Source organism: Colossoma macropomum, unplaced genomic scaffold (genome assembly GCF_904425465.1).
Source record: "Colossoma macropomum unplaced genomic scaffold, Colossoma_macropomum, whole genome shotgun sequence".
NCBI classification, from domain to species: domain Eukaryota; kingdom Metazoa; phylum Chordata; class Actinopteri; order Characiformes; family Serrasalmidae; genus Colossoma; species Colossoma macropomum.
In genome coordinates, this window is record NW_023494785.1 from 42,696,637 (window position 1) to 42,826,093 (window position 129,457).

Sequence of the window (129,457 nt, forward strand, 5' to 3'; positions counted from 1 at the left end):
GCACTATGCTACTGCACTGTACTCTGTACTGTATTATTAAATTGTACCCTGTCCTACAGTACTGCACTGTACTCTGTACTATATTATTAAATTGTACCCTGTCCTACAGTACTGCACTGTACTCTGTACTATATTATTAAATTGTATCCTGTCCCATAGTACTGCACTGTACTCTGTACTATATTATTGCATTTACTATATTGCTGAATTGTACTCTGTACTGTTACTAAACTGTATTTTGTTTGCATAGTATTGCATTCTACCCTGTACTATACTATTGCATTGTTCAATGTTATTGCATTTACCCTGTATCACATTGCTGAACTGTACTCAATACTATGACCAGTACTTTAACACTGTACACTAAAGTACTGCACTCTACTCTGTACCTTGTTATTGACTGTTGCTATATGTAAAAATATACTATACTATATTATCAAATTGTACCCTCTGGTGTAATACTGTGTTGTGTTTTGTACTGTAATATTGCACTGTACTATATCACTAAATTGTATTTTGTTCTATATTATTAAAATGAACTACGTACTATATTTTTTATTCTAGCCTTTACTATATTCCTGCATTTAGTATATCACTGAATTGTACTTTGTACTATATTATTAAAATGTACAATGCACTATATTTTTGCATTTTACAATGTTATTCCATTTACCCTCTTCCATAGTACTGTTCTCAATACTATGACCAATACTTTAACATTGTACTACAGTACTGCATTCTATTCTGTACCTTGTTAGTGACTTTTGGTATATATAAAAATATACAATACTGTATTAATAAACTGTATTCTCTGGTATAATACTGCATTGTGCTTTGTACTGTAATATTGCATTGTACAATATCACTGAATTGTACTTTGTACCATATTATTAATATGAACTATGTACTATATTTTTACATTCTACCCTGTACTATAGTACGGCATTTACTATATCACTGAATTGGACTCTGTATTATATTATTAAAATCCACAGCGTACTATATTTTTGCATTTTAGCCTGTTCTGTATTACTGCATTTACTCTATCACTGAATTGTACTCTGTATCATATTATTAAAAAGCACTATGTACTACATTTTTTTGCATTCTACCCTGTGCTATACAATTGCATTCTATTCTGTACCATATTGTTGACTTTTTTTGTATGTAAACATATGTAAAAACTGTATTTCTGTGCAGAAAAGGTACTGCACTTTAGGGTTAGTTTTGTGGACAGGCTGATGGTTAGGCTTGTGCAGAGATGTCTGGATATGCTACAACTACACTGCAGAATTGAGCACAGTAAATCTCATTGGAGACCTTCACCATGAACTCCACAAAAAGGCATGACTGACAGTAATACTTCCCACTTCGTCATGCTTGTCTGGTTATTTGAAGAAAATGACCGACTAGTACTGAAAACATTCCACCTTCTCCCAGACTGGATGGCCAATTTCAGACTAGGTCAAATGTTCAGGCCAATCTGCCCTGGTATTAAAATTAACCGGCTTTAATCCTATTTGCGGCTACATCCAGTTAAAGCTAAACCGAAAAATGCGCAAAGCATTACTGCTAATGGTTTATTTAAGAAAATGTGGAACATAAAGGTCATACTCCTTCGCTTCACAAAGATGTATTCCCTGAATTAGGTGTCTGAACAGGGTGTGAGAACAGTGGTGAAGGGGGGATAGGCTTGCCAGGTTTTACTGCAGAGATAAGCTGCACTTTCCTGGGACCTGCAGACAAACAGAAAGAGTCATTAAATAACAGGCATAAAAATAAAATGAAAAACATCAATGAACTAGTTCAACACTGTAGAAACTTTGATATCAGATGTGTGTATATTTTATAGAATAAGGTCAGTGCTGACCATTAAAAAAAATCCTTGCAGAGACAGAGTGAGAGAGAGCAAGAGAGAGAGATAGAGAGTGAGAGAGAGAGAGAGAGAGAGAGAGAGAGAGAGAGAGAGGAATTAAAGAAATATCTCACCAAGATGGCAGGAAGCAACAGAATGTATTTTATCTTCCTCTGCAGTGAGATGTTAAGCAGCACACACACACATACATACTTAAAAAAATAAAAAGAAAGAAAAATGTAGGCTTCAGTCGTCTAACAGAACTGAAGACCCTTTTGGCTCTTTTGTTTGATTGGCTAATGGACTGGACTGTACAATACACAGTCTTGAGGCTTCTTTAGAAACGCTGCCTGCAGGAAAACTTCAACTTTTAATCATGATCCAGAAAGACCGAGTAAGTAAGTGATTAAGTAATTAAAAGAGTAATTAAGTAAATAAATAAACAAGGAGGTGGCAGTCTTAATATCCCGTTTCACTCTTTCATTCTTCAAGTTCTCATTAAGTGTCTCTCGCTTTATCTCTTTTTCATCTTATTTCTTTGAAACGCTGAATGCACTTCTATATAAAGCACTTTTCCATTGTCAGCAAAGGGAGGCAGAGCAATGCCCGGCCAAGCGTTTTTCCTAGCCAGCTTTCTAGAGCCGGACCACAAAAAGGACAGACAATGAAGTTTAGTCTCAGACTAGGCTGCATCTGCTAGGGGCTGCTTTTAAACTTTCTTCCTTCACTTATTCTTCATTCTCTGTGAGTGAACAAAACAGCTTGCGTACTATTTTAACCCTTTAAGGACTGAGGGTAACTACACACTAGACAACGCAAGGACAGAGTGGTAGATGCATACGCATGCAGATCTTGGAGTTTGACCAGTTTGAATTCAGTGGGAAACAAAATTGAACTCAGTGGGAAACAAATTTGAATTCAGTGGGAAACAAAACACTAGACCAGAAACAAAGAAATATGAGCCATCAAAAGAAAATTTTGGCGACGGCCACACACAAAGCCAAACAGAGAACAGCCGCGAAGGCAAAGAATTCATATAGAACAGGAAAACACTACACAGTGTCCATCTTGGATTTTCATCCGTTTTCTGCCTGTACGTTTCTATTGGTTGACGTGCCCCCACATCAGAATCTATTGCAGAAAACTTGAAACGGTTTGAACATTTTCGACCCTCGATGATGCGTCTTTTCACTGCATACAGGTACGTTTCTAGTCCGACAGAGCTGATGCAGCGTCCTAACTGAAATACATTGGGGACTGTGTTTCTGATGCTGCATCAGCTTCTAGTGTGTAGGTACCCTAAGCCTACTTGTGGCCGCCTGGACATATCTCATTATATTTAACTGGAAAGTTGTAATTCACTGTGTCTCCAGCCTCCTTCCTGAAAGTATTTGGACAAACTGCAATTCCAAAACATCGGGACAGTATATGAAAGCCAAATAAAACAGAAAGCAGTGATAAGTAATCCACTGTCACCTGTATTTACACTGTATAATGACAAGATAAGTAATGTTTTACTTTTATCAACTTCATTGTTCTTGTAACTATATGCCCACCTTGAACCTGATATCTGCAACATGTTCCATAAAAATTGGACTGGTGACAATTTAAGACGAGGAATATTCAATAACATCCTAAACAGGTGATGCAATCATGCTGGGGCGAAAAAAGAGCACCCAGGAAAAGGCTCAAAATGGGTCAAGGCTTGCCACTTCGCCAACAAGTAACTGCAAAGATTTTATGTATTTCACCTTCTACAGTGCATAATATCATCAAAAGATTCAGAGAATCTGAAGAAATCACTGTGCTGAAGACCACAACTGAATGCTTGTGACCTTTTACTCCTTAGACTGCACTGCTAATGCGCCATATTTCAGTTACATCTAGAAACGCTGCCGACTTCTCTGGGTTCAAGCTCATCTAAAATAGACTGATGGAGTGTACTGTGGTCTGACAAGTCAAACGTTCTGGCTGGAAATAAAAGACATTGTGTTCTCCAGGCCAGAGAACTAAAGGACCATTCAGATTGTTACCAGCATAAAGTTCAAAATCCAGCATCGTCATGGTTTTTTAGTGTATTAGTGGGTAACTGCCCACATGTGACAACTCTATTAATGCTGAAAGATTTATATATACGTTTTGGAGCGACATATGCTGCTGTATAGACTGCTTTATAGACTTGCAAAATGACAGTAACAGCCCCATACAGTTTCACTGCTGAAGACTTGTATGATTGCAGGCATCACATTTAAAATTAGCGTATACTTATACTAACAACAAAGTTCATGTGGTGAAATATAAAATATTGTGTACAAATTTTTTGGAACTGAGGTTGTATTTCAGTATATTTCTTGCAGAAAATCTTGTTTGAAAGTTGTACCTAAATGTTTTGAAGTCGTTCAGAAGTTGCTCTGCAGTCAGTTTTGGAAACTATATGACTACACTCTGTACTGGTGATTGATTTGTAAATGCAGCGCAGGTATGTCTCTAAAGCTGTTATAAACTGATCTAACAGACACGGAATACAGATGCCTCTGTCCTGGGATTTCACAGGGAAATATGACAGACGGTACACACATACGGTATATAGTCAGAAAGCTCCGGTTCTCTAGTTCAATATGGAATCTGACGTTTGTTGATACTTCAAATTGTTGTAAAATTTAAATGAAACGCATTCTGAACATAATCCTTAGAGGGTTAAACTTGAAATGGGAAACCGTTCTTTTTTAAATCTCTGGATAATTCTATTGATGTGAGACATTCAAAGTGGTTTGGTGTGAAATGGTTCAATGTAGTGGCTCAGATTTCTTTACAGTGGTGGTGACTGTGTCAGCACAAACATACCCGCTTTACTTACCATCCAAAACCACAAGTGAACCACCAGAGAGGTTTTTTTAAGTAATGCTAAAGCTTGTAAAACATTGGTATATCTTTAAAAAACTTTTCTTTGGCTATTAACATGCCCTACAGCACCCTGCATGCATCTCTCTGCCATAAATGTTTTAAAAATATGTTTTAGACAAAAAATATCTCATTATCATACCATTTCACACTAAAACCACTCTAAACAAGACGATTATGTCTTACGATTTCATTATGCATAGACGCTGTCTGGGACGATTTATCCCCTTTGTTGTATGGATAGAACCTAGTAGCCAGCATTGCTTTGGCCATTAGCCATCTGGTGCCATTTATCCTTTTTATTGTACTGTTAGGAGCAAGTGGTTAGCATTAGTTTGACTATTAGTGATGTATAGGACGATTTGCAACCTGCATGCTTGTTGGTTTGGAATCATTACATTAACATTTCTGCTTATTTTACTTAAACAATGTAGATTTAAACATTATTCATTACCAAAAGCTTTATGTTATGTTTTATTCAATATTGTGTATTTCAAGTACTGTGGAAGCACTTAGAAGATATTTAATGATTAGTTATCTATTTATAATTTATTTTAATCAAGCAGTCTCTAAGATTTGATTACCAGTTTTGAAATACAATGCAATTTAGATATTAATTTTATTATGATTAGAACCCCCTAGTGGATATAAATTTTATTAGAACTCCATTCTTAATTTGTACAGGACAAGCAGTTAGAATCATTCTACACATTTCTACGACTAAATTGGTTTTTATATTATTGAAAACACTGACTGAATGGTAGCGCATGACCAAAGGAAAACAATGCATAAACAGTTATTATTACAAAACTGTGCTTCTCTTGTAGATATGGGTTTCTGGTCATTTGTATTATTTTAAATGGGGTCAGACAGGTGCATTCGTGAGCACTACAGCTGGTACAGGTCACAAAGCTGACCTGCGCATCATTACTGAACATAAATTCCTGACCTGTCTGGGTGAGAGAGGCCTCAGGGTCATAGTGCAATGACAAGCGCGTCATACATTTATTACCTTCAAAACAGCTTCTAGTTTTGTTCCCTGAGCAATTAAAGGTCAAAAGAAGGATCACAGGATGTTGAGCAGTCACAGTTGAGCAGATGAAGAAGCAGAGCAGCAGTCGATAGGCATTTAAAGAGAATAGCTTTATGAAGCAGTTCTGACCCATCATGTCATGACCAAACAAACCCTGACTGACAGGTTCAGTCTGGACTGTACAGTACAAAGCTTTTGGATCCAAATGACTCTGTCTCTCTCACACACACACAATGGAGTTCTTTGTAATGATGTGTCACACAAAATTAATCTACAAATAACAGTTTAACACAGTGAGAAAACCAAAGACAAACAATTTTCCATATATAAGTCCCCTGTGTGATGACAGCAGGCCCTGGCCTCTTAAATCCATGTTTTTATTTTGTCCTTCTCTTCATTTGCACCTTATATTTATTATTACACTGCACTATTTGTAAATAAAAACACCACCTTTCACATACGAGCAATAACCTCATGTGCAATACCATAGCTGCTACATTCTTTTATATCCACCCTTATTTATTTATCTTACTTTTTAATCACTTTATTTCAAATTATTTTATAGTTTTATTTTTGATTGTACCTTTTTATCATTTTTAATTATAAAGTCTTACCTCTAATATCTTGCATTTTGGTTTTTATATTAGCTTACATTTTTGTTTTATTCCTAGTTTAATCTTTTTTGTTTACGCACTGATAAGATTGCTGCCCAACTTCGTTGTTCTCTGTGAAATGATAATAAAGTATCCTGAATCTTGAATCTTGAAATTTTGGTCCGATATATTCCAGGTTCTTTCTAAGATTCTGAAAGTACCAGTTGATCCTATCCCTGTAACTATCTAGTTTGGAGTGCTGCCATCTATTCTACTGATATCAAGCTACAAAGTGGATTTGCTACTGTATTAGCTAGAAGTGTTATGTCACTCAGGTGGAAATCACTTATTCCACCATCTGTTTTTGTTGGCTGAGAGAACTCTTACATTTTGCAAACTTGAGAAAATAAAAGCTACACCACGAGGCTCCACTTTCAAATTTTATAAGATATGGTATCCTCATTTAAAATTAATCCAGTTCCTCTCTGCTAATTCATAATTCAGTACTTTGTGACTTGTTCCACTATGTCAGCTTCTGTCCACCCCTTTTGTTTCTCCCACCCTGCAATGGGCAGTTTTGGATGTTGTAATGTTTGGATGGCTAACTGAGCGTAGTTTATATGTAGTATATATAAGCTTATATTCCAAGTTTATATAATTAATCATTTTTGTCTATTTACATACATCCTTGATATATTAATATTTGTAGTATTTGTAGTTTGTATTTTGCGGTCAATTTTCTCATTGCATGGATATGTGTAAAACCTTTAAAATCAATAAACAAAATTTTCAAAGAAAAAAAAACAATGCTGTATTAAAACTATGAAAAAAAAAAACGTGATAATGGGCTGTTAGTGAAGCAGCTGTTCAACTCTGATAGATGATGTTGTCGATTTGTAAGCAAGTCAGGACATAGTAAGTATCGTCCTTTGGTACTCCTGGCTGCTAAAACTTATGTCAAGGGCGGAAAAAACGCCACTGACCCTGAATAAACACCTAAGTATCAAAGATTCCACTTGCCAGGTCAAAGTTTGGCTACAAGCCATAAAATGTCTGTGAGAAGCAGCCATGTTTCTAGAAAGAAGACTATTCTGAATGAATTAAGAAGCACACATCACATAATCAAGACAAAAACTCACTGAAACAGCATGTAATCAAGACAAGAACCTACTAAAACAGCATGTGGTCTCAGCAAATGCAGCAGTGCTACTTAAAGCTGAAGCTTAAAACTTAAAAACTAAGACAAATTCTATGTTTCAAAAGTGTCTGTTTAAAACAGAGGTGCCCAAGTCCAGTCCTGGGGCCAGATAGACCAGATATATGCAAGTTCAGCTATTGGCCAGTCATAACATACACCAATCAGCCATAACATTAAACTGTATCTGTACTCTTTGTCCATTTTACCAGCTCCACTGATCATATAGTTTCACTGTGTAGTCCTACAGTTACAGACTGTAGTCCATCTGTTTCTCTGCATACACTGTTACCCTGCTCTTCAATGGTCAGTACCCCCACAGGACCCCCACAGAGCAGGTATTATTTGGGTGGTGGGTCATTCTCAGCACTGCAGTAACATTGACGTGGTGATGGTGTGTTGGTGTGTGTTGCGCTGGTGCGAGTGGATCAGACACAGCGGTGCTGCTGGAGTTTTTAAACACCTCAGTGTCGCTGCTGGACTGAGAACCAAAAGCATCCAGCCAACAGCGTCCTGTGGGCAGCGTCATGACTTTACATCTACAGGGTGGAATATAATACAATACTAATGATGTGGGCTGTGGTTTTACTTTCAGCTCCCAACATAAAACTAACATCCATGCAGTTCAGTGAGACTACAGCTAACATCCACAGCTCTGGCTCTTACTCAACCAGTTTGTCAGACGTCGAAACGTCTAGATTGATGCTGTTTTTGCCAGCAAATGTTTGACAAAACACATTCATGTGTCGTGAGGAATTATGCCACAGGTAATTCTGACCTTGCAATGTGACTGACTGAGAGGCAGAATGTACCGATAATGGCACACCGAATGAATATCACTCAGCCTTATTCACCTGTGATGTTGCAACAACAATCAACCAACCAACCAAGAAATAACAGCCACAACTTTATTACAATTAACAAGCCTGCCGAAAAAAACTGTGACAGCAAGCGACGAAGGCGAGCGACAACAAAACCAAACTCTCACAAAGCTGTTTACACCAGACTTGAGTGACAGAACTCCATTTCTGACACTTCTAGTTGTGCTTCTCTAATTTTTACAAGGACTCTGATAATCTGCTGGATGTTTCCATTAGTCACACCATGCTTTTGATCTGCTGTGAGCTGCTGATATTGTGTTACACAAGTAAAATGTGTAGCTAGTTCTCTTAGGCTATTTGCTGATATGTTCACTGTTTGCTAATATACCCACTGTAGGCATCCTGAAAGTTTTGTGTTATGATGCTTCATTTAGTAACATTTATATGCAGCAGTGCTCGCTCTGAGCTATTTTTCTATGTGGAGTGTAAATAGACCTTCTTCTTAATTAGTTTCTGTGTCATAATTGTCTCAAAATCTAATAATAAAAATCAATAATGAAACTGTAGTACTTGAGACTGTGCCACACTGTGAGATTCTGGCACTGCTGTGTTGATCTACTCTGCCTTCCTACTCGTGGCAATGATGGAAGCACACCAGCGCCAATATCTCACAGTACAGCACTCCCTCTAGTGCAGGGGTGTCAAAAAATGTTATTTTTACTTAACATTTTGCCATGACCTGAAACGGCCATTGTTTATTCAAAACATGTAAAAACTACAACGGCAAAAAACAGGCACTGAATATTTGAACGATGCAAAAATAAGGGGGTGGGAGCACACTTTACGTTATAGTGCATGCTGGGAGCTATAGTGTAGCTCAGGGTGAAATGAACTTATATTAATAGAAAATTAAAATAATTCTGCGGGCTGAACAGGATTGTGCCACAGGCCTTGTGTTTGACACATGGGCTCTAGTGTATTACTGCTTAAAGGTGCAGTGTGTAAGATTTAGGGTGATCTGTTATCAGAAATGGAATGTAAGGCCCAGTTTCATTTCACCCCTTGCCACTACCACTTAGCCCTACCCCTCTGTTTTGCACGTTCATGTCCCAATTTTCATTGAGATAGAGGGGCAGGGCGAAGTGTTAGGGCTACATGGCCCTCCAAACTGAGGTTTTTCAGAGACACTCCAAACAGAGTGTTATGAGAAAATAAAAAAAAATTACAAGATGGCTGTGCAAGCGACCAAAGAAACCCACAAATGTATGATTTTTTTCCGTAAAAAAATTCGATAACCATCGTATTATCTTAGTTTAATATCATATTAACATATTATGGTCCTTTTCTTTCAAACAAGCATAAAAAATCGCTAGTAGTGTGCTGATGTTTCGGTAGCTAGCTAGCTAAATTTCCCGTTCCACCTTAAATAGTCCAGCAGTTACATTCTGGTGCCACAGGCATCAGAGCTACTGCACCATTTAAGGTGGAATGAGAAAATTCGAACAAGAAGGTGGGGAATATCTGACTTCAGTTTCATACCACTTAAGAATTAGGGGTGGGCGATAATAAATAATTGCCCCCCTCTTTGAAGGCATATGATGCCCTAAATGTAACTAAAGCCCAGCAGTGAGGAGCTGAACTTTAGCCTCCTCTGCTGTCACTGCAGACTGGCAGTGTCGCCTACAGAGCAGTGCTAGTAGCTGTTAATGAAGTGATGCTCTTTTTATTTGAGGGTCCCATTTTTGCAGAGGAAGATTTCAACCACTACCCCTTGTAACTCAGTTCCAAGGGGCAAGGTAACCCTCGAAAACAAGGGGTAGGGTGCAGTTTATACAGTTACTTTACACCAGTTGTTAGGTTTACAGGCTCTCTAAAATTAGTCTAAATATTTTTTATGGTCAGTGCAGTTGTTTGGTGTTCTAGAAGTACTGACCACACCCATCACCTACTCAGAAGAGCATACAGCAACATAATTTATCACGATATCTTTAACATATTGTCATATTGTCCACTCTTATGACAGACGTGATGCTAAATCTAGCCGGCTCCAGCTGACTCCAGTGAGTTCCACTTTCTTATCTAGGTGCTGGGACAATACAGCAGTGTGTGAGAGAGGGAGAGAGAGGTGTGCAGGACGTGGAGGCTAAGTAAAGCCTGCCGTGGGCTGCCACAGGAGCTGACCTGCTTTGCTACAGAACGGCTGCCTTCAGATCAGCTCGCAGCTGAGGGAGAAAAGCAGACACTTCGATGTCAGCGAACCCGTCCTTCAAGTAATATCTCACATCACAGCGCCTGAAGCTAGTCTGTGCCTCTAACTCCTAAGAGAACGAGAGAGAGAGAGAGAGAGAGAGAAAGAGAGACTCTAGAAAACCTGTAGGATTAGTGATAGTCCAGGACCAAAGGCAGCCTGCAGGAGGCTCTGTGTGCGGCTGTGTGTACTGGGACTAACAGGCATTATGTATGTAACAGTTCAGTGTATGGGAATGGAGAGAGAGAGAGACAGAGAGAGAGACAGAGAGACAGAGAGACAGAGAGAGAGAGAGAGAGGGAGAGTATAAAAAGGAGAGGGAGGAATAAAGAAATAGGAGAGAGTGAGGAAGAGAGAGAGAGGAGAGAAGGGGAGAATCAAGAGAGACAGAAAAAGAAGGAGAGAGAGAAAGAGAGAGAGTGAGGACAGCATAAAGAATAGAGAGAGAGAGTGTATAAAAAAGAAAGAGTAAGAGAGACAGCAAGAGAGACAGGGGTATACAAAAGGGGCGAGAGAGAGGGACTATGAAAAGGAGGCAGAGAAGAGAGAGTGAGGAAGCAGAAAGAGAGTGAGAAAGAAAAAAGTCCACACACAGACACAGAGACAGAGAGAGAGAGAGAGAGAGAGAGAGAGAGAGACAGCATAAAAAGGAGAGGGAGGAATAAAGAAATAGGAGAGGAGGAGAGAGAGAGTTTAAAAAAGGACAGAGACACACAGAGAGAAAGAGAAAGAGAGAGAGAGAGAGAGAGAGAGAGAGAAAAGAGAGAGAGGGAGGAATACAAGGGAAGAGTGAGAAAGAGGAAGAAAGAGAGTGAGACTATAAAAAGGAGACAGAGAAGAGAGAGTGAGGAAGGGGAAAGACAGAGAGAAGGAAAGAAGACCAAACATACAGAGAGAGAGAAAGAGAGAGAGAGAGTATAAAAAGGATAAGGAGGAATAAAGAAATAGGAGATGGTGAGGAAGAGAGAGAGAAAGAAAGAGAGAGAGAGGAAAGAGGGGGAGAATCAAGAGAGACAGACAGAAAGTCAGGGAAAGAGTGTATAAAAAAGGACAGAGACAAAGAGAGAGAGAGAGAGAGAAAAGACAGGGAGTGAAGTATAGAAGGGAAGAGAAAAACAGGGGAAGAAAGAGAGAGCGAGGACAGGAAAGAGAATAAAAAGAGAGAGAGAGTGCATAAAAAAAGAGAGCAAGGAAGAGTAAGGAAGAGGGAATGCCAAGCACACAGGAAGAGAGATAGAGAGAGAGAAAAGAGAGTGGAAGAGACAGAGGGGACAGAGAGAGAAAAAAGACAGAGTGTGGAAAAGAACAGAGAGAGAGAGAGAGAGAGAGAGAGAGAGGATTGTGTGGAGGGAGGGCTAGATAGTAGAAGAGAAACATTCCCCCAGCAACAGGCATACAGGCAGTGCCACAGGCATACAGACTCACTCATGAAAATTCATGCGCACACACACACACACACACACACACTCACACACACACACACACACACACTCACACACACACACACACACACACACACACACAATCTAGCAGAGAAAATGCAAATCTCTAAACGTGGGCAAGGTCAGAGCTAAAAATCAGTGAAAACCGCAGCAGTGCAGCTTTCAGCGCAGCAGACGGGACGATCCGGCCCACATCAGCGCCTCACTGTGAGACCAACGACAGTAAACTCAGCTCACCATTAAAGAGGAAGCACACAGACTCAGGCGCTCACCGCAGCCTCTGTGTGTAACCCCCCCCATGAGCTGGAGCCCAAATAATACATAAGTGCTTCCTGCATCTGTGTACACAGACACTCGCAGAACACAAACACTCACCCTGCGCATGACATTACATAATTGATGGCTCAACTTCTCCAGCCAAATATTGACCACCACTGACATTTCTACATGGAACACCCTGTCCACTCTTTACACTAACGGCATGACAATGTGCTCAACACGCTCGCATCCAACAACATGGACTGAGTGGGAAACTTCAGGAAGCTTACAGAGGGACTGAAGGCCTGCTCAGACGAAGGAAACAAACATGAACTTTAATGCTGCCTTTGATCTTTTACATTAAGTCTACATCTGAGAAGCTGTATACATTTTTAAAAGAATTTCACCAACTTTTCAAAATTCCTGCATAATTAAATAGTTAAGATGTAAACAGGGTCATTCAGAGTGGTTTGGTGTGAAATGCTCTGCTGTAGAGAAACTTACCGAGCCAGAATTGTTCTGTTGTGGTGATAGGAACCAGACGTCCACCTCTAAATGCTCCCTCATAGAAAGTTATTAAAGGAAATGGAATATGCTGTCTGATGTCTGAGACACTGTTTTATTGTAGTTTTATGATGATGGCCTAAAATGTATTTTAGTCAATTTCTTTTAATTTATTCATGTCAGGTGGATAAATGAGGAGTCAGAATTGTTCACAGTGGTGGTGATAGGAAGAAGTTATTACATGAAATAGTTATAAATATGCTGCTAATGGCTGAAACATTGTTTCATGATGTTTTTAAAAGTTTTTAGGCATAAAACCCCTGGTTCCTATCACCACCACTGTAAAGAAATTTGAACCATTTTACACCAAACCACTCTGAATCACTCTGTTTACAACTTAACTACTGAATTATTGAGAAACTCTAAAAACTGGTGGAATCTAATCGTAGCCCACTTGATTTTCTGCATTGTACAGACAAGCTAAAAAAACAGGTTGCCCAATCAGAGCTCAGTGGTCATGGATGCTGTCCAAACAAATGTGTATTACAATGGTGGCTGAAAATTTTGCTTGTGGTTGAGCACAAAAAACTTAAATAACAAGAAACACGCTGGTTATAAAAATGCAGAGGTTAAAGAAAATACATGGACAACCACAGCTGGAAGGCTGGGGAACAACAATAAGCACCTTAGTACAATGTAGTGACTGTTCAGTAGTCGTTTATCACCACTGTGATCGAGGAATCCATTTCTCCTTCCCCTTCCACCCTCTTCCCTCTGAAATGGCATACCCAAAGTAAAAGGAGCTCTGGTCCCACATACATGCAGAGCAGACCATCTCATTTCAGTTCAGCCTTTGCTGATCTACGCAGCCTTTGAAGGATGCAGCTCCTGAATTGGGACACAGCGATAGATCTCTAAACTGATCTCTGACTCTTGCCGTGTTACCAGACCACGTTTTGGATGATGTCTCTCTGTGGAGAGCGGCGAGGCTTTGAAGATGAGGATACACAGATTTGCTAACGTTGGCTCATTCCATGCTCATGTTGCAGCTGAGACGATTGTTACTGCTGTGAATAATGGATCATAAAATGGTTTGCAGGACTTGAATCCTGAGATTTTAAGCTTTCTAACGGTGTATTGCATCACAGTATTGCTGGACAAAAATGATAGAAGCGAACACTTTGACAAAAGTGTGCCAGTAAAGGTACAGCAACCTAGAAAAGGTAAAAAAAAAATGCACTGCACTTGATGTGAAGGTTCCACTATGCTGAAAAAAAGTAAAAAGTAAACAATGTAATATACACATTGCCAATCATGCATCTGGTCAACACAGTAACAACAGATTGTGTACAGTACAGTCCAGACTCTTTGACAAAGCGCGTGGTCATCACGTGCACCTCTTCAGTCACATCGTCAATTCATTAATCCATTACATTTTGCTTAGAATCAAATTGATCATCATCTTTAATAATCAATCAACAGGAGCAAGAACACAGTAGCTACTGGTCTCTGTTTTTTGCTAAGTGTGAGAACTGACAGAGGGATAAAGCAGTGCGTTAAACCATGAATTCAAAATGAAAAACAGGTACATGTAGAAAGTAGTAAATCTATTAGGACTGGCAGGTTAACAAAAAAAGGATTTATGGTTATTAGGAGACACCCGAATGATTTAATAATACAAGAGAGGAATCATAAAAAATTAATCCCAAACATTGAATGTATGCATGAATAAGAAAATATAATGAGAACGCAGTAGTTTAGGTAGTATTAGAGTAGTGAAACAGTATTGGAGTCAAACAGAAAAACAACAAATAAGCTTACCAATACCCACAGGTGGATGGATGGATGGATACGTAGTGGATGGACGGACGGATGGATGGATGGATGAACAGATGAATGGATAGACGAATGGATGTGTGAAAAAGCTGGAAAAAACAAGACCAAAAACATTAGGCAGTATTACAGAAGCGTATATTAAAGCAGTATTAAAGTCAGTGAAAAACCCGCTTGCAAATATCAAAGAATCAGTGAAAAAATGGGGTGAAATGGATGGATGGATGGATAGATGGATGAGGACATTAGACTTGATTCTTGTCTTTTTTTCTTTTCACAGGCACTAATGTTTTCACAGTCATATAGGAGGAATCAAAATTCAAAAATGTTTCCAGTGTCTAGAATTGCTACAAAGCTAAAACATTTAAAACTATTTCTCTAACACTTCCTCCAAGTATACCAAACTTAACTCAGTATATATATACCTGTCTGTATATATATGTATATATTTATTTGTACATATATATGTTGTATAGATAAATGATAGAATTCAAATGATAACTTAATACAATGGTCAATCAAATATCTAAGTTAATTCACAGCATAACATGATACATTCTCCAAAAACAGTATATATAGAGATATATTTTTTTTCTCAGCAAAATTAAGCTACATGGAAAAAAAATCTTCTGTACATGCAGTCACAGAGTACCGTGTTAGCGCCTTTTAACTCAGTGAGGGTCAGTGACAGATCAAGTGAACACACGCCACACCAGATCTGTTCAATTGCTCTGCAGCCCCTGTTAACACCCCCCCCTCCCCGAACACACCCCCTACTGCAGTCTGACAATAAGGCCTCCTGCAATGAAACAGGCTAGTAGTTCATACTTGCGTAGTCCATGAACCTCTGATTGAACTACAACGCTTAGTTATTCTGGAAGCCCAGAGGTTTACCTGTGCTATAAGAGATATACAAAGAGTTCTGGTGTAAGTAGAACTCTGGCCACCACTGCGTTCTAACAGGAATGCACAGGTAGAATGTACAGTTCTAGCTACCAGCTGGTACCTGTGCTCTGACTAGAAAGCTTAACTTTACTCTAAAAAAGCATTGTGGTACAAATTACTGATTACTTGTTAAAAATGTTATCTAATCCAAAACAACCTATTAAAGTCACATAATATGATTATTTTCTGTTACTTTTGGATTACTTATTTTTACAAAAACATGTAATAAAGACAAGTTAAAACTTAAACATTTCAATATTATATTGAATAGACCATTTCGTTGTGTTATTTGTGCTGTGAAAAAACGTATGAATGGCAGAATGTCATTCAAGTGACAAAGGCTTTGTTCACACAACAGATAAAAGTGGCCCAAATCCAAACTTTTGGATCTGTGTGTCAGTGTGAACAGCATAAATCACACTGAACCTGACATTTTCAATTCCGATTTGAGACTCTTTTAAATGAAATCTGATACGTATCCGATTTGCGGCAATGCGACTCAGTCTGAACAGCCAGATTGGAATTCCTGCGACTTTTACGTCAATCCAACCCGACATTCACCATCATTTTGTGCTGCTGAGACCTCATAAAGATTTGGGGTGATGTTTCTGTACAAAAAATTAGAAGAGACTTTCCGTTTCGTGTTCAAAGAGATTTCGAAAGAAATGGCCGAACGCGGCTGGAGGAGAACGACCACGGTGTCAAACAACAGTTAAAAGTCTGAAATCAAAGTTTAAAGAATCCGATGACACAAACCAAAGAAGTGACCATGCCCTGGAGCAGACTGGCGTTAGCTGATGGTCATGATTGTTTATTTAGGTCACATTTAAAAGATATTGTGAACAGCCAAACAAATTTGTTGAGAAAATCTGATTTGGACCACTTTTACCTGCTGTGTGAACGTAGCCAAAGATATCTTTTGATCTTTACAAGGGTAAAGGATGCCACTGTGTAGACGACCTTCCATTTCAGAAAAGCAAAAACAGCAAACCTTTCCCCCTTGCTGAGGACACCAGCGTGCAAAGACAACCGAGACTGGTGGTATTCACCTGCAAAAGTTTGCAAAAATCTAACTGAGGGCGGATAAAACATTGTCGCCTTTTGCGTTTGGTGTGCCAGAGTGATTTCAGTTTAATCCTGCTAGTAATTTTTGTGGTAACTGCAACAGAATTCGGTTACCTTTTTCTTTTTATTTCCTGATTACATCATGTATTCTATTGCTACTCAAGTCTGCGGGTACGGCATTAGGGCTAGAATGCAACTACGCCAATGTGGACAGAACTGTACACACTAATTATACACTGCTGTTAGAACACAAGGGCGATTAAAATTTTACACACTATGTGTTCTAGTTAGAATCTAAATGCCCAAAATACTTGTAAGAATTCTGGCCAGTAGGCAAACTCGTGCTAGAACAACCAATGCACAGGATTCTGACTGCCCAGTGCTTAACGAGGGCTCTAAACACTAGCAACACATCTGAATACAGAACAAATGCATCAAGTGCACACACACATTTACTAAGTCGCTTCTGGGTCACGAGGGGTGCTGGAGCCTATCCTAGCGGTCACTGGGTGGAAGGCAGGATACACCCTGAACAGGTCGCCAGTCCATCGCAGGGCAGACAGACAGACATACACGTTCACACACACTCAATCTAGGGGCAATTTAGCATCTCCAATTAGCCTGACTGCATGTCTTTGGACCGTGGGAGGAAACCGGAGAACCCGGAGGAAACCCTCACAGACAAAGGGAGAACATGCAAACTCCACACAGAAAGCACCCGGGTCGCCCAGTCCTTCTTCCTGTGAGGCGACAGCGCTACCCACCGTGCTGCCCCTAGTTAGAACAATTACATAAAATGTTTGAGAGCAACAGGCAGTCAGAATACTATGCTCTAGTTAGATCACAAAAACGTGAACTACTTGTAAGTATGAACTACAAGCCAGTCCAGGTGCATGGGGCGGGGCTTGTCAGAATACAGGTAGAAAGAAAACACCATGGATCACAAGGGACTGAGCGGCTGCGCTCACAATTCAATTGCACAAACCGCACTTCAATACCTGAGCATGTTCATTTATCCCCTACGAATGCGATTATGTGTAGCCACCCTTTGCAAAACGGGGCAAAGTAATCCCTCTCATTGCAAATGATAACACACTTCCAAAAAAATAGTCCTCATTAATAAAGCGAGAGACAGACATCACAGATCCTCTTAAACAAAAGGGTAAAGGGTGATCTAATCTCTTTATCTGTGCGAGTAACTCTGCATCCGTGACTTGCAGGTGTAACCGTGATGTCCAGTGACATGAGCATCCAAAAAATGCTACAAAGTCTAAAAGTGTCTCTACATTTTGCTACATCATGTCAAAGCTACATTCAACTACAACGAGGGCAAATGAGCTGTGCCTGACGTCAAATAAGCCTCGCTAGCGTTTTCATGGAGTAGGTTCGTCTGAAAGAACTGAAAGCCTGATGTGTGCTCAGTATTCATGTGTCTATGTGTATTAGCACTGCTTTGGATAAAAGACGGTTGTATTGTTTGCCCTTGATGTATTAACTGATGATGCTGATGCCTTTGCTGGCATGAGCCAGAGCTTTTGTGCTTTCTAAAATGCATCCTCTTTGCAGTGGAAAATAGTGTCTGCCAAAGCAACAAGTGGTGGTGATACACCCAAAGAGTTTGCCAATTCTTTCTATCTGCAAAATTAGTTGACTATTAAAGAAACTGTACAGTACACATCTAAAAGACAAGGCCCACCAGCGAGTGTTATTAACTAATTTTAATATTATGTAGCCATCTAGTGCCAATTATAGATATTGCAACCCATCCTCATTTTGGTTAAGACAGTTATGTATTGCTTTTGTGTTATATACTGTAAAAGCCAACAAGAGAGATCAAATGGCGTGGGTCCACTCTAGTGATCTGTATGCTCTGTTATTTGGCATCCAAGACTAGTCTACTATTTAACTTCAGACACAGCTAGCTTACTCTACTTTTAAAATACTAACACAGTGAGAGCAATAAATAGACAGAATAAAAAAGGAGTGGGGAATCCTGGAGTAACAAAACAAATCTTACAGAAAAAACTGCTACATGTACTTTGTTGTTGTCCATTTGTTTTTTCTGAAGTACGTCTCCTTAGACCATAGTTACGTCCCTGTTTGACACAACAGCGACACCACAGCATCAGAGTTCTGATAGGATGAGATGGGGGAAATTTCCCCCGACGGGATCTGATCGGCTGATGTCTTGCATTAAAAATAAAGCAAATGTAAGTGTTGATCCTTGACGCTTAACTGATGAGGTCAAGGTTCAAACAGCTCTTTCTGACGTGGCTGTGAGGATCGGACACAAAAAGGAGGGATGTGACTGCATCGCTGAGGCGAAAGCAAGAGAAGCAAGGCCGTCTCTCAGCCAATCAGGGGATGGTGACCACAGGTCAGACTGATTACTTGCTCACTGCAAGTCAGCCGTTAACAAATTGGAAAAGCAGCCTTAGCCCCAGCAGTTTCCGTGGTCAGTGAACTCCCGTTGAAGGCGGACAACCAAAAACAAACAAAAAAGTCTTTTCCTTAAATGACGGAGTGTGTGTGTGTAAACATGACATCATTACTCACAGATTCCGGAAAAAAGCGCTATCCAGCATTCTCATTGGAGGACAGGACTACGGATGACATCGTAATGCTCAGTTCAGACCGGAGGTGGAGCACGGCTGGGGTTTCCGTGGTGACGGAGATGGCCTTCGTTGACCCGTCTCCTGTCATGACATCACTGCCGCCATCCCGGCCGCCGCCGTCATGGCGGTTGTAGTCGCTGCCCTGGTCCCTGTGCGCCACGTGTATGTGCGTCACACTCCAGCTGCGTCTCACCGTAGAGCTCACACACACGCGCAGCAGCGAAGCCCCGTGTCATACCTCGCTCTCCAGACTGGAGAAGTGGGCGGAGCCACGGCGTGAGCACAGGCTCTTGGCTTTGAGGGGCAGGTGGGGGGAATAAAAGCGTCGCGGTTGGGGCACGGAGCGCAGTCTCTGGTACTGGAGCTTGGCACTGGCTGTCACGGACTGGGAAGCACCCGTGGCCGGCCCAGGTGACAGCACTGGTGGGGGGGACACTGAAGCGGAAGAAGGGGGTGGGGGGATGGGCATGGGGAGGGAAGAGGGGGCGGACGTGGAGGGTAGCAAGGGTTGGGGAGGGGAAGGTGCCGGTTCTGAATGCTGTGCCTGTTGGGTACTGAGGTTGGACTGGCTCCCGGATTTCGTGGTGTCAGGTTTTGGGGGCAGTTTGGGGCGGGAACCCCCGCTGAAGCTGTGGCAGTGGGGGAGCAGCTCCTCCTGGCTGCGCGAGGTGATACTGCCCCGCTTGGGGTGGCCATGAGGTCTGCCGTGGCTAAACTGCGCATATGAGCATGCATCTTGCTCCCTGTCCCGAGCCCTTTGACTTTTACCCTTTGACCCGCTGCGACCACGTTTCTCACCCTTCATCGGCAACTTATCTACGGACCAATAACGTCTAGGGGGTGGGAGCGAAGTGGGAAATGGTGGGCACTGTGGACCGAGTCCCCCACTCCCTCCCCTAGAGCCCCAGCCAATCCCTGCACCCGAACCCCAAAAATCTCCCCCTCCCCACCCTTCAGATCGCCCCAGGATGGAATCATCTCGGCTGTTAATGCTTCCTCCTTTCTCTCGGGCAGGGTAGGTTCCGAAAAACCAGCCCCCGCCTCCTATTCCGCTGACCCCTCCCGTCCCGCTGCCCTCCCAGTACCTCTCGAAGCGGCCAAACTCCCCAGAGGATCCATCATCAGAGTAACTCTCCTCTGCTTGGACTCGATCCCTCTCAGATTCGGATACTGCCCCTCTTCCCCCTGCCCTCCTTACTCTCTCCTCCACCCTCTCCCTTTCTCGCTCCCTTTCTCTCTCTTCCTCCTCTTCTTCGTCGTCCTCCTCTTCATCCTCTGAGTCCCACTCATGGAATGACAATCCCTCTCGGGTGTGCGCCCGGCCCCTTTCATAGTGCAGAAGCAGCGGCCGCCGCTCTCCTCCTCTCCCTCCTGCCTCCCTCTCTGCTCCGCTACTCCTCCGTCGCTTGGTTGACGGTAGAAGGGTGTGCAGGGATGAGGGAGGTGACCCTCCAGATGCTTCTGTACCCCCTCCACTGACCCAGAATTTGACAGAGGCGGGTAACTTGTTGAGGTTAGGGTACCGCTTGCTGGACGGCCTGTGACGTGTGTGGCTGCTCTTTGGCCTCCTTTCTCTGCTCCGACCCCCTCCACTTTCCTCATCTCGTTCGTCTCCCATTTCCTCCCCTCCTTCTCTCCTCCCTCTCTCCCTCTCACTTTCCCAAAGTGAGAGGTTTCCCTTGTCTCCAAATGTGCTGCGGTACTGGGTGGAGAAAGAGGAGTACTCTCCCTCTCTTTCTGCATCCCCATCTCCCTCTCTCTCTGCCTCCACATCACCCTCCTCCGGCTCCGAGCGCTTGCCAGCAGACACCTTCTTCTTTTTTTTCACCTTTGTTGCCTTCTTCTTCTTCTTTTTCACCTTTCGCCGCTTGCGCTCCCTCTCTCTCTCACGTTCCTCTCTCTTCTTCCTTTTCTTGTTCTTCTTTTTCTTTTTCTTCTTCTCCTTTTCACGCTCTTTCCGGCGCTTCTTCTCCCGCTTCCGTTCAGTGTCACCAGATCCTCCACCACTTCGCTCCCTCTCTCTTTCCCCCCATCCCGCCCACCACTCCTGGAGTTGGGCAAGCTGGCTGCCACCCCTCTCTCTCTCTCTTCCGCTTTCTCTCTCTCCATGAGGGCCACGAGGCTTGCGCGGGGGTACAGGAGGTGGTGGTGGACCATGCGTAAAGGATCTGGGAGATAGAATGGAGCGTTCTCTGTCTCGGTTATGTCCTTGTAGAAGGCTGGATTCCTCAGTTAGCTCATCCAGGTCCTCTTCCTCGTCCTCCTCTGCCTCTCTATCCCTAGTGCTACGTGAGGAGGTGCTAGAGGTGGACGAGGGAGATGTGGATCGAGAGGAAGAGGCGGAGGAAGTGCTAGAGGAGCTAGTGCTGGAAGAGGAGGATGAGGTGGAGGTGTAAGGGAGTGAGGCAGAGGGGGATGGAGGGGTGTATGTTGGGGAAAGGGGTACAGGCACAGGAATGGGGAGTGGGGGAGATGGTCTGGGCCTACGACCTGCATCTCTGCCACCTCCTCTCCTGCCCAAGGGCAGAATGTTCTCGTACAGGGGACCACCAGGCTCCTTTGGCTTTTTGGGCCGGCGCTTTCTCCAGAGGGATGAGGGGAGAGGGGGAGAGGGGTGCTGCAGTGGGGGGTTAGGGGGCAGTGGGGCTGGGGTCTGGCTTTTTGGGGGCAACCTAGGTGTCCCCAAAGACTTAACCCCCTTCCCCTGACCCCCTCCAGCAGTACCCACTCCCACCTTCTTCCCCAACCCATGGTCCATGCCCTTCTCCTGGTAAAAAGCCATGCTAGCCGGTGGGGGCTGCTGGTGGCTCCTTGGGGCTGTTTTGGGAGTCTGAGAGCCTGCCTGCTGGTCCACACATGGCCCCAGGCCCTCAGGATCAATAGGGCCATAGTACCTCTTATATCCATCCAGACCACTGCTAGCAGCTCCACTGCCTGCCCACGTAGGAGCTCCTTTTTGTGGGAAGGGCCCTATATCTGCCATGCCCCCCCTGACTCCCATGGCTGCACTGGTAGATTTGGGAAGCCTCCAGCGGTCCACTACAGCCAGCCTGCGGTCTGGGCGGGGCAAGAAAGTGGAGCATGGGAGAGGTGCACCCATAAGAGGTGTGGTGGAGGGCCCCATTGCTGCTCCAGAGTGCACCACAGCAGGAGGGGACCCAGGAAGTGGGGTTTTGTAGGACTGCGGAGGCTGAGGCTGCTGCTGCTGCTGCTGTTGTTGCTGCTGCGGAACCAATGCTATGGCTGGGTTGGCCACAGCTGCCGTGACAACATGGGATGAGGGAGGGGCTGACACCACGGAGGGATGATGGTGGGTGGTAACTTTGGCTCCACCTTGTGCAGTTTCATCCTCAAAACTGCAGCAGCTGTACATTCCCTGAGAGAGAGAGAGAAAGAGAGAAAGAGGGGGGAAGGGAGAGAGAGATAAAAAGGGTATTGGCAACAGAGGTGTTATTTTGTGAGACGAGTATTTGTCCCAGAAATAAGATTGCAGTATTCTGATACGATTTTCCAGCAGGCTCAGCTATTCTGAGCGTATATGGGGATTTGATTTGGGAAGGACTCTAAGCCTGGAGGTAAAGTATTACCAAGCAGCCTTATGGGTTAGAGCATCTCTCCCACTCTACTGCGCAATATCTCATACACAACACACAACACTATTCACCCTGCCCCAGCACCTCATTTCCCCAACCACTCTTCCTCTCTTCTTTTCTCCCCTTTAATCTCCTCCATCCTGCCTTATCTGTCCTCTTATGCCCCTCTTACCCTGCTGAAGGCCAGCAGGAAGTCCAGTTTGCCGGTCTGGCCCAAGCCGCTCATGCAGTGACGGAGCCTCCAGTAGACAAGGTGCTCCCAGGCAAACACCAGCAGACTCAGGCCCATGGCCACCAGCAACATGTAGAAAACCCCGGCCATGTTGTCGATGTCCAGCTTGGAGCTCATCACCTCGATTTTATCGTTGTGACAGATCCCTGAGAGCCAGAGACGCTCCAGCATTTCGATCTCATCTGAAGGGGGAAATGAAGGGAGGAGAAGGAGAGAGGAGACGAGAGAAGCACACAATTTGTTTACAGTGTAATGATATTCGAGAGACATATGAAAAATTCAAAAGACCTGTTTCAATCAATAAAACATGAATACAATTCAGCTGCTCTCCTGCTTCAATCACATACTAAGACTGAAGATTACACTCATAAGTCGGCTATTTATGTGCCATCTCAGTATCTCAGGCATTGCAGAGCAGAGGCCAAACTCAGCATGGAGAGCATTTAGTCATCTGAGGGTAACCTTGAAGGTGAAGAGACTAGCTAATCAAGTAATCATGGTGCAGAGGTCAAGTCGTTGTTACAGGGAGAAACAAAGCGAGACAGAGAGAGAATATGTGAAGGAGGAGAAGAAAGTGGGAAGGGAGGGGAGATTTGTTTGTCTCTCCGATGCCGCATTGTGTCGGGGGAAAAAGGGCGGATGGGGGGTAAAACAAAGAGGAAGAGAGAGACATAGATAGGATTGTGTCATAATGACAAACAGCAGGAGCGCTTTTTCAATTCAGGGAGGAGTGCGTTAAGGTAAAAAAAGAGCAACGGGAGGGTGAGCGAGGGAGAGAGAGAACGAGGTATGCAAGTATGTACGTCTGACAGTGCAAAAGGGTAAAAACTAGCAGAATGAAATAAGCCGGAAAAGAGAGCGGGAGCAGGAAAAACAGAAAAGAGAGCAGGGTTGAAGGGTGAGATCATAATCATTTAATTGTTGTGGAAGGTGGTCAGTGTGGTAAAGGGGGGGGGGCTGAAAACTCCAGAGAATTGCTGAAGAATCTTTTATCAACAAGACAAGCTGGAGCACTCCTTCTTTCAATCACTTATTTACTTCTGGAACTCAGGTAATGTCTATAAGAACTGAGAACCTAAATTTTTTTAAGATGCAACTTGAAAATATGACTATCTAAGCCATGTTTGAAGCTGTTGTAAAATACCCAACTTACAGACGTATGATTGCACACATTAACATTATGAATTCTGTTTTATTGTGCCAAGCTATTAAAAACCATTGTGCGGTTCATAGAATCACTTTTGACCATTATGTTGCTTACATCGACTTGAAAACAGCTTCAATAGTACAGAAGCTGTTGTGAAATATGCAACATATGCACACTGATTGCACACATCAGCAAAATTCTGTATCTGGGTCATTGACGTGACATGCATTTTTTGTGTCCAAGTCTGTTATTTCCCCAAAAAATTGTTTAATAAATACATGCCATATTTCAAATTATTCATCAGTACCTCTTTTATGTCAAACAATTTTTAGTGCATCCATATAAATTTAGTTTTTTTTGCCACCAAAATCTAAAAATGTTAAGCGCAACAGTCCAACCACATATGTTCATTAAGTAAACTATCAAAAAAGATAATTTAGTTATATAAAACTCTAATTAAAACAGTGTGGCATGATTTTATATTTGAAAATTTTAAAATTACTAAAAAAAAACCTTGCATAATAAGGCAACTTTAAAAGTGCTCAACTCACTTAAAACTTTTGTCTGCAGTTTCTTACTTCCTCATGTTAGGCAGCAACTTTTATTTTATTAAGGACTTTTATTTTGACATGCTTTTACAAAAGAGGGGCCACCGCACTGCAGCATATAGAAGGCCCCAAGTGACCTGCATGTGCAATGCCAATGTCAGTAGCCCTTTCACAAATTTTGGAAAAAATGGGATGTTTGAATCATGGTTAGAATGGTTCAGTTTACCTTGTCAGGCAGTCTGTCCTCAGAAGAACCATAAAGATGTGTAATTATTATAACAATGTTTATTTATTTGAAAAAAAGGACAAAGGTTTCTATGGGTAACAGATGCCTGTTAAATTTTAAATTAGTCTGAAAAGTCAGGTGGCTCCACCAGTAAGTCAAATGCTGAAACTAGACCAGCAGTTTTAATAACTGAAATATGAAATTGAAAGCTTTAATAACACTCACTATATTTATGATCAAAAATGCACACAGATATAAATGTGAATATATATGCAAATATAAAAATGCACATCACATCCTTTTTAATAAGATTTGTAAAAATCGTGATGGTCATTTTGAAAATCTTATTTGTCACTGACCCATCAATCCGTGACTATGCTGTTGCTTGCATATGTCATGGAACATAGTATTGATAGATGGGGCCAGGCATGTTCAGAGTTAAGCCTGTGATACTAAACAGTACAAAACTTTGCACTAAAACTTGGACACAATATCATCACAGTTTCTTTTGTGTTCACACCACAAAAATACAAACATAATGTCCCTTCAAGTGTACAGATATTCCTACAAAAAGGGCAGATGGTGCCATGGGGTAGGCTAATTCCATTTTGGGAACAAGCGACAGCAGCACAGTGTTTCACCTTCTTGTTGAAGAGCCAAAACTTTACGAGCACTTTCGGATACAGCTCAGATGTCCGTAGCTCAGAGGTTAGTAGCATACATGACGAAGCAGAGGACAAACTAATTCCTTAGATGTTTATCAAAAAGTGCAGGTTGCTGGGACACAATCGATCAGTCAGCTTGATTGTCGCTGTGCCGATGGCAACAGAGACAACTGTGATTGGTCCAGTGAGTACATGTGGCCTGCAAAAGCTGACAAAAAAATCAAACAGAGGGCGAAGAAAGATACTGGTATAGTGTAGCGGGTAACAACCCTGCCCCCCACACTGCAGACTGGGATTCAATCCTCCACCTGGGGAAGCTGTACATGCTCTACTCATCATCGCTGTCATTGTCATTGCTTTAGAGGAAGCAGCGTTACCCTGAAACTAGCACTTCCAACTTCAGACGTTCTTTTCAGATGTGCAGATCCTCTGAAAGGCTGCTATGATTCATTTGTTTCACTCTGATACAGACTTTATGCAGGAACATCACTTCAGTGACAATGGGTAGGGCTAAACTGCTGTAGGCTGACTGGGTGGTCATACGTAAAAGTGCTCATGACTGTGACATCACAACCATGATGAATTCAAAAGGCGTTATTTAGCAGCTTAGATTATATATATTGGCTGGAAACTTTGGCACTGTTTGCATGGTACACCAAATCCTTTATTAAAAAAATATCAAGGAAAATTCTGTTTTCTATGATTTGGGTTCTTTAACATATTATTATGTGTAAACAAAAAAAACACACAACTCTTAAACCTACAGTTTAAAAGTCCACTGCAGTGTATCACTCAAAAGGCATCCTTTATTCAGCTTCTCTACTTACAGCCAGTGGCCATGGCAAACATTTCTTCGTCCAAAGCCAAACCCAGCAGGTGTGTAAGACTAAACACACACACCTCTCGGCCTGCCTTGGCATGACTCAGTTTGTTTGGCAGCACTGGCGAGGGTTGGCACAGGGAGACGGGCACGGTTAAGTGGGCACATTTTAGCGAGTGAGCTTTAGCAAGGCCCTTAACCTGGGCTGAGGGCCAGCCATGCCGCCATCTGTGTGACCTACAGCCCTGATCCCTCAGCCGCCCCCTCCGATCCCACTGACCTTAACAATTATCAGCCTAAAGACAGCCACGAATGTGGGTTAGACCTGAAGGTCAGCTCACCAAGAGTTTCACACCAAATTATCTACCAGCTTACAGCTACAGAGTGAGCCTAAAGCACAGTCTTAGAATACCACCGTGCTATAATGGACTTTGGTAAAATTGTGACAGCTAAAACTACGCAAGTGGTGCATCATAGCAATGAAAAGCATCCAAAAATGTATCTCTGAATTCAGAAGGTACTTTTTTAAAATGCTGAAGCAGATAATATTCAGCAGGGTGGACTTCATAACCTTCAAAAAAGTAACTTTACAATAAAAGGAGTAATTTTGGTGCATTTGTTCCGTTCATCATGAAATTTTGCTGAAACTCTGACTGACACCTCAACAGTGTAATATAATATTAATTTCTTTCAGTATTTAGTGTGTCCACCCTTTACTTGACTTGTTTTTGGTAAACTAAAAACATTCAGGGATATTGTTCCACATCTTAAAAGTTTAGTCTTAAATGTTGGTGGTATTTTCTGCTTCTCACAATCCTAGTAATCCCAGTTACAAATTAAGACTGGTAATATGGGACAGCAACACATTGTCCCTTCTTATTTTTACCACTACCACTTGTTTTCGAGTGTCCCCTTGCCCCTTAGAAGTTACAAAGGGTAGTGACTGAAATCTTCCCCACAAAACAGGACAACCATCAAATAAAAAAGAACATTACTTCATGAACAGGCCATTAGCGGTGCTCTGTAGGCGACCCTGCCAGTCTGCAGTGATAGCAGAGGAACAGTAAACCTCGCTGCTGGGCTTTAGTTAAATTTAGAGCACTATATGCCTTCAAAGAGGGGGGGACAATTATTTATTATCAGCCACCCCTAATTCTTCGGTGATATGAAACTGAAGTCAGCTAATCGCCAGCTTCTTATTCAAATTTTTTCGTTCCACCTTAAATGGTGCAGCAGTTCTGATACCTGAGGCCTAGAATGTAACTGTTGCACCATTTAAGGTGAAATGGGAAATTTAGCTAGGTAGCTACTGAAACATCAGCACACTACTAGCGATTTTTTAAGCTTGTAAAAAAGAAAAGGAACGTAACACATTGAAACAACATTAATGGCACGTTTGGACTGTGTCTCTGAAAAACCTCTGTTTGGAGGGCTGTGTAGCCCTAACACTTCGCCCTACCCCTCTATCTCAACAAGAATCAGGACACCCTAGCCCTAAGTGTGAACGTGCAAAGCAGAGGGGGCAAGGGGTGAAATGGGATTGGGCCTTCAGTAAGATGTTCGGTTTTAGTACTTTAGTGCAATTGTTCTTCTTTTATGTCTGTCTCCTTTTCTCAGTGAGGTTCTTCTTGACAGCTCCACATCCTTTCAGACCCACAGCGCTGAGTCGTCTTCTCACAGTGGAAGGATGGATAGAAACACCTGTGGATGTTTTCAGATCTGAAGCAGCTTAATTTTCTCCTCTCTCTCAAAGATGAAAGTGCTGTTTATCTGATGGGGACAGTTTTGGTGATTATCAGGTCTTTCAAGTGTTTCAGGTGGTTGTTAGGAGTCCCATTTTCTCTATATTTGTATCATTTTTTTGAACTCCGGTTTTGTAAACTCCTGTTTTTTCACTTATTTTCCATTCGACTTTCTCCCAAGAAAAATCTTTTGAAAAATTTCTAAGTTGTACTTAATGACTGCTTTGACTGGAAACTGGTCTCTGACTTTGCACTGTACTATATGTCAGTGCAGGGCAGTGTGTTATATGGTAATATGGTGCACAGTATAGCAGTATGTAACAGCGTGTTATGTAGTAATACGGCACAGTCTCTGTGTTGTATGATTGTCTAAGATTGGCCCATAGCACCTGTTGACACTAATTAATAAAACATAGTTAAATATTATGAAAATCCCTCAGTCTTAGAAACTCAAATTTACTGGTTTATTAACTCCAGACATCTTTTATTGCCTAAATCCACAATGAATGAAGATGTGCTGCACCAACACTTTTCGAGCCACTGCATTAGTCTATGCAAAACGCCCATTAGAGCGAGCTAAGCAGAGGATTAGCAGGGGCCCCTTTGCCCCTTCATTACTCTCTTGTTTTACAGGAAATATTCTCAAAATAGCCAAAGCAAAGCAGTGTGCAAATTTAAAATTATGAAAATAAGACATATTTATAGATTCAGTGACATCATTTAATGGCATTAATCCAAAAGACGTGAGAGAGGAGGGCAGCAAGAAGAACGATTTTTGTCTCTTTTTTTAAGTAAGGGGAGCAGGATTCTTCTTGCATCCCTCTTTAAATCAAGGCTGGCTGTAACTCTTTAAAAGGAGGAGAGGAGCGAGGGATTACAGTCAGAAAGGTAGAAGGGAGGATGGGAAGGATTACAGTCATGCAGGTGGAGGAGGGAGGGAGCAGTCATACAGAGAAGCAGCACCTGTGAACCGCTTCAAAAAAAAACAAACAAAAAAAAGGTAATCCCCAACCAGTACACAGCAAGTCATTAGCGTCCACACCCTCTAAACCCTATTGTGCTATTTAACGATTTAACAGCGAAGCGAGGAGGGCTGATTTAGAAAAATAACATCACACAAGCCACACACCCGCGCGGAAACAGCAAGAAAACTACAAATGTCACTATTCATTTCACATGTAAAGCCGTCATGCCAGGTTTAGCTGTTTAACTGCGGTGTTAGCTAATGGGACCTGGCACCAATGAGATGCTCTCGCAGTCGGGACCTGGCAAACACATACAAAACACACACACACAAACACACACACACACTTGCTCAAGCTCCCACTCCTTTTTTGGCTTTGCTCTACATACACCAAAAACCAAAGAGGATTAAAAGGGCAATCAAACAAAGCATCCAATCAAAACAATACACTACGTGGGGATGCGCAGTGGTGTTTGTGTGCGTGCATGCGTGCAGAGACCGTAGAAATGCCAATTAAAGTATTAGTAGCTGGACAAGTGCAACTGAATCTAATCCTTTAGAGTGCGTTGGAGTGGACCGTAGCTTATCACACACGCTGACATAATAGAGTCATAGACCTACCTCAATTAGACTATATTAAATCAGTTCAGGGCTCTACTGGGTAAAGTAGGTCTGGTGGGAATGTACAGGCTTTTTGTAAGTTAAATTTAGGGTGAATTCAGGTATGACACATCATCAGTTAATGAGGGACACTTTGAGAAAGAGGATCAAAATAAAGAAAACTGAAAAAAAATAATGGCTTTATCATTCAGGGCCATATTTGGGACACATTACCTTATAACACACTGTCCCAGATGATCATATAACAAACTGTCCCATATTATCATATGACACACTGTCCCATATTAACATATATCCCATTGTTCTATATTACCATATGTCACACTGTCCCATATTAACATATAACACACTGTTCCATATTACCATAGAACATGCTGTCCCATATTACCATAGAACACATTGTCCCATATTACCATATGACACACTGTCCCATATTACCATAGAACACACTGTCCCATATTACCATATATCCCATTGTTCTATATTACCATATATCACACTGTCCCATATTACCATAGAACACGCTGTCCCATATTACCATATATCCCATTGTTCTATATTACCATATGACACACTGTCCCATATTACCATAGAACACGCTGTCCCATATTACCATATGACACACTGTCCCATATTACCATAGAACACGCTGTCCCATATTACCATATATCACACTGTCCCATATTACCATAGAACACACTGTCCCATATTACCATATATCCCATTGTTCTATATTACCATATATCACACTGTCCCATATTATCATAGAACACGCTGTCCCATATTACCATATGACACGCTGTCCCATATTACCATATATCCCATTGTTCTATATTACCATATATCACACTGTCCCATATTACCATAGAACACACTGTCCCATATTACCATAGAACACACTGTCCCATATTACCATAGAACACGCTGTCCCATATTACCATAGAACACACTGTCCCATAGAACACACTGTCCCATATTACCATAGAACACGCTGTCCCATATTACCATATATCACACTGTCCCATATTACCATAGAACACGCTGTCCCATATTACCATAGAACACACTGTCCCATATTACCATAGAACACGCTGTCCCATATTACCATATGACACACTGTCCCATAGAACACACTGTCCCATATTACCATAGAACACGCTGTCCCATATTACCATATGACACACTGTCCCATATTACCATAGAACACGCTGTCTCATATTACCATATATCACACTGTCCCATATTACCATAGAACACACTGTCCCATATTACCATAGAACACACTGTCCCATATTACTGTATATCACACTGTCCCATATTACTGTATATCTTTTATCCTAATCGTTAAATGGGAATTTTTCAAAAAATTGTTCAAAATTCTTGCATAATTTTGTTGTTGCAAAAGTGTTACACAGTGCCAAACTGGTGGAGTACGAGCGTCCAGTGCTTGTTAGCTACATTAGCCTCAAACCTAACAAAGCACAATTCAGACTTCAAACATGTCTTGGCTGATCAAACACGTGAGGTAACAAGGACAACTGTGAATTTAATTTCTGGTTGAGCCACTGGTTTAACCACCTTTGACCGCTGATCTGGGGTCAGCCTGTGGGTCAGGTGCTTACCGTCGCCCACCAGCTGCAGCAGGGCCAGGTCCAGCGGCCGTTTCCAGCGTGAGTTTTTGATGAGGGCGATGCCGTAGCCTGTGGTGGCGAAGACTTTACCGGAGCCAATAGTCATCACTTTGCAGCCTTCATCCTTACGAGCCATGTAGTTCAGCACTGCGGCATCATAGATAAACGCATCCAGCTTACTGCAGGGGGAGGGGGAGGGGGAAGGAAGGAGAGAGAGAGATAGAGAGAGAGAAAGAGAGAGGGAGAGAGGAAACAGTGAGAAGGCAGAGAAAGAACATCTGCTTTTCAGGCATATTAGCGAACGAGTATGCAAAAAGGGGCGAGGAAATGACAGGCTTAGGAAAACCACACTGTGTGGATTAACAACTCGCGATGCGGAGACCGAGAGGGGAAGAGTGTGTGTGAGAACAGGAAAGAGAGACAGATACAGAGTGTGCATGTGAGAGACAGAGTGAGAGAGAGAGAGTGAAAAAAGAGCCAGGAAGTGAGAAAAAGTGCAAACACATCAAAAAAAGAGAATCTACAGAAAGCAATCCGGGTTGAGAGGTGAAACGAACTGGGGCGGTTGGGAGGCAAGAACAAAAAAAAATAAAAATAAATAAAAAATAGAGTGAGGGATGAGATTAAAGGAGAGATGCGGGGGGGCTGAACAGGAGGAAAGCAGCACACACCCCGTCTTCAGGTTGGTGATGGCCTCCTCCACTCCTTTCTGGTTGTATTTGATCATGTAGTGGTGCATGTCGGGGTAATTACTGCGGATATTCTTCTCGGTGCTGCCGTTGGGAACCGTCCCAAACTTCAGCGGAGGATACTGCTCCGTCGGGTGCTGGAACTGAGGGGGCAGAAAACAGAAGAGAGCATGGAACTGACTGAAACTCGCCGTGCCAGACGCAGTGCAAAATGTACCTTGACGCGAACGCGATGCCCCTGAATTTAATGCCTGATTTACTCTGACTGTAGCTCATCACGCAAACATGCTCACTAACTGCATGTTTGTGAGGTGCAGGGTTTAAAAGGCACAGTGTCATTCCACAAGACAGAGTCTGCGAAATGATAACATGGACGGATACTGCAGGTGCATCACGGCATATTTTTACTCCGCACCTTCTCACATACGTGGTCCTGAGAGTTTAAACGGTGTTCTGATAAGTAGTATCAGTAATTATTGTGTAGTAGTAATAGTAGCCACACGTTCGAGTCTCATGCCTCCATCTAGCAGCTGTTTCTGCTGTCACTGAGTGCGTATACATGCACTCAATAATCCGATCATAATTGGATTTCTGCAGTTATCCGATTATTCAAATGGTCATGTAAACACCATACCCCAATCTGATTAATAAATCCAATAAAGAGAGCTGGATTTTAGCTCAGTAATCAGATTTCTCAGTGCTTGTAAACTCTTACTCTGATTTCTTTCGGATCTTTCAGTTGCGAGACGCAGCAAAACACTTTTGGAGCGGCGCTGAAACCAAACACGAAATACAGGATTTGAATATTCTTCATCTTCTGGATGAAGTAAGTTCATTTTTCAGGTAAAGTGGCGCAATGTTTAAAATAAAAAGCTGCGGTGTGAAGTTTAAGACACGTCTTCTTCTGTGAGTCTATTGGCCAGTTGCAAAGCAGAAATATGATTACTGACTCATGTAGACCCAGAGTTTCCCCATTATCTGATTACTCAAGTGCATGTAAACATGTTGATGGGATTACTGACAAAATCAGATCTTTTGCATTTATCGGATTATTGAGTGCATGTATACACCCTCATCGTTAAAAGACGCTCTCAACAACATGTCTTTTTAAACCTTTATGCAAATTTGTGCCAGGCCACACAAAACTAACTGGCGTAACTTGCTCAAAACTTCGGAATATGTAATCAGACACACGTCAGATCTCCACCCACATTTTGCATATGTATGAGGAAGAGAAACACATTCTGCATTTTATTGTGTATGCAGTCCAGAAACTGCATAAACTTTGCAAAAGGCACAATACATTGGTTGAAGAGTCTTTTGCTGCTTCCCAGTAAAGAAGGTAAATAATGGAGCAAACTATGCATCATCCATTAAAAACATTTACAATGCTTTGTGATGATACAAATAATCTGCATATCACTGCTGTCAGAACAAAACTCCATATATCCAAAACGGTAACTTTACAGGAGAAGGAAAAAACCTACTTTACTTTTAACGTAAGTCAATGGAACCAGACTTTTTCCCAAGTCATTTTGGGTCGTTTCTTTTAGTCCATTCATGATGAAATGTACATACAACGTAAAGAACAACAGGCATTTTCAAATTATAACGAAAACTGAAAAACGATAAAAATTGAGATATGAGGTTTTGCTCCGACAGCAGCGATATACATGATACAGAGCTGGTCAAGTTCCATGTGTTGTTGATTTTCTAAGTGAAATAAGTGAACGGATTCTCTACTGAGAACGTACTTCTGCATATTTTAACGTACAGTTACTATTCGCTAAATGTAACATATCTGTGGCCTGTGCAAAAGTTATGGCATGTTTTTTTCCAACATGTTAAACTCAGAAAATAAATAAGAAATGTGGAGTAATATTTACTGGTATAATAAGTATTGATGTATTAACCCATTTCGCAAAACCTGTAATTTGACCAGGTGTACGAGCACAGATGTACTGTGATGCGAATACAATACATGCTCACAAAGCCCCTGAATTTAATGCTTGATTTACTCAGAATGCAGCTCATTGTGCAAACATGCTCACCAACTACTGCATGACTAACTTTTGTATACGACTGTATCTATATATACACATGCAAATACACACACATACACGTGTGTGCATATGTGTAGTACCAGTGTCAAAAGTGTGGGCACTCTCACTCATAGACGGCGTTTCCTTATTTTTATCCTTTTTTCACATTTTAGAAAAACAGTCAGTGCATAAAAACTATGAAATTATTCAGCAAGTAAATATTTCCACACTTCTTCAAAGTAGCCGCCCCTTTGCTTTGATGCGGCTTCACACACTCTTGATTCTCTCAAGCAGCAACCTGAGATGCTTTTCCAACAGGACTGAAGAAGATACACATATGCTGAAGACCTGTTGTCTGCTCAAAACTACTTGCTGGGAGGTTTCACAGCTTTTTTTTAGGTTGTTTTGGAAATAAATTCATACTTCAAGCTCACCATTTATATTTGTCTTTTAAAAAAATCATGCCCTTAAGCATAAACCTTTTGGTCAAAATATCCTTAAGGGTATGAAAAACAGAGCTCCGAATTCTCAATCATCCAATCAAATCAGCATTAAAGTCATTCACTATAACCATGACTACAATCTCACACCTTCATTAAAACACAAAACTGAACCTAGTAAACAAATTCACTTCAAATAAAAACAAAACATTTTAACTCCTCGAATAAAAACAGTAAGAACACAGGAGACAAAATGAGAGGGAGGAAAGCTGTCATACTGCAGTGAAAAAGGATCAAAAACTGAGCCAGAGATGTTTTCCTACACTAAGACACGCTCCGAAGAAAAGCATTAGCGGTCTTAAACAGGCAGCCGAGTGGCATTTCTTCACAAAAGTCAGAAACACTTTCAGTGAAAGGCAAATACATTTCTAAGGAGTGGAGGTAAAGTGGCCTCTTTGTGTGACATTTATGAAGATACAGGTTTGACTCCCAACAGTGTGATTATGTACAGATAGACTTAACCAGAGAGGCAGGAGGTGGCACTGTTTAAAGCCCCAGGGAACCTAAATCTGAGTTTTCTTTCTAATTCAGTTAATCTTGTTCCTCTGGTCCCTAAATATAAATGTACAAAGTATGTCTTATGAATATCTTCCCAAAGTCTAATAAATGGCCAATATAAAGCTAACCCAGCATAACCAAAAGCTAGCAAGCTAGACCACCTGTCTGGAGCTGATTGTCACCCATTGATTTGTTTATCCAACACCAACACTGTTCGTTTGTCCATTCGTTTGTGCATTGCTTTGTCTATCCATCTGCACGTCTGTTTGTCCATAACTTATTTCATCCAGTTAGCGTGACATAAAAGCCAGATAATGATTTTAGTTCTGTATGAGGGGCCGAACAAACTAAGAGTGTTAGACACAGAGCTGTCAATCAAGCTGCTCATTAGCCACGCCCATACAGTTCTCAGATACGTCTGATCAGCAGGTTTTAAGCCATGTTTTATCATATTTATATCTTACATTTTTAATTTAAGCTTTGCTGGATGTTTAATATAACACTCAAGTTTAGTATCATACAAACGTTTTAATATTTTACTCTGTGTTCCCTGCGACTTTAAGGTGCATTCGGATTTGACATTAGGGTTGTGCATTCTGACTGATTTTGACATTCAAATATCAGCAAGAGTTAATGAACTGTTATCCAGTTGAGTGCAGGGCAGAGCAAAAACAAAAAACAGCCAAAAAAGTCCTCTGGCCAAAATTAATGTAGGACGGGAGGTTTAATATTTTAGGTGATTAATTTTAGGCATTAGTTTCAAGGGACAAAAAAAATGAGTGGCATAAACATTTAGCTGAGTGAAATTGGTCAGAATTAAGAATTAAGAAGAAAATGCAGATTTAATCGCTCATTTGCCAACATTTAAGTAGCGTGTGGCAAGGAAAGATAATGCTATCACAATAAGAGTCCCATATGATTCTTCTGTTTAATGTAACCTTGAATGATTCAACTGAACACTAAAATATTTATTAAACACTTTTCACAGCTAACAATTTATAATCTGTATCAATATTATAAACATTATTTTTGTTCATTAATAGTAGTTGTTGCTGTTGTGGTTTGTGGTGACAGAATAATTGCTAATAAAGACTGTACTTAAACACATACTTTAAAAAAAAACATAAGGGACACTTTTTTTGTCTGTATTTTTTTCACCATCTTTGGCGAAGACCACCCCAGGTAATCTGAGCTGCTGATCCCTGATATAAGCCAAATTTTTATGATATATGCCGTATTTTTCAGACTACAAAAGTGTCAAGCTTCACACAGCTTTTCCTCAGACAGCATTAACACCCCGGTCGTCTGAGACCACATTACTTTGCTTTGGCACAATTTGCAAATTGATACCATCAAGCAGCATCTATAAAAACCACTTTAATAGCTTTATCCTCAACAATATTTTGCTTCACGGAAGAACAAACGTGTCCTTTTTGTTAGCGTTCTGATTGGCTGTTTGATCCACACAGTCCCAAAAGTGTTATCAATCTTCTGTCCTGGCTGAGTGCACTCGCTCTCCCTGCTTAAGTCTCTGTAGGCATGAACAAAATCGATTCTACACTCCACATCCACGCACTGCCCTGAATAATGAAAACCGCGCGAGCTCAAGCATGCACGCGCACACGGTTCCCTTGGAACTCTTTTTTTCTTTTCTCTGGTTCTGATTCCTTCACACGTACTCACACACACAAACGCACCTTTTTGTCACTGAGGCCAGAAACGGTGTCAATGTATTCCTCTTGGATCATAAAGGCGGCCAGGTTGGCAGTGTAACTGGCCAGGAAGATGACGGCGAAGAAAGCCCACACCAGCACCATGATCTTACTGGTGGTCCCTTTAGGGTTCTCCACGGGCACTGAGTTATTGAAGACCAGCGCCCACAGCAGCCAGATGGACTTCCCAATGGTGAACTTGGAGCCTCCAGCTTCTAGGATAGTAGAGAGAGAGACAGAGAGAGAGTCACAAAGCTTTAGGCATAAAAAAAGCATACACTCAGGTCCTCCGCAGTTTCTGAATCTTTTTATGATCGTTCCTAAGCAGTAAACTGGATACAGGACACCAGAGTGGACATTCAGAGGACAGAAAAGAGCAGCATACTGGCAAAAAGTGGGAAAAGAAAGAGGTAGCGGAGGAGCAAGAGAAGCTCCTGCACTCTTCTATTATACATGAGGGCTGTAGGAAAGTGAAAAAGTCAGCAGCTGCTACTGCAGAGCAATCAAACTCAGATCCACAGAGATGTGAGTTGAGGTGAGTTTACTTATTAGCCTTTCTCTGTAATTCAGGACGCGTCTTCATTCGTCCTGTATCTATAGAGACGGCGCAGAAATCAGCTAAAATATGGTCAATCATTAAAATGCAATATGGATGTGTGAGAGTAAACAGAGTGGCCGTCAATGAGTTGTGTGTAATGATTAGTGGACAAAGTCAATTAAAGGGCCAGTTTCCTACATTTATTTTGTATTTTATACAAAAAATGGGCTGGGCATCTCTCTGTTGCTAGCTAAAAGTAAACAAACGTCTTGCTTGTTTATCATAGATAACAAAAGGTGTTTGTCAATACATGAGGAACAGACTTGTCCTCTTGAGAGCAATGTTCTTGACAAGTTACCTCGCAAGAAGGAACTTGCCAGCGCACAGGAACGGACAATGCACGTATAGGAGTTTGAGATATTCTGTGTACTTGCTACTGTGCAACAGCTCAACCTGAGCCTGATTTCACCAGCATTACGCTACCGTTTAGATGCACATAAATTCAGAATATGTGGAGGATGACGTTGAGCAAGAACACGAGAATGCAAGAACACACAAGAACGGGTACTGAGAAACAGCCATAACGAAAGAACGAAAAACTGAAGCATGGCACTAATAAAATCCCAGCGGTGCTAGTAAGCCACAGTTTTGATGTGTATAAGCAAAAATGACTAGTATTAACTAGTAAACATGGTGCTGTTAGCAAAATCAAGCTAAAATAAAACAGCTGCTTTTTGTTTATGCGTATGATTAAGATCCGTGAAGGACTGCAGCCACTAATTTCTCTTCCATTACAGCTACCTTACCTTTGATCTGACTGGTCAGCATAGAAAAACGCTCATGACGTAAGGTACTTGACCACCTTTTTAACCTTTTTCCCAACTCTAGAGGCTCGGAATGCTCCAAATATAACACAACCACGCAGGGTCAGTGTGCAAAAACAGCCACAATATGTATCTCTTCCATTGAAAACAAAAGAAAAAAGCACCTCGGCCCATAAAAGACAAGTCCAGTGTGAATCCCGCTTAGAGCTGTGGGTTGACTTACTCTTGCCGTTCTGGAGGCTGCGGTTATATCCGACTGGACTGAAGAACTCGAAGATGAAGACGGTCACGGCTACCACGGTCAGGCACATAACGAACATCATGACCCAAACAGCGGGGCTGTAGGGCTCTGAGATACAGACAGGCAGAGAGACAGATAGACAGAAAGAGAGAGAGAAAGATCCAAACAACTTTGTATGCTGTCTGCACAATTACATTTGTATTGATCATTAGGCTACAAAAAGCCTTCCATAATGTAAAAACAGACACGGATGCATTAATAACAAAATAAAGTGCAGCATTAAGTTTGGTCAGAGAATGTTTATCTATTGCATTTCAGTGAAGTGATATAAATCGTTTGTTTAGATGGGGAACACTAACTTTGATTGATGCATACAATATGCATCATCTGCACACTCGTTCATCATAATCTTATACGGGGAAAAATGACTTAAGCTTCCAATGAAAAACTGCTTTGTTTCTGTGTTTCCTTTCATTTTTTTAACTGTGAGACATGAACTCACCAAGGAAGGCGGAAGGTGAGACTGTTCCGTTGCTACGGGAGACCATGACGCTGATCCCCGTCTCCACGAAGGGCACTGAGAAGTCGATAACCTCTGACCTCTCCTCGTTAATCGTGAGCGAGCCGATAGCCATGTCTGCACGCTTGTACACCACCTAGTGGACAGGAGGAATAATTATAACATTCAATTACTACATTCAGCACAAACTTTAAAAACCCATATTTCACATATTTATATATATTTTTTTGCTTCTCTGAGATCCACTTATAAGATTTATGTACGTTTATGTATGAAAAACAGTCATGACTCATTATTACGTGGCCATTTTCCAACCTCTCTTTATCCCTTAAACCAGGGGTCAGTAACCCTAATGTTAGACAGAGCCATTTTGTCCTTTCAAAAAAAATCAAACCACCTTGGGAGCCTGTTTTTTTGAAGTCTGTTTTATTGGTTTATTGTTTTTTCTTGGCTGTAAATATGTCTCAGTATGTGCTAATGTACTAGTATAAACTAAAAATGTAATATAAACGCAAACACAGACTTACTTTGCTCTACTTTAAGCTTCGCTCAGCTACAGCCGCTTTTCTCGCATCTCCAAAAGGAAACATTTCCTCAAAAGTAGAACAGTTTCTTGTAAAATGTCTTTCAACGTTTTTTACGAGGCAGAAGTCGCTTCTCATTCAGCAACTTCTTGTTCGAATTTTCCCGTTCCACCTTAAATGGTGCCTGAGGTGCCAGACTGTAACTGCTGCACCACTTAAGGTGGAAAGGGAAAATTCGAAAAAGAATCTGACTTCAGCTTCGCGACTTTTTCACATTTGCCAGTTTTTCATTGCAGATTAAATGTATCATTTCGTCTCCAAATCATCAATGTTTGTCTTGAATCTCATTGTCTTTTCGTTAGCTACTAGCTAGACAAGATTGTTGTCTGCGTTGCTATGGTAACCAGCAGTCTGCGCTGATCCTCAGGGTTAAAGGGTGAATTAGCAGTTCTAAATTAACTCCAGCTTTTAAGACCATTTATTGTTAAACTGTGTTGAACGATCAGCAGAGCTTTATTTTACTGTAAAGGAGGATTATTTTATTTTTACCTAAAAATCTAATTCAGCTGCGGAGCCACAACAGGGCAGTAAAAGAGCCGCATGTGGCTCTGGAGCCACACATTGCTGACCCCCGTCTTAAACAGACTGTTTTTGTTACTGCGCCTTTAAGGTAGATATATGTAAATGAGCTCTGTTCTGATATACCCTACACTGTGCCTTATTCAAAAAGCAGTACATAGCAGGCTGAAACAGTCTGTATAACTTCAGTGTGAATACATGGAGCTAAACTGCTATTGGCTGAATCGGAGGGTCATACATTACAAAAACAGAAGCAGTTTTGCAGCTTAGTTTCCATGTAGAGTGAACAGTATGTGTTAAATTTTGATTGTTTACATCTTGTCTCAAACTGTAAAAAGGGTGAGATTACTCAGATTTCCACAACACAGGCCTTTTAAATTTGATATATGGCAGTAGTTAAAGGTTTCGGCACACCTACTTACAGGGTTTTTTATGTTTACCATTTTACCCGTTTTAGAATGAGAATGAAGACATCACAGATATGGATGAATTACCCAAAACAAATCCAAACTATCTTTTAGTTTCTTCAAAGTGGCCCCCCTTTGCCTCGATGCAGCCTCGAACACTCTTGGCATTCTCTACAGCAGCTTTATGAGGAGCCACCTGGGATGCTTTTCCAACAGCACTGAAGAACATACACATATGCTGTGCACTGCGGTAGCTGAGAAATATACTTGCTGGGGGGGAGAGTTTTTCAAGAAAATATTTTTTCATTTAATATTTTTGTTTTGCAGATTCCTGAGTGGTGCAGCTGTCTAAGCATCTCCCTGTCCTCCCTATCACCAGGAGGCTGCGAGTGTGATGCCTCAGCCAAGTGATTTTGGACTATTTCTTTTGGTTTATTCAACAATTTTTTTCATAAAATATAGAGGGCAACTCACTAAACAAAGCACTAAACAAATAGGCTGAAAGTCTTTAAGAGCAAAAAGATTTGATTTGAAAGATATGAAAGGACAAATGGTGATACTGGGCTACTGTCCATTTTAGAAAAGCTATTTATAAACAAGTTTATAGCATTTAAGCATAAGCCTCTTTCTGCAGGCCCCCTAGTGGCTATTTCGCTAGCAGAAAGGAAACTGATATCTGTAATCATTAAATTCAAACACAATATTTTTTATCCACAACTCATGTTTTAAGGTATCAGAAGAACTAGGACACTGCTGTGTGTAAAATGTTGTGACTCTGTGTTGAGCTGCTAGTGAGCAATGGTGGGTGAAAAGGGAGGGGTGAGAACCCCCTGCTGTGAAAAACAATTCACACCTCTCCACAAAGACAGCCGTCTCAAGATAAAACGGACAACTGCAGTTTTCGTCACATCAAACAATCCAGTACAATTGATACAATAAGAAAACAGCATTTAAACACAAAACACTTTTAAAACACTGACTTGCTCACCTATGAAGATAAAAATCCAGTTTGCTTCATACAAATTTCCATCAAAATATATTCCATCAATGTTACTGAATAAAAAAATGCATAGTGCAAAAACAGAGGGACCTCCAAAAATTGGCTACTGTGAAAAGTAGCCCATGTCCAGCATGTTTCTTGTATTTTATTTTTTATACATACACACACTTTTTTTCTGACAACGGCAATATGAACTCTGTTCTTATTGGTTTACAATCCATGATCTGAAACCCTTCTTATAACTTGGCTGAATGTGTGGATATAAGAAAATGAGTTGGTTCTTGTGACATCACAGAAACACTGAATTCAAAATAGGCTGTTTTTGCAGTTTTGTTTCTGCCTATGGACTGTATGGACTGGGGAATCAACAGTACGATTTGAAACGTTCACATACTTCTTAACACTCCAAAAAAAGTGAGGAAATTCTTCCACATTTTCCATGATATGGGCCCTTTAAGATTATGAAACATCCAACTAGGTATGTCCAAACTTTTGACTTGTGCCAGGTCTATAGAAACAGCTCCGTAGCTCATTCTTGACTCAGAGAGTAATCACAGGATTCTTAGCCCCAAGATACGTTTGTTATTGGCGGGTGAGTGTTTGTACATTTGTGTACTTACAGCCCCTTCGACTGCGCCCTGACTCTACAGTTTATTCTAGTCTTAATATAACACACCTGGCTGTAGCGATCACAAGCTGACTCCTGGGTGTGTGCAAACAGCTGCTGCAAAACACACACTGCAGCTTCCCAACCATTCAAACGGCTCTGCCGAATGTGCGGAGGAAGCCGTCCCCAAACGTTAAGAAAGCCCACGTCTTTTCCATCACAATTCACAATGCACTTTTTCTTTGATCGCTCTCTTTTCTTCACGGCCGTGTGTCGTCCGCGCGTGATGGAGCAGGAGTGAGCAGCTATGTTAAATCACCCACGTTAGAAGCTCCTCCAAAGCTTCTGTGACAGCTCAAATGCTGCAGAGAATTCAGAGTGGATGTATGTGTGTACCAGGTTTATGCCACGTTGTGGGGACCAAAATCTGTTTACATACTTGTGTAAGCTGTGGGGACTTTTCTTCCAGGTGGGGACCACAAGCTGGTCCCCTCAACATAGATCATTACATATTAAGGTGAAGATGCTTTAAAGTTAGCGTACGGTTAACTTTAGGATTAGGTCGGTAGTTTTTATAGTTAAGGTTTGGTTCTCCAGGAAATGAATGGAAGACTATGTAATGTCCCCACAATTCACAGAAACAAACACTGTGTGTGTGTGTGTGTGTGTGTGTGTGTGTGTGTGTGTGTGTGTTGGGGAGAGTAGATTCCTTCCTTTATACTACCATTCAGATTTTTTTACAATTATAACCAGTACGTTAAAAATTCGAAAGCACTTTTGAAATACATCACATATTTAGATTTTAATATTATAAAAATTTCATTCTAGAGCTGCAACGAATATTCAGTAGAATTTGATGGATTCGATAATTAACCTTATGGAACCGTCAGTGTTTTCAGGCTTCCAGTCCTCACTCTTGCAGTCGTTTGCAAAAGTCTAGACACCCTTGGTCAAATGACATGTTCTGTTGCTTTTCTAAGTGAAAATAAGCGAACACATCCTCTACAGGGGATGTAAATATGATATTTCTTTCTCGAAAATGTACACAATTTCTACTTATTTCCTGAATTTAACGTGTTGGGAAAAAAACATAAAATAATATGAAAAATGTGCTTAAAGCAGCTCCATAAAGGCTTGGCTGGGTGAGTTTGGTGTGAAAGAACTTGACTGGCCCTCACAGAGCCCTGACCTCTACTCCATCCAACACCTTTGGGATGATCTAGAACGGAGATTGTGATCCAGGCCCTCTTGTCCAACATCAGTGTCTGACCTCACAAATGCTCTTCTGGATGAATAAGCAAAAATTCCCACAGACTCTCTCCAACATCTTGTAGGAAGCTTCCCAGAAGAGTGGAAGCTGTTAGAGCTGCTAAGGGTGACCAACTCCATATTAATGCCTATGGATTTAGAATGGGATTCATAAAAGCTCCTGTAGGTGTGATGGGTAGTTGTCCCAATACTTTTGTCCATATGGTTTTTTTATTTAAAACATTAATTTCCAACTTGTGAGTGGTGATTTAAAGGTAGCGCATGTCAGTCAGAGGGTATTCATTAACTCTGTGAGGAAAGGTCTCTCTAACAGCCCAAACTAGGGGAGCATGATGAAGCTGTTAGAATGAGGAGGCTACAGTTTGGAGGTCTTGGGGGGGCAGGCCTGCTGCAAACCAGATCAAAGTTGCACACACACCCCCAGCCTGAGAGAATAACCTTTCGCCCAGTGCAGAGGGGCCTGTGCTGACAGCTGACTGGCTGAGGATCAGCCTGTGTAGAAAAAGGACTAACAGCGGCGGAAGAAGTGACGGAACGATGGCATGATCCTTAATAAGAGCCAAAGGGGAAATAGAGAAGTGGAGAAAGAGATAGAAAGGGGGTGAGATAGGAGGATGACAAAAGTAGGGAAGAAAGCAAGAGACGGAGACACAGACAGAGGGGGGGGGATAGAAAGTGAAGAATATAGATAAAGTGAGAGAGGAAATGGAAAAAGAGGCAGACGGAGAAAAGAGCTGCTCCGATTCCCTAGCAACCGTCTCCAGCGGGCCTCCCCTGGGGGGTGTGAGCGCCACAGCGGGGTCTATCTCTCAAAACAACACGCACACTCAGACATACACGCGCACAACAAGTGTGGGCATATCCAAGAGACAGTTCTGAAACTGGTATAAGAATGAGGTGCGCGTGGAAGTGCGAGGCATCCTTCGCGCTCGTGGGCGCCGCGTTAAAAGGGGTGCGCCGTGTTTTCGGCGGTAGTCTTGGGGGCGAGCAGAGACAGGCGGAGAATCCAGCCATTAAGCACAACACTTCACAGCCTCGGTGTTACATCACACAGCAACACAGAGCATCACACACACAAACACACATTCACACTCCACACAGCTATTTCATCAAACAGTGCAAAGATTTCCCTCACAGCTTTAACACCTACACATGGGCGCAAACATGGGTTAAATATTGAGGGACAACAAAATCACACGAGAAATGATTATCCAATTCGGCCTCATTCAGCAGCCCACCACTGACTCGTACTGCTGGAGCTCAGAGACTCAACACTGAGACCACCATAAAGGCCCAGAGTCCAACTTTTACAGACAAAAAGAAATGCACACGAAGTTTTAATTACCAATTCTGATCTTTGTCTTTCACATCAAGCCTGTATCTGACAGACCGCAAGGCTGCATAAATTTTTTTATCATAGCCAGCTGCTGACTGACCAATCAGAGCTCCGCTGTCATGTTTGTAGCAAATGACAGAACAGCTCATCTTGCCCATGGCAGAGCACAAAAAATGATACGACAAGCAAATAAAACTGCAGAGTTTAAGAGGTTACCTCCACACCACCGTGCACCGGCGGGCAGGGAAAAATAATATGAACCAATAACATCATGTTTCTTGTACGTAATCCAATGCATTTCAATTCATGTACAACTTTTTTTATTGCAAGAACAACAGCTGTAAGATTTCTGGCCACAGCTTGCTGGCTCTGGTAGCAGACGGCAGCTGCGCTGATCCAAGTTACGAACCTAAAAAATGTGCTGCCCCCTCTCCGCAAGGTAAAGAAGATGGAGAAGAAGTTCTGTCTAATCATGAAACATTGAAAGTAACATGACACACCAGTTGCACAGTTTATCTCAAGAGGTATCACAGGACAGGCCTGCGGGGGCACGGTGAAATTGTAATATCAACTCCCATCCAGGAGAAGAACTAATCAACAGTGAGGACCAGACGTGACAGGTACTTGGACACTCCCCATGCTTAAACCCTATAAGGCGCAGCACCTCAAGTTTCCCCCTGAGTTTGTCTTGGAGTGAATTGGGGGTCTCCTTCGAGTTGGACCTCCGGCTCCAGCTCTCTGATTGATCCCACTTTGAACTCAGTCAGAACTTTCTTATCAGAAGACTGGATAATACAAGCAAACTTCAGTTTCAGTTTCCCAGGATACTGCGACTGACACCGCAGGCTGAACCTAAGTCACTGAACCCAAATACATGTTTGAAAGCAACTATGAAGCTTTTCTTCCCTCTCCAATGTTGGCATGGTGGCATGTCTCGGGATGCTGTAATGCTCTAGAACCCTAACTGGTGTAAACTCTATGTGAATAAGTTTATCTTTGTTGTATGTGCTAACTAATCCAACTCACAGCACTGCTCTGCACTGTATGATCCACTCGTACCAGCACAGCACACACTAACACACCACCAACACGTCAGTGTTACTGTGTTACAATGCTGAGAATGACCCACCACCCAAATAACACCCGCTCTGTGGGGTTCCTGACCATTGAAGAACAGGGTGACAAATTATGCAGAGAAACAGATGGACTACAGTCTGTAGAACTACAAAGTGCTCCTATATGGTCAGTGGAGCTGATAAAATGGACAATGAGTGCAGTGGGGGTTTAATGGCATGCCTGATGAGTGTACATATCTTAGATTTCTTATACTACCTTGCTTCAGTTTGTTGTTGTTGGAAGAAAACCTTGTATCTCCATTTTTGATGTTTTCCAGTTTTTGACATAATATAAAAATTTCTGTTGCTCTTTACATTGTGTGAACATTTCATGATGAATGGACTAAAAGAACCCAAAATGACTTGGAAAAACATCTGGTTCCATTGACTTACATTAAAAGTAAAGTAGGTTTTTTCCTTCTCCTGTAAAGTTATCATTTTGGAGATACGAGGTTTTCTTCCGACAACAGCGATATCCTGCATTGTACTTTTATTATGAATTGCTTTATCATTAAACATTGCGAATGTTTTACCCATATGTGTCCCATCACAGTGAGTCTAAGAGCCAGAACAGGACTACTTATTGTCTCCTTACTTTTAAGCTTCAAAAGTGCCTCATTCAGAGACTGTTCTGTCCTGTTGGACTGCTGTTTCACTTATTAGAATTTTTATTATTATTACTGAAAGTAATGTCTTATACATTAATTTAGAAGTAATACTTTACCCATAATTCCCACATTGTCAAGTTATCTGCCCTATTTGATGAAGAAAAAAATACTTGATCACCATTTCTGAAATATGAGGCATTCAGGATTATAACAATTTTGTTATAACGTTATATAACATTATGGCTGTTAATTCTATTGCAACATCATAATGGCTATTAATGATATTAGATCTTCTTCATGAACATTCGTTTAAATAAAACTTCATTCTGGATATTAGTTTCATTAGAACTTCATTCTACAGCCTTTTCAGTCAATTAAAAATCTTCAACAGCTCTGTTCCTCATTTTGGACACATTTAACATTCGTTCATATTTTACAGCTTCATATTAATTGTCTGAAGCCTGTGAAATTGTACAGGATGAGCAGATCATTGTATATGTTTATCTGCTACCAAAACTAGTTGTATATTACTGAAAACACTGATTTCAGACTTTTGAACAATAGTGTTTTGATCCATATACAGATCAAAAGCACATTCAACCTGAATTATTAAAGCTTTCCCTTTTGATTCCTACACAACAATGTCAAGTGCAGGAAGAAATTCTCGTGCTGTCATGATGAAACCACTGAGCCTTGACTATGGAATGTTTATGTCTTTCTTGTGAGAAATTTGTTTTACTACTAAATCCACAACACAGTCCTGTCTAGCTGTATAAAAACCTCTGGAGGGACAACATCTGTTTAGAATGTATGCCACATGGGTCTGCATCATGCACCAGACTTTGTTTGTGGCCAGATATCAGAGTGAATATATTTATGTGGGGTGAACTGATTCAGAATCTTCCTCATCTCGTGCGATAAGGTAACATCTCAGTTCAGTACAGAAATGCCTTAATGAGACTCAACGTATATATTGTTGCTGTCCAATGAAAAACATGTCTCTCCATTTTTTGCAGTTTTTGCTTTTCTGCATCATTTGAGCTCAGCAGCTGTCCTTCACATTGTGTGAAAATTTCATGATGATTGGACCAATAGAAATGCTCCAAAACTGCTTAGAATAAAATGTCTTTACAGTAACTGACATTGAAGGTAAAGAATGTTTTTGCCCTCTCCTATAAAGTCACTATTTTGGAGATACTTGTTTTTCTTTGGACAGTGACGATATATTAATGCTTCCACTTTCAGTTCAGTTCAGAATTCAAGATTAGCAATCTGCACACTAGACTTTGCAAGTTCACGCCACCTTGCAGAATTGGTGAGGACGAGGCTGGTCCAGAAGATGGTGAACAAAAAAATCGCTCATGTTGGTGCAGTCAGCAAGCTAGCTAACTCACTGACCATCAACAGAAAAAACAGAAAAGTAGCGGCAATGGGGTGACTTGCGCGCAGCTGCAGTTAGCCAACAAGCTAACATTGCAGGTAGCAAGCATTGAAGATAATAATACAGTCTCCTTACTGACCATATCACACAGTCTCTCTTCTGCATTGAGCATTTTTTACATTTTGGAAGCTCTGTGCTGCGAAGCCCCAAGATTAACACTAGCACCAGTAGCACTACTGGTCAAAAATGCAAATTTGTTTGTTAAAGTCAGCAAAATTCACACATATGAAATTCATTCGACCTGGAAGTCGAGTGCAACATGAAAGTGTTCAGCATGGCAAATTCCTTTGAAATGAATGGAATTTTGCTGGCAAATGAAAGCATGCCTGGGTCTTATAAGTACAATATTCAAGACTTGGCGCAGTGGAGTTCTGCCGAATCCATTCAGACTGGTTTCTTTGCAGCATAAAAACTCTAAACAAAAGCTGTGCTTTATAATGTAGCAAAATTAAACATGGCCAATTAAAAAAAACAAGTAATATTATTATAATATTATATTATATTATTCTTTAGTTCTACTGACAGAGAAGGGTGATGAGTGGACATTCCAACAAAATCATGAGCTAAACAGCCTAGCACAGAGCTAACAAATTGGCCACAAGCTTACAAGCTAGCAAGTTCATTCATGAGATCTGAATTTACATGCTAGTCAGAAGCTATTATGTTCTTCCCAAGCTAATGTACAAGCCATGATCTAACACACTAGGCACAAGTTAATATACACTTCTGTAAAGTGTGCTTTCCTCCTCTGCTTTTGAGGTAAAGAGGAAGTCATTTTTTCAAGAGCCTTACACAATCTGATACAACATGTTAAGATGTATTATTACACCCCTAGTATTTCATAGAAAAGATCTGAAATTGCGTCTCCATAGTGAAAATGACATGAAGACACAGGCAGGAGCACTACAGTAAACGGGATGTGTTCTGGAATGATCTGAAAATAGATGGCCGACTAGCTTTCCTTGCAGTTTCAATCCAATCCAATGTTGTTGTTGTTGTTCTTTTGTGTACATTTAATTTTCAGAATCCATCTTCATTGTTTTTGACTGTAGTTTATGAGCTGTTCCATTATAATCTATAGTCTACATCCTTCACAAATGCATCACCCACATCCACCTACCTGCATTCAGCTGTAACACATCTCAACATGCAGAACATTTCCAGAGCGGCAGAGCTTCACACTGACAGCACACGGAATTCAAACCAGCAACGCACACACATAGCAGGGGTGTATGAATGCATTAATGGATTATGATGCTTTTATCTGAAGGTGGCAAATCAACTGCATCAATTATGGAATGAAAGTATCAACTATAATTAATTATAATTATATTCAATAATACAAAAATAATATTTAATTATGAATAGGCCACAAATAAGCACAGAGGACGCGACGTACAAGCAGTGCAAAACACAATAATGTTAGCCTTCTGTGTTTGGCTAAATGTCTGAGTCAGGGATGTTTGAGCACTGTTTCAAATCCCGCTGTCTAGTCCAGTGGATCTGAAGTAGTTCTCTTTGTTTTTGGAAGAACACTTAAAGGAGTGGCTGGTATTTGGGTTTACCCTTAGCCTAACATGGCCTAATAATGTTTCTTACAGATTCGTAATTGTACAGATTCATTGTATGGTTAGAGAGTTACACCATCAACACATACATCCACAGGTTCATGCAAACTAGTAATATAATACAGGGTAATATTCATTTTTTCCAATACAGGGGTTGTTTCACGTGTTGCAAAAATAAGGACTGGCTGGGGGGTCTGAGGCCAGTTTGAGAACACAGTCAGATTTTGTACTTTAAAAATATTTGTGAAATTGGATATACTGACATAAATCTGCGGTGGTTTTCACTACAGATGGCCTGAAATTTTAGCAACCGAAACACTTCAGTCGAAAAGTGGTTAAAAGTGCCACTTTCGATTTTCAGCCGAAAGAGAAAAAACTACACTACAACGAAGTGTCAAACTTAACAAATAATTTTAATGATAACAAAAATTAATAAAACACTCTTTTTCTTTGTCACTTTTCTGCACCATTTAGCACAGATGCGTTCAAACAGTTGGAGCAGCAGCAGATTAAGGGGTGGTGAGGGGGTGGAGTTTCTATTCTAGAAATGATGAAAAAATTACTATTGTTATTGTTAAACTATGGTACTATTGTGCCAAAGTGCAAAATATAACTAAAACAAAAAAAAAGGAATTCAATGCCTTGAATGATTAACCGTTCTCCTTTATTAAGGACGCTGGATTTCGTGGCACATTCTGCATCCTACATACTGTAATAAATGTATTATTTAATTTGTGTACATTGATTTTATTAAGTAAATAAGGTAAAACCAATGTTGGCATTTCTTTTTTACTTCTTTATTGAAAATGTGGTGCAAAAACCACGACACCTATTGAATTATGAAATTTACACCCTAATGCATATGCACACACACACACACACACTCTGAACATCCACATGCTTCATGAGCTGCAGCCTCACACCAAAAGATCCAGCATCAGGTCCTCCTCCATCCCATAATCCCTACTGTTTGATCATCAGGAGTGCTAATACCGAAGGGAACTGCAGCCTGGCTTTAATCAGTACGCTCCCTTCTGCTTAATGCCTTTATTCACACATGCAGGAGCACAGCCTTGCCATGGATATCGCTGAGTGAGCAGCACATCCCATTACAAACTCTCTCTCATCAGCAGAGTGGGGAAGGACAGGCATCGAGTGGAATACAGTAAATTAGATTACGAGCGATATGAGAACTGTGTCACCGATACGATACTGATTGTAGCGAGATCAATGTTAATATCTCACAATATAATTTTACATGATTTACACAGACTATTTTAGTAGTTTCAGTTAAAGAGGGCTGATATGACGTCAAATATGATTATGGCAGTTCTTAAACTCAATTAAACAGAAAATATAACACGTTTAAATAATATCACTATAAAACAAGCTGCTTATAAATGTCCTTAGTCCACATTCAAACAGACCAATAACACAACCTTTTCATCTAGAGTTTCCTTACGACAGTGTAGCTGTTTTTTGATCAAAATAGCACCTACACATTTATCTATTATAAAATTTAAAGAGATCATATCATTACTTTATTGAAGGGAACTGAGGGAGCTGATGCCAATAAATCTGCAGAACTTTAATACTGGCCAATTGTATCAGTCAAATGGGACCTACAACAAACAGAGCTGTGAAGAGGAACGGCAGCTTTACCTCCCCCACCATGCCGTTCCACACGCCGTCAATCTTCTTCCCGTGTTTTCCATTGGTCACCAGGTAGAGGTCATAGGTGAAGCCCACGATCCTGGCCAGCCGCTTCAGGATGTCGATGCAGAAGCCCTTGCAGCACTGTTTCACTGGAGCAACGCCTTCCTGAAGAGCCCTACGAGCAGAGAGAAAGAGATCAGACAGGACGGTGTAAAATTCATATCAAGATCTCAGTGGTCAAAATGATCACAGTTGTTCGTATTATCGCAGTAACGAATACACTGAAAATATTTAAAAAAGCACTAAAACACACTGAAATCATTTCGCCATAGCTATTATACTGACAGACGACTTTTTTATGAATCACTTCATATTTCTTTACAACGCTAAAACACTACGGCTACAACTTACATAAATATGAAATTATCCCTAGCACCACTGCTGTCTAGAGGCCTGCATGGGCATGACATTGAAGCCTGAGTCCGACCCATATCCACGATTTTGAGACCTGGCTGGCACTGCTAAACCTGACTCCAACCCAACGAGATGGACTGTCAGACACAGATTTACAGTGTTTTGCCTGTTAGTAACAGCTTGAGATGACATAAAATAAACAAAACTCTACACAGTTTTCTGAGAGCTGAGCATTCACTGTAGCCGACACTGACTTGAATGGCGCAAGGAAGAACTCTGACACTGATTTTGTTTTGGGCTTGTAGCTACTGTGGAACAGCTGCAACTAAAGTCAGTGTGTCACTAAAGGTGTCCCAGTCCTCCTGTTAATGTAGCTCACAATACTATCGCAAGCTCTACACTGTACGTGACCAGTATGCAATATCTGAAATAACAACCAGGTCATAATCTCTCCACAGTGTAGACATCCCTGAGTTAAAACAGCTCCCCTTTCAGTGAGCCTTTTTTTTTATTCCATCCGTAGAGAACAGTTAGTAAGACCAGCTTTTGTTGCACACATACCAGTTTGTAGCTATTTTGCTATACACATACTAGCTTGTATGGCTAAAGGGGTTTTGGAGGAATCCATGCTATTGGACACTGTTGTTCCACTGGTGGCTGTAGGTCTGGGTCAGCTTTAGCCAAGGACTAAGCACCAGGTTGAAAGCTAAAGAGAAATACAAAGTTGTCCAAAGTTCACTGTACTTGTGCACCTCTTAAAATAGTTATATTAAAGGGTCCTTATTGGGCTTCTGGAATTCTGGATGCATTTAACCATTTTAGGGTCCTTCATTCACTGCTGCTGTTTTTACATCAAATTTTTCTGGGGAATTTTATGATGTTCGCTGAAAGGACATCTCAGATCTGCTTTAAAAAATCAGTGTAATTAGTTGATATGGAATGAGTTGCAGTTAGGATGTTAATTAACCAAGATCACCTGAGATTGAAATAAGATACCTGTGGAGAGTATATACCACTATGCACATATCAAAGATTTTAATGCAAAATGTTAAAGTAACTGGTAGGTAATTTAACTACCACTTATAGTAGTTAAACCATTCAGTCAAATCATCCTTGCTGCTAGATTTGTAATAAAGTATTTATTAAGTAGTATTAATAAGAACACTTGCATATGTTATTTAAATTATGGGTGACACTTTATTTTGAGTGGTCCTTTTTAAATGAAACAAACATTCATCAGACTCTTAGTAACATGTCAGAAACATGTAAGGGTTAGGGTTAGGATTAGGTTTTGAGTTGAGGTTAAGGTTAGGATTAGGGCCAGGGTAAGGGTTAGGATTAGATTTTGGGTTGAGGTTAAGGTTAGGGTTAGGATTAGGGCCACTGTGAGGGTTAGGTTCTTTAATGGAAGTAATATATTAACAATACATCTTCTTAATGTAAGTAATGTATCAACAGAACATCTATAAGATATTTACTTCAGTGTATTCAGATGCTTCACTGCTGCTACTTCACTGATATATTGTTGATGTATTACTGATAATCTGTTAAGAGTTTATTAATCATCTACAAAGGACCACCCCAAATCAAGTGGCTGTATGAAAACACAAAAATTGGATCGAATCACCTCTATGAGGTGAGTGTGAGGTGTGAGTGTGGGGTATGCCTGGGAGAAATTTTAAAATGTTATTTTCTTGTTAACAAATCAGGGCTATATGTCGTAAAGCTTACTATCTTTTAAGTTACTATTAAATGTTCATAGCCATATTTGTTAAAAAAATAAATAAATAAATACTACACAAAAATATATTCATTAGAATACAAGCACAAGCCCGACCCGAGCCTGATGTTGTTCCAGCTTGTGCTTTTCAGGCAAGCTGTAGTAGCAGATTTACTTCCAGAGTGACTGTTTTAAAAAATGCTAATTGTACACAGAAATCAGAATCATAAAACTTCAAGTGGGGGCTCCTAAATAGCGTAACTGTCTAAGTGTTGGCTCTACCATCAGGATGTTGTGAGTTTCAAGCTAAAGCCATACGTGGCTGGGAATCCAAGAGAAAACAATTGGCCTCACTCACTCTGAGTGGGTAGGATGGTCCTCCCTATCCACCATCACTCAGCACAATGCTAGCCAACGTGGGCGTCTGTTAGCTGAATTGGCAGCTAGCATTTTCCTCCAAGTACATTAAGCTGTCCAAAGATGCTGTGTTATTGGCAGTTTGAAAAGATGTGGTGGTGCTTCATATGACTCGCCTTCACTCTCCTTGTGCTGGTAGCACTTGTGACTGGGCGAGAGTTAGTTGGCGAGTGGAACCGCAAATGGCTAAATTGTGGAGAAAATTGGGCAAAAGTAGCAAAAAACAAATAGTATTATTATAGTTTTATACAAGAGGGAAGTCCAACGACACAGTTTGATCGTTCAGAAGTGTTCTACCTGCGCTGTTAGCACACTTTTTCGCAGTAACTATCATTCTGCTGAGCACTGGTTGCTAAGTAATGACTCACTTTGTGTGGTAGCTAATTATCACTGCGTTTCTACTTGTCTTTAGCACATACAAACACAGAAAATAGACACACTGGATAACTTCTATACGACAATATTTGACCTACAGCCCATTTGCCCAGACTCTGAAGAAGAGTGACAGACGGTCTACCTCAAATTGCGAACATGTCGTTAATCCTAATTGAGCTTTTTTGCTTGACAGCTGTGAACAAACTAGAATTCGGCAAAGAAGATGGGCTGTGAAATGCTTTACATACTGACTGGAACAAAACAACATTAAGGTTAACCTGACAATTAATGAAAAACTGAGATGAATTCGATATTGTGACAGTTTTATGGATCCATACTGCAAAAAGGCAGAAAGAAATGAACATTAAAGCACATTTCATGCAAAATCCAGGTGTTCTTCGCTTTACTTTCTTTATTTTGCCGAACTGTTATATGAAATCAAAAGACTTTTCATGTTATCGCAAATAATATACTTTCCCTCATGAGCTATTGCTTAAGTACACCACGATGTGTCATTAAAATCGGTACCGTCTGATCCCTAGAAGGGATGAAGACAGAGTTTTCACTTAACTTTATTGCACCAGTTCGCAAAATGTATCACCTTAATAATTACTCCTGCGCAGGACTGAGAAAGATAGAGAAAAAAATGAAAAATGAGAGCGAAAGAGAGAGAGATAGTGAGATAGAGAGAGATATAGTCTAATCAGTCTGACGGTGTAGGAGGTAGGTAAAAGAAGAGAATAATGAGATGAAGAAGGAAAGCGAGAAGCAGAAAGCACGCATAAGCATCGCCCTGTGCTTTACTGAACCTTCAGAAGACTGTAATGAGACAGTAGTCAGTGCTGCTTTACACACACACACACACACACACACACACACACACACACACACACACATACAGGAATGCACACAAACGCAGGGCCAGTATGAGTGCAGTGAGGCAGTATCCATATGAGACACATTAATACCTCCAGCGCTCCATGAGATTGACAGGCTACATGATGAGCGAGTGTGGGCAGAGATGGCCATAAGGCAAACACATAAAAATGAGGGGGAGAACGAGGGAGCGAGAGTGACAGATCGATGGAAAAACAGCAGCGGTGAATGTAGCCCCCGGACCCCTGCAGCCCCGCCTGGGCCTAACCTGGCAAAGACAGTGAGAAACACAGACAGAATGGAAGGGAAATGAAAGAATGTGACAAATGGTGTTACAAAAGAAATCTTCTTCTAGCTCTGGCCCAAGATGGCGGACGAGAGGACACGCTAAAAGAAAACCCTCAAAGCGGAGCCATCGGAACTGTTCCGGGGTCCCTCAACTTGACCTTGTAGAAAAGCTTCTGCAAAGCACCACCATTAAGGGACAGACACTGTATGTTCAAAGGTATCTAGACACCAGTTCGCCCAGTATTTCATCCAAAATCAAGGGGGTTAATAGTGAATTTATTCTCCTGTGCTGCAGTAACAGCCTCTAGTCTTCTAGGAAGGATTTACGCTAGCTGTTGGAACACTGAGGATTTCCATTTAGCCATGAGAGCGTCAGTGAGGTCAGTACTAGCCAACTATGTGTGGAGCTCCAGTACATCTCATAGGTATTCCATGGAGCTTCATCCCCTCATCTCATCCCAAAGGTGGTATATGTTTCAAGATTTAAGGCCTGAGATTCAATATTTATTGCCAAGCCAAAGCAACTGATTGGAATTTGGCTTATTGGGCTTATACATACAAGAGAATATGTATGTCAATAGGGAACAAAACCAGATGACTGACAGGAAAGCCGATGACGATGCTGCAAAGGCAATAATCTCTGTGATGACTGACAGAGAACTAGAATGACTGTAAACAGCTTGCTAAATAATAATAAATAATGTCTGTGTGCAGTATTTTATTCTCTTTTACTGTTAAAGCAATGGATTATTATGAGGCCCTGAAAGGCCATAAGGCTATGATACAGTAAATTTTCCACTGTCTCTGCTGAGGTTTTACCACAGGCATCTTTAGCTTTATTTCACAGCTCCTCAGCTATAACAATGGAAAATACCTTATTTTTTTCATACGTAAAGCATGTGGACGTAGCTTTGGGGGTAAGTCCTTTACTTGCACAAGTGTAGCAGTCTAGAGTTTCTCCAGCAGGGGGAGCTACTAGCATGTGAAAACTTTTATGAACCCACACCAGCAGGAGCTCATGAATGATATTAAAAAACGAAAATTAGAGAATGTTAAAATAAGTAGTGGTATTACTTTATTTAATTTTCATAGCATTTTCATTATTTGATTCTCATTAAATCAGTCAATGTTAAAAGTATATCAGGTAAAGCTAGAAAGTAGTTCTAAGCTTCAGCGGACCTTGTGTATGGGTGGTTACGTGGTCTGGGAGGTGGGTGGGGTATATAGTCCCGATTTAACAAGACAATTATGTGTTAGATATCGCCCAGACCTACCCCACACTCACGCTTCACACTCAAGTGACCCAATCCGATTTTTGTGTTTTCATAGATAATACAGCACCATAATTTAAATAACATCCGCAAGTGTGCTAATTAACACTACTTAATAATTGTGACATTCTGAACTGATACGTTTTGCTATTTGGCATTCATTTTATATTTTGTTTAATATTGACTTAAGATCAAATTTAGCAGCCCTGATCATTTGACTGAATTATTTGACTACTTCAACTGGTAACTACCAGTTTAACTACCAGTTGCTATGTGCACAGAGGTATATACTCTTCACATGTATCTTATTTTAAACTCAGATGATCTTGTTCCATTAAACATCATAACTCCAACTCATTCCATGTCAACTAATTTTTACTGAATGTTTACAACATATTTGAGACGTTCTTTCAGCAAATTCAGAAAATTCCCCACAAAAATTAAGTGCACAGACTCATGGCAAAACAGCATCGGTGAATGAGAGACCCTAAAATAATTCAATGCATCCAGAATTCCAGAAGCCCATTAAAGCCCCTTTAAAAGAACCATTTTAAGAGTGCACAAGTACAGTGAACTTTGGCCAACTTTATATTTCCCTTTAGCTTTCAACCTCATGCTTAGTCTTTGGCTAAAGGTGACCCAGACCTACAGCCATCAGTGGAACAACACAGTGTCCAATAGCATGGATTCCTCCAAAACTCTACAAGCCCATTAGGACCCTTTAAAGAACCCTTGAGAATGAATTCACCCAGACATGTGTCTCACTCTCTTTGATACACTCTCTTATATAAAGAATTCAGACAGAACTTTCTAGTTCAAGGGTCTAGTTCAGTTTCGTCATGGCCATGGGTCCATCTGACAACATACAGGGCCAGATTAAAGGGGAATTCCACAGATTTCTCAATATTTCCGCATGATTAAATGGTTAAGATGTAAACAGAGTCCTTCAGAATGGTTTGATGTGAAATGCCCCGTTTTAGAAAAACTTAGTCAGAATTGTTTACAGTGGTGGTGGAACCAGAAGTCCACCTCTAAAAGCTCCCTCATAGAAAGTTATTATATGAAATGATTATGAATACACTGCCTGAGACATTGTTTATGATCGTTTTGAGAGGGTTTACTGAAAGTGTATACTAACCCTCTGTGGTCTAAAAGCCTCACAATTTTGGTATATCTTCTTAAATTCTCAAGTCTCTTAATATAACATGATACCCATATTTTTCATATCACAATGCTCCGTTATCTTCATGACTACTTTTTAAAACCACTGCAGCAATTTCAGCAGCTGTAAACTCTCTACACACCATTTCACACGTGCCTCTGATGTGGACTGAATGAAGAATGAAGGGTTTCCGGCATGATGGTCAGTCCTTAGTGATTTCCTGAGTGTCCATTGGTCAGTTTCACACAGAATGTAGACAGACACACCAATCCACCAGTTCCACACGGTGAGAGGCGGATGACGTGTATCTCAGCCCCTCTTCATAGGCTCATAACTCCAGATGTGAGTCACGTGCGATCTTGTGTTGTGATGGAATGGAAAGGGCGACTCTACCGATTCAGGAAAAGTTTGAATTGTATTTCTGCACTGGATCATCACAAAGACAGAGAAACATGTATAGAAACTTCAAATTTGATGTGCAGGCACATTTGTACAACCAAAAGGGTTAAAACTCATTCATGATAGTGGCAGAATGAGAAGCAAAATAGTAATAATTCAATTTTTGTCATAATCATCACCATTCCATATTAAAGCTCAGAAGACTTGTGTAGGTTCACTGGTGGTTTTGGACAGTAGATAAAATGTCTATGTTTGTGTTGTAGCCATGGCGACCCCTGGTTCCTATCACCACCACCGTAAAGAATTCTGAACCATTTCACACCAAACCACTCTGAATGACTTCGTTTACGTCTCACAGACTGAACTGTGAAGAAATTTTGGTAGCACCCCCATTAACCTTTCATAGATATCGGGCGCTCCACAAACGGGTGGGCGGAGCATCTGAGGCTGAAACTAATATGGCCTTGACAAGGTGGATGAGGGAGAGTGGCATAACAGCAGGTTTGCTACTGACGTGGCATTGAGAGGTCGTCGGCAGGGCACAGAATCCCTAATGCAAGTTCCGGAGGCGGGGTCAGCCAATTCCACGATGACGAAGGGCCGCTCCTCCAGGGTCACCACCCTCAGGTGCTGAGCATCATCAGGTGGCTGTAGGAAGGGGCCGTAACGAGACCAAGCGGGGTATCGCAGGCGGAGCACTCCGTTCTCCCACCATCCTACCTGAGACCACACACAAACACACACAGGGCACACGGTAAGGTTAAGCGATGGGGGTGGTTATTCAAATGTATGCCTATCCAATCGCATCTTAGTATTTGTTTATTTAATCCAGCATTCAAATGAGATATATAGCTTGGAATAAAACATGAAAATATTGTAAAGGTGTTTGTGTAGAACTGCAGAGCCTGTGGCAAAACAAGCAGTAGATATTGTGTCTCACGCTAAGCTAAGCAGAAATGCATACAGAAATCAGGGATGTGCCGATTCAGTTATTTTGCTCCCTGATCTGAGAACTTTAATGCTTCTAAGTTCTACTATAAGACTACTAGAAGATCTCCCTGCAGAACTAATTAGCTTTATTTAAGGGCCTTTGAATGACTGTTCCCCGAAATCCAGAAACCCAGATGAAAACCCTGTCTAAAAGCAAATTTACATCTAAGAAAAGCACAATCTTTCATCAACAGAAGTGGACCACTGAATTTGGATGTACACGTTCTACTTGGAACACCATCAAAGGCCTCAGCTGACAGTTTCTTCTAAATGCTCTACAGCCCAAATCAGTGCAACAATGCAATAATGGAACATCTGAGTATTTTAACGTTGAGTATCAGCCGATACTGATCAGATACGATCCGACCTTTGTGTTTTTCATAGATAACTCTGCCACATTATTTAAATAACATACGCTAGTGTGCTAATTAATACTACAGTATAATTACTTCATTCATTGATATTGCATAGTGGTATATACTCTGCACATGTATCTTACATTTTGCTGTGAAATACTCATGTGAAATAATTATTTTCAGTACACTATGGTTGTATGTTCCTCTTTTGTCTGTTATGAACACACCGTAAATGCTAATTTAAAACGAGAAGCAGCACAGCCAGTGAAGCAGAAGGTTTCATCCATAGTTTTGTTTTCAACCGGTAGTGACTTGTGAGTGAAAAACGTGGTGGGTGTTTATTTTGTACATGTGTCTGGTGGCATGCTGCTCACAATAAGTGTCAAACGTAGACTTGAAGCGTAACAGCACATGCTCAAATTTTACATGCCAGTGTTTAGAAGCAACAGGAATCAAACACAATAAAACATTAGCATTGCAGATAACAGATAGCATTTACACAGTAAAACAGCTCCAAATTGCAAACATTTAGATCTCTCTGTCCTTCATTTTTCTTGTATTTCTGTTTTCCCCTGAGGTCCACTTTTTATATGTGTTATTTTATGTACCAGAAACTGTAACTCATTTCTACATGACAATTTTCCAACCTAAATATATGTATGTAAATAATCTCTCTTCTGATTAGCTTTATTGTGCATCGCTCAAAAAGCAGTTTGGACTGTCACACTCCTTGTAGCATCAGAGTGAATGGGCAGGGCTAAAATACTGTAGGCTGTTATTTTTATGAAGATATTTTATGCGTAGAGTAGTTTGGAACCGGGTACTGGATCACAGCATACCAGCATCTCTAGTAAAGCTGATTTAGTGGGACAATTACTGTTATAACTGTAGGCTGTTATGTTACATTTTATGAGTTTATTGAAAGGGAATACTCATAATGCTCACCACGGATTCTGTGTGGCCAGAACAACCCAAAAAATCACATTTTATGTGCGTTACTGTCCCAAATGCTACAAACTATATATGAGGTTTCTGTCACTGTTTATCGATGATGTGTTAAAGCAGTAATCTGGCCTTCAGTTTTGAGCATTTTGCTATCTCCTCATTCAGAGAGATGGGAGTCTGGTCTTGTATGGCTGGAAATGATCGCCTGGCGGCGTTGAAAAGATGGCCGCCGACTGAACAGACTTTCTTATAAGGCCTCTGGTTTGATCCACCACCCTTCTGGTTGATCGCTCACCTCTCCTACCAACTGAACTGAATTGTGCTTAACATAACTGTTAAATGAAATATTAAAACATGCTTGGACTGGCTCAGATCCTGATCCTTTGTCCTAACATAAATGTTTCAAACAAAAAGATGATAAATTTGTACAGTGCCAAGTTTTATATAAGTGAACATTCTGTAGGTCAGCTGGTAGTATGTTAAATCACACATACCTAAAACACAAGGACAAATCACAAAATCAACCCAATCATCAGGTATGTATCATGTCTTGTTAGCAGAGGCAACAGACCGCTGAATCTTTTTTATTCACAGCAGTATGCAATACTCTTGCTCCAATATTCAGTCACTATTCCTTCCTTACCCGTAACACTATGCCATTTTGTTGTACGATATTCAAACACTACTCCTTTAAAAATGTGAATAGTTAAAAAGGCTAAAATGCCGTCCCTAGTAAGGTCAAGCATTACATAGACAAAGTTAGTACCCTGACCCTTGGGTCAAGTGAAGGCTGCACCCATGAGAATATTCATCTGCGTCCACTTACAAGTACCTCCTCAATAAAAATGTATGTGCTTTTTTATTTTCGGTGAGGGAAAAAAGGTCCGCCTTGGACTAGAACGCTTTCATGCATTCACTCTCACTCTATTAACAATGAATCTCCTACACATGGAAGTCAGAGGTTAACCCCGGCCCATTAAATCTCATTTTAAAAAGGCTCGTTTTGGGGTGTCATTGAGGCAGGCACTTGGAGGGGAATGGGTCTGCTCTATGCCGGTGATCCTGTAGAGCGTGCGGAGGCAATAAAAAACAAGTGCCTCCTCAGTGCCTCTCCGCAGTCTCTCACTAGTCAGACAGTTGGGCCTTTATCGCTGGGCCTTTTCTCCGAAGAGGGAGCAGAGGCTTTCTGCCTGTAGAGAGGAGGAGAAACTCTTTTGCTAAGTGCTGGCCCATAGAGGAAAAGGTCACACAGACACTTGAGGGCTTGATTTACTAAGAGCGCTATTAAGGCCAGCTCATTTGCTTGTGCGGACGGTCGAAAACTAGCAAAACAGCGCTCTCAATTCGTCTTCGCCATGCTGGCGATCTGGCAACAATGACTGTGGATTACAGTGGCCAGAAAAAGACGCTCATTTGTATATGCAACCACTCACCTTTAAGCTTGATTTATTCATTCCCAATCGACAGAGTCTCAGAGGTCCACACAGACAAAGTGATGATAATTTACGCAAGAAAAACAGCCGGATTGGGCTGTCCAGCTTCAACGCAGCCCATCCCACGAGACATTCAGTACAGCTCAGATATATTTTACTCATTATGCACAGTCCATTTATAATTAGATAATAATTAGCCTTTTGTGTTTGCATAGCAAACAACTGCACTGATTTTTGTCACTTCTCCATACAGAACCATAAGGGCCTACAAGATCTCCCTGCAGAACTAATTAGCTTTATTTAAGGGCCTTTGAATGGCTGTTCCCCGAAATCCAGAGATCCGAACAAAAAAAAAGCAAATTTACATGTAAGAAAGGCAGAATCTTTCATCAAGAGAAGTGGACCACCGAATTAGGACGTACACATTCTAGATGGAAAAACACCATCAAAGGCCTCAGCTGACAGTTTCTATTAAATGCTCCACGACCCAAATGAGCGAAACAATGCAGTAATGGAATATTTTTTCAGCAATGAGACAAACAGCTGAAGAAATGAAAATCTTACAAGAAGACCGCCTTCAAATGTCAGCTCCGCCGATTAGGCATGAAAACCATTAGCCAGGTAACGAGTGGGCTAACACGATGAGATAACACCAACAGGAGCTGCGTGGCCCTTCAAACTGTCAGCTTGTGAATGCTGGAGCGCTACGAGGCTGTGTGTTTCCTCATTACTCCAGGCCTTGTGCGCCCGCCGCCGCATCTCCAGATCCGCAGCCGTCATACCGCTCAGATTTGCTGATGACACCACAGTGGTGGGTCTTATCAGTGACGGCGACAGAGCTGCGCGCGGAAAGCGGTGGTGTATCACCTTGCATCAGGGTGTGCAATCCTTCAGTAAATCACACTCGCCGAAAAATGGGTCAAACTGGCTGTCACTAGGAAGCTGGAGTTTTAGGGCTGAATGTGGAGAAGCGTTTGGGCCCGACAGCTCCGTACCCCATGAATGCTGGGTAGAAATCACTGAACAAAAAACAGCTTTACCACCTTACCTTTCCATTCTAGTCTGGCTATACTCACACATGACATGCTGTCCTTTTAGCTCACACTCATCATATTCTTTTCCAAACCATAGAAAAATTTTCCATGCTGTTTTAATCTAAAAGAGTTTAAAGTTGTACATTGTTCAATTTTCATTACACAGACTATACAGTCCAAATACAGAAACCATTAGGACTGGGTGATCAATAAAATTTTATTTTCAATTATGATTTTGGCTTCCGACGATTATAAAAAACAGGATAATAGAGATAAAATAATGATTGTGTCACATTCTGTTTCGTACTGATAGTCTTGTTTTGTCCTGTGTTATAAATCCAGTGCACCCCTTTCCTTTACAGTGAATCGCCTTCGCCCCTCCCTAAAAGCCCAAATTTGTGCAATTTATTTTACATACATACATACATCATCTAACCCGCTTATCCTTCTGGGTCGCGGAGGGGTGCTGGAGCCTATCCCAGCTGTCATTGGGCGGAAGGCAGGATACACCCTGGACAGGTCGCCAGTCCATCACAGTAATTTATTTTGGTCTAATTTATTTTTATTTGTTATTTTTATGTATGTTTATGTAGTTTCTGTAGGTTGTGGAAGTGCACTACAAGATAGTTGATCTTATTTGTTTTGATCTTATTTGCTTTTTTTTATTATTTATTCATTTTTATTTATTTAAATGTATATCTATTACTCATTTAATTAAATGAACTTGTTTTTCACTTAAATTATATTTAAAGTCCAAGGAAACCCAAAAGTTCAATAAATGCATGATGTTTCCAACAATGAGTAATCATGTTAAATAATCATGATCTCAATACTGACCAAAAATAATTGTGATAATGATTTTTGCCTTAAAAAAATCATAGCAGCCCTAGATACTATGCTACAAAACAGTCTTGAATTGTATTTTTGAATTCACTGTGTTTGTGATGTCACGAGAATCAACTTCTACACATAAAGTACTATTTGTCCTACAGCAAGTTAGCCCCGCCCACTCACACTGAAGTTATAAAGGAGAGTTTCAGTCTGAAATGCCTGTTCAAAAACCTACCAGTGTTATGAATTACATGTCACTTTTCAGACATCAAACTACATGGCTTCAGGTCTCAGAACAAACACTGTAACGTCTCAGCTCTGATACAATTCGTAGATTTTTAATTGGGCCTAAAATGTTCTGTCCGACCCGACACGCAGCACTGCATTTGGAGTCTGAAACTGACCCAAACTCAACCCGACCCAAACCACATCCATCAGTTTCAAACCTGACCTGAACCAGCCTTTGACCACCCAAAGCACCAAATAAAATCTGACAGGATATTGCTCTGGCTACTGTGTAATAACAATAATATCATTATATCACCGATAATTAAAATATAAAACAATACATAATGATATGCTAATAAAATGAAAAAAAAATCAGCTGTCCAAAATTAAGTTTAAACCAGGGATTAATGAATCTAATCATCAAGGAATTCTTTTGAACAACATCCTAAAGTCTGGATAAGCTTTCCACACTGCACTGTTCTCACGCTGTGAGGTGCTGATGTAGCAGGATGTTAGCGTTCACCTGTTTAAATGAGCAGTCGGGTCCCACCGGGTCCAGACAAATCTTTCAAGCTCTAACAGTTGGACATCATTCAAAACTGCCTCGGACCAAAAGGCACCGGGGACATCCCACACACACACCACTGCCTCAGACAAAACGCTAAAGTCTGAGTGACAACTGCAATTCTATCTTTCTTACTACTTTTATTACAGTTTGTGGCCAAACTAAATATGACAGTACACTACAACCACAACTTTTACTGAACTTGTGGTATTATGATGTTCCTCTATTTGACCTCCATGGATCTGTCACATAATTACTGGAAGAAAAAGTACATAAACACTTGGCAAAAATAAAAATAGTAGAACAAAGTTAAAAATATAGCCCCTCCAGGTCCTCCAAAATGAAACACACAGCGTTGCTATTATTGTACTGCTCATCTGACGTTATTAGCAGCAGCTCATTAAGCAAGAATGATATGAGTGTCTATCAAGTGTCAAATGCTACAACAGCCAAATTATGCAGACATTACAGCAATGTCATGCTACTGGAAGAAGAGAAATGCATGCTTTGATGTTGAATGCTGGACCTGGGGGGGTCTGGAGTGCCCTAATTAACCTTTTGGACCCCCTAATTGTCTCAAAATCAAAATAAACGTATGACGTTATACTGTCCATTAGAGAACAATAGATGCTCTAATAACAAATTCAGGGAAATGTCATTGTTCGGGCTGCTCCAAGCACAATCAGCTAACTACAGTTGAAGCAAGTTGAAGTCTGCCTCAGGGTGGCGCTGTATCAAACTGGATCATCAAGTTGGTCCTTTATAGCCTATCAGCTTTACAATATGCTGTAGCAAATCTGTAAATCTGAAAACCAATTTCCCAAGAGATGGAAAAAGCAAATTGCTACTCATTTCTCAAATCAAAGAGAAAAAAGAGGAGATGTGTAAGATCTCAGTTAATGAGTGAAAGAGTGCATTACCAAGCTAGAAAAGAGTATTTCCAAGAATTGGAAATTCTGGTCCCACTGAGACTATGGCAAGTGAGTTAGCAGCCAGCCAACATGGGACCCCTTGAATACCAGGGGGTATTCTGCACACTGGTTCTCACCAACTGTGAACGGAACATGGGTTTTACTTGGAAGTGGACTGACACACACAATTTTTGAGTACCATTTGTTTAGTGTGCACCCAAGTACTGGTGGAGTGTTCACACCTGTCAAAACAGACCAAGCAAAACGCTGCTGTCGAAACATAACCTTGTATATTAATTTTTGTCATTTTTCAGTTTTTGACATAATTTTAAAATGCTGTCGCCCTTTACATTGTGTGCTAGTTCATGATGAACGAAGCAAAAGAAATGACCAAAATTACTGGTACCATTGACTTACATTAAAAGTAAAGTATGTTTTTTCCTTCTACTGTAAAGTTACCATTTTTGGAGATACGAGGTTTTGTTCAGACAGCAGAGAAAAGAAAAACGTTTGGTTGGTCTGCACCAAATAATGTAGGTGTGTCAGTTTCATGTTCACCATATATATATTGTATCGACCTATTTAATATCAGAATTTTCAGCTGTTAAACCCCTTAAATAGACAAGGCCCAACGGCGGACTAATAGTTTTATTGCACACTTCTATAACCTAAGAATAGCTCAGCCAGTTTGTACTGAAGTCTCGTAGTTACTGATTAATAACCCTTAGTATGTAATAAGCCTGAGACTTTAAGGGGTTAAACTGCTAACAGTATCTGTGACAAAATTCTCAAATTGTTCAGGCCTGTATATTCATTTCAAATCTAAGCATTTTGTGAAGAGCGTGTATTTTGCATCTCTTTAGGGAACACAATGAGAGTAGCCGAGCGGGCCGACTTCCCTGGCCTTTGGTTATGTCCCTGACACATTCATACACGGCCACAGCTATCAGTAGAGCTGCAGCTCTCTGCTCAATCCCCACGGAGCCATTCAGCAGCCACAGACACTGAAAAGCTTCTCTGCTGTATTACATATCCCTCGCTGAGACGTGTGCGGAGTACACAGGTGTGCTTACGTTTGTGTGTGTGTGTAATTGGTCGGCAGCAGACTAGTGGCTGGTTCGACTACGGAGCAGGAGCGCATAATTGAAAGGGAAATAGTAGCAGTCAGCATGTTGCTTCCTATAGGCAAGGGCTGCTTAGCCCACCTAAATCCACTCTGTAGCCTTAGATATGTACTGTGGAATGTACTGTTGACAGGTGGAGCCAGGCATCAACACCCTCCCCCCTCAAAACCACCATCAACTAGTACAGCGGTCAGCAACATGCGGCTCTTTTACTGTCCTGTTGTGGCTCCACAGCAGAATCAGATTTGTAGGTAAAAATAAAATAATCCTCCTTCACAGTAAAATAAAGCTCTGCTGATCGTTCAACACAGTTTAACAATAAATGGTCTTAAACTCTGGAGTTAATGTAGAACTGCTAATTCACCCTTTAACCCTGAAGATCAGCGCACACTGCTGGTCACCATAGCAACACAGACAACAATCTCACCTAACTAGTAGCTAACAAAAAGGCAAAGAGAGAGATTTAAGATGGACACTGATAATTTGGATTTGAATGGACTTCTTTGCATTTATAATCACTCCAGCTGGTTTCCTGATACGTTTAATCTGCAGCGAGAAACTGTCAAACACTAAAAAGTTGCGAAGATGAAGTCAGCATTTCGTTTGCCAGCTTCTCATTCTGATTGTCTTGTTCCACCTTAACTGGTACAGCAGTTACATTCTGGCACCTCAGGCACCATTTAAGGCGGAACGGGAAAATTAGAACAAGAAGCTGGCGAATGAGAAGCGACTTCAGCCTCATAAAAAGCCTAAAGCAGAGCAAAGTAAGTCTGTGTTTGCGTTTACATTGTATTTTTTAGCCTATACTAGTACATTAGCACATTCTGAGATATATTTACAGCCAAGATGGTAAAATGGATTTTGTTAGGCTCTGTCTAACATTTGGGTTGCCGACCCCTGAACTAGTACACAATGCTGACTTGAACTTATATACAGTATAAAATAAATTGCCGCTCAGTGCTGGCTGTCAGAGTCACTTTGATTCGAAGATATCAGCTATCATTTTCTTCATAGCACTAACTTACTGTAGCCTTTATTGCTATCCAGATCACACAGAATGCGTTTAATCTGCTCCCAGAATTCTTTGATACTTCATCACTGCTTGCAGAGAGTGTTCTGACTGCTTGATTTCAAATCAGAGCAGAATTAAATAAATTATTTCAAAGAAGCAAATATCAGTAAAGCATATGCTTAGTGTACTGACTGTGATACGCGTAGACCCAGCAGTCTTGTAAGTGACATTATGTTCTAATATATTTCAAGGGTTTTTTACCATGTTGATTGTGCTACATATCAGAGAGGGGAGTGGAGTCAGTGACTCGGACTTAAATCCGCAACTCAGACTCGAATCGCATGTTGACTGATTCGCGATTTGACTCAAACTCGCCCTTATATAAGTCGCAACTCAACTAAGACCTGAGACTTATGACATTTCAGCCTGGGAAATAAACACAAAGAAAACTGAACAAATTACAAGCACCAACATTAATGAAGTAAATGAATAAAACCTTCAGTTTCTAGTCTTGCATTAGTTTTGCTACAGTCATGGGCAGTCAGTACTGCAATGCCATTGTCTCACAGCTCACACCAGCGCCAAGTTTGATGCGGCTTCAAATAATGAGACTTTCATTACAGTAAAACCTTCAGTCTGGTGGACAGAATGAGCTACATAAAGTTAATGTGCTTAAAGGAAAGAGGCAAAACAACTTGAAATGCCTAGCATCTAATCTGGATAGCAAGTATTATAAGCTGAAGTTGTCGAAGATGTTGGAGTCGACAGTTGGAGAGAGAATCGAGTAGTGCACAAGGGGCGAAGACTCAGATTTTTGGCCTCCCAATCACATTTCAGACCAGCTGAAGTTTATCCAACTTTTCGACATGACTCTGAGTGAAATCTGGTCAACGGTTCAACCTGAACAGACTCCTGAAACAGCCAATGAAAACTGAAAGCACACAAGAAGAAAATACAGCAGTAAACAAAACAATGGCTAAAAGTGACTCATGTGTGGAGCGAAGCTTTTTAATGAGTTTAAGGCACAATCGAGTTTATGTACATTTAAAACTCCAAAAATACTACACTGATCACATTTTAAATCCATGAGCCTCACTTAAACATGTTTACCTGCTGCTTCTTTACTGTGTAGCGCAAACAGAAGAAAAACAGCAGCAGCGAGTCGCCACACATTTGCTTATTTGCGTCTCCTAGGAACAGGAGAACGCAAGAGTTCTCTCAGGTTCAGTGAGCTTTGTTCGGTTGAGCAACAGCTTAAAAGTTGAGGAGTATGTGAACCCTAATCGTTTAGTCTGTGATCCCCAATATTTCAGTCACCCAAAAACCAGTCGTATAGTGTGAGACGTACAGTCTTTTTAGAATCTGTTACGATTTTTAAAGTTGTTTAGTGAACCCAAGGCTTTAGCTACTGCACTAGCTAGCTAGCATATGTGCAATATAAGCTACAGACCAACTATCTGTTTCAAGTTGTTTTGCCTCTTTCCTTTAAACACCACATTTATCGCATGTAGCACTTCAGTTCTGTTGTTTAGACCGAAAGTTGTTCTATAATAAAAGGCTCGTTATTTGAAGCTGTGTTAAATGTGATAAGATTTTATTCAGGGTTTACTAAAATGTGATTCCTGCAGCTAATAACGAAACTAAACTAAAATTCTCTATTAAAGACTCAAGACTCAAACCACATTCACAACCAAGAGACTCAACTCAGACTTGCGTGAATTGACGTTATCGACTCTGCTTCAGGTATATCAGCAGGCCTGCGAGTTATGTTAAGCCTTTCTATTTTCATTCAACAGAATGGGGAGCAATATGAATTCATACAGAGAATATACAGACGGGTGACAAATTACACCACAAGCCACCACAACAGCTTCAGTGTGCCTTGGCATAAATTCTTCAAGTCTCTGGAAATGTACTGGAGGAATGTAAGGTCAGAAACATACTCAACGGAAGTATGTGAGCGTGAATGACAACACCTGGCTAATACATTTCAAATGCACAGCACTTCTGTCCAAACTCAACGTGTGCTCTTATGTTACTGTGGCAGTTAAAACACTCAGTACTCAAGCGGCCGGTAGAGGACAAATCAGAGCAGGATCTACTGTCATTCTTACAGCCACAATTAGTGTTGCACCAATACGGTATCAGTGCCGATGCTGGCATTGGCGATGGGGCAAACCGATACCTATGACCGACACCAGGAAGCGAATTGTGATGCGCATGCACGTGTCAAAATACTCATGGCAAAATCTGTAACGGCAGTGCTTCGTTGGAAAAACACACTAACAGGACTTTCTGTAATCACTCACCTGCCGCTGTGCAGTCACTTACAATCTGAGTTAATGTTAGTCCAGACTGTTATTGAGGAAGTGGAAGAAACCACTGGACTCGCAGCATAATTAAGCCTTTAGCCTTGATTTAGCCTTTAGCACAGCAGCGCACTAGCTGGGCTGGTGCGTCCTGTGCACCCCGCGTCAGTCAGCTGTATTAGTCAGCATTGGGGTCTCGTAGTCCTAATGTTTAACCAAGTCGGAAAAAACACTTAAAGTTGCTACTGACAGCATAAACGAGATATTTACTTAATTCTGAGTCTGACACTCAGAGATGCAGCGCAAAACAGGACGCATGTATGACAAGACTGGTCAGGTTTGGCTGTTGCTATAGAGCCCCTTGCAGCTTGCATTTGTATTACACTATGATTTTTTTAACACAACAATGCACAAAACCATGTCTGTGTAGCTTGAAGCATCTGCATTCATGTTATATGATGCAGTACACCTGTCTGGAAGAGCCCTTGCTATGTATCTTCACTTATTTTTTTTGTTCAATTTGTCACACATCTGTACGTGTGGGATAAGTCTGGATGATAGGTTAGTTAAAAGTTCATGGCCCAAAAGTGACAAAAGTGGCCCCACAGCCAACCATATCACTACGGCACAGAACAAAAAGTATCAATATCTCCCAGCAAGTGGCTCTCCTGTCTGTTTACTCAACTGCCTGCTTGTCACCTTCACATCTCGGTGCTCCCTCCTGTCATCAACCTGTCTCCCTGGGTCATTTCGACTGTCCGTTTGTCTGCCTGTCTCTCCCTCGTTCACCTACCCACTCAAGTGGTTAACTCAGAATCAGCTTCCTCCTGGACTGCTGAAAGCAGTGAGCTCTAACAGGCGAGGCGATCTGGAGTTTTGCAAGCTTGTCTACGAATGTGACAGACAGCCACATCTGAAAAATCCAGCGCAGGAACAGATCCAGACACATGTCCAAACAGGTGACAACAGCTAGCCTAGTATTAAGGATCTGGGAACAAAACACACATTTTCTTTCTTTTTCTTTTTCTTTCTTTTAAGATATGCATGACTTCTCATGAAGTAGAACAGCAAGGCAAGGTGAGACATTTTATCCTAGAAACTGCTGCTTGCAGGGAAATACACTACTGCTCCAATGTTCACGTCTTATTAATAAATATGACTTTGTATGCAATAATAACTTACACAATGTAGTTTTAAAGAAATAAACTAGGCACTAAAACATAAAACAAATATAAACCAGACAAAATAAACTGTAATTATCTATGTACGTATGCATAAGTCTGAACTTATCTAAAAAAAAAAAATCAAAAACTTCAGTGTTGCATTTCATATATCTGTAAAAATAAACATAAAATATAAAATGTGCCATAACTTATGCACAGGTCACATTTTATGTTTTTCCAATATGTTAAATGCAGAGAACAATCAGTTATTGTGCAGTAAAATCTGCAGAAAAAATTACATGCAACATAGTAACATCTCAGAGCATTAATACAGAATTCAGCTGATACGTTCACTCATAAATGTGTGTTCCTCTAGTATTTCACAAAGGCTTTGAATTGGGCTCAGCCAATCAGATTCCAGGTGCCATATTACAGAAACCTCCTAATTTTTTGTCTTAAGATCTGATTAATTGCATCTTAAAACTCAATCAAGGTTGAAAATCAACGGACATGTCCATTAACAAGCAACAGACAACACGCACACAGCTGAAACTCGTAATCAAAATAACGTTAAAAATGTTACAGCTACCGTTACTGATGTAAAAAGATCAAACAAAACGAAAAGTGTGATAAACTGTAAAGCCCATTTCACACCAGATGCAACGCAGCGCACGTGTTAATCCGGAACCACTCTGCAATGCTTGTTAGTTTACACTGGACGGAAGCAAGAGTGGTTTCTGAACTGGTTCTTTTTCTTTAGTTTCAACAGATTAGATGTCTGAAAAAATATATATCGTGTATCATGATATTATATTTTTGCCATATTGCCCACCTTTATTCTACAGCTTTCTCAGTCACTTTAAAATCATCTACAGCTCTGAACCTGCTTTCCCAAAAGCTTTGTAGTATTAGGACCATCCTAACTGATAGAGAGAGTGTTCAATGTGATGCTCGCTCTACCACTAAACAACGATCTTTGAGCCAAGATAATTTTGGGAAACCCAGCCTTGTTCATCATTCATTTCTTTTTCTACTATAGCTTCTTAATGATTATTTAAAAGCTGACACGGAAGTAGTAGAATAATTGAATATATGTATCTCTAACCAAATTGGTTTTATATCAGTGGAAGCACTGACATTTTTGAACGGTAGCACGAATGCTAACGATACACGGTGTCACGTCCGTACGGTCGTCTTTAATGTTTGCAGATGAATTCTGCTGCTCTCTCTCCCTCTCTTTCTCTCTCTGTCATCCAGTTCTGAGCAAGTCCGTATCAGAAAGCAGGGAGATGTCTTAACTTTCGGCCGTGTCGGAGCGTGGGCCGGCAGAAGCGTTTGGAATGGAGTGAGAGCAGAGCTGTGGGTGTGCAATGAAGCAGTGGAGCTGCAGAGCCCTCGTCCCGCTCTGAGGGGGGCTCAGGCTGGAACAGGCGGGGGGCGCCGGGCGCTGATCAAACGGCATCTCCCCGGGGGGAACGGCTAATGCTTTCACAGGGCGAAACACAAACACGCTGCCATGACACCCCCGTCCCTCTGAACAGCCCTCAGAGGGCGAGCGACAGCGGGGATAAAACAGGACACGCTTAACACAGAGGGTTCCTTACAAAATCAACATGACAGCATTTAAACAAGCTGAATACACAGCAGCGCCGCAGATTTGATCTGCCGTAACCCGCTCCGGAGGTGGGCAAGGACGAATCCGTTTACAGCTACACATTTTTATCCTTTAATTTGATGAATGGTTATGTTTCGAGATACGTTGCGTGTGACGGCATAATTGTGTGAGCACGGTGGATGCTGCATTAGCAGAAAAGGAGAATTTAATGCTCAACATTAAAGGCATAAAAATGTGCCATTTGTGGCAGGGTAACCACTGACTACTGAAGTCATCAGCTCCGCATTTCACAGAATTCATTCAGGAACAATTAGTGGGCCCTTGACTTTTACCAGAGCGCCGACCACCAACCAGAAGAAAATAAATGTCTCCTATCAGCGCATCCTCATAAACCAGCGCTCCATTAAGCTTTTTATGAGAATCAGAAAGACAGATTCTGGGAGCCAGACTCGCCATGAAGGTGCCAGAATCCAGAGCCTTCGCTGCAGGGCCTTGAAAGCTAGCTCTCTGGGCCATGCAGGGATGAAATCCAACTCAGGGCGGCATCCCGTAACCCTCAGCCAGCTGTTGCATCACCCAGTTTGTTATAAGGCCTGATATATTCAGGCCGTCTTTGACAATCTCAAGACTGCAACATGCTGCCGGATGGAGGGCCAAATTGCTCTTTTTGCCAACTAGTCTGTAACAAATACCTCAAATCAGAGCCAGACTTGCGACTTAAATGGGTGGAGGAGAAAAGGAGAGAGACAGAGAGAGGAGAGAGAGGAGAGGAGAGAGAGAGAGAGAGAGAGAGAGAGAGAGAGAGATTTTCCACGTGGACTGTAATAGGCCAACGGCTAATGGCTGGTATCAATGATGAGTTCTGAGGCTCGAGACGCGACAAGCTAAGCTGAGCTGACAGGACTTCATGAGCAACAGTGAACGATGGACATGCGACCTCTCGGCATGCTCGGGGCCAGCTGGTGTCGCCACGCTCTTTCACTCTGTCACAGGGGCTGCCCACTGGAGCCCATTCAGAGCTTATCACTCTTCTCAGGTCAGCATTCCCTCCTGCCTTCTCCTGTTTTTTAATTTTTACTCCCCAAAGTGTGGATTTATAAACCAAAAATAAATCATACATCATTTTTACATGACAATTTATCCCTTAGAATTAAACAGGCTGTTTTTGTGCCTTTAAGACTGATTTTCGTAAACAAGCTCTGTTCCGATTGGAAAATGCACACAAACTATTAAGATAGGATTGAAATCCTAAGGCACATGGGTAAAAATACTTCTGGATGCTTTGGAAGGCTGTAATGATCTAATTGCTTCCCGACAGCCATGAACAGCACAACATTTAATCGTTTCCACTTCAATAGCTACAGACAGGAACAACACTCCGTGTCACAGGAACGGGCGGGGTTAACCTGCTCTAGGCTGAATGGTTGGTCATGTAAATGTGCTGGTGTGACATCACAACCATGGTGAATTAAAAAAGGGGCTGTTTTTGCTGCTGCGTTTCCATACATGGACTGAGCAGTCAAAGGTACATTCTGAAAATTTTGTGTTTATATAACACATCAAACTATTTTATCGGAAATAAAAGCGAGAAACATTCTGTTTTCACATGATATGTGAAATGATTGCTATTCTATGTTCTCCTGCAGTGCTGAGCAACACATCATGCCTGAAAACATGGGAAACATACAAATTAGGCAGAGGGCAAACTTTCTGTCTCTGATGGTATCTCATAAATGGATCTATGTAAATTTCTGTTGATGCCAGGAGTTATTCAGTGAGCATGATTAAATTCCACTTTGCAGGAGTTGATTCTGAATGCAATGTTTGTTTTTTCTTTACCATTTTACTGAACTGTAAAGACGCAGCATGGATTTGCTGCTCATTTCTGTCTGTCAGTGTGGCAGTGTGGTATATAACTTAATAATTCTATTTTATGTTCCAGCACTGAGTGACATTGCGGCGCTTGTGACATTTTTTTTCCGGCTACAGTTATTATCATTGCCTTTGTCTCACGTCAGTAGTGCTCTGCAGGGGGTGAGAGATGCTACGTCCCAGGTGGCACCTAACACACGACGGATGACTGCTATATTCGGCGCACTGAGGCTTAAGGCCAAAGCACCACTAGTTTTCAGCATGCATTAGATAACCGAACCAAATTTAGCACAAGTGAATGTTGATTTTCTTTCATTTCCCTTTCACCTTTAATGAGCACTTTTACTTGCTCCTCAAACCTGAAGGCTTATTTTAGGGGGCTTTGAGGCAGGTGCAGCATGTATTTACCCTATTTTAGAATTTTTACTTACACACATTTAGCATAATGACATTCGACATTTGGATATTAAATGAGTCCACTAAAGAAATGCACATGAAAATGTGGACACTGTCCATTGGAATGTTTAAAGTCTCTGCTCCTACCACATTCCAGGGCAATTAGTTACTAACGTTATTGCACGATGGCTACCAAAATGATCATTACTGACTATAAATAAACAAAACAACAATTAATACTGGCCTTTAATTAAAGTTCAATTGTTTGGGGATAATCGCAAACACTAGACAGCTTTTTAGCAACTTACACATTCTGAACGAAGTGATATGTTCATAAGCTGAATGGGCAAAAATACATTTTTGTGTAAAGTAAATGAAAGATCTGCTTTAGACGGCACCTTTTCTGACAAGCCAATACCCCAAATGTGGACGCTTTGTGGCACAGTAAGCTAATAATCACATAACATATTTATAAATAGCAAATGACAAACAAACAAGGGAAAACTCAAATTTGATTTGCACACAATTTTTTCTACATTATATAGGGGGCCCATCTGTTGCTGCACAATGTATTAGTCCACACTCTGTCCTCGCTGTTAATCAGACATTATATGGGTGGTGGTCCATTCTCAGCACAGCAATGGCACTAACATGGTAATGTGGTGCTGGTACAAGTGTATCAGAACAAATGTCCAGCCAAGAGCGGCTCTGTGGTCAGAAACTGACCCCTCATGATGGGCTAGTGGATGTCTAACACAAATTTGGCATAAACAGATGGCATATAGTCTCTAACTAAACACCAGGGAGGGAGGATTAATGTTGTGATTAAAGAACTAAATTCTAATTATAAAAAGTAGGACAGTGCAATTTGTTACATAAGCATTTATTTCCTAAAGAGCCCATATTATGGAAATTTTTTGGGTTTTTTTTAGTAAAAGAGTTTGATGTGATATGTAAACATTGCTAAAGTCTCAAAACGTACCATCACTCCTCAAACAATACAGTTAAAATATGGAAACTAAGCTGCATTTAAAAAGTCCATTTTGAGATCACTCTTTTTGCGATTTCATGCATCCACCTATTTAGCCAATGACGGTTTAGCCCTGCCTACTCACACTGAAGTTATAAAAGGTGTTTCAGCCCAGATTTTGAACAGGCCCGTATTTCACATTTCTGTATTTCGAACAGTTCTAATTTTGTCCCTCAAAAGCTGTCGTATCTGAAAGAGCGAGTCCTCAGCGATTAGACGTTCATTCACTTAAGCCGGTGATTGTGTAAAACATCTAAAATGGCTCTACAGACCATGACGAGCTGGCGCGCCCCTGCCAGCATGTATGCGTGTTTAGCTTTGGGCAACTATTTTACTGTTAGCAAGCTGTTTTAACATCTCCAGCTAATCTAGCATTTCGGTTATAGTTATTTTACCTACCCACTCTCTGTAGACATTAGCTGATGTTACTGAACTCTAAAAGCTGTGAAGAAATTTTTCCACAAAGCATTTATATCCTTTATTTAGTTTGGACTCCCACATTGTTGTGTGTTCGGTTCTCCAACAGTTCCTCCAATTTCAATCTTGGCAACTATGACAAAGATAAAGTGACCTGCGACAGCGAGGCGTGTTTTCTGAACAGCCTAAATGTCTACGCTGTGTAATTAATTTAAACGAAAAAAAGAAAATATGTTGGTGTTTTGATCACAGTTAAGCTAGCCACCTTTCATCAAAACAACTTAAACTAGCTGCACTTAAATTGTGAATGTACTGAAAAGGCTCCGAATCTATTTTCTTATGCCTTCTGCGAGTGCTATGGCACTAGAAGCACGTTTTTCCCTTGTAAGTAGTTTAATAACACACTCAGAACCGTGAGGAACGAGCAAGCTACTTCGCACGTAAAAGCAATCTGAAATAGTAGCATAATCACAACGGTATAAAATGGTAATTTTACATACGCCGACCAGCCATAGTTATTTTACCTACCCACTCTCTGTAGACATTAGCTGATGTTACTGAACTCTAAAAGCTGTGAAGAAATTTTTCCATAAAGCATTTATATCCTTTATTTAGTTTGGACTCCCACATTGTTGTGTGTTCGGTTCTCCAACAGTTCCTCCAATTTCAATCTTGGCAACTATGACAAAGATAAAGTGACACCTTTCTGTAGTGAGCAGAAATTATACGAACGCCTGTATTTCTGAGGATAGTAATTGTACGTAAGGTAATAGCGAAACCCGTTTTACCCAGCGTTTACACCTTTCCGTTTCTTGTAAAAAGGGTCTATGAGGCGGCCTGTTTAATTCCAAGGAATAATAAGAGGTCAGAAAATGGTTATGTTAAAAAATGAATTATGATTGTTTATAGTACATAACACAATATACATGTCATATATGGGCATGAAGAAAAACAGCAAACTACAAAAAATGTAGCATATGGGCCCTTTTAGTTGATGATACGGCTGTATTATGAGTGAGTTATAATTGACTGAGCTTCCTCCACTTTCTAAGTTTTGGACCTCTCTTATTTCTGTCCTTGTACTGTAATTGTATTTGCTCTCTGAGACCAGTAAGCTGTGCAGCACACATGTAACTCCTGATTACGGCTTCACCTAATCAAGACGTTTTAACATTTCTCAGCAAGATAGCGCGATTTGGGTGTTGTACTTTTTCCTTTCTTTCCTCTTTAAATGAACTGCCAGGATCGAACGCATCGATACGCGCTGACTGATACGCATTGACATATTGTTACACCTCTACTGCAGGCGTGCACAGTCAGCACAGCGCTGAATGTGATGCATTGTTCTCAGTTAATTGTAATGAGGTTCTCCACTGAGGAGTGCCATGGGAAATGGTTTTCTAAATTAGTGGAATGTCTTGTTGTATATCATTTTACAACTGTTTTCTGCTGCCCACTACCGCACAGAATAACACAACAACCTCCTTCACTTTCGCAGACGGTGAACACACCGTATCAGTCCCGAAACCCTGCATAAGTAAATCCAACACAATATTTCACATGCTGCACTGAGATTAGATTCCCATGCAAATACCGCAGCATAATCACAAAAAAACATGGCATTAATATTTATAACTGTCTGATGTTGCAGGATAGATACGCGCTCACTAGAGGGCAAACAGCAACGATGTGGAATTTTCACAACCAACTGACCAAGCCTGTGAACCTTAAACATGCGTTGGGATCAGAGCTGATCTAAGCATTCAGGCATATATGATTCCAGTCCTTTGTTTTTATGCGCTCTATTTACTCCCGTTGTAGACGTACCATAAACGGACATTATCCACAACCTGCGACAGCGAGGCGTGTTTTCTGAACAGCCTAAATGTCTACACTGTGTAATTAATTTAAATGAAAAAAAGAAAATATGTTGGTGTTTTGATCACAGTTAAGCTAGCCACCTTTCATCAAAACAACTTAAACTAGCTGCACTTAAATTGTGAATGTACTGAAAAGGCTTCGAATCTATTTTCTTATGCCTTCTGTGAGTGCTATGGCACTAGAAGCACGTTTTTCCCTTGTAAGTAGTTTAATAACACACTCAGAACCGTGAGGAATGAGCAAGCTACTTCGCACGTAAAAGCAATCTGAAATAGTAGCATAATCACAACGGTATAAAATGGTAATTTTACATACGCCGACCAGCCATAACATTAAAACCACCTCCTTGCTTCTACACTAACTGTCCATCAGCTCTACTTACCATATAGGAGCATTTTGTAGTGTGAAACAGATGGACTACAGTCTGTAACTGCAGAACTACAAAGTGCTCCTATATGGTCAGTGAAGCTGATAAAATAGACACTGGGTGTAGAAACAAGGAGGTGATTTTACTATTAAGACTGATCGACGCAAGTAGGCTGATAAATTGAAATATTGATTTTGCAGTATTTTAAACTAACTGGTTGCCAAATCATTAAGTCAGTCAATCAAACTGGATCATAAGACAATTTTAAAAGACACTATTCAATTTTTAAATAAAGAAAGCCAAAAAAACAACATGTATCAGTTCAAAGCGTCACATCATTCACATACTCCAAATGAAGTGGTTTTACGGTACGGTAGCTGGCAGCCTACCATTACCTCATCTAAATTCTGTGGCTGTATTATCTATAAAGACAGATATATTAGATCGGACTCAATATTGGCCGACACTTCATTTAAAGCACTCGGATCAGATTGGGGGCAAAAAGATTGGATCGGGACATCTCTAGCAGCGATGGGCATTTCAGTCTAATTTGATTTTCGTATGTATAATGCATTGTAAAAAAACATGCCCCCCCTCGCCTCCCCCCATCCCTAAATGTGGGACAGGGTGTTTCTATCGCACTGTATCTCATTTTCAGCAAAACAAAGCTTGTGAGGGTAGGGCAAAGTCAAAATCACCTTTGCGAGCTTACAAGCGTGTACACTTTCGTCTTTGTTTATTTATCTTTGAATGATGGCATGTCTATTTAGCACCGACCAATCCCAGGCACTGTTGCAGAGTGTCTTCATCCGCAAAGCTCACCCAGCTGCCATGTGTGCAACGTGTGAAATGAAGCCACCACACAGTTGTACATTTTCACCATAATTACAGCATATATAATTACAGGAAAATGTCGTCTCTGCAGTAAGTTTACTGAGGCCTTACGGTTACCGTACGCCGTAGGTGATTGGCACGCAGCACCCAAACATGTGAAACAATTGGTTTTAATGACAGTGCACACACCGCCACCGACATTCAGCATCAACACACACTACCAGTCAGCAACTTCCAGCAGGGCTCACACTGAGCACCACTCGTTATTAATAGACTCAACTACGCACAGAACCAGACCACAAAAGCCAGAGTAGGAGGCTTGAAATTCACACAATGGCTGTATTTACATGCAAAGATTTTTGTCAATCTGATTGAATACATTCCGATTAAGACTGATTATATATGTGTTTATATGCTCACTCTACTCAAACGCACACTACAAGTAATCCGAACCAAAATTGCATGCATGTGTAGAGAACCACTTAGTTTAGACGTTACCATGAAAACCAGCATCACGTGAGTCCAGTCAGAGTGAGATGAGCAGCAGTGAGCAGCGCTGGAGTTTTTAATTACTTTAAAATGATGTCAGACTCAGGAAAACATCCTTCACATGTCCTTATTAAAGAAGGCCGAGAGGAAGACGTCGTGTTCTGAGACACATAAGCTGGACGTCCGTCCCACCGCCGTCTTTTAAAGATCAGAGCAGAAACTTCGTCTCCTCTGCAGACCAGTTTCTGCTCCGCCATGTTGAACGGTATAAACTTTCTCTATGACGCGACGAACATGATCAGAATGGACTTAAACTTTCTGATAGGGAATGTAATCAGACACAGATGTTTACACGGATATTATTCTCCTATTTAACAGATTATTTACAGGATTACCCAACTCGTTCGATTAGATAGAAACTGTATTCAGAATGGCCTTAAATGGACTAGCCTATTCCCGATTAAGGTGCTTACATGGATTCCAACTGAGCTATCAGTGGGATTATTACGGATTATTAGGTTGCATCTAGTCTTTAAGACAAACCGACAAATGTTAATCATCTTTTATATCAATACATGTTACTAGCCCAGTCATATTGTAACATTCTTGTACCTTTAGCTTGAAAACAGGAAGTCTGCAAAGAGCTTGAGCTTTTTTTGGCACTTTTCTTTGATGATTCCTATGTGGTATAGCTGTGCTTTGTATTATCTGCTGCACAGAGCTGCCTCAGTTTGACAACTATGACAATATCTACAGAAGATATGGGCATCAGTGTCTTTTCTCTCTCTTTAACCACACTACACTGTTCGAAACAAAGGTTCTGTGCAGGTACATTTTTTGTTCATCAAGCTACAAACAATGTAAATGTGCCCTCAAAGGTACAACAGTGGTTTTAAGGTCCAATTTTGTACCTTAAATAAGTTTTTCCAGGTGAAAATTTCACAACCTAATGTTTTAAAACAGAACAATAAAAAGCCTGGAGACGAGACGGGGTGCGTGGTGTCAATACAACTTAAATATAATTTCAATGGATTATGGTACAGTTATGTTCCCTGACTAAAGGTACTGAGAGGCACCTTTGAGGGTACCACACCAGTGACGGCTCCGTTCCCTTTTTTCTGAGAGTGTATGCAGAACTGACAAAGTCTTTTTTTCAGAAAAGTATTCTGAATCCCAGCCACAGGATCATCTCGGTGTGCTCTCTACCGCGTGACCAATTAGCAGCTGCTCAAAACCACCAACTAAGAGCATGGTGTAATCACAGTGACCTGAAGTGAAGTGAATAAAATAGAACCCTCATTATTTCTTACGTCTTCCCAGCCACTCCCGGGTGTGTAGGAGATGACATCCAGAAAGGGATTGGCCAGGTATCCGTCACTATTGAAGGAGTAATCCCTCCCACCCAGGGTGATGTTACTGAAGTATCTGCAAATGAGAGGCAGAGGGAAGAAAAGAAATGAGAAGGAGAGAAGTGGTGGGAGACGTCAGCACATATCCTAAACTGGTAGCATAATCGAAAAGGTGACATTTCCTATTTTCTGTAATCGCTTCAATTCATCTTTTCATGTCAAATCCTACATGTGTCAGTATTTCGGTTTTCCAGCTGATCTGGAGATGCAACCAGCCAGACAGAGCTTTCGGAAGCTGTGGGCTCCATAACTGCCCTTTCGCTGTTATCTGTATTTGCAAAAAATCCTTTCCATGCATCAGTAACTCATCAGAGTACAGAGGGAGGAAGTGAACTCGAGTCACCTTTTCTCATCTTAAGCTTTATTTAAACTGCTTTTCCCATCTTGTTTCTCTTCAGTGAGCGCTGGCTCATTTAGAGCTCTGCTGTTTCTCCCCTTTCCACCTCTGTGACCTGCTTAAACGTCAGGGTGTGCTGGTCTCTCTTAGGGAGAGAGGAGAGGACGTACGGGGCCCGGAGGTATGCTGCGTTCACTCTAATTACTGGATATGCCATACAGGGTAAACTCATTTATTATAAATGCAACAAAACGTATAAAAGTGAATGCTAAAACGTAACCTCGAGCTAAACCAGATGATCTTTGAACACAGCGCCTGGAGATGCAGGCGAAGCAAGTGATTTGCCTGGTAGGGGAAAGTTCACCCACTTAACACAGCCTCGCTGTTTTCATTTACAGTACGCCTTCACATGCTGCAGTGTTCCAGACCATTTATAAGAGAGAGATTACAGTTAAGACAAGACTGATTTGCTTTAACCCCTTAAACCGCAAGCTTATTATTCAGCTATTAATCTTAAGGCTTATTAAGGCTTCCATTAAATATTTAATAACTTCTGTGATATGTTCTGTAGTTATGACAGTGAGGAACTGAAGTGTGGACCCGAATACAAAGCCCTAGGGGTTAAATGGATGATTCAGCCAAAAATGCCATCCTGGCCAACTATGAATGGAAGTTTTCAGGGCATGAATCCCAGCGGTTAGCATGGCTTTTGTGCCACGCCAGCTTCCATTCATTGTTAACCACATTAGCATTCTTGGCTGAACTATCCCTTTAAGAGATACACCTTCCTGCTCTAAGCGCAGCTTTTCAGCCGCGATTATCGGTGTTTGGGGAAGAGCCAGTGTCGGCTCCAGGATGCTCCCGCTGCCGTGCTTTCTAGAACTCGCTAAGGCTGGCTTTGCACCGTGAAACTTTAACGCAACATTGGTTGCTTGAAACCTGCATGAAACTAATATTCACTTGCACTGCACGTAAACGCAAAACTCGGTTGCTATTCAGGGTCACACTTTATTTGGACGGTCCCCTATAGATGATCTACTGACACTTAAATCATTAACAAACTTTCTGGTAATACTTGATTATCAACAACATTAAGGTTAGGATTAGGTTTAGGAGTAGGTGTAGGTTTTGCCTTGAGGTTATAGTCAGGGTTAGGGACGGATTTAATAGAATCTTTCACATGCAACTTCAAGTTCTGTTGCATTTAACAGATATTTAGTTGAATGTTAGTTAAAGACAGACTGAGCCTCTACAAAGCATTTACAGTAGACCGTCCTAATAAAGTGTTACCACATTCACTTAACAGCAATCATTTCAGTTTTCCAACAGCCAATCAAAATGCAGATAATGTACCACATGATCACATCAAATAATATCATTTTGACTGACTTCAATCGATATGCTGTGGACAAGAAAATAAATGTGGTGAATGGCCTGTTGAACAGTTCAAGCGAATTTGGTTTGTCAATCAAAACTATCATGCAAAGCTTAATGTAACTTAATGTTACTTATTTGCAGTCAGCTGAACAACCAGCTAACGTTAATAATGACATCCATTTCTATTGTATATATACAGTCGTATGCGAGGTTGAACAGCCCTGGTCACTACAGGGAATACATTTAAACGTGGCATTTTTATGCAATTTTTAGTGCACAATTACTATTTATTTGCTTAAAGTTGAGTTTAGCATTATGGAAAAATAAAACATAAAATATGAAAAAAAAAAAAAAATTTTTCCAAGCTGTTAAATTCTGCAAATAAACAGTAATTGGCATTTAAATGTCCAGAAGTTTGTTCCCGGCAGAGAATCAACAAAATACGTAATTTCACCAGGGGTGCCCAAACTTTTGCATACATGTATGAAGAAACAGTATTGGAGCTGTAACAGAGACAGCTGGAAAAATTAAAGAAATATATAAATAACATAAATTAACATAGATAGGTTTTTATATAGCCAGAGTTACAGGACAAAAAACATTAGCAGCTAATTTAGCTGTGGACTTCTGCTGTTGGAGTAACTGAATGTGTTGCAGGAGATTTGGATTATTTTTAAAATGTTTAACGTAACTGTCAAATCACATGGTGAGAAAGCTTCTCCATGTAAAACCAGTCTTACTTCATTCTCCCGCGAATCTTCTGCGTCCTGTTGCCGTCTGTCTGACAGTTGGTGACAAAGTGCGGCCCACCCGTGGCCCCATAGTCCTTGCGCAGTGCCACAGCCCCGTGAGTGAGGACGGAGACTCCACGTGCGATACGGCGGCGCGGCTCATCCCTCCAGCCCTGCGGCCGCACGGCGAACAGCCGATTAGGCAGCCCAGTCAGGCCCAGCTCGGACAGAGCCGGGCCCACCACAAACCAAATGTGAGAGGCTCCTGCCTGACCTGCGGCCCACGCAGCATGGAACACCTGCTCAGCCTCCTCCTGTGAGCAGTACAGCAGGCGCACCTGGGGGAGAGAGACAGAGACAGTGTTAGGAGAGACAGAGAGAGAGAGTTAGGAGAGAGCGAGTTAGGGGACAGAGAGTTAGCAGAGAGAGAGTTAGGGGACACAGAGAGAAAGTTAGGAGAGTAAGGAAAGAGAGAAAGAGAGAGGGAGAGTTAAGGGAGAGAGTTAGTAGAGAGAGAAACAGAGAAAGCGAGTTAGGAGAGAGAGAGTTAGAGACACAGTTAGCAGAAAGAGAAAGGGAGAGTTAGGAGAGAGAATGAGGAGAGAGAGTTAGGGGACAGAGAGTTAGCAGAGAGAGAGTTATGGGAAAGAGAGAGAGGGAGAGAGAGAGAGAGAGAGACAGGGAGTTAGGGGACACAGAGAGAAAGTTAGGAGAGTTAGGAAAGAGAAAGAGAGAGTTAGGAGAGAGAGAGTTAGAGAGACAGCAGAAAGAGAGAGGGAGAGTTAGGAGAGAGAATGAGGGAGAGTGAGAGAGAGAGAGAGAGAGAGAGAGACAGGGAGAGTTAGAGAGAGAGATAGGGAGGGAAAGTTTAGAGGGAAAGAGAGTTAGGAGAGAGAGAAAGGAGAGAGAGTGAGAGCAAGGGAGAGGCAAAAAGGCAGAGAGGTCACTGAAAACAGACAGACAGAAAATATAGAGAAGAAGAGATGATGTAAGGGGGACAGAAAGATACAACAGGACAGAAGGGGAAATGTGGAGAGATTTAGGAAGAGAGGAGACCCAAAAATCAGACAGTACAAGAGGAAGAGGAGACAACATTTGCATACGTGTCTCATAAATCTGAAGGAGACGAATAATTATACTCATAAAAGGTGGCGGCACATGCCTGGGGAGAAAGCTGGTGAGAGAGAAAGGTGGAAGGAGGGGAGGCAGAATGAGCCCAGTGGGGAATGAGAGACCGGCAGAGCGAGTGGAAGAGGGAAACGGGGAGTGCAGAATGAGGCGAGAGAGAGGGACTGAGGATTTGGACTATTTATCCTTTATTGAGATTAGAGCTATAGGGCCTAAGAGAAATAGCCACGCACAGTTCCCCACGAAGAAAGGGTGAGGGGGGGTTTTGGAAGAGGATTTGGAAAGAGAGCATATGAGATACTGACAGAGCAGTGAAGAGAAGAGAATAGTAGTTGGAAGCTCTTTTGTATTCTTGTGTCTGTATGTTGAAGTTGTACCTATATACACTATATCTACGAATGATGTTCATCTAATGTTTATTCTGAAATTGAGGGTATTAACCGCTTACGTGGCCCAAGCACACCAGCAGGCCCAAAGTATTATTACACACTTCTATAAACTAAGAATAGCTCAGCCAGTTTGCACTGAAGTCCCTGTAGTTACTGAATAATAAGCCTTAGTATGTAATAGCCTGGGATTTTAAAGGGTTAAGAGGGAGACCCCTAACAGTCTACTGTTACTCCTCTTTGTGTTCTGTTGTCTACTCTTCTAGGAAGGCTTAAACTAGATGTCAGAACATTGCAGTGAGGGTCAAACTGACCCCATGGTATCAATATTTTACACACATTTCTTTTGGTTGTTTTGGATGATATTGATATGTAATTTAATTATCTTAAAAAAAAAAACCATCCTGCTCTGCTTCAGGGCCCTAAGCTAACATAACTATATCTGTAGTAGTGCCCAGTAGAACCACTGATAGTTCACATGACATGAGGGAGGGGAAAACAGAAAAAAGAAGAAGTGTTCTTCAGACTGATGGAGAATGTGGGTTGTTTATGGTTGTGTATAGCACCAAAAGGGCTGTGCTATTGTTACAAGTTTGACATTGTAACAACAGAAGAACCATTTCTGGTTCTATACAGAACCATTAACAACACATTCTCCATCAATCTGAAATACCGCTTCAGGATGCAAAGAACCATTTATTCATTCAAAGGGTTCTCTGAGTGTTCTATTTTCTTACTAAAGAACCCTTGAAGAACTATCTTTTTAAAGGGTGTGACGTATGAAATCGTACTGCATCGCTACATTGTGTATAGCCTGTTGGCTTGTGACTAGTGCTTTAGCACTGGGGCTAACACTTCATATTTGTTTATTATAAAGCACAGCTCTGGTCTAGTGTTTCTGTGCTGCGAAGAGTCTGTATGGATCCACCGTCATATTGTTCTTTCATAATTTTGTATGCACTAATAAACTGAAAACGGAAGCATCGACATACAATGCGGTCCGTGCAAAAGTTACGGCACATTTTATATTTTACATTTTACTCTTTGTCAATATGTAAATAGAAATTCACTGCATTTCATTCTTGCTGCATCGAAAAACATACTGAATCGAGACGGAAATATATCATATTGAACCAAATTATGAATTATGAATCATTACAACCCTGGCATATAGGTGTATTTGTGCATTGGGCTGAGGAACCACACATGGGTGTAATTGAGCAAGACCACTGGCTGGTTTTGGCTGCCAAAGGGGCAGGCAGGTCTGCTGGCTGAGGCTAATGCACAAGGCACTGGGCTGCAGTGCCACAGGCTCCGAGTTATATTAACACTGACACCAGTGCACTGGGACCCACACGGTACAATAACAACCCCCAGCACACACCCACACACACACACACACACACACACACACACACACACACACACACACACACACACACTTGCACACACAATAACAACCCACAGCCAGGGAGAGGCAAAGGACAGCCACATATACACACAGAAAAAAAGGAAGGAGAGAGAGAGAGGAGAATGGACTGAACAGAGAGGTCAGAGAGGGAAAGGGCAAAACAAGCAAGCACGGAGGATGGGAATGGAATGAAAGAGTAAGGATGGGGAAGAGAAAAGGAATTAGAGGAAATGAGAACTGGGGAATGGGAAAGGCGCAGAAGAGATGGATGTCAGAAGGAGACCTGATGGGAGATGAAGGTGAGACTATGTAAAAGAGAATGAGTGATAGACAGAGAGAGAGAGAGAGAGAGGGGCACTGGAGGAGAGAAAATGGACCAGAGCGAGGCATAAGGAGAGAAATAAATGGACAGATCAATGACAGTGCGGGGGTTAGAAGAGGAGGGAGTGAATTAGTGCGGTGAGCGAGCGAGTGAGTGAAGGTAACGCGTGTCTCTCGTCCGTCCACACCTGCGCCTCGTTCTCCTTCAGCAGCCTACGTGCGCGGGCTCCGCCTGGATCGTCAGTTAAATTCAACATCACCACGCTCTTCTTCTCCCAGCCGATGAAGGAGCCGTCCGTCAAGCCCTCCACCACGGACAGGAAGTCCTGGTAACCGTGGTGACGTGTGGAGACCACTGAGAAGGCCGTCCAGTCATACTCCTCCAGCACCTCGAAGATCACTTCCAACTGAAGAGAGGTGGAGGTGCTGAACTGCAGGAAGATGGAGCCCTGTCTCCTGAAAAGAGTGGTGGAAGACGGAGGCATAATGTTTTTTAAGACTATTTTCCAACAGAAACAGTATCTAACACAGTAAATGCACTGTTATAAATCTAAACATGACTAAAAGACCCTTTAACTTTGGACAACATACTCGAATTGTGAATAAAATGAATTAATGTAATATGCGCACTTAAAAAAAGATGGTTATTCAAGAGCTTAGTAAAAAAATGATTCTATAAAGAACCATGAACACGCAAAGAACACTTTGCGTGATTAAAGGGTGCTTTGCATTGTGAAAGCGTTCTTTAGATTTATGTATAATGTGTTGTATATGGTTGTATATAGCACTAGAAAGGGTTCTTCTTTTGTTGCAATGTCAAGCTTGTAATAATAGCACAACCCTTTTTTGTGCTATATAGAACCCTTTTTAAGAAGGTTCTATATAGAGCCATAAACAACACATTCTGATCCATCAATCTAAAGAACCCTTTCAAAATGCAAAGAACCCTTTAATTATGCACAAGTACAAATGCACTACCACTCAAAGGTTGGGGTACCAATATATACAGCACCAATATACTTTCTATATAGCACCAAAAAGGGTTCTTTTATTATCGAAAGCTTGATTTTGTAACAATAGAAGATGCTTTCTGGGTGCTATATATAACCCTTTTCAAAAAGGTTCTATATAGAACCATATACAACACATTCTCCATCAGTCTAAACAACCATTTCATGATGCAAATGAATTTGAGTGTTAATGGTTCTACACAGAGCCATTTTCTTTACTAAAGAACTCTTGAAGAACTGTGTTTTTTTAAGAGTGTGGTCAGATTTTAAGAGTGTCCTGCATTTTCAATCAAAATAATTTACTTTTATTTACATGAATTCACCACGTTTCATCAAAACACCCACATAAACTCGGATTCTAGAGTCTTATTTGCAGAAGCCTTCTGCTATATGAGTTCTGCAAATGTCAATATCGCAACAACAGTAAACCCGACAATATACGCATTTCGCAAAAGTTTGGACATCCCCAATGAAAATAAGGGTAATGACATGTCATGACAACCGACATAACCCTACATAAATGTTTATTAATGCTTATTCCAGTAGGCGTCATCTGTCATAAAGGGTACTTTGATCAAAACTGGCAAATGTAACTTTTACAGCGAATAATGCCTATTGGAATAAGCATTAATAAACATTTATGTAGGGTTGTATCAGTTATTATGACAAGCTTATGTAGGTGTCATGTAGCCTTATGAACTGTACCCTACAGTAAAGTGTTATCAAAATAAGTTACGACATTCTCTTCAGGGAACAAACATAAATACAGCATTTTTCTGTAAAAATGTTAGTGCACAATTTCTAATTTAGCACATTATGTTTTACTGTTAAATACATCAAACAGTGATTGTGCATTAACATGTGCGGACGTGTCTTCTCTGTAGAGAATGTGTCAAGAAACATTGACAAGTTCTTACAAGGCAATATTTAAAATGACGAGAAAAACTAACCATAAAAAAAAACAGAGTAAATGTTTATCTTGTTAATATCTCATCATTATCTCACAATTGTACCTCATAATTGTAATCAAATCCATTTCACACAACCAAGGATGCATATTTTTTTTCTAACCAGCTCTGTTTCTCCAAAATAGAGCAGTTGGAACACCTTATCAGTTTGGTGACAAGTAACAAAATTTCAGAGCAAATACATAAGTTTCCTTTATAGTCGTGCTGGACGTCAGGCTGAAGAAAGGAATACTGAGGAGTTCTGGCTCAGTCTGACAGGTTTAGATACATATGCACCGTGTTTAGCCACGAATGATGGTGTAAACTGTTGTGTTTCAAAGCTTTATTTGTAAAGACCCCTGAACAAAACAGCACAGAGCTGCAGGTACTTGTTTTCAGCTCTCACGCACGCGAAGCCCAGAGCTGCACAGTCACCGCTACATTTCCTTCGTTTCAGTTACGCTGCACTGAAAATGTAAACTAGCTAACATTCTGCCAAAACAATCAATGAGCTCAATATAAATATTTTGTTTTATCTTTGCAAATAATCAGTAATATTTGTCAATCAAAATTATGTTTGGTTAAACATTTGTACTTTAACAAATTTTTCCGTTAAAAAAACTGCAGTACCACCACGACTCACTGAGGGGGGCTGCAGCCCACACGTTGAAACCACTGTTGTCCTTGATCTTTCCAGAATAGCTTAACTAAGCATTATTTGTTTATTGATGTCCACTGGTTCCAAAGTTCAAACATCCCTTGAGGGCAGATTGGAATGTTTTTATTAATATGCTTTAATTCTTTCAGCTAGTAATAAAAATCGACGTAGTTTAGTTTACGTTCATTTGACTTCAGGTGGTGATTCTGAACAAGTTTTAAAGAATTAAAAGAATAAAGAAACAGAAAATATATATATTTTTTCCCCTTCCAAATAAATTTGGGCCATCATAAAATTTACATACAATGTCAAGTGCAACAGGCATTTTCAAATTATGTCAAAAACTGGAAATGGAATTCCAGTATTCTGGAATTTATATATGTATATTATATCTTAATCCATTCTCGGTCACTCTTGGTCTCGGTCTTGACTCTGACTTGATGTGTCCTGGTCTTTACTTAGACTTGGCTCTAGTGCTCTTGTCTACAACACTATTTCATTTCAACCAATATTCTGCCCACTAGTACCTGCAATATGATTAAAAGTGGGGAAGATGACTACATTTCCCATGTCTCCAAGTCAATTCATTCTCTCTCTAAGGCATCATGGGGGCTGAATTTCTTATGAAGTGTTTCTTAACATGACAGCAGCTGCGATTAACTGCAGGGTGATTGAGCCTCCTGCAGAGTAATTAAGGGGGAAAAAAACGACATTTCCCATGACTGCTGTCTCTTCACTCTCCGTGCGCATCATCATGGGAATCGAATTTCTTATGAAGTGTTTCTTAAACGGGTGGCCACTGCAGCAACCAGAGGCAGCGATGAGGGAAATATAGCTGCAAATGGGTCTGGTATGGCCGCTGGGGGCGAGTCACACACAGATTTAAATATCATTTGGAGAGATGGCGCCAGGTCTGTGTTAGCGACACGGCTTCAAAGCGACATCAAAGAGATCCGCTATCTCAGCGGAGTAAATAGTTTTAAAAGAGATATTTGTGAACATAAATAGTTCTGCTTCTTTTGGCTTTGTTTTTCACTCGTTTGGTCCATGATAAACAAGAACACATGCGCCATGAACTCCGAATCAAAGTTTCACGCTGGAACAGCTTAGGAGTAAATCACACAGCCTGCAGCAAAGATGTCTGACCTCAAGTCATGCTGTTTATCTAAGTGGGTCTACTAGCAACGCTAGCACCTCCTACATGTACCAGCCAGCCCAGATCATTCCCCTGAGATGGCAACTGTAGCTCTATCTGCGTCCATTCACCAGCTACTGTAGGCAGTATCTCTAACAAACAATGCCTGAGAATACAGAGCAGCAGCGCACAAACCAGCTAATAAGCTCCAGAGCTCATTAACCCCGCTTGCCGTAGGGTGGAGAGATGTTTTTGAGACGTTTCCTAGGCAAGTCTTGCATTGCTTTCCTCCTGGGACTGCCTGGCGCCCGTCAAAGACAACATCTATCACATATCAGCAACGTTAAGCATTTGAGCAATGGTACAGTGTTTGCGAGGGCCGCATTTAGTTCCTCATCAAATTTTTATTGCCTCTAAAAACTATCCAACTGCTTCTGCATTCCATTGCGGACGCAAATGGCAAATGGATGTGGGTACGCACACAAAAGACATTTACATGCTAAAGAGCCCAAATCATGCAAGACCAAATTTTTGTTGCTTTTTGAAATAAAGAGTTTGATGTAGTATGTAAACATCATTAAAGTTTCAAATCATACTGTTCACTCCCAGTCCATACAGTTCATATACGGAAGCTGAGCTGCAAAAACAGCCCATTTTGAATTCACAGCTTTTGTGATGTCATTAAAAACCATTTACCTTTATCTGCCTATTCAGCCTACAGCAGCTTTGCCCCACCCACTCACAATGAAGTCATAAGGAATGTTGCAGAGTAACACTGTATTTGGATAGTCCACTTTAGATGCTTTGTAGATACTTAATTTACTTTCAAATTACATTCAGCTAAATATCCACTAAACTGATCATAATTTTCTTTAACTCTAAACCTGGCTCTAATCCTAACCCTAACCTCAACCCAAAACCTAAACCAGGGGTGTCCAATCTTATTCACAAAGGGCCACTGTGGCTGCAGGTTTTGATTCTAAACAAGCTGGAGCTCACCTGATCGTGCTTGTTTAATCAGTTGGTCTCAGTCTTAAAACAACTCATCAGGTGAGCTCCTGCTTTGTTGGAATGAAAACCTGCACCCACACCGGCCCTTCATGGATAAGACTGGAAACCCCTGACCTAAACCCAACTCTAACCCTGGTCCAAATCCTAACTCTAACCCCACCACTGTTTATAATATAATGCTAATTAATAATAATATAATTTAGAATCAACTGAGTTTCAACAGATAGTTTGTTAACAACTGGAACATCTGTAGATAATCTATAGGGTACTACAGTGGACTATTCAAATACAGTGAGACTTGTTACAGCTCAGATTTGTTTTTTGAATGAAGTGGAATACAGGTCAGCCATTCAGAACAGAGCTCATTTGCATATACATTACCGCTCAAAAGTCTGGGGTCACTGATTTCATTCATATAAAAACATTTTTTTGAAGATATGTGTATAAAATGATTCTACATTTGTAGGAAACTGTAAAAATGAAGACATTTTCAATGATAAACAGAGCTGTAAGTGATTTCATGATAACTGAGATATCTGTACAGCTTTGAGAATGAACTTATAAAGAAACTGATGTCCACAATGCCTCATATTTGAAAACTGATAATCTCACTAATTAAACAGCTATTCATAGTATTTATGTGACAATAAAGTCCACTAATCAGAAAATGATAGCTTATTGTTTAATAACACCCCCACGACCCAGAAGAATAAGTGGCTTAGATTAGGTGTGTGTGTGTGTGTGTGTGTATATTTAATAACACTTATTTTTTTAACATGTCCTAATTTAACGTTGTTCCCAAAATACTGTAAACTGTAAATGAAGTTTTGGTTTAAGTTTTGAGTTTTGGGGTCTAGTTTATAGCATTTCAATCTACACTGTATGAACTATTACTGAATAACAATTCTTACAATTATTACAGGTGACCCCAAACTTTTGAGTGGTAGTGTATATTGGCCCAAGACACAGTAATAAAAACAGATTAACAGTTAAATTCTGAGGGATAAAGAGAGGCTGGAAAGTGGAAATAAAAAAAAGTTTTTGGCACAACACAAATGTCGTAAGTGGAAAAATGAAAATGCAAGTCAAATGTAGGACATGGGCCCTTTAGAATAATAGGTTTCAGCTACCTGGCAAGCTACATTAGTAGGTTGGTAGTCATGGAACCGCTTCCATTTCAATTAATACAACATCAGTTCAACACGACTCCATTCAAAACCCGTCTGGGTTTGATTTTCATTTTAAATTCTAAATGGAGTCAACTAAACTGACCCCATTGTCTCATCTTGCTGACAGCATCGTCTTAGCCATCAGATGAGCTGTAATCCTCGTCATACCTGTGGCACCCTGCCCAAGCTCGCTCCCCCTCCCACAGCCACGATGGGAAGTCCAGTCTGGGCTGAGACAAATTCCAGCATAGGAGCCAACGGGCCAGAAGCCAGCGGGAGGGGCCTTTCGTCCTCATAAACTAGCCCCTGCAAGGGCCTGGCTGCCAGCAGGTCACACAGCTGGGAGAGCAGCGTCCTGGGACTACTGTCATTCACCTGCAACCCACAGAGATTCAGTTCAGATGGGTACTGAAGCCACTTTTCTTTTACTTATACCAGGGGCGCAACCCAAATGTTAAGAGAAGTCTTTTTGTCCTTTCAATAAAAATCAAACCACCTTGGGAGCCACATTTTATGTCCATTTCACCATCTTGGCTGTAAATATGTTTCAGAATGTGCTAATACACTAGTATAGGCTAAAAATATAGTATAAACAATAACACAGACTTACTTTGCTCTGCTTTAAGCTTTGGCTCAGCTATAGTTGCTTTTCTAGCATCTCTGCCCACACATACATTCTTTTGTAGCAACTGTTGCTAGGTTGGACAAGCTTTAAAGAACACTAACAAAAATCCCAATGAACTCCACTGAATGAACTTTGCTGGAGTTAAGATTTGCATATCTTTGAGTTTCCAGTTTAAAATGAAGCACTAATGAGCTTAAATGTTGTTGCAGCTGATCAGAACTGGGCTGATGGGAAATGAAAACAAATCTGTCACCGTGCTAACATTAACCCAATTACACAACAAAATCTTCACTGAGCTATAATAATGGTCTGACCTTTCACACACATTAAATAAATATCATTTGAAATGATTAATTATTATTGTGGACTACACTTCCTCGGGTACAGTTGGAGTTTTGCCAATATTCTGTAAACCTTGTCCAATTCCTCAGTTATGAAAGAATGCATTTGTGTGTGTAGCCTGGAGTGGTCAATTATCACACACTCGCAATTGTCCAACCACTTATGTGGGCTCATTATAAAATTGCATTGTTGGTTTCTGAGACTGCATGGCATGCTAATATCTATAAAAATACATAAAACTGTTCAACAGTTGAACAACTGCAGTAGTACTTCTCTTAGAACCTGGATTTTGTCTGCACTTTTGTCCATGTTTATAGATAACAGTGTTTCATACAGTGTCAGAAACCATGAAAGCAAGTGTGTTAGAGATTACTTAACAATAGGGCCTTAAGATTAATTGTTTTTGCATGAGAATCACAATGAAAAGAATGCGCTTTTTTAATTGCAAGAGCTGCAAATGGATTTATATATACATTATTAATTAACATTGTCTTAGCAAATTTTAAATGGGGGAGCTTAACCTAATAACTCAAAGCTTATATCAGTCTGCATTCAACATTCAAGTCTGAAAAAAATGGATGTGCTGGTCTTCTTGGCGAAAAAATTTCTATTTTATAGAAAATAATCACATTTAAATTGCAATATTGGTCAGAAGAATTGCAATTAGATATGTTCCCTATATTGTTCAACCCTACTTAGCAACTCGTCACGGTTTGAGGCAAGTATGTAATGTTTTAGGCATGCCGTTTGCCCGATGCCAATCGGTGGGATATAAGCCTCCATTACCATTTAGCTACATTAGCCTCATATCTCCAAAGCAAAACTAAGGAAGCAAAATTCAGACACCAAAAATATCTTGGATGACTGATTATATTCAGGGAAGAGGAGAAATCGTGTATATTTGATTTTTTGCCATGCTGTCGCTTCAGTTCACATTTGCTTTAGCTTTAACTTCGAGATCAGACTGAGATTGCAGTAAACATCACATAAAACTGACTGTAATATCTGTCCCTGAGTATGTGAGGTTTGCAATGTTGACCTTTCCGAACCCACCTGAAGCCAGATGACGTTAGCAGAGCCCCACTGGGTGACGACGCTCTCTCCGAAGCTGCTGTGCACTCGGCCGAAGCCAGGGTACAGCACTCTGCCCCCGGCCGCCGCGGCCCCCGCGTCCCCCTGAGCCCCGGAGCCCGCATGGATCACCGCGATGTTGAAGTGCATCGAGGCCACTGGGTCCCGCTCCCGCTCACGGGGGCGGAGCAAGAGGTGAGGGGAGGAGCCTGTCAGCCCCACCCATTCCACCAGAGCCAACAGGAGAGAGAGGGCAGGTACTGTGACCATGGCAACAGACAGGGAAGCCAGGGGAAGCGGCAGCAGAGGACGCAAACAGCGAATACCTGCGAGAGAGAGAGAGAGAAATGAGAATGGTGATTAGAATGAAAAACTAGCCACAGGGTAATGTGAATGATAGCTGACAAGGGGGTTGATCACAGTATGACTGGAAACACATACACACAAAGAGGGAGACAGGCTCAGTGTGGAAAGACACACAAAGAGAGACGGAATAAGAGCGAGCAGGAGAGAGAGAGAAACAGGGAAAGAGAAAAGAACAGAAAACGAAATAGACTTTATTCAGGCCACAGGCTGAAATGGAGCAATACGGGGAAGAAAATAGAAACAGAGAAAGAGAGCGTAATTGATAGAGGGATATGGCTGCGCTGCAAGGAACAGCATGTGTATGTGTTTGTGTTTGTGTGTGCGTTTATAAACAGCAGACGAAGAGCAGGCAGTGGTCATTATGGCAAATGAATTATACGTATTTGCAGGGCTTGATTTGAGGGGGCTGAGAGGGGATGCCATCCTCCAGTCAAAAAACAAAATGCCAAAAACCTTCCCCTTGTAAAATGACCATCCCCCCTTTCCATCCTCTTTGGATTAATGTGATATAACTTAAGACGTTTAATATCAATGTTTTAATTACAGCCAGCGATTTACACACTAAGGGAGTTCTTCATGTCAAATAAACAAGTTGTGATCAGGCAGAGTGTGCGCACCCACTGAAGACGTGCTATGTAGTATCACACACTCTCATTTTTCACTGGTTTTGCTGTGGAGTGTTTGGTACAGCGTGTGCAGTCAACATCAGGGTTGACAGGTTTTCCCGTCAAACTGGGTTAGTTTTAAGATGTAGTCATGGGAGAAATGGGAGAAGTTTTAGTGTCCGGATGGTGACTTTTAGCAAACTTTGGGGCTGGAGATTTTTGCTGGATCTGGCAACTTTGGGAATGCTAAGAATACAGCAAGATCTGTGTACTATCTTTAAAATAGAAAAAAAAGGTATGATAACCAGAAATAACCAGTGAGAGATTTAATGATAAAAAGTGTTCCTTAAAAATGGATCTTACAATCTTCAAGGACTGTCTTATATTTGATTAAATAAATAGTAGAAATAATATAAAAAAGACACCACTGCCAGCTGCTAAGCTGAGCTAAGCTAACTTAGCGGCATAGTATTGCTAATGACATCATGCCTGACAGTCTAAATGTTGTTGGTAATAGCCGTGGAGAGTTTTGTTAGAGGGAATAAAATACCGAGTAAAGAACTAACATGTCAAGAGAATTTTTTTATATTAATATTTTTTTTGTTTTATTTTTACTTCTCTTCTGCACTTCTGTCCTGTCGTTTGTGAATTTCTCGTGATTTCAAACACTGTTCATCATTAATAAGTTAAAATCTATCCAGGGAATAAACAGCCTACAATTCTAGGCACATGGAGACCCTACTCAAGAGAGATCCTCATTACATTAACTATTGTTTAAAGTGTTCATGACCATAAAGCACTCATGACTGATATGAAATCTAAACAAACTGCAATACCTAATCTTCCCTAAATATATACAAAAATATTCCAGTAGCATTTATTAACTGTACAGTACAGTAATATTACACATTCAGGAACACCATTGTATAGAATATTAGTCTGTATTTAATGTATAGAAATCTGAATTGTCATTCATTTGCACCACTTTTTTTTCAGAGCTGTAAATTTCACCCCTCATTGCTCGCTAGCAGCTCAACAGATACTCAAGACTTCACACACAGAGAGCCAACAGCATCCTAATGAACCTGATATCTGAGTTATTAGGGAAATATTTAATGCTCATTAAAAATAACTCAGTAGCCCATTCCACTGACGAATATGCAGAAAGAAGTTAAGGGATCAATAATGAATGCAAAATGCAAAATCTTTTTTAATATCATGCGCTTAAAACTGTATTTGTTCCCTTAGAAAAGGAATGTTTATTTTGTAATCATGATCATATCTCAGACTAAGCATCACTGAGTGTGGTTTAATTCATTACATGTTCATTACTCACACACACATAGAGAATGTATTTAACGACATGTAATTGTAAAGAAGCGGTTCTTCAATTGAGCTTTTGTAATTACAGTGGTTCTATATAGAATCATAAACACTCAAAGAACTATGTGCATGCTTAAATGGTTCTTTCCATGGTGAAATGGTTCTTCAGACTGATGGAGAATGTGTTGTATATGGTTCTACATAGCACCAAAAAGTGTTCTGCTATTGTTACAAGATCAAGGTTGCTTTTTGGTGCTAAATAGAACCATACAATCTCAGAAAAAAGTAGTAAACTGTCTCTGAGGGGCAGTGCCCCTCTTGTCACTGGGGTGGGACGCTCAAGGGTACATCTCAGTACCTTTAGTCAGGGAACATAACTGTACCATAATCCACTGAAATGATATGTTCTAAGCTGTACTGACTCCACACACCCCGTCTCGTCTCCAGGCTTTTATTTTACTGTTCTGTTTTAAAACATTCGGTTATGAAAAGATACAAATACGAACTTTTCACCTGGAAAAACTTATTTAAGGTTCAGAATCGGACCTTAAAACCACTGTTGTACCTTTGAGGGAACATTTACACTGTTTGTACCTTAATGAACGAAAATGACCTTTATTTCTAACAATGTACACAACACATTCTCCATCCATCTGAAGAACATTTCACCATGCAAAGAACCATTTAAGCATGCAAATGGCTCTTGGAGTGATTATACTTCTATATAGAACCATTGTCTTTACTAAAGAACCCCTTAGGACCACCTTTTTTAAGGGTGTACTGTACTGTTTATGAATATACAGTTAATGCTTCATGTATGAGTAAAATATTACCAAATACTGTATCTCATACATACATAACTATGTCTCACATACATCCACACAATAAATGAGCTCAGCACACAGACCTGCGAAAGGATTTTCTGAGAGAAATGAGTTAATATCGTAGACTCACACACACACTGGATTCTCACACGCAAACAGACACACAGGCACACACACAATCTAACAAATCATTTTCAATTTACTTTCTGTGCCGACCCTCCCCTGCACCCCCTCTCAGTTTCAGCCTCTCTTTTCACACTCCTTCTCTCCTGCTAACTGTTTCTCATGACTTCGGGTGCTAATACAATCGCACTGAATCGCAGCGCTGGCTGAAATAATATTCCCTCGCTTTCTCTCTCTATTCTATCTCCCCTCTCTCTGCTCACACCCTCTCGCGCTCTTGTTTGGGTTTTTTTCTCTCTCTCTCGCACTGCTGGTGGCTTGACCCTGATGAGTCCTTTGGAGGAAAGAAGGGATGAATTAGGGCAAAGCTGGGGAGCAAAGCTGAATAAAAAGAGAGAGAAAGGGAGGGGAGGGTCAACTGAGACTCACAGATAGAGAGAGAAAGAGAGGGGGAGAGAGTAATAAGCAGATGGGGGGTTGTTGTTAAGAGGTAAATATAGTACTAATGACTAAGAGGACAGAGGAGGAGGAGAGGGGAAATGGGGGGGAGCGCAGAGGAGGAAAAGGGGAGCGGGGGAATGAAATATGGAGGGAGCGAGTGGAAAGAGAGAAATATTGATCACTAGGACGTGTGTACGTGTGTGGCTTAGACAAACAATCTGGCGATCCTCCGGAGCGTGTGAGTGACAATGCGAGGAAGAGGAGGGATGATAAGGGCTCGGTAAAGGCTCCTGTACATCAGCCATCACAGTATTTCACTCTCAGCTGCACTGTAGAACAGCACTGGTGCATCGTACAGCGGGCATAAATATACAGTACTGTAGTGCAGTACTGCCCTAACGTCAATACACCGCTTTTAGCCTACTCATTAGCCCGGCTCGCTCTTTACTGGGCTGCCAAAGTGCTCCAAACAGGAGGAGCTAAAGAGAAATGCTTAAGTAATGTTCTCCCATGTGCTTCTACCATGTCATGGTTTTTCTGAAGTTGGAATGGACGAAATGCACCAGGCAAACAGTGGTGACATATTTAAACAAGGCTATGAGTACAGTGAACAGGGAAAAAAAACAATATAACAGACTGTCATCCAATCAGCTACCTGTTACTGTGCAGTTGATGCAGTTCTCAGATTACACTCTGTTTAATATATTTGTAAATGGTAGAGTTTCACGCACAGGTCTCTGCAGATTTACTATATTTCAGTTATTTAGTAGTTTTTTGTTTTTGCTTGTGTTGTTTGCACTGTTCTTACTATGTATATAATGAGTCCTTGCTATGGGGAGTGCATGTTCTCCCCGTGTCCGTGTGTCTGCTCTGTGATGGACTGGCAGCCTGTCCAGGGTGTTTCCTGCCTTCCGCCCAAAGAGCGCTGAGACAGGCTACAGCACCCCCGCGACCCAGGAGGATAAGCAGGTTGGAAAATGTGTGTGTGCATGTTTCATTTATGTGAAAAAAGTGCTACGAAGATAAATTCAGTGCAATAACAAACGCATAACATCTACAAAAAGACAGTACATAGCCAAAATAATAAGAAAAATAAATAAGTAAAAACAAATAAGTAAATAATAAAAGGAGCAAACAACCATGACATTTAATAAAAGGCATTTTTTAAATAAAAAACCTTCATGCCATGCTCAATATCACACAATAGCAATGATGTCTTTAAAATGTCTTTAAGCTTGTTTTAAAAGAAGTCAGTGTCTGTGGAACCCTGAGACAATCAGGAAGGGCATTCCAAAGGCGAGGGCAGCAGAACAAAAGGCACAATCGTCCATTGTATGCGGTTTAGTTCTGGGAAGTTGGAGAAGATGATTAGTGTTTTAGTGTTAGACCTGAGACTGCAGCTAGAATTACAGTGTGTAAGAAGTTCTTTGAGATAATCCGGTGCATTTCTGTGAACACATTGAGAAGTTAGAAAGAGAATTTTATAGACCATTCTGTATGACACAGGAAGCCAGTGTATAGAATGTAACATTGATGTAATGTGTTCATAAGCTCCCCGGACAAATAATTAGTCAGCTTGCGTGTTTACGGTGGTAGTAACGGCAGGCTCCTGCAGCTGACGCTGCACGAGGACGATCGGGCTATAAAAACTTGCAGGATGTGCAACAGGATTCATAGATTGAGAAGAGGTGGTACAGTGAAGTGAATGTCTCGTTCGATGTGTGGAAAATGAGCCGCAAAGCAGATGTTAATGATTGGCAAAAAGGGACTGATTGTATTTGGGCGCAGTGTGAAGGAAGCAGCTGAATTTGCAGGTGTATCAAAGCATATGGGTCATGTGAGTCGACCAGCAGTGGCAAAAATTCTCGTCAGAATTGTGGCCAAAAGATGAAACTGACGGACACAGACCGCCGGCGTGTTTCACGGCTTGTGAATAAAAATTATTTCCCTGTGGAGAGTTCTTTCAGAAATTGGTTGTAAAGGACCTGCACTGACTTCTAGAAGCAATTCTTGCCTGGAAGCGAAGCAATTTTTATTCACAAGCCGTAAAAAATGTTGGCGGCCCTTCTCCGTCAGTTTCATCTTTCAGCCGCAATTCTGATGAGAATTTCCTGTAGACTGGGATTTTTGCTATTGAAGTCCCCAAAGAAAACTTATTTTTTTCAGATTTATCACTATTTTACCATCACCAACATTCCATATAAAACTCAGAACACACATGTAGGTACACTGGTGGTTTTGGAGAGTAAATAAAATGGCTATGAGTGTAATTACCTCATGGTAACTATCAACACTATTAAAGAAATATGAGTTGGTAAGTTTCTCTAAAACACATTACCACTTCAACCACTGAATTATGCACATGTTCAGTGGTAAGGTATATATGACCTTCTGCTAATCTTCCTTAATTTCTCCTATGTCATTGTTGCCTCTGGTAACTGAGTGAGTATTGTAATATATATTTGTTCTTATCACATAAGTGTTTCACGTCACTATCAATGTCATTCTGCATTACTGTCATTCAAGACCCATTTGTCAGATTCATGATGCAGTAGCCTAATGGTTCCCATGCTGTGTCATACTGTGGGCAGTTTCCTTGACAAAGCCAATAGCTGTACAAAAGACAAGTTTTTAAATGAGAACCACTATTGACTTCTAAAGCATTTGACACAGAATGATCCTCATGGTATTACACCAGCATGACATGGACAATGAGCTCCACATCAATATTCATTCATCAATAATCAATAATACATGCATTCCTCTATTGCACCCACAGGCAGCTGGGAAAGTAATATCACACTCATACTGCTGATTCAGTTTCCATGGTGTGTGTGCGTGTGTGTGCGTGTGTGTGCAGTTAATTGGTCCGTACTTTGATCATATTCAGCACGCGATGAGATGCGCAAAGCCTGGACAGATCACAGTGATCTTTGAAGGTGTGTGTGTGTGTGTGCCACAGTCCTGTACTGGACTGCTGCACACACACACACACACACACACTCACACACATTATGCATGCATGAGATTACACAGACACACAGGCACACAGGCACTCATGCATGCATTCACATTCACACACCCACTTGTGCAACCACCTATAAAAACACGGACAGATACACTTAATCTCATACATACTCTACTAGCTCAAACAGATGCGCACTGAACAGGCTGAAAGCATCAGAAAGCATAAACACACACAATAAAATGGCATAAGGCTAAGCGGCTAAGTGGCCAGGGGCTAACGTTTGTTGTTCGATTCGTAATTCTGTTCTTTATTACTACATTCATTAGTATTGTTAATGATAACAACACACTACAACCACAACTTTTACTTAATTGCACTTTATTACGTTCTTTTATTTGACAAACATTAAGCTGCAACTCACACGCTATCACTGTGTTTGCTCTGCTTCAGGGTTTGGGATGTAAACTGCCCACTCCCTCCCAGCCAGAGTAGCAGTTTAACATCTGTATAAAGTAAATTCAGAGATTTGGTTCTAAGTCTCCTTATAACATCTTTATACATGTTAGAAAGCAATTGCTGAAAATACTGAGAACTTTCTGTTCTCGTGAAAAGAATGTTTATTGAACTGGAAGAGCTGACATAACGGAGAAGGAGAGACAAACATAGACAGACAGACACACAGCATTTCTGACTACAAGATTTGCAACCGCGATCAGTGGTTCTCCCAGCCTAACTTTATTTAGCTAGATTATGCTAGTCAGTAATGCCTGTTGCTAACTTACATAAATGGGGGAAACAAATTGCAGACTGAGAGGAACGAGGTTGATTCTCGGGTTGGTTAGTGTCTTCTGGCTCCAAATTGGATTCTGGCTCTGGTGGCTCAAACATGTACAGCTGTAAAAGTGCAATAAAGCTGCTAGACGGAGCAAATTCAGTGTGTTTTTGTCACCTGAAGTGCTGCTAGTGGCTTCATTTCAAACTAAGGGAGGCTTTTCTGCCCAACCTAGCGAGCTAATGGATATGATAATACGAAGCTGAAGTCGGCTTCTTGTTAGAAATTTTCCTTTCCACCTTTGATGAATGTGTTTACATGCACTTGAGTAATCAGAAAACAGGGAAGCTCCAGGTCTACATGAGTCAGACAGAAATCAGATTTCTGTTTTGCAACCAGCCAATAAACTCACAGAAGAAGACGTGACGTAAACGTAATGTAAAACTAAAACTTCATGCTCCGGCTATTTTTTTAAACATTGCACCACTTTACCTGAAAATATGAACATACATCATCTAGAAGATGAAGAATATTTAAATCCTTCACTTTGTAGTGCATGTAGTTGGTTTCAGAAAAGTGTTTTGCTGCGTCTTGCGGCGCGCTGCTCACTTATTTCCAGTACCGCATTCTGTTTTCACACATGCAGACGGAGAAATCCGAAAGAAATCAGAGTAAGAGTTCACATGCACTGAGAAATCTGGTTACTGAGCTAAAATCCAGCCTCTTTATCAGATTTCTAGACCTTACTCTGATCTAAGAAATCTGAGTATGCTGTTTACATGACCATTTGAATAATCAGATAACTGCAGAAATCTGATTATGATCGGATTTTTGAGTGCATGTAAACACACTCAATGACGCAGTAGTTACATTTGGGCGAATACGAAGCTGAAGCCGGCTTCCTATTTGAATTTTCCTGTTCGACCTTAAATGGTGCAGCGGTCACATTCTAGTGAACACAAAGCTGAAGAGAGGCTGCACCATTCTCGCAATTGGGTGTGGTTTCACCGCCTTCAGCAGACATGCCCCCAGCATTTCAGTGCAGAGAACGTTGCTTATTTTTTCACGATTTTGAAACCTAATTTTATATACTTGCTGGTTTTTTAATCACTCAAATTTGGCTGGGTGGTCAATAACACACTTTTCTGTGGTGTAACAAACTCAGAACACATATTTATTACTGCTTTACACAGACTTTAACCATTTACTGCAGTTATTTTCCTCATGGTAACCAAAATAACAGAACTCCAAATACATTTCACATTGTTCTGTAATGCTTATCAAGCTTCTTATTCAGCCCTAATTTCAACATTTTAGAAATCTTGTTGTATCAGCATCGGTATCAGTGGATATGTCCCTGAAAATTATCAGATATAAGCCTTGGCCCACAGTTTCCATATGCTTAAAGCACACAGAGACCATGCATTGCCAGCCTGGTGCTCATTACCACCGTCCCCTTTGCTTCGCGGGTGTAAACACCTGCCGTAAAAGCCTTGCACATGCACCCTTATGACCGCTGCTATCTCAACCACTTCATCCGACGAACGGCCTTACCATCAATTATACACCCAGCCCCCTCGCTGGAACAACAAAAGCCAGCATTGTTCTACCACACTGTACATGAAAATTAATGTGCTATTTATACACCGTGACACTGTTCAATCTATTAAAGTATTGCATCTCCAGAAAAATAAAAAAGGAGACTGGCATAATGCAGAGCCTACAGTGAACTTCAATTATAACACAGCAGCAGGGCACTGCTGTACTAAATGTAATCCCACCAGCAAAGCTGAAGCCACTTTGTCTGCTTCTTTTTACCTCTTTTCACAACAGAAAATTACCTAGATACAAATATAAATATCGGGCATTGCAGAAGCTGAGCGGCCATTTGCAATGTTGCATCAACGATTGCAGTGGATAGCAGCTGAGAATTCAATATGCAAGGCAGCAGGGGTGGGTGATGTGATGATATGATGTAATTATACCAATAAATTACATCATGATAAGCTTTTCTGAGCATATTGAGTGGGTAACGTCAATACTTCAACAGCCCTGACCGACTGCATTTTTCATTAAAAAGCAGAAGGGGCTTCCAAACAGAATAGCTGCCATTTTGTCCTGGTAGTTTGAATCCTGACAAAGCCAGGAGAGCATAATTGACCCTGCCTAATTACACTGCAGAAATGATTTGATGCTTTAAAGTCAGCATGGATGAGATTTCATGATGCATTCTCTTTCCGTGCCACGGCACATTTGTGAGTGAAGCATGGTTTCAGGGAGGGTCTCTGAGCTGCACATTCGCTCGATGATAGGTGGTGGTGGTGGGAGGGGAAGGTGAAACATCATATTATTGGTCAACTCTCTTTCACATTGGCCATAAAACGCAGCTTTCACTTGTTTCGGACGTTCCTCAGTTGAACTATGAAATATTTTTCTACTTCACTAATATTGATGGAACATATTTTGATGGAAATGTACATGATTTACAAAACTACAAGCAAACTGGATTTTAAGCAAGCAAGTCAACATTTACAACAGTGTTATTATTCTGTTTTAATGCTATATTTGTTTAATGTGGCACTTGTAAAGGATTGTTTAATATGATATGTTTAACATGGCTGTCTTTGTGAAGACTGTCAACCCTCTCTCCCCTTTCACTCCTCATTGCTCGCCAGCAGCTCAACACAACATTACAGATTACAATATTTTTTCAACATAGAGGTGGGCGATATGGCAAAAAAAAACATTTTCACGATACATGATATGTCACAGTATTTCTTTTTTCAGACATCTGATCAGTTGGAGCAGCGAAAGAGGAACCAGTAGTGCTACATTTTAAAAAATACTATCAAAAACTGTGAACATAATGATTCTTGTTCAATTATTTGGCACTAAATCCACCTAAACTGGACTAAGTTTGCTCTCTTTATAATGAAACATGCAGTTGGTCAGTGTCTACAAGTACTGACGATACACAATATTTTTTAAAACAGCATATTGCATTGTAATGTGACATAATTTATCACAATAATGACACATATTGTCATATTGCCCAGCCATATTTCAACATATAAATTAAAATGATCTGAGTTGATTTCCATTCTGTCAGTGGAATGGCCACTAGGGGGCCTGCAGAAAGAGGTTAACAGTATTTTTTCCACCGTCTGCTGGTGCATAATGACTTTTTTCCCCATCCAATTTTCTCCTCAATTTAGCTAATTTAGTTGTGACCAATTCTGCCTGGCTTGGTTTCCCTTTGCACATAATGCTATCAAGTTGGGAAGGTGAGAGCTAGCACATGCTTCTTTCAAGACACATGAAGCACCACTGCTTCCTTTCAGACGAATAATAACAACTCAGTATCACTGGACAGCTCAACACGCTTGGAGGAGAGCTCTGACTGCTAATTCCGCTCAACAGCATCGAGTCGTGTGATAAGGGGAGATGGAGGAGCATCCTACCCAGAGAATGAGGACAGTTATGCTCTCCAGCACCTCCGGGAAGAGACGACTGTGGCATCAAACTCGTAGTCTCCCAAAGACAGGACCAATGCCAAACCTGCTGCGCCACTCACGAGACCAAAACTTAAAAGCCGTTTTAGAGGCGGGCAAAGTAATTACATTTCAACAGAAGGCTACAAGAAAAAAGGAATTTTCACTTTTACATAATATATAAAGAATAATGCTTTCAGATTGGCTTTAACTCAAGAAAGTAAGTAAGCTATACGACAGAATGCAACATACTGATTATTGCTCTGTTAACTTACTATTAGTGATTGAACAAACTGCTTTTTCAAATTGAACCAACTAATCATTTAACAGTGTCGTATGAAAAAATTTGGGCACCCCTTGCCAAATGACAATTGGTTTATTTTCTATGTGAAAATAAGTTAACATATCTTCTACAGAGAACATATATAGTTTAATATACAGGAAAAAAAAACAAAAGTTATGGTACATTTTATGATTTTGGTTTTTATTATTTTCTAAAACTTAAAACTCTGAAACTGTCCACTGATATTTGCAGATAAATGTCATATTTAAGTGTGTTCTCTGGAGGATGTGTTATTTTTACCTAGAAAATCAACAAAACATGCAATTTGACAGAAGCCGGAGGTGTTCAAACATTTGCGTATAACTGTAGTGCTGCAAAATATTGAAATCAGACAATAATGAAGATTGTACTCAGTCATTTTGTAAATGTGGCACTCCAGACATACTGTGTCGGTTCTAGTATATGCAGCCTCAGAAAAACAAAAAAGTGTGATATGTATCGTGAGACTGTCTCCAAATACCGTGAATCTACTTTGGCTGTACTGTGCACCCCTACAAGGCAATTCCACATCGAGGAGGCAATCCAATTTCATTTCATCTTTGCTTCATTATCCAAATAATAAGCACTAGCCTTTGTAAGTAAAACTGCCCAGGCTTGGACAGATGTGCTTCTGAACTGCATCAGTGCTTGACTGCATACGTTGAAGGTCGTACAGAGTCACTCCTCGCACAGCAGCAGCTGTACGTGTGTGTGTGTGTGCTACATACAGCAGCCCTTGGTCAAAACATTATGACTTCTAGCGAATCGCATAATTGCAGTGATGTGACAGGGCGGGATTTACTGTCTCCTTCCTTCGTTTGTAGCGCTCCCAACCACACTCGCTTCACAACCACAGTGAAACGCTACATGCATCCAGCCTCTTTAAATGCCCCTCACGTTACTGTTGCCCAACTTATAATCATCACACCCTCAAGCTCAGTAAGATTACTGAATCACTCAACCGCTATTTGTTGAATTCGTTAAATTCATCAATTTGATATGAGTACATCTCACTGGCATGACTGGACTGAAAAAACAAGCACTGGATGATATGATTTCTGCATGTTTAAGATGTGACAGAATTCCAGATGAGTAAGTAAATCACATCAGAAATCCTTTCATTTGATCCCGAGGCGTATGATCTTATTTCTCCCTATATCATCTTAAAATCTGGTTGTTTCTTTGAAAACGGGGTTTAGGAGCCCCACTGTCAATTAATGCAGTTTTAAAAGCATGTATGAGGTGACATGAAAGCAAAGTACGCCAGTGACTTACCGCAAACCCGACTTCCCTTCAACATCAATTCTGTGCTCGGTGTTGATTTCTAATTGCATCATGTTGTTAAATAATGCAGGATCAAAGTAGAACTAACCAGTTTTTGTCAAGTGGCATCACTGCAAGTGACCCAAAATGGATTTCTTCATGAGAAGGGAGCCCTTCTCATTCTTTTCCATTTGTTTGAGGACGCATGGATTGAAAGCACTTGTACCAGTGACTAAGCCTGTCACGATCATCAAATTTTAGCGGCTGTATAAACAGTTGTGATTAAAAAATTGTCTTTTTTTGGTCATTGTTTTCAACAATTAAAGTACAAGCCTAAAGTGTCCAAAAGCTGATTATCTCTCTTGCTTCCTGGCTGTCCATACTCAGTAGTAACTGATGAGACACAGCTAAAACAAACAAACAAACAAACATCAATTGTAATAGAACTATGAAAACACATTCAGGGTGTGTATGTACATCATTTAGAGACTGGCTGAATTGGCTTAGCGTCCGATTTAGTAGGCATTTTAAATGTCAGCCCGTAAAATCAGCAGCCTGGTGTTTAATGTGAGGTGTATATTGGTCAATGACGCTGGACAGTGTAATCCAAACACATAGATGAGTCCGGTTCGGGCTGTTACGGTGATGACGCTGTGTAGAACACCAGAATTTTGTAAAATAAACCATGTTCTGACAATGAGAAAACTCATAAGATTTACTTCTTGGCTGTACATTCATGGGTAAAACTTGAGACTGGCCAGCTATGAAACACTGCTCACCCTGTCCTCTAAAGGTGTTACAGTACAAGACAAAAGTTAGAGCTTTAGCTGTTTTCGTAAGGCTCATAAAGTGTCTAAACAAATGTGTTTTCTACTTTTATTTACATGTATTTGCTTTAACCTAACCGATAAAAAAACAACCAATTCACATTGTTTCTTATGACGTAACGTATGATTGTGAATGCTAACAACTTGTTCATCTGCTATATCAATTCTTCTTAAGGTATCAATTTTGTCATTACCATTATACTGGTATACAAATAAATGCAGTTAACATGCATTAATAACACACAAGATACAAACAGCGCAAAACACGCTGATTCCCTCACCTCTCACGTAGTGAGTTGCAGCCTGAGGTCAATTAGTCCAGTTTACTGTCAAAAGAGCAACATCAGATGGTAATGAGGGAAAATAGAGCGGAGGGAAAAGCCAGTCTCCTGGAGTTACCTGTAAGCCATTAGCCTAGCATGGAGACTAACCGGCTCTCCGTGTGTACCACCTGTGGTGCTCCTCATTCAGCCAGCTGCTTCAGGTGACGCTGCGGTCTCGGCCTACAAGGCAAGAGGCTCCACAGCTTCTGAGCTAAAACTGATAGTATGAACGGCTGTAATATTTACTAAATTCCAGCAGCATCTGACGCTCATAGATTAAAGCTTGAGTGTAAGAGATGCACAAATGAGACAAATGACTTTCGGACATAAAACAACGTTCAGCAGCATTTAGAGAAGCCACTGTGGGCTTTACATACACTCGCCTTTATCTTGTTAGGGTTAGAAAGCAATTTTAGACTTACTTCAGTTCTTATTGAAAGTGAAGAGACATCGGGAATGTCATTATCTACAAAAAAGGTTTACTTAAGCATCCAAAATGGTTTTATTTGAAAATTATATTATTATGAATTATACATTATCCTGAAACCCTAAGTAATCTTAATTATGCTGTGATATACATTTTTCCCATACCGCCAACTACTACTAACTACTGAGGAAAATAACTGTGCCCAGCTTAAATAACTACGTAAGGTCTACCAGTGACTTAAGAGCAAGAGCCTGACACTTGGATAAAACAAACAGGCTCTGGTACTTTTTTTGATTCTTACCCTTTTTGCCCCAATTTTTTTTCCAACTTAGTCGTAGCCATTCACCAATTATCTGCCTACATCTCTCCCTATCACACAACGCTACCAAGCTGGAGGCGAAGACTAGCATTTGCTTCCTCTGAGTCACATCAAGCCACATTTTTTCTAAGTGCAGTTAACTAGACAGCTCAACGCACCTAGAAGAGAACACTAACTGCCAATTCTCTTACATCAGCTAACAGATGCCTGCATTGGCTCGCACTGCTCCTAGTAATGGGGGGAGAAGGAAGGCCAATTATGCTCTCTTAGACTCCTGGTCACAGATGGCTGTGGCATTGCTGGGAATCAAACTCATAACCTCCCGACAACACGACAAACAACACTCTGAAGCCTCCAGATTCTTACTGGTGGTATATAGCCCTTAAGTCCACAACCTCTGTCAAGTTCACACAGCAGTTATAGATGTTACGAGCTAGGAACTAACTAGCATCACAGATGAAAGATTTGCAAGCCTTTAGCAACCAGAACTCAAAATAAAAAAAATGCTGAGTGAGAATCATTTTCTTCAACCTATATTCACAAGCCGAGATGAGAACTCTACAAGCGGTCCTCGCTGCAGTATTTTTACTCGCTCTTTTCTCCTCTCTCTTGCTCGCTCGCTCACTTTGTCCTTCTGTGTGTGTCTCGCTCTCTCTGGAAGCTGCTCGAGTGGAGGAACGGCACATCCCTGTAAAGCTCGCTATCTGAGCATGCTGTGCTTCTCTCCTGTCTCAGAGAGTCCATCTAATCCGAGTCCATCAGGCTGCTCGGCCCCCATTCACAAAAAAAAAACACCTTAAAAAAGAAGCCTCATTCACAAAAACACTACAACCCATTCGAACACTTAACCCCCTCAACAAAAAAAAAAAACAACACCCCAATTAATCCAAGCTGCCTCCAGTTCACCCGCACAGCTCCTGTTCCAGAACAGTTTCACAAACAACCCGAACAAAACAACTCTCACGCTATTAATGCACTGCATTCAAGAAACAAAGCCGTCCCTCTCCCTGTTCACCCTGTTTAATTTAACCAAACACTTTCCTTTCTAAAATTATAGGGGTCTTTCAATTGACCCCCATTTATACAACCACCCCCGAAGACCATTTCACTAATGCTAGCACTATTCACAAACACCCATGCCTGCGTCCCATTTTTGGCCCTATTCTTAAAAAGCTGGCTGCTTTTCAGGGGATGATGAATGGCTTCCTGAACACCTCTATTAGCAGGTAGTTGGCTCTGAAGGAGCTCTGGTGGGGTGGATCCGCACTAGCTCTTTAACAGTAGGTACTGGGCGCTGGGCTACGTGCGGTGCTTGCGGGGAACAGCTAACCCAGCTGTTCTGACTCTCAGGTTCACGGGTCTCTTTGAGACACTGCTCCCTCCCAGCAGGAGTCAAAACACAGGGGCGGCTTGTAGTTTGACCGTATTTGTCTTAAGTGCAGGTGTCCAATCCTGGCAGATTTGCATGCTAATGACTTAGGCTACTAGAACGGCATGCGCACCCAAACAAGCAGATGCTCTGTTTTACAGAGAGTGAAGATTAAGTTTTTTTTTCTTCGCAGAGCGAGTCTTTCTAAGGACAGGCTGAAGCAGAAAAAACCTTGAGCTGTCCAACATCATATAAAATATATCAGCCCTTGAGCTACATCTGCCCTGTGAAGAGCCTTAACCCTCTATGATTATCACCATCCTTAGCTACCAGCGTACACCTCCTAATGCCTCCCGCTCTGATCGGATTTGAAATGAAAATATCATCTATTAAAGAGGGTGCTTAAATGAGAATTCGGTTTGTAATATATGATTCCTTACTATGGAGGTACCTGGGAGGAATTTAGACCACGTTCTCTGGGTCTCTCAAGCTAGAGCACAAGCAATGAATTAGCAATGATTTGACTGTTACTCTGACCAGCCTTCGAACAGTACAGCTCTGTTTCATTTGTGGAAACCTGCAGGTTCTAATATCCGTGTCATTGTACTATATTGTGTCTAGGACTGTAATACATTTTCAAGAGTATTCAATCCATTCCATAATTACACTATTAACAAAAAAAAACATTCAAATGACTGAAACTTTTACTGTTTTTACGAATGCGCACACTAAAACATGTTTATTAAGTTGAATCCTAGCCTGTCATTGGTAGCACTAGCGGTGGGCAATACAGCAAAAATATTGCAGTACTAATTTCATGATACACAATGTCAACATATTTATTCTTTCAGACATCAGATGGAACAGATTGAAAAGTGCCAGTAGTGCTACATTTTAAAAAATACTATCAAAAACTGTAAACACAGCCATTTTGTATTCAATATTTCGCACTAAATCCAGGTAAACAGGACTAATTTTGCTCTATTTATAACAAAACATGTAGTTATATATCCAGTACTGACATAATTTATCACAATAACAATATATACTGTCATATTGCCCAGCCCTAGGTAGCACACGGTTTCTAGCTCTGTACAGTAGACTCTTTGGAGGCACAGCTTGCAAAACTAGGCTGCTACAGTCCAATTAAGTTTCCCATTTCTCCAGATTGTTAGCCAGCATGCTCTCAGTTGTATTTGTTGTGGCCGAGTTTTGCATGTGCTCCAGCGTTAAGAGTTTTAGCGGCTTAAAAACTTCACTCCCTTCCCCGTTCACTGACAAGAGCAAAGTTGGTTCATTTTGAAGACATGTTTAAAAAGACATTGTTTCCTTTGCTGTCCTACACTACTGCCGTCCATCACTGACACGTTCAAACTGCAATAACAACCTGCGCAGTGTTGCCAGATTGGGCAGGATGCCCCACAATAGCATTTTCACTGATGCTTTTTATTAATTATTATTTCATCAATTAAGGTTCATTAAAAAGCATAAATACAAAGCTAAATAAACAAACAGAACAGCACAGAAGTAAATTACCACAGTAACTAATAATAACTTTTATTAACTGTAATTAATAATACTATAATTTGTTTTCTCATTTGGTCATTCAAGGGCTTATATCACGGGAAAAACAAGTTTTCCTCACTTTTTTTTGAAAAAAAAAGAATTTGATGCAACGTGAACACTTAAAATTTCAAAACTACTATTCACTGCTCAGTCCATACAGTCTGCAAACACAGCCCATACTGAACTGAATTGAACTATTTTTGGGATTTCACAAAAAATAACACATTTACATTCACTCTACTCAGCCTATAGCAGTTTAGCTTCGCCCATACATGTTGAAGTTATAAGCAGTGTTTCCGTTTCAGATTGCTTTTTGAATGAGGTGTAATACAAAACAGCCAGTCAGAGCCTATTAGCATATATCAGTCTTAAAGGCACAGTGACATATACAGTCTTTTTTCATTCTAAGGGCTAAAGAGTGGAAAGAAAATGGTCATGTAAAATGCATTTTTACTGTTTTTGGCACATAAACTCACACAAACACCATATGGAAAAAACTTAAAACAATATAAGAACTTGTAGGCTTTGGGCCCTGTGAAACATGTCCACTTTCTTTTTCTTATTCTTGTAGAATATTTAAATATTCTAAATAATATTCAATAGAATATCTAAAACTAGGTTGTGTCTCTGCATCCATGATTAAAGCATGTCATCAAATTGAGATAAAAAGATTATGTCTCTAGCTCTCAAAGGTTTAGTAAACCATTTAGTTTCAAAAGCCTTAGAAACCATTCCTTGGTGGTCCTTTGCAGAACCTCTGCGAAACAGTTTACCTGACAACAAAAAGAATCCCTATGGAAAAAAAGCTCAATAATCCAAAAATAGATCTGTTTGAACCTGTGACTTTGTAGATAGGGATGTGAGGCACTTTATGAAATGTTTTTGTTACTTTTGGCGTGTTGGTGTGGTTCTTCAGAGTGCTGTGAACCCTACAGAACCATTCAGCTGGCAAAAGTATTGTCAAATTTAAATGGTTGTCTGCAGAACCTTATAACCCAGTGTGCAATGATTACTTCTGAGAGTGCATTAATTAACTTCTTTAAAACTGAAGTTCGAGCTTAAATGTTGTTTCTAGCTTTAGTGTGACTCCGTCACAGCTGGTCTGTTGAGCTCCAGGTTTGAGGAAATGATGAGGGAGGATCTGTACGGAAATTCTCTTCACACTCTGCTGTAGGCAGATGAGGAAGCTTCTATAATGAGGGCTGCGCATTAACACCCAACACTCTCACTCACACGCTTTTTTCCACACTGTAAAGATTAGAGCTGGGTTCTGGCAGCAACCTCACGACACGATACGTATCATGTTACAAGTGTCACAATACAATACTGAGCAGCACAACAAACAAACTTTTTTAACCTCATAAATGGCCAGCGCCCACCAGCAGGCCCAAAGTTTTATAACAAGCTTCTATAACCTAAGAATAGTTCAACCAGTTTGCTTTGAAGTGCTGTAGTTACTGAATAATAAGCCTTTGTATGCAATAAGTCTGGGATTTTAAGGTTAAAAAAAAAAGGTCAAGATCAGTTGACTTTGCAGTAAGGGTGTGCACAGGTACTCCACAGGTAACAGATTAAGGTGCAGAAATTTATTTATATTTCTATTATTTCTATCTCTATTTTTTAAGTGTCATCGCTGTAAGATGGAGAACATATACACCCAATTCTAGGGCTGAAAATATCTAATTGTAAAATGATAGTTTTCTATATATTGTTTTCTATAAACAGAGGTATGGGCCTTTTTTTGTGGCTAAGAAGATCAGCATATACTTTTCTGGCTTGAGGCATGAACAATAAACACAGTGCTCCAGCCTGCCAGTGGTTGTGATGTCACAGTTTAGTTGCTTCTGATGAGTCAAATTCATCTAGAGGCAGTTCATAAGCTCAACGTTATTAGGTTACTTAAAGCTTGCTATGTATCCACATTGACTATAATAAAAATTGAAGCTCTTACGATTCGAAAATTGCACTCAATTTGCAATTTTGATATAAAACACTTAATCTTTCAGCCTAATTTTATGTTTTAACAGAACTGCAAAATGTGGGGGGTTCGCTCACGTTTCTGAGTAAATATGCATATTACACAAGCGCTTTTACCTGAGCGTGCTGACAAAGACACACTCTTAAGCTTTATTGCTAGCTACATGCTTAAAAAAGATGGTTCTTCAAGGGTTCTTTAGTGAAGACAGTGGTTCTGTTTAGAACGATGAGTTCAATACAGAACCATTGCATGTTTAAATGGCTCTTTGCAAGGTAAAATGGTTCTTCAGATTGATGGAGATGAGCTATATATAGTTCTATACAGCACCAAAATGGGTTCTGCTGCTGTTACAATGTCCAGCTTGTAAGAACAGAAGGACCCTTTTTGGTGCTGTAAAGAACCACATACAACATATTCTCCATCAATCTGAATAACCATTTCACCATGCGAAGAACAATAATATTGAATAATATTAAACATTTTTAAAAAAAGAAAATTAATGCAATTAATGTACAACATTTTATTTATAAATAGCTGAGGGAAATCGGCAGGTTTTTTGTGTTCCGATAAGTAACGTAACAGAGAGAGATTCAGATGAGCTAATGAGCAAAAACTACAGCTTATCAGAAACAACGGACGCTGATGGAAGCTTGTTGTCTTCTGCAACTGTTTATCCTCTTCAGTGGACAATGTGCCGCCATGTTAGCTTATTAGAGAAATATATTTTAACGGGACCTAACATCAGTCTTGCATATTTAGCAATAAAAACTCAGTTAAAAGTTTTCATTTAAAAACTCAACTAAAAACAGTCATCTGAGTTATACACTTAATGACCTGTCTTTGGCGTAGTACCCACATTAAGGCACTCACGTCTTGGAACAGCATACATACTTACTCACAAATACAATCAAAACATTTACGTTTTACAGTTCTGTTAAAGACATAAAACGGCGCTGAATTACTGGACTGTATATTTTCTCAATTTTCCAGTGATAAAACACAACAAATACCCAAATAGTGATTTCAGCATTTGAATACTGGCACCTCGAATGTTTAACCGAGCACTCGAGTACTGACCCTACTGCCTACTCGTCACAATGAATGAGACCCTGGGGGAGATCCCGAAAATCTCACACATAAACCAGATCCGTCTGCAGTTTGAATGCCATCCGTGCTGACCTCCTCAGATACGATAAACCTTCTCAAAAGCCACACACACACACCAGCAACACACACACACTCATGCTTTCACACAACATCTGGCATGTCCTCACACACGCCGGGTGCCAAGAAAGAGGCTGGATTCACACTGTGCACATCAACACACTCTTCATGGACACCGACACACTCACAGCTGTCAGCTTCTTGGGCATGCACACGCTCTTGCGCCGAGCCCTGCGAGCGGACACATGGCTGCTCACATTAACACGTTATATCAGATACAGATGCATTCATATAAAAATGCAGACCTGCATGCACGTGCGCATGTATGCCTGAGCAGATGCACACCAAAATGGTACCATAAAATCTACTCGGGGGCCGTATTTAAACCGGGCATATGTTAAGTGACACGTATACATCTGTCCACTCTGGTGCAGCGTAGAGCAGGAATACATACACTCACACACACACTGGGGGGGGGCTCGACTGATAAACGGCTGGCTGATAATATCGGTCAACATTAGCAACCCACAGTATTATCTGTATGGGCAGGGATGCTGAAGGGGCTGCAGCATCCACAGATTTCAGGACTGCAACTGCCGAAAACAATAATAACAATACATCTGAACTTTTTAAAAATTTAAGTGCAGCAGAGACCCATGTGTACTTGTTTTAGAGTGGAGTTCATACTTTTCTATTTTTATCTATATTTTTTCAAAATCTGCAGTAGCTGTGCACTGTTTAAACTCTTAAAATCCCAGGCTTATGGCGTATTAAGGCTTATTATACAGTAACTACATGGACTACAATGCAAAACAGCTAAGTTATTCTTAGTTTATACAAGTGTATAGTAAAACTTTTTGGCCATTTAAGGAGTTAACACTGTATTTTCATTACAGCTGAATCGCTTCCCTCAAAAACAACAGGTCACTTTGGGGGCGTCGCTAAAACACACACAGATTGAGGTGCAAAAAGAGAAAGTGTGTGCACAGATAGAAGCCAGCACTGAACCCCAAAGCAGCCTAATACTGTTTGTAAACTTTAAAACGAATCATCTAACATAACACTAATATTTTATCAACCGCTATATTTCCCAGTCAGTGAGGCTTCTAGTGTTAAATCTCACCGTGATACTGTGGGCGTGACATAATCTGTTACCATGCCACGTACCACCAATCTGATTGGCTCAGCTCATTTGCATAAGGTTGCATAAAGAATGAGAGAACAGAGAGAGGATGTGCGTTAGCGGGCTGACGTGTCAGTTATATGCATACACTGCCATCTCTTGGTTCATTATAGTGCAGTATGACACATTTTATTTGATGTAAATTACCAAAAAAATCAAATGGGGAAAAAAGGCAAGTAGTTAAAGCGCGTTCCTATGTCCCTGTGTATTGGCCAATAATATTACCAGTAATTCACCAATAATTGGTGCTTTTTTAGTTGCTGTGTCGCCTAGAAACTCGCAATCTCCCAATGATAAGGCAAAACCTTAAACAGCTGTGTCACTTAAACTGGGCTTACACTACACCGTTTTTGGCCCGATTTTAACCCGATTTGCCCCTTCCTATAAAAATGCGGGAGCTCATTCAGAAGCAACTGAAGGCCTGGATGATCTGGCAGTGTCAGAAGGGAAGGGAGTCAATCTTTAGTATTCAGATCAAGCTCTGTTCTGATATATTCAAACGTTTTTGTGACTCAGAATGTTCAAGCGTCCTGTGGTACGATATGGTCAGTGATGTAACTGAATGAGTGATTCAAGCAAGAACCAGTAAGAGCTACGAGAGAGAAAGAAGGCGAAGAGGCGTGAATGCACGCCGCATGTTCAGCAGACCGAAGAGATGGCAGAGATGCCGACTGAAATCAGGCAAAGAGTCACTGGCTGCCAGTTTGTGGTGAAATATTGCTCCAGCTCTGGCTGTGATATCTGCATTTGTCACACATGTTCTTTCAGTCTGTGGTTTTGCTAATATTCTTGTGAGTGCATAAACGCCCAATCAGGTCCAGTGCAGTTCAGCTTTGTTTGTATCACATGATAATAACGACATTTGGGGTTTTGAGTGTTTTTTCGTGGCTGGAACTTGTTATTTGAGTGGTACCCTCTTTCTACCTTATCATCGTCTTCATGAAAAAAGGCAAGAAATTCCACAAAAAACTGACGTAAAATGTGTCATTTCGATTTTCGAAATCTGTTTTAAATCTATCCTCTGCAGACCAGTTTCTGCTCCGCCATGTTGAACGGTATAAACTTTCACTATGACACGACGAACATGATCAGAACGGACTTAAACTTTCTGATAGGGAATGTAATCAGATACAGGCGTTTACACGGATATTATTCTTCTATTTAACGGATTATTTACAGATTGTTTACCTCGTTCAATCAGATAGAAAGTGTATTCCGAATGGCCTGAGTATTCTGATTAAGGTGTACATAAGGCGGATTATTAACGGATTATCAGGCTGCATGTAAATTTGGCTAATGATGACTAAATTATGACTAAAACCTGACTTATTATGCTCACTCTGTAATGAAACATGCAGTTATGACGTGATTTTAAGCACTGATGATATCCAGGATATGCTCAGAAAAACCCACTGTGTCATAATTTATCACAATAACGATCAAATATCATCATATCGCCCACCCCTAATCGTTAGCCAATACAAAAGCATATAAAATGCATCCAAACCATCCTCAGTGCGCATAATATAATATCTTATCACACATTAAGACTGTGAGTTTCTGTTGTTTCATTGTGTTTGAGAAGTTTGATCACTTGGCGACAACTGACAATCATCAGACAGTAAAGCACTGTTTAAAATTGAAACATAAAATCAAATCAAATCAAAGACATAAATGTAAAATTACATTGGCTGATATTACCAGCATTATTCGTTATCTGACTTCATCAGAACTTAAGCCCTCTGGAATCAATATGTGTATCAGCCACAAAGTTTGGTTTTGCTCAAAGGAAACACTGCAACACTTTGTTTGACATGGTCATTATTAAAGGTCAATCGCCGTGTGGCAGCGTCATTACCGTAACAAGAAAAGCGTCACGGGGACCTTTGGTGTGACACGCACGTTTCTGACAAACCGCAATTAACATTCTGCCACGCGGGTTACTGACGACCTTACCGTGTCATTCATTCTTTCAAACAATCTGGCTTTATGCGCCATGACATGAACACCTGACATGTGTATTCCGTGGAGAGTCAGAAATGGATGTGATATGGTATTATATGCATTAGCCTATGTAAGTGACATTGTCAAGGATATGCCATAACCATCACATCAAAGGCAGAGGAAATAAAAAAAAAGCCATCAAGGCCTGTATATGCACATAAAGGAAAGCAGCTCTTTCTATGAATAACAGCACAGAACGCTCCAGCCAAGCAGTGTCCCTTTTTCCAGCTAGTTCAGCAGCAAATGTTAAACGCCTATTTAAAAATGCATGATTATCATTAGAGCCACAATCAGGGATTTCACAGCAACAAATTGACGGCCTCGTCACTCAATCGTCTAAGGCAGAATGAGGGGATAGAGAGGCGTGAAAATTGTAGAACTCAAACAGAACTCTGGGCGCTACAGCCATCAGTCAATAGCACACAAAATGTTTTTTTTTGTCGACAGTGGAATTAAAGCCGCACAACGCACAGAAATACTTGGGTTTGGAAAATAAGGCTTTAGAACAGAGTAATGGTCGGGGATCGATAGGAATGCCGTAAATTTGATGCAAACAAAGCTGGTTTTACAAATCCCTCACTGCAGCTTCAATCCCTTACTGAAGATTCTCTCTGCCTTTGAGGCAGTGCATCTACCAGAAAACCAGCCGGCCCCCTGACCTGACCAGTGCACGCTCGCCTGCCCGGAGTGCATCTTCGCAATCAACGCTAAACGCTCTTGTACGATCTGCAATAGGAAATGCTTGACCCACTAACACTTACACATGCATTACATGCATGAGAGACCAACTCCTAGCAGCACATCTGTGCTCACAAAAATTCATGAGCACATACAGAGACGCCTGGATGCGTCAACACAGTAATATCAGATTACCGACCCGGCAGCGTGATCACATAATCCAGCCAGTTTATATACAGCACACACACACACACACATACACACACACACACGCTATTCAGAGTTTAAAATGAAACATCGTTCCCTCTTCTGAATAATCAATTTAGAACAATTGAGAAATTGTTAATCAAGTACTCGCTTCTGCAAATACATTACTATCCATCTGTGAAGCAGAAACGGTTCACAGTTCTAATCATTTTTCCTGTGTCTTTCTCAAAGAACACATTTCCCATGCATACACTTGTGTGCGAAAGTTTTGGCGCCCCATTTGTTGATTTTCTACGTGAAAATCAGTTAACACATCCTCTACAGAGAACACACTGTTCATTTGGTTGGGAAACAAAAATAATATAATACAAAATATAAAATATAAAATGTGGCCTGTGCAAACGTAAGGGCACATTTAATAGTTTACATTTTATGTGTTAAACAAATAAACAGAAATGGTGCCATATTTAAGTTCCTAATTCCCTGCAGAGAAAGCGTTAACCTTTTTACACTTAGAAAACGTGTTCTTTTATTTACTTTTATCAAGGGTTGCAAGGGTTTGTTTAGTCGACAAAGTTGATCATAAAAAATTGTCAAGGTGGATTTTTTACTGCTGATGCATTATTTACTGAAAAAAAGGGGAAAAAAAATCCAACAGATTTCTACACATTCTACATGCACAGGGGCCATATTGCTTCTGTTGTTTTATTGCATCATAAGAAGAAATCATTTGAGCGGCAACGGGAGATAAATTTAAAAAAGCAAGATCTACAGCAGTCACAGGGTGGTGCAGCACATTATACAAAGCGGAGGCAGCGTTTCACAGCAGCACGACAGTGATGCACAAAGGAAAGCAGCCGAATTACAGCCCACTTTCTGCTTCTGCTAATGGTGGGTAAGTGCTTGTAACTAACTAGCCTGATGCAAGCCCAGTGAGCGCAAACGCGTCCATGTTGGAAAACTGAGTGTCCGCTCACTGTCCACTCTATTAGACACTCCTACCTTGTTGGTCCACCTTGTAGATGTAAAGTCAGAGACGATAGCTCATCTGCTGCTGCACAGTTTGTGTTGGTCATCCTCTAGTCCTTCATCAGTGGTCACAGGATGCTGCCCACAGGACGCTGTTGGCTGGATATTTTTGGTTCTTAGTCCAACAGCAACACTGAGGTGTTTAGCAGCACTGCTGTGCCTGATCTACTCGCACCAGCGCAACACACACTAACACACCATGTCAATGTCACTGCAGTGCTTAGAATGACCCACCATCCAAATAATACTTATTATTATCTGTGGGGTCCTAACTTTTGAAGAACAAGGTAACAAAGTATGCAGAGAAACAGATGAACTACAGTAACTGTAGAACTACAAAGTGTTCCTATATGGTCAATGGAGCTGATAAAATGGACACTGAGTGTAGAAACAAGGAGGTGGTTTTAATGTCATGGCTGATCAGTGTATTTATGTTGCAGTTTGCTGACAGAAAGAAAACGGTCTCTGCAAAAAACAGACATTTATTTATTAATAAAATATAGTTTCACAGGAGAAAAAACGCACAACCACAACCTAGCAGCTACACCATTTCTGCTAATTCAGTGTGTCTTTTGCAAACCACAAAAATGCAAAAATCTTCAGGCTTAACTTTAACAAACAGCAGTGACCGTCTTGTTCGCGTTTTACAAGTTATGCATAAGATATCCGTAAACTATCTGAAACATTTTTGCAGCATGTAATCTAAAGTAAAACAATTCAGGTTAGAATAAACCTATAAATGCCTAGAGGTCATTTACAACCTTCTTCACTCTAGAAAAGGAGATTTCTATCCATAAACAACCTAAATGAACAACCCTTTACACTACTACAATAGGAGTTATTAGTCCATAAACAACCGCAACAAACACTCCTGTCCATCCTGCCTTGACGCCTATACTAAACTTAAGGCTACACTGCCAAAAAATATAAAGCAAATGGTGTCAGACAAACCTGAAACATTAGAGCTGCTTATACCAAAGACAAGAACAGAAACAGCTGGGAAAGGAGGGGTAACAAACTACACACAGGTGGGAACGTTAATGATAAGGCTATATGGGAGGAGACAGAAGAGGGCGGAGCAAGGAAACAGACACTGAGAGGTCACTGTGGATTAGGGGACGCAAAAATAACATACATCATTTGTAAACTAATTCAAGTAATGCTTATGTGTCTTACAGTGTAAAGTTATATATAAATTAATGATGAACAGCTATAAATTCTTCATAGCTCCTGATTATGAATAACAGCTAACAGCTATATAAACCAACACTGCATTGGTTAATATAGATTTTTCAAAATAGCTTTTTCATAGATTCTCGTAAAGGCTGATCAATGACATGACCTGCTATGACCACTTCCTGCTATTGTTTTATTTCTTTGATTTAAATCTGTCAATACAATCAAGCAAATCCATAAATACAAAATAAAAAATCGTCCCTTCAGGCTCCGCCGTTATTATCAGGTAAACGTAGCAGACGTCCCCTGTAATTCATATGAAGCCAGACTCATAACATCTGTCTAATCAGACAGGGGTCAGCTCTCACACACTTTAAATCACGCTGTGCTTCTTTGCGTATGTAATGGCCCTTCGGCTGTAGACGGACCGTTTGGAATGTGCTGGGCTTGATCGAACCCCCGCAGAACGGAGGCATCAGGTGAGTCCTTTTTTTCTTTTTTAGCGGCACTGAAAACTCTCGCAGGGATTTCCCTGGTAACTGTACAGGACGGCAGTTGTAAGCAGACAGAAATATCCGTGGTTACGGTAACCGTGGAGATGGGGGAGAGGGAGGAGGATGCTTCCTGTAGGAACTCGTGGCTGAGGAGAACAGGATGCCATCAAGTGCCACAGCTTTTTCCCCCCCATCCTCAAAGCTAACATTTCCGGCTCCTTTTTAAATTAACACTTATGTTTCCATTTTCAGAGCCTATTCATCTTCGTCAAGAGAGACCATACTCTCTCTCTCGCGCTCTCTGCCTCTCTCTCTCCCTCGCTATACTATGCCGTGCCAGAAAACAGTGCCAGCATGCACATGTGCTTGAGGCCGTGTGTGGTCCCATGCGTTCAACGCTGCTTCCTCTGACCCCCTAGACTGCGTCTGCGGGGCTGAAGGCGTTTATCAATACAGGCCCAGCCAGAAGCGCACGGGAGCCGGCGCAGACGCGAGCGCTGTAATCTCTTTCAAACACCAGTCTCTGATCTCGTTAAAGACTAATTGATGTTCGGTGTTAACGAGCTTTACCTTAATTAGTCACATTTAAGCGAACAGGGGGATACTGAAGGAGGGGAAGCGGAGAGGGAGGCCAATTCGGTTTGGGTGTGCTGGAATCAGCAGGCCGGCTATTCAAACAAGGAGAGAAGAAGAGAGCGAGACAGAGCTCACTAAAAGAAGGATAGACTGGCACTGATGCTGTAAGGACAGGAGCGAAAGAGATAGATGCAAAGGGAGGACGACTCCTGGGTGAGCGTGCCTGAGGGAGGAAGAGGTGGAAGGGAGCGAGAGCAAGGGATGAGAGGAAAAACTGAAGGGAGAAAGAAAAGGAAAGGACAAACGCAAACGTTGACTCTAGCTCCTCTCATCTGCTGGCTGGAAGCCTCCAACCATGTTGAAGAGCTCAGATATGCAGTTCCAGCTGCCCCCCTCGCCCGCGTTTCCTCCCTTTACACTCCCCTCTCCATCGCTCTGTTGCTCCACTGTTGATTTCTTTCGCTCGCCCTCCTGCCATTCACTCCATTCCACTCTTCTCGCCTTCCTCCAGATAACCCTCCATCAACACCTTTCTCCGCACCGCTGCCACAGCTTCTTCATTCTGTGCGTACTCATCTCCTACCTCTCCATTCTATACACCTCTTCTCGCTCTCGCCGGCTCATTTCTTCATACATTCTCTCCTGCCTTCCCGCGCTACAGCTATGCCTGGAAAACATCTTTAAGAGAGACCGGCGGAAAGCGGCTGTATTGACACTGATGGCAAGACATTAGCAGCAGCGTACGCATTACAGCGCTGCAGTGGTGCCCGTTTGTATGTGTGCATGTGTGCGTGCCTACAGCTGAGTTGCATGACAAGCATTTATGGCATTAAAGAAGTACAGATTTCATCTTAACGTTCCTATGATGTACAAACAAGACAGGCCTTTCACATCTAATTTAAAAGACACCAATGTCATGTAACAGAATTAGAATATCATGACTGGCATGTGGCCTACTACATAACCCATCATTTGCTGTGTACACTGAAGACAGGATGGGTGTAACGCAACTTGCGATTATTTCTATAATGAACTGATCTACTGACTATTATCCATCTAATCAAATCATAACGTCCTCTACCATTTACCCTCACTTCATAGTGTCACCATCATTCAAAGATCCATCCGCTTAGCAAGTGATTCCTTCTTTTATGGTGCAGTGAAATCACCCCCTACACTTTCTGTAGTGTATTGCAATCTGTCAAAGTGACCACATGGATCATTTTAACATTGTAGAGCATTACAGAGCACTTTTAAATGAATCAGTACAAGCCATATCAACCACAGCACTTTCTGTAATGACTAAGGATCATATGAACATTACAGAGCATTATAGAGTGCTCCTTAAATGAAAGAGTAAGCCATATCGCCCCCTACTTTTCCTAGTGTATTACAGTCTGTCAGAATGACTGTGTGAATCATATTAAAACTACAGATTGCTTTAAAATAAAAGAGGAAGCCATAACAACCCCTACACTTACTGTAGTGTATTACAGTCTGTCAGAATGACTGTGTGGATTATATGAACATTAGAGAGCGCTTTTTAAATGAAAGAGCAAGCCATATCGCCCCCTACAGTTCCTGTACTGTATTACAGTCTGTCAGAGCGACTGTGTGGATCATATGAACAATATAGAGCATGATAGAGCCATTTTAAATGAAATAACAGAAGCTATATCACTCCCTACACTTCATGTAATGACTTTGTGGATCACAGAGCATTATAGCACGGTTTTCAAATGAAATGACAGAAGTCGTATCGCCCTCTACGCTTCCTGTAGTGCACAGCAATCTGTCAGACCAAGGGGATCACATGAACATTACAGAGCACTTTTATTTCTAAATAATTAACACAGGTCGTGACTAATCGACTTTGTCTGCCCAAGAAGACCGTACCCTACATGCACCATGGGTTCTGGACCCTAGGGACAGAATAGTGTGCTGCTGCGTTGGGGTGGCTCAGGCCTGCACTGAGGCTGCGGTGTGTTTGTTTTAGAGAAATGTCCACCCCCCCCACAGCCCACAGGACCTGAGCATCCATCACCGCCACGCTTTAATAAGTTGGCAGCAGAGACGAGCAAAGTTATTACAGAAGATGAATCCAAGAGGCCTCACAATTTTGGTCTGTCCACATGACCGAAAGAAAAAAAAACACTGGGGGCTCATCAGCATAAACATAATGAGCACTCGTAATGAATGTGATTTCATCGTCGTCCACTATTCAAACGCAAATCGCGTGGCCTGGTAGATTTTTTTTAAAGCCAGGCTGGATCCTAGGTTTGCGGCCAAGCTTCATGCGTGAGGAGTGAAAAATCAAAAATCGCTCTGTTGCTGCTGTTCAGGCTGGAGCAACACAGCTCAGGCTGCTGTCGCCCACAGTGGGAAAGCTCTGGCAGCCGCGGGAACGGAGGGATCTGCAGCTCTCGCGGCTGAATGACAGCGCGCCACCGCCAAAGGACACGCAGGCAGAGTGTTAAATACAGTTTCGCATTCGGGCTCAGGCTTTCAGGCTTTCAGGCTACGAATTCACTAATTGAGCTCACAGACACCGGTGCTTTACCGTGTGTGTTTAGAGAGGGAGAGTCTGTGTATGTGTGTGTGGAGACTGAGAGTGTGTCTGTGTGTGGAGAGACTGAGAGTGTGTCTATGTGTGGAGATTGAGAGTGTGTGTGGAGATTGAGAGTGTGTGTTTGCATTGAAGTGTTTTATGTGGAGAGATTGAGAGTCAGTATATGTGTGTAGAGACTGAGAGTGTGTGTTTGCACAGAAGTGTGTGTGTGTGTGTGTGTGTGTGGAGAGATGGAGAGTGTGTGGTGCAAGAAAAGTCCAAGTGTGTGTGTGTCAGTGTCATAGTCCTTATGGCACACGCACGAGCGCACAGCAATGACAGAAGGGTCAAAGCCCGTTTCCCCCTCATACTCTCTCTCTCTCTCTCTCTCTCTCTCCTTTCCCTGCGCACCTCTCTCGCCCTGTCCCCGCGGTGCTCCGTGCAGAAAGCAGAAAGCGCAGCGCGCCGTCCGTTACTCACTGTGTGCGTTTCAGGCTCCTCTTCTCCCCTCGCTCTCCTCGCGGCCCTCCATCCTCCGCGCTGCCTCCTCCAGCTCCAGCCGTACGCGCCTGCAACCCGGGAACAGAATGCGCGAGAGCTTTATTCTACATGGATTCAATTTTCGCCAGCTCACTTACTCTCTGCCTCTCTCTCTCTCTCTCCCTCTCCCTCCTCCTCTCTCCTCCTCTCTCTCTCTCTCTCTCTCTCTCCCTGTTCTTTTGTTAAAATTCAGTATATGCACCCGGTCACCTAGCAACCGTCAACCTCTCTCTCTCTCTTTCTCTCTCTCTCTCCTCCCTCCCTCCCTCCCTCTCTCCATCACAAGCGACACGTGTTGAATGCTAAACTTAGCGGTGTGGAATCATATTAATAAAAGGCTGCCTCTCTCTTTCTCTCTCTCCCTCCCTCCCTCTCTCTTCCTCCTCCTCCTCTTCCTCACCTCCTCCTTTCTCCTTCGCCGATCATAATGCAATATAAATATTTACTAGAAGCCCCTCAGCCCCTCTACTGCACGCCCCCCACCCTCAGCATCATTACTCCTCCCTCTCTCTGCGCATCGTCGTTTCCGCCTCTTCAAGGGGAAAAAAAAGCAAAAAAGAAAAGCAGGCGCCGTCTATGTGTCCATCCACCGGCACGTGAGCGCTACCGGACCAGGACGTGGATCCGTTCGCCGCAAACAGGGGCATCAGGGAAGCACACTGCGCGCATGTGCGAAAGCAGAGTGCTATAACACGACGGCCGCTGTTATAAACTACTATAGGCTAAAGCGGTGTGGTGTATAACTAACATATTATAAGCAAGTGAGTGCGTGAGACTACTTTTAAACATACAGGCTGTGGGATTCGCCGGGTGTCTCTGGATAAAGTTTTATCTGTGAAAGTGCACAGTTAAAAAAGATTTTTTTTGCACCCTTTTTGGTGCTATATAAAATCATCTTCAAAAAGGTTCGATACAGAACCATATACAACACACTCTCCATCAATCTGATAAACAATTTTACCAGGTACAGAACCATATAAACATAAAATGTTTTTTAATAGAACCATTGCCTTTACTAAAGAACCCTTGAAGGGGGCTCCCGAGTGGTGCAACCATCTAAGCGTTGGCCCTCTCATCATAAGATCGCGAGTTCGATCCCTGGTGATGCTACAGCCGTACGTGGCCGGGAGTCTAAGAGAGCACAATTGGCCTCGCTCTCTATGGGTGGGCTGGATGGCCCCCCCATCACTCAACGCAATGCTAGTCAGGCGTTAGCTGATGTAACAGATCTGGCGGTTGGCGCTTTCCTCCGAGCACATTCAGCTGTCCAATGAAGTTGCGTGAGCGGCAGTTAGAAAAGATGTGGTGGTGCTTCACAGGACTCGGAGGAAGCCTGTTTTAGCCTTCGCCCTCCTAGCACTGGTGGTATCGTTTGATTGGGGGAGTCCTAACTAGTGGGTGGAATTGGAGACGACTAAACTGGAGAGAAAATTGGGGGAAAAATCCCCCCAAAAAAAAAGAACCCTTGAAGAACCATCGTTTTAAGTGTGTGTAGAAATCATTAATAATTCAGCAGCTGACTAAGTTATAACAGTAGTGACGCAAGTGATGGCCAGTGATCATCATCCATGGAAGGTCAAACGCTCCTGCAACCAAGGTGGTGCAAATGCTAGCAAGCTAGACCACCTGTCTGTTACTGCTTGTCGTCCGTTCATTCGTTTATCCAACACCAACATTGTTTGTTGTCCGTCCGTCTGCACATCTGTTAGTCCGTGACTTTTTCTGTCCAGGATAATGATGTTAGTTCTGTATCAGGGGCGGAGCAGGCTAGGAGTGTTAGAGCACTCAAAGCTGTCAATCAAGCTGCTCAGTGGCCACGCCCACACCGTTCTCAGATAGGTCTAATCAGTGTTTTTTAAGCTAATGTAATAATGTGTTTTATTATACTTATATGTTATTTTTTCATTTAAGCTGTGCTGTAAGTTTAATATAACACTTTAGTACCATATACACATTTTTAATATTTTACACTATGTTTCCTGAAACTTTAAGCACCATTGTTCACAAGGCCAAGCTGCTCTAACATCCAGAATTAGCGGTGGAGCTTCGATCCCAAAAGAATCGATTCTTCCATTCCAATACATCTGAGAGCCGGAGTCGAAACTTGTCCAGTGACTCTAAGAGTCGAAATGCTTGGAGTCGACTCTGTGTTTTTTTAGCTTTACGGTTTTTTCTCCCCGTTTTAACTAGCAGCTTTAAACACCTACAGCCGATGTGAGCACAAAACGTTTTCGCACCGCAGCTCTTCATTTCCTTCACGATTTGGGTCGCAATAACCACTTATTAAATACGGAACAAGGAGCGAAAACGAAAAACAAACAAGGTTTTTCACAGAGCGTTGAGGAAAACAGGATAAAGCTGCGATCTGCTCTTCACTTGCCAGCTTCTCGCTCAATATTCCGGTCCACCTTAAATGGCGCAGCAGTTCCATCCTGGCGCCGGCGCCCCATTAGGATAACTGCTGCATCTCTTAAGGTGGACCGGAAAAATCGAACGAGCTGCGAATATGAAGCTTCGGTTTTTAAAAAAGAGGAACAAGATAACATCGACACGATTCCTTTTAAAGAAAATCTGACTACAGTAACGTTAATGATTTTCTCAGTACATCATTTCTCCGCCCCTCATCATATTTTCATCATATCACCGTAATCTATAGCTGCTCAAAACTGTTTATGATAGCTTAATCTCTGCTGTGTCCATTTATCGCCGGGCTTTCTTGGTTCAAATAAAGAGGATTCGACTCGGCAAGAGTCGAGAATCGGAGTCGACTCACAGCCTATAGCTGGTTAAAAAGTAGGCTAACGTTATTATGCTAAGTTATCCCTTAGGTTACTGAATTAAAGCAGGTTGCCCAGCACAAACTAGTTTATTATTATTACTATTATGAGCTTATTTGCGATGTTTACTCCATAATCTCACCTCTGAGCATTAGAAATAGTGGCGAAACCGAAACCAACACATAACGCTAGCTAGCTAACGTTCGTCTAGCTAGGTTAGCGAGAAAAAAACAAAAAATAGTCCGTTTATAAACGGTTAGCTAACTGCAAACGTTTCATTTCAGTCTGCTAGGTTATCTTAGCGAAGTAAACCCTACCTGTTTTGCTGTAGTTTAACTTTAAGCTCCATCTTTTGCGACGCCAAGCTGCTCTAACCTCCGGGCTTCAGCAGAACACAGCGCTGAAACCGCTGCACTGAGGCTGCCGTTGGCCAGAAACCGTTATTTTGAAAATTTGAATGTTCGCGCGAGCCCGACGTAGAGGAGCTATGAGGAGAGTGTGAAGGAAAAAACGTGCCGTTTTTCTTTTACTCTTGTGAGATTTTAATGTGTTATAATATAAAATAATATAAATAAACATTTATGAAAAACCCATTTCTGCCCCTTGAGAAAAAGACATACTAAGCCATTTACTAAGTCATAATAATGAGTTAATTTTTCTTAATTAAATGACTTAATGTCTCATAACAATGACTCTCATAATTGTCATATAGTATCTTATAGTAATGAGATTCAATCTCATAATTCTGACTTAATATCTCATAATAATGACTTACTTCCTCATAATTATGGCATAGTATGTCACAGTAATG

At 41.1% G+C, this 129,457-nt stretch overlaps 1 protein-coding gene across 1 annotated transcript; it reads right to left on the minus strand.

The window, feature by feature from the left end:
• Positions 1-19,267: 19,267 nt before the first annotated feature.
• Positions 19,268-116,592, minus strand: LOC118814685 (glutamate receptor ionotropic, NMDA 2D). Its single transcript, XM_036580408.1, is given in 20 exon segments — positions 19,268-19,450; positions 19,547-22,012; positions 22,043-22,045; positions 22,127-22,684; positions 23,074-23,315; positions 31,489-31,676; positions 32,169-32,329; positions 36,924-37,153; positions 38,524-38,649; positions 39,044-39,197; positions 51,178-51,346; positions 58,608-58,813; positions 81,206-81,320; positions 83,759-84,087; positions 87,184-87,451; positions 93,094-93,111; positions 93,113-93,300; positions 94,946-95,289; positions 115,598-115,683; positions 116,558-116,592. Coding segments are annotated over 20 exon segments (6,069 nt in total).
• Positions 116,593-129,457: the final 12,865 nt, after the last annotated feature.